The sequence below is a fragment of the Mus musculus genome, chromosome 1, assembly GCF_000001635.26.
Source record: "Mus musculus strain C57BL/6J chromosome 1, GRCm38.p6 C57BL/6J".
Lineage (NCBI taxonomy): Eukaryota > Metazoa > Chordata > Mammalia > Rodentia > Muridae > Mus > Mus musculus.
This window is the reverse complement of record NC_000067.6, coordinates 7304799-7448977: the sequence shown is the minus strand read 5'-3', so window position 1 is coordinate 7448977 and position 144179 is coordinate 7304799. Positions and strand designations below refer to the sequence as shown.

The 144179-nt window shown below is 39.8% G+C and overlaps 1 long non-coding RNA gene and 2 pseudogenes across 1 annotated transcript; 1 reads left to right on the top strand and 2 right to left on the bottom strand.

The window, feature by feature from the left end:
• Positions 36982 to 37797, bottom strand: Gm18984 (predicted gene, 18984; annotated as a pseudogene).
• Gm26901 lies at positions 50882 to 134341 on the top strand. The gene is made up of 3 exons (XR_865172.2): positions 50882 to 51260; positions 66896 to 66951; positions 134046 to 134341. It is a non-coding gene; the product is annotated as a predicted gene, 26901 (long non-coding RNA).
• Positions 132516 to 133527, bottom strand: Gm19002 (predicted gene, 19002; annotated as a pseudogene).
• Positions 134342 to 144179: the final 9838 nt, after the last annotated feature.

Here is a 144179-nt window from a genome sequence, read left to right as displayed (position 1 = left end):
GACAAACATCTCCCAATGCTTTTGTTAAGCTGAGCCTACTACATGGCTGGCCTCTACTCCTCTACTCTCTTTCTCTCCCTTTCTCTGTCTCTACTCCCACAACTCCCCTCCCGATGCCCTGAATAAACTCTATTCTGTACCACACAGGCCTGTGGCTGGTCCCTCAGGGGGAAGGGCAGCTTCAGTATGGGCCCACTGTGGCACTCCCTTCCCCCTCCAAGTAGAGTCCTTCTCTCCTCCTTATCTTTTTATAAAACACAACTAGTATGTCTTCCTTGAGTTCACTACAGGTGATAGTTTGTTAACTATTGCCTAAATTACAAGAACTGGTGTAATCTGTTTATTGCAGGTAGAGAAACTAATACTGCACACCAATAAATTTAGAACTGGAGGGCTAACACGAGTCAGTGAGTCGTGAAGCCACCATTCTTTATGTTTACAGGTTTACTTTTGAGTGGCTTAATGTGCTTTTACTAAAATGTTTTACTGTGCTTAGAAACTGAGTAAAATCACATTTAATGCCATAATAAAAGTTTTCAAGTGAGGAAGGATCACAAATACTTGTAGTCTTTGATAGGAATAAACTTTTCCTACTTGTATACTTTATTTCCTTTGTATTTTACTACCTAGGATGTGCAAGTAATGAGACAAAGAATATTAACATAGCCTTGATCTTCTCATCCCAATATGGGAAGGATGTCTAACATTAAGAAAACAGTAACATTGCTACATGAAAAACAATCTTGGAGAATAAAGAAATCTCTCTAGCTGATGACTATAATAAAAATTGTACAGACAAGACACCTCAAATAAAATCTTGGCAGCTGAATTACCCAGATAGGAATCTGGCATTGTTATCATCAACACTTTTTCCCAAATCTGAGAACAACCAACTAAGCTAGAAAGATACGTAGGTGCTAGTCAGTGAAAACCACATTTCTAGCATAGAGCTCAAAACCTTTCCCATAAATATGCCGTACTTTTAACAACGAATTTTAATAATACTTTCTTATATTTTTTCTGTTGTGACATCTTTTTTCTCTTAGAATATATATGAACTGATTTGTAAATGGATAAAAAATAAAATAAGGTATAATATACTACAATGAAGATATAATAAGATAACACAAAATCTAACACATCAAATTGTTCAAGACAAGCAGAAGGGAAAGAGCACCCCAAAAGACACAAGGAACAGAGACGCCCTTATCTGCACATGCAGAAATTTCATAAAAAACTAGAGGCCATCTTAAATACACAGAGAACCTAGTGTAGACCCATGAAGGCCCTTTGCATGTTGCCTTGGTCTTTGTGAATCCATATGAGTTTTGATCATGTTAATTTGGTGGGCTTTATTTTCTTAGTGTCCTCCATCCTCTCTGGCTCTTATACTGTTTCTGACTCCTTCTCCTCTTCAGGGTTCCCTGATTCCTGAGGAGGTATTTGCTGAAGAGATCCCATTTAGGGCTAAGTGTTACAAGGTTTCTAACTCTCCACATAATATACAGCTGTAGGTCTCTGTATGTGTTTTCTCTGCTTCAGGAGGAAGTTTCTCTGATGATTACTGAATAAGGCACTAATGTATAAAAATAGAAGAAGGGTACTGAGTCATTTTACTATTTGTTTGTTTGTTTGTTTGTTTGTTTTTAAGACTAGTAATATATAGTTAAACCCCAATTGTCTGAGTAATCTACTCTAAGGTTCTTGATCACCCAAGCAGTTTCAACTATAGGTTCCATCTCATGGAGTGGGCTGTAAGTCAAATCAGGTATCAGATGCTTATTCCCACAAACTTGGGGCCACTGTTACCCTAGCATATCTTGGATGCAGGACACAATTATATGTTATTGTGTTTCTGGCTGAGTGAGTATTTATGTTTCTTTTGGTAGTGTGCAGAGTACCTCCCTGTACCAAAGATACTAGACCTTAGATGTGAAAGTTTGATTTGGACATCAGCTCAACTTCTTTATGTTCAATGAATTGTACAGGTGTGGTCTTCAGCTTCAGGGGCTAGCCATCAGTTTGTGGAGAGCAACTTATGTGCGCCAGGTCCCTGTAGGTTTTGTGACCATCAGGAAAATGATCAGGGTGAGGTAAGAATAAAACTCAGTTCAGTCCAATTTAGACAACCTGTGCTGGGGAAACACCTTGAGAGTCTGACATTATCTAGTTTATTCTTGCTGTAACTATGTATAATGCAATTTTTGGAAAAGGTTTTCAGATAATAATTAAAGTCAATCCTATGAGTATAACAAAACTTAAAATATGTTTACATTGAAGTTCTTTACAAAGTACATATGGCTCTGTCCATAATATGGGTTCTTGTTCACTTAAAAACAGTGCTCAAAATAAGAGTCTAAGGAGAATGACTGAAGTAACTATAATCCCTGTGGGAGTCATGATTTGGCCTGACCCTAAGGTAACATCAAAGTCACTTAAGCTGTTGAAAAGTACAAAAGACAACTCCCACAAGCATGACTTTTATGGCCTAGAGGTAATGCTCAAGGATTTAAAAGGAAAGATTTGCAATATATAAAACATAAAACAGGTAGAGCCTGTGACAGCAAAGGATCCAAGGGTGGAAACTACATCCATTCCCAGCATTCCCGGAGGAGGACAGGTTAAACATATAATCATTTCTAAATTTAAAAACAAAGTAGCCATAATAGAAGCTATGGTTTCTTTGCCTGTATTACTAGTCTAATATTAATTTTGCACAAGCATAAAAGAATTGTAAAAATAGCTAACCAGATGACCAAGGATAAGGGAAAGCAATCTCAGCCATGATGGCCATTCAAAGGTCACTTGAGATATTTAATCTGTCTCTTTGTACAGATTATCAATTTGACTATCAATAGTATGTGAAAAATCTGACACATTTGAACAACACATGCCAGGAAATTGTTGGCCACCAAAATCATATTTTAAAGCAAAATCCATTTGAGCAGGATAAAAATCAATATCCTTTAAAGTGAAAAAAATAATTTTTGAGTTAGGATAACTAAGTATTGGATAGTATGTGGGTCTATGGATGATTGTAGCCATTTCTATCCTTTGTAATCTTTAAAAATTTGTCAATTAAATATTTGATGGTGTTTTATAATAGCTTTACACAGTGGATAGTATAGAATTTTAGTAACATGATTAATACTAAAATTCCTTAAATCATTTGCTAGTTTAAGCAGAACCATGAAGTTCTTTACAAAGTACATATGGCTCTGTCCATAATATGGGTTCTTGTTCACTTAAAAACAGTGCTCAAAATAAGAGTCTAAGGAGAATGACTGAAGTAAATATAATCCCCGTGGGAGTCATATTGTGGGAGTCATATGTCATTAGTTGTAATGGCAGTCCTAGGAAGACTATGCATAGAGTTGTTTGATCATGTGAAATTTCAGATAAGACATGATGGTATTCTCCTGGAACTCCCAGGGCACTATGCCTAGCCCGGGGTTGTACTCTATAGCTGACTAGTTATGGAGAGGCACTGGACAAGCCCGTAATGAATTTTAGCACAGATACTGACATATCTGACATCAGGGAAGGGCTCGTTCATAGACAACTGCAGTTTCCAATGTTAAGCTGATGTCCATTTACTACTAATTATACTCTAGAAGCTTGGAATGAAATAATGTCTTCATAATGGGTTAATTAAAAATTGTCCTTAATATAGAATAAGCTTTTGGGACCTTCCTTCAGTTACCTCCATTGCCAGTGTTATTTATCAGAACAACAGCAAGCATAAAATTAAAAAAAAATTGTATTTAATTAACAACTATCATTAATTTTAAACATTTAGTCTGGAGACTGAATTAATTTAATACTTTGGGTCATTACAATATAGGGCATAGAATCATGAAAGTTTCCACCCACCTGATACCGTAACTAGAACAAAAATATGAACAGTATCCAGGCATAACACTTTCATAAAGGAAGAACTTGTTGGAAAACTTTAGTTTTCACTACATTTAGCAGACAAGCTAATGTAACATATTTTTCAGGATGTGTCAAAAATAATTTTATGTGAAATTTTTAAAATAGCATAACTCCTAATAATTGTGCCTTCAGTTTAACCTCTTTAGCCTCTAAGAGAATTTGAGAAATATAAAACTATTTGCAATTATTTGGGGGCCACTATATATTATTCAGAAGAAATGTTTTGTAAACTTATTTTTATTTTAATTTACTCTTGTTTTTTATTCATTCGGAGCTTGTTTAGATTGTTATTTTGAAATTTTTGTTATGTTTGTACAAGACTATAAACTCAAAAAATGAAGTTTTAGTAATCATAAATATACAGGAATCTTGGTGGCTTCTGGGCTCTCATTACCTGAAAGGCCTGAAATGAAGATGTCTCCATTTTTTGTTTTTTATGTAAAAGACAAGATAAATTCTCTTATTTTCTAACATTGCAAGCACACCATTGAATGGATGTGTAATTTAACAAGCATCAGCAGACACAGCCTCTGTAGTCTCAGTAACAGACAATTCAATGAACCAAACCTTTTTTTTTTATAGATATTTTCTTCATTTACATTTCAAGTGCTATCCCAAAAATCGCCTATACTCTCCCCCACCCCCCTCCCGCCCTGCTCCCCTACCCACTCACTCCCACTACTGGATCCTGGCTTTCCCCTGTACTGAGGCATATAAAGTTTGCTAGACCAAGGGGCCTATCTTCCCAATGATGTCCGACTAGGCCATCTTCTGCTACATATGCAGCTAGAGACACGAGTTCTGAGGGTACTGGTTAGTTCATATTATTGTTTCTCCTATAGGGTAGCAGACCCCTTCAGCTCTTGGGTACTTTCTCTAGCTCCTACAAACACATGATGTAGCAGACCTAATTTAGCTGATATATATACATATATAATTAATATAATATATATATATATTATTTAGATTACCTATGTATTGATTATTAAATCAATAATCATCGTTTTATTATAAGTTTTAAGCTAAATCTGTGTTAATGATTATTTAATCATATGCAATAAATTTATAAGTTCTGATGTAAAGAGATTATATAGAACAGAAAAACAACTATTTTTCCTATACTAACTTATACATTAGGTCAGTTAAAATATTCAATGTTTGAAAATATCTAATAAAAGCTGCCTGGTTATAGCATGTTTCGACTTTAAGTTGCTATATTTTATAAAATAAAGTTTATACCTGGTTGGGTATAACCTTCTGCTGTGAAGCATGTGGAATTTGTCACATAAAATATATGTTCCTTGCCCTTTCAAAGAGCTACCAATAGAAACATTAAAAGCCTTCTCTGTGGGATTTTATAGCATATCTTTAGGCAATAGCCACGAGGTATCTTTTAAAGATCTTAAAAGATATTTTGGATAGTTATTTATAAATCCTGAGTAACATGCTAATGCAATATGTTATCAGTGTGAAACAATTGTCCACTTTTATTTTATTTAGTGCAACAATAACTTCTCTAGAATTTATTATTAATGATTATTTCTATGAAATACAGTATTAGCAACAGAATTATTTAATAAGCTAATAACCCTCTCTTCTGAAGATCATATTCATTATCCACCTATATGTTGAAGGACCTAGGCTGTTTCCAATTTCTGATATTATGACTAGAGCTGAAATAAGCATGATACAGCAAGTATTCCTGAGGTAGGATAAAGCATCATTTGGATGTATGGCCAAGACAGCTACTATCTTGATGTAAATCGATTTCCATCTTCCAGAAGAACCACCACACTGATTTCCTTAGTGCCTGTACAACTTTACACTCCCACAAGCAGCAGAATTCTTAGATTCATTTGCTTGGAATATCATTTTTTAAATCCTTTTACCATGAAGTGATATCTATCCTTAAAGTTAAGGTGTTTCTTGGATGCGACAGAAGGCTGGATCCTGTTTTCACAAGCATCCTATTAATCTGTTTTTTGACAGAGAAAGATCATTGGTTTTGATAATTATCGGTAAGCAGTGTTTATTATTCCTATTATTTGGTTGTGGTGGTATATTTTTGTGTGTGTTCATGCATGTGCACCTGAGTTTGTTTCTGCTCTTTTGATTTTATGTTCTGGGATTGTTTGTTCCTTATATTGTCTTGTGTGTTCTTAGCCTCTTTCAGTTGGAGTTTTCCTTCTAGCACCTTCTATAAATCTGGATTTGCAGATAGATATTACTTAAATTTGGTTTTATCATTACTGTCTTATTTTTTCCCATCTATTGTGATTGAAAGTTTTGTTGGGTATAGTCTGTCATGGCATGTGTGGTCACTTAGAGTCTGTAGAACACCTGCCCAGGTTCCTCTGGTTTGTATAGTCTCCCTGGAGAGATCAGGTATTATTTTAAAAGGTCTGATTTATATAGTACTTGATATAGTTCTCTTACAGAGTTTAATATCCTTTCTTTGTTCCTTAATGTAGAGTTTAGATTAAACTTTGCCAAGAAGACTTTCCTCTCTGTTCCAAATTAATCAGAGTTCTATATGCTTTTTTTACCTCGATCTTAATCTTGATAGGCATCTCCTTCTTTAGGTTAGTAACCTTTTCTTCTACGATTTTGTTGAAAATATTTTCTTTGCCTTTAACTTATGTTTCTTTTCCTTTCTTTATTTCCATTATTATTTGGTCTTTTAATCACGTCCCAGATTTTATGCATGCTTTGTGCCAAAACTTATTAGATTTAACATTTTCTGTGATGGAGGTATTTATTCTTTTATTATGTTTTTAGTACCTATGATCCCCTTTTCCATCTCTTGTATTCTTTTGGTACGGCTTGCCTCTGTGGTTTCTGTCTGAGTTCCTATACCTTTCATTTCTACATTTCCATAAATTTGGGTTTTATTTACTGATTACAATTCTACTTTCAGATTTTGAACAAGTTTATTCATTTTCTACCATTTGTCTTTTCATAGATATCCTTAAGGGATTTATTAATTTCCCTTTTAAGGACCTATATCATATTTATAAATTCTATGTTAAGGACCTTTTTGTGTATTAGCTATATTGAAATATCCAGGGCCTGCTGTGGGAGGATTGCTTGACTCTAGTGGAGACATATTGTCCTCACTGTTATTTATTATATTTTTTTATGCTGGCATCTAAGCATCTGGTTTGAGAAGGTTGTAATTTGGGGTACTGGTATCTAGTCTTGTTTGGTTGTTATTTTTTTCTTGGTTTCTGTTGTCATTCTGGTTCTTAGAGACTGTGGTGGCTTTGTGTTGCCTAATAGGAAATTCTTCTGAGGCCCTACTAGGAGTTTCTGGGAGTACCAAGTAAAATTTGTTTCTAGGTATTAGAAGCTGACACTTAGGAATGAGATGTGCCAGGTATCAGGGAGGGAGAGCTGTGGAGGTTCTCAGGAGGGAGGAAAGCAATGTGTTTCACCAGGATCTGTTCCCATGCCTAGGAATGGGAGCACAATGATGAGAGGCCATGAAAGATGGTATGCTACAGAGCTGGAAATGAGACTGGAAGACTGGATTTGGAGGAAAGGAAAGACAAGTGAAGATCTGCAGTTAGCCTACCTGTTTCCCTCGTTGGAGTCATTAAATGAACTTTTAATACTAAAAGGCCTTTTGAATAAAAATCCTGTGCTCTGAAAAATCTAGAAATCTGCTCAACTCCAGCTACAAACTTCACCATCACAACACATTTGTGCAATACATCATGGTTAACATATAAAATACAATAAAACACTCTTTAATCTGCTATTTCATATTTATTTGGGGCTTTAAGTTTATTTAAATTATAATTGATGTTGAATATACATATATACACAGATACACAGATACACAGATACATATATACATAGTATTTTTTAGCTAAGGATATTGACTTCATGAAAGTTACCATTATGACATATTTACAAATGAAGCTGTCTTAGGATGATAAAACCCCAGAGGATGAACTTTGAATTTCTCTCACTGAAGTGAACATTTGTTTCATTTTTCTTTGTTTTCACATTTTGTTTTGGTATTATTTGTTTTTTGTTTGTTTTGAGTTATTGCAGAGTATGTGTTTGTGTTTGTGTGTTTGTTTGTTTTAAGAGCGAGGAAAGACATTGAGTTGAGTGGGTAGGGAGTTGGGGTGGATCTGAGAAGACTTGGAAGGAAGGAAAAATATGATAAATGTGTAGCCATTCAGCAGCCATGGAGAATTGTGTTTATCTGAAAGGGAGGCTGGAAAGGAAAAGAACTGGGTGCAAAAGAAGGATGAAGCCAAGACAAGGTTCTGATCAAGGCTCAAAGTTTAATTCTGCAACTCTAGCTCATAAAGGTAAGACCACAAAAACCATCCTTTGTTTCAGCTGGATTATGTTGCAAAACAAGTTCAGCAGGCAGTCTATTCCTTCTAAATTCCTGTAGGAAATTGCAGGTGCCACAAGGCTGATGACTCCACCTTGTTTGTTAAACTCACTGTGGCAGCATTCAAGGTTTGTTCAGCCTGCTCAAGACTGGGAAGAGCACAAAAACAGGTATTGTATAAAAATTTTTAATTACAAAGAAAGTAGTTTAAAATGAAAATATGAGTATAACATTTTCAAATTCAGTATAGGAAAAGTATTTTTGAAATATGCTCCAAAAGCAAGATGCAAAAAATAAAAGAAGTTATATGTGTGCATATATGTGTATGGATATGTTCATTTTTGTGCATGTGTATGTTCATAAGTGTCCGTTTATGTGTATTTGTTTGTGTGTGCATTTTTATGTGTGCGTATATTGCATGTGTGTGGAGTTTATGTTTATGTACATGAGTGAGTGTATACACATGTATGTGCATATATGCGGATGTGCATGCAAAAGTAATTAAATCTAAAAATCTTAGTAGTATTACAAGGATAAAACTACAAAGCATAAGAGGGACTTTTGTGCCTGGCGATGGTACAGATTATCCTCTTCTAGAGAATTTGCATGTGCTGACCCTTATTCTAAAAATCTCATTCATAAAAACTACCTTCAAATACTTTTGAGTAAATGATGGAAGCTAATTCAGCATTTCACTAATGCATGATATTTAGAAAAATGTGAAATCTTAGTGCACATGCATGCCAGCAGGAGAATGCATTATTGTATGATTTCCCAATAGAGGACATAAATATATTTCTATGTGACAGTAGTCAACTATATGTGGAAAACTTCCAGAAATTGCTATTAGTGACAAAAATAAAATATATCAGGTTTTTATTTGGAAAAAAAAGTGAAATTGACAATTGGGGAGACATCTTCCAAATAATTATACACATGATGAAGCTGAAATTATTGAACAGTTATCCCTACAATGTAGTTACTGGCAGAATAAGGAAAGGCAGTATGTAGATGCAATATATCTTCTTATAGACGTTTAACTTTTTTTTAATTAGGTATTTTCTTATTTTACATTTAAAATGCTATCCCAAAAGTCCCCCATAGACTCCCCCAGCAACTCCCATACCCACCCATTCCCACTTCTTGGCCCTAGTGTTTCCCTGTACTGAGGCATATAAAATTTGCAAGACAAAGGGGCCTCTCTTCCCAATGATGGCTGACTAGGCCATCTTCTGCAAAATATGAAGCTAGAGAGACGAGCTTTAGGGGTATTGGTTAGTTCATATTGTTGTTCCACCTATAGGGTTGCAGATCCCTTTAGCTCCTTGGGTACTTTCTCTAGCTCCTCCATTGGGGACCCTGCGTTCCATCCAATAGCTGACTGTGAGCATCCACTTCTGTGTTTGCCAGGCACTGGCAGAGCCTCACAAGAGACAGCTATATCAGGGTCCTTTCAGCAAAATCTTGGTGGCGTATACAATGGTCTCTGCGTTTGGAGGCTGATTATGAAATGGATCCCCAACTGAGGCAGTCTCTAGGTGTTCCATCAATTCGTCTCAGCTCCAAATTTTGTCTCTGTAACTCCTTCCATGGTGTTTTGTTCCAAATTCTAAGGGCAAAGTGTCCACACTTTGGTCTTCATTCTTCTTGAGTTTCATGTGTTGTGCAACTTGTATCTTCGGTATTCTAAGGTTCTGGGCTAATATCCACTTATCAGTGAGTATATATCATGTGAGTTCTTTTGTGATTGGGTTAACTCACTAAAGGACGATACCCTCCAGGTCCATCCATTTGCCTGGGAATTTTATAAATTCATTCTTTTTAATATTTGAGTAGTACTCCATTGTGTAAATGTACCACATTTTCTGTATCCATTCCTCTGTTGAGGGACATCTGGGTTCTTTCCAACTTCTGGCTATTATAAATAAGACTGCTATGGACATAGTGGATTATGTGTCCTTATTACCAGTTGGAACATCTTCTGAATATATGCCCAGGAGAGGTATTCTGGGATCCTCCAGTAGTACTATGTCCAATTTTCGGAGGAACAACCAGACTGATTTCCAGAGTGGTTATACCAGCTTACAATCTCAGGAACAATGTGGGAGTGTTCCTCTTTCTCCACATTCTCACCAGCATCTGCTGTCACCTGAATTTTTTATCTTAGCCATTCTGACTGATGTGAGGTGGGATCTCAGGGTTGTTTTGATTTGCATTTCCCTGATTATTAAGGATGCTGAACATTTATTTCAGGTGCTTCTCAGCCATTCAGTATTCCTCAGATGAGAACTCTTTGTTTAGTTCTGAGCCCCATTTGTTAATGGGGTTATTTGATTTTCCAGAGATCACCTTCTTGAGTTCTTTATATATATTGGATATTAGTCCCCTATCTGATTTAGGATTGGTAAAGATCCTTTCCCAATCTGTTGGTAGCCTTTTTGTCTTAGTGACAGTGTCTTTTGCCTTACAGAAGTTGTGGAATTTTATGAGGTCCTATTTGTCGATTGTCAATCTTACAGCACAAGCCATTGCTGTTCTATTCAGGAATTTTTCCCATGTACCCATATCTTCGAGGTTTTCCCCCACTTTCTCCTCTATAAGTTTCAGTGTCTCTGGTTTTATGTGAGTTCCTTGATCCACTTAGATTTGAGCTTCGTACAAGGAGATAAGAATGGAACAATTCGAATTCTTCTACAAGATAACTGCCAGTTGTGCCAGCACCATTTTGTTGAAAATGCTGTCTTGTTTCCACTGGGTGGTTTTAGCTCCCTTGTCAAAGATCAAGTGGCCATAGGTATGTGGGTTCATTTCTGGGTCTTCAATTCTATTCTGTTGGTCTACTTGACTGTCCCTCTACTAGTACCATGCAGTTTTTATCAAAATTGCTCTGTAGTACAGTTTTAGGTCAGGAATGGTGATTCCACCAGAAGTTCTTTTATCCTTGAGAAGAGTTTTTGCTATCCTAGGTTTTTTGTTATTCCAGATGAATTTGCAAATTGCCCTTTCTAAGTCTATGAAGAATTGAGTTGGAATTTTGATGGGGATGTGTTGAATCTATAGATTTCTTTTGGCAAGTTACCCATTTTTACTATATTGATCCTGCTAATCCATGGGCATGGGAGATCTTTCCATCTTCTGAGATCTTCTTTGATTTCCTTCTTCAGAGACTTGAAGTTCTTATCATACAGATCTTTCACTTCCTTAGTTAGAGCCACACCAAGGAATTTTATATTATTTGTGACTATTGTGAAGGGTGTTGTTTCCCTAAGTTCTTTCTCAACCTGTTTATCCTTTGTGTAGAAACAGGCCATTGACTTGTTTGAGTTAATTTTATATCCATCTAATTCACTGAAGCTGTTTAATAGGTTTAGGAGTTCTTTGGTGTAATTCTTAGGGTCACTTATATATACTATCAATCATCTACAAATAGTGATATTTGGACTAATTCCTCTTCAATTTGTATCCCCTTGATCTTCTTTTGTTGTCGAATTGCTCTGGCTAGGATTTCAAGTACTATATTGAATAGGTAGTGAGAAAGTAGGCAGCCTTGTCTAATCCCTGATTTTAGTGGGTTTGCTTCCTGCTTCTCACCATTTACTTTGATGTTGGCTACTGGTTTGCTGTAGATTGCTTTTATCATGTTTAGGTATGGGCCTTGAATTCCTGATCTTTCTAAGAATTTTATCATGAATACGTGTTGGATTTTATCAAGTGCTTTCTCAGCATCTAATGGGATGATCATGTGGTTTTGTCCTTGAGTTTGGTTATATGGTAGATTACATTGATGGATTTCAGTATATTAAACCATCCCTTAATCCCTGGAATGACACCTACTTGGTCAGGAGGGATGATTGTTTTGATGTGTTCTTGGATTCGGTTAGCAAGAATTATATTGAGTATTTTTGCATTGATATTCATAAGGGAAATTGGATTGAAGTTATCTATGTTTGTTGGGTCTTTCTGTGGTATAGGTATCAGAGTAAGTATGGCTTTATAGAATTAATTGGGCAGAGTACCTTCTGTTTCTATTTAGTGGAATAGTTTAAGAAGAACTGTAATTAGATCTTCTTTAAAGGTCTGATAGAACTCTGCACTAAACCCAAATGGACCTGAGCCTTTTTTGGTGGGGAGACTATTAATGACTGCTTCTGTTTCTTTAGGGAATATAGGACTGTTTAGGTCATTAATATGATCCTGATTTAACTGTGGTACCTGGTATCTTTCTAGAAATTTGTCCATTTCATCCAGGTTTTCCAGTTTTGTTGAGTATAGCCTTTTGTAGAAGGATCTGATGGTGTTTTGGATTTCTTCAGGATCTGTTGTTATGTCTCCCTTTTCATTTCTGATTTTGTTAATTAGGATACTGTCCCTGTGCCCTCTAGTGAGTCTGGCTAAGGGTTTATCTATCTTGTTGATTTTCTCAAAGAACCAGCTCCTCGATTGGTTGATTCTTGGAATAGTTCTTCTTGTTTCCACTTGGTTGATTTCATCCCTCAGTTTGATTATTTCCTGCTGTCTACTCCTCTTGGGTGAATTTGCTTCCTTTTGTTCTAGAGCTTTTAGGTATGTTGTCAAGCTGCTAGTGTGTGCTCTCTAGTTCCTTTTTGGAGGCACTCAGAGCTATGAGTTTTCCTCTTAGAAATGCTTTTATTGTGTCCCATAGGTTTGGGTATGTTGTGGCTTCATTTTCATTAAACTCTAAAACGTCCTTAATTTCTTTCTTTATTCCTTCCTTGACCAAGGTATCATTGAGAAGCGTGTTGTTCAGTTTCCACGTGAATGTTGGTTTTCTATAATTTATGATGTTACTGAAGAGCAGCTTTAGTCCATGGTGATCTGATAGGATGCAAGGGACAATTTCAATATTTTGTATCTGTTGAGGATTGTTTTGTGAACAATTATATGGTCAATTTTGGAGAAGGTACCATGAGGTGCTGAGAAGAAGATATATCCTTTTGTTTTAGGATAAAATGTTCTGTAGATATCTGCTAAGTCCATTTGTTTCATAACTTCTGTTAGTTTCACTCTGTCTCTCTGTTAGTTTCTGTTTTCATGATCTGTCAATTGATGAAAGTGCAGTGTTGAAGTCTCCCACTATTATTGTGTGAGGTGCAATGTGTGCTTTGAGCTTTACTAAAGTTTCTTTAATGAATGTGTCTTCCCTTGAATTTGGAGCATAGATATTCAGAACTGAGAGTTCCTCTTGGAGGATTTTACCTTTGAAGAGTATGAAGTTTCCCTCCTTTTCTTTTTTGATAACTTTGGGTTGGAAGTCAGTTTTATTTGATATTGGAATGGCTACTCCAGCTTGTTTCTTCAGACTGTTTGCTTGAAAAATTCTTTTCCAGCCTTTCACTCTGAGGTAGTGTCTGTCTTTTTCCCTGAGATGTGTTTCCTGTAAGCAGCAAAATGTTGGGTCCTGTTTGTGTAGCCAGTCTGTTAGTCTATGTCTTTTTATTGGGGAGTTGAGTCAATTGATATTAGGAGATATTAAGGAAAAGTAATTGTTGCTTCCTCTTATTTTTGTTGTTAGAGTTGGCATCCTGTTTTTGTGGCTGTATCCTTTTAGGTTTGCTTGCTTTTCTAGGATGTAGTTTCCGTCCTTGTATTGTCTTCTTTGTTTTTGTTTTTGTTTTTGTTTTTTTGTTTTTTGTTTTTTTCTGTTATTATCCTTTGAAGGGCTGGATTCGTGGAAAGATATTGTGTGAATTTGGTTTTGTCATGGAATACTTTGGTTTCTCCATCTATGGTAATTGAGAGTTTGGCTGGGTATAGTAGCCTGGGATGGCATTTGTGTTCTCTTAGTGTCTGTATAACATCTGTCCAGGATCTTCTGGCTTTCATAGTCTCTGGTGAGAAGTCTGGTGTAATTCTAATAGGCCTGCCTTTATATGTTACTTGATCTTTTTCCCTTACTGCTTTTAATAATTTGTCTTTATTTAGTGCATTTGTTGTTCTGATTATTATGTGTTCGAGGAATTTCTTTTCTGGTCGAGCCTATTTGGAGTTCTATAGGCTTCTTATATGTTCATGGGCATCTCTTTCTTTAGCTATGGAAATTTTCCTCTATAATTTTGTTGAAGATATTTGCTGGCCCTTTAAGTTGAAAATCTTCATTCTCATCTACTCCTATTATCCATAGGTGTGGTTTTCTCATTGTGTCCTGGATTTCTTGGATGTTTTGAGTTAGGATCTTTTTGCATTTTGCATTTTCTTTTATTGTTGTGTCCATGTTCCCTATGGAATCTTCTGCACCTGAGATTCTCTCTTCCATCTCTTGTATTCTGTTGCTGATGCTTGCATCTATGATTCCTGATTTCTTTCCTAGGTTTTCTATCTCCAGAGTTGTCTCCCTTTGGGTTTTCTTTATTGTTCCTATTTCCCATTTTAGATCCTGAATGATTTTGTTCAATTCCATCTCCTGTTTGGTATTGTTTTCCTGTAACTCTCTAGGCATTTTTGTGTTTCCTCTTTAAAGGCTTCTAGCTGTTTACCTGTGTCTTCCTGTATTTCCTTCTTAAAGTCCCCCATCATCATAATAAGTTACTTTAGATCCATGTCTTGCTTTTCTGGTGTGTTAGTGTATCCAGTTTTTGTTATAGTGGGAGGGTTTGTTTCTGATGATGACAAGTAACCTTGGTTTCTGTTGCTTCTCTTCTTATGCTTGCCTTCTGCCATCTGATCATCTCAAGTATTTATTGTCCTCAATATATCTGATTGGAGCCTGTCCTTCTTATAATCCCAGTTGATTTAGGACTCCTCAGAATCCAGCTTTCTCTGTGACACTTAGCTTCTGGGCTCCTGTGAACCTGAGATTCTGGGTGTGTCAGACTTCTTGGCAGTCAAGTTCCTCTGAGACCCTGAAATACTGGTGTGATCAAGCTTCTTTTATCTTGGGATCCTGTTGTCAAAGATCCAGATCCTGGGCATGTTACAGTGCCTGGAAGAGGTGTCTCCTTTGAGGAGCGTGAAGCTGTCTGGTCAGTGGTCCTAAGATCTCATGGAGAGTCCTCTAGGGACCTTGGGAGTGTCTGCTGACTCTGTGCCCAAGGTGACCTCATGCTGGTGCCTACAGGAGGGGACTTGTGACCCTGGTCTGGCAGGGTTTTCTGCTTCCCTAAGGCTATCTCGGGTCCCGTGAGATTGGATTGGAACAGAAGTTGAGTTCCACTCACCAGAGGTACTAAAATCGAGTGGAGAGTCCTCTAGAGACCTTGGAGGTGTCTGCCGACTCTGCGCTCAAGGTGACCCGGTGCTGGCACCAAGCAGAAGGGACTTGTGACCCTCGATCTTTAACTTTGAAGTATATCGATATGACAGTAACTCCACAGTATGTACAGGAGAGTGGTTCCAGAGTCTTGTCTAATCTAAAATATAAAGGTAGCACAACCCCTTCAATTACAAGACATATTATTTAAATAAAGCTTTGCGTATGCCTTCCCAGGGTCTTCAAGTCATTCCATAAATATCATTCAAATAGGTGGTAATCTGTGCTATTCAAAGAAAATTTACAGAACAAATGGTCTGCATATGTGCACAACAGGCAAAATGATGTCCTGAGTATTGTAACTCATGATTGGTAGATATATGGGATTGATTTCATGGATACAAATTCTTCTGTGTATCACAGAAGATTAAAGGCAAGCCACAAAAATCAGTATATATGTCAACAATATACCTGAATAAAAACAGACCCACTCAAAGAGAACAATATATTTGGGTAACTTATACATAGCAGGACAGCTTTACTTGACATAGAAGGTAAAACTCATAAAGCTGTCTTGCACTTCACTAAAAATGTTTGCTGTCTTATTGTATTTGGAGTAATTAGTTCTGAAACAACTGTGAGTGTTCCATAGAACAGTATTATTGGTTAACATATTCCTACCGTTGATATGAATGCTCTCACTATAGAAGATGGGGAATGGGGAAAAACTGGGAAAGTATATGATGTTGGGTTTGATAAGAAGCATCAGTATGAGCTCATGATTGCATTTGTGTTTATATCTATGTGTTTAATGGTCTAGATTTCAGTTTCAAAGTATTACTCCTCACCAAGAAATCTATAACAGGTTTCTTGCTATGGCTGAGCTTGACCTGGTGCTTTTAGGCTTCAGCAACAATTAATATTCCACATACCCACTACAAAAAACAAAACCATAGACCTCATAGAAAGTTCTAGGTGTAGCATCAAAGTGCTAGTTGTTCCCAAGAAAACCTTTCTTGTATAACATGAGAACAAATGTGGCTTGTGCTTGTTTTAAAACATGGAAGAGTGAAAGGTGTCTGTGCATCTTAGGAAGAAAGGGAGCCCCAGTGCACTTTGCTCTTCTTGGTTTTGTTTGCATTATGTTATGTTGGGAGTTATGTGTTCAAAGCTGTTCAGTATTCTTCCTTGAAATTCTTTACTTTAATATATTTTATCCATACTTATTTTTTCTGTTAATAATACATTAGAGTAATTCATTGGCACTTCACTGGACTACTCTAACATAAGCACACTACAGTCCCAGGTGACTTTGTTTCTCAGTTCTTTGTTAATTTTCTGAACAAAGAATTCTCTTTTCACCTTTCTCTGTTCCTCTTCTCTCTCTTCTTGTAGCGTTAGGAACTTAGAAAATTTGCAGTATAGCCATAAAATTCAGGCTTTTCTGTGTGTAGTAAAAGTAATTGCATTGAATATAAAACACAGTGGCAAAAAAAAAATGGAGATGTACACATAGAGCAACTGGAAAATAAAATTTCTCACTAATATTATAATTATTAATCAGTAATTACTTATTGTAGTTTTATAGTGAATATGTTTAAATACTAATAAACGGAAGGCATAGTTTCTACAAAATGAATATCTGGACAGGTCTAGCCATTATTGTAACAAAGGTCAACCCCAACAGAAGACAGCACCCTGTCACAGTCTTCAGAAAAACGAATGAGTAGGCTTTTAAACATCGAATAATAATAATCAGAATTTGACACATGAATAAGACATTTCTTCACCCATTGTCTTTGTAGACAATGACAAAGTCCCTGAGTTGGGATCCCTGGAAAAGAGGACTGGGATTTTGCATTTTCCCAAGCACTTCAGAAAGCTTTTCTTTTTTCTTTTTTTTTTTTCTTTCTTGTGGTTTTTGGGTTAACCAGGGCCTTAGACCAGCCTAGGAATGTATTTAAGCATCTCCAACCAACAGCGAACCATTTGATACACTGTGCTTTAATAAGGATTGCCTTCTTGTTAAGCAAAGATAATTTCTGTATCCCTGATTAACCTGTATGCTCTCACATCATCACAGAGACATACACAGGCTAGAAAATATGTATTTGGTCACCAGTGTTTGGAAAGAATGCAGTTGAAAAAAGCACAAACAGCTCTGGAGTTAGTAGTGTTGACCTGGCTAACATGCAGATGGGAAGTCTAAAACCTGTCCTGGCAGTATTATAAATGACAAGAATACAGATGCACTCTGTGGAAGGGTCCTTACCAGAGCTAAAGTGAATGGAGACTGAGACATAAGTGTCACAAGTCACACTCCAGCCATCTGTCACCCCCTTCTTAATGTTCCTTTCCTTTGTTTTACAGAATGGAGCATAGTTTTCAAATCATCTAAGGACACAAGATGGCTTATTAACTTCACCCCAAAGATCAAAATATAGTCTACATCACACCAGGGTCAAGGGCATTTGGGTTTGAACACAAAACTAACACCAATAAAATAGCAGATAACAGACATCTAACAAGTAAATAAAATGAAATGTTTTCAAATACTGCAACCTTTTATCAGTTCTTGGCCACAAAACTGATCCTCTTTTAAGTAATTTTTTTGAGTTTTGTGGCAGCATAACTCAGAAGATCCCAAGGTGTCCTTTAATAACATGGATAGTCATACATCTTTACTCTATTTCTGTGGGATTCTCATTAGAGACTATAGACAAGTTATTTAACTTTACTTTTACTGTTTTCATTGTGTGAAGCTTTTCTAAACAGACTACAACCAGAAGCTAGATAAACAAGAGTGTCTTCCAAGCCCAGAAGTTATGAAAGGCATCTCTAGAGACAAGCAACCAAATGTTAGTTGCAGAAGGCCTGGCAGGTCTTCGTTTGTCTCCTTTTTTCTTAGTCTCAACATGACTTTCATGGTAAATTGTGAACCAGTTTCCTAGCTAGAGATTTTAGAAACCCACAGCTTAGCGGTAAACACCCATTCATTTATATTCTGAAGTTTCTTGGAAGCATCCCTAGAGTCTCTCTTATGCTATTAAACCTCAAGTTGCTGGGAGCACAAAATGAGAAAAAAGATTGCCATGTGAAAATCCCTTATCCTGGATGCTAATTCTCCTTTTAAGCAACTGTCAAATACTATCAGACTAAACTCAACTGAAAAGGACCAGTGCACGGCATACAGGAGCATTGTGTAACCACAGAGCTCCAGGAGACCACCTGGTGTGCTGTGCAGGCCTGGGGTACCACAACTTCCCATATGACAGTTAAAACATCCCCTTCATTTTGTTCTGTACAATTCCAAGTCATGCTAAGATGTGAACATAGAGAAAACCCCCTGTAACCAACATCATCCCTTCATGTCAGAAACATGAGGCCAGAAGTAGTAGTTGTGATAAATTAATATGAGCTGAATAAATAGAGGTCATAGAACAGAAATAAAACAATACGTTTGGAAATGTGAGGCTCAAGGGACCCATATCAGAGAGGTTTTTTTTCAGGATGTTAGAGTGTGCATAAGAAACTGAAACACAAACTACACTTTGTTATACTAGAAAAGTCTCTCTGCTTCTCTCACTTTCTCAAAATAAAATGCTTTACCACCAGAAAAAGGTTCTTGTACCTTCAATCTCTACAGGGTAGCCTTTCAATCATAATACTCTGAAGTTCCTCTTGAGTTGGCTTGGGGGAAATGTACAGTTTCATAAAAGTTTTGTACAGGGCTGTGAATCCATGGCCACTGAGACACAGGGCTTGGACATGTAGGACATGGGGAATTTGGCTGCACTTACCTCACACCATCACTGGGCAGGTGTTGGGTCACAGAGATGCCCCAGGACACCACTCAGGAGTGAGAAAGTACAGTCTGAGGCACAGGACAACCAGAGCTGGCTCAGGGTCCCTAAGCCTACCACAAGGCTGGGGCTGTGAAGTTCCCGGGCTCTTGGACACCCAGGCACCACTAGAAATCGCAGAGGAACTGAGAATGAAGTCTGGAGGACAGTGGCTCTGTAGGCAAAGGCCTTCTCCATGGCTCCCTATGGTGGACCTCTATGAAAAGAGGCAGTCCATGGTTCTGAATCATTTATGCCGTGGTGGAAAGTGGATGCATAAAACCATACTCAACTTCTCAGGGTGGACCTGAGATTAAATACTTTTTGCAGGGAGGAATATCTGGGAAGGAAAGCTTATTGGCTAAGCCCTCCAGGCCTCTAGGTACCTCATCAGAATAGAGATCTCTGTCTTGCACCTTCATGACCACAGGTCATGTCCCTTTTCCTATTGTCTTGGTCTGAGATGTTAGAGATGCCTCATCTATATGTGTGGGGCTTGAGGCATTGCCTTTACATGACTGATGGGCATAAACCTATGGAGGGCTACTGCTAGTGACAGGGACCTGGTTCCTATGAGTAAGAGAAGCTCCAACTGTCCTTTCAGGGTCTCCAGGGTTTCCAAGCCTTGCTCAACTAAGGACCAGGCTACCTCTCAAGGTCCACTGCCCCATAGTTTTGTTTTAAAATGAAATCATTAAATAAGTCAGTGACTGTACCTCCTTGTTAGATGCCATTTACTCAGCATAGGTTATTATTTCATATGTGCAGAATACATTTTCTTTTTTAAGTATCATTTTATTAGTACTTTGAGAATTATTTTGTGATGTATCTTGATCATACTCACCTCCTACTCTTCCTCCTAACTCCTCCTAGATCCAGCCCCACCTTCCTACTCCCTCTCAACTTCATACTCATTTTCTTCATTTTCTGATAATCTGTAGACTCCAATTTGTGCTGTCATGTACTTCTGTATACCAGGGAACATACTCTTAGAAAAAAAAAAAAAACCTGAATCTTCCTCCCCAATAAGTCATCAACTGTCAATAGTTCTTCAGTTAAGGGTGGGGATTTTTCCATGCTAGAATGTTCACTGGATTGAGAAGGTAAATCACAGCTACTTTGAGTTTCTCAGATCAATAGTCCTATTATACCCAGAAATCAATGTTCCACTCTGATCCTCCCTAACATCTCTTTTACTGTCTTTCATCCCCTTCTTCTGTGATGATTTCTGAGGCTTGGGTTGTGAATGAGGTGGTGACTTAGACATCCCATTTGTGGCTGAATCCTCCATGAACACATTTTCTGCACTTAGATCAGTTGTGAGCTTTTGTATTAGCCACTGTCCACTGCACAGACTTCTCTGACAAGGTCTAGAGTTGCACTAATCTATGGATAGAGAGATATGAATATAGATAGCAATTTGATACTACATCCATTTAGCAGAATAAGGGTAGTCGGTTCACCTTGGTATTCCCAAATCATTTGTCCCCCGGTATGTGAGAGTTTATTTCCTCCTGTGAAACAGACCTTAAATAATAGATTATATTTTCAAGGAAAATTCTGAAAGTCATGTGACTTGCCTCCTGACCCCTGGACCTAAGGACTGCCATTACCTTAAAATAGATGCTTGAAATGCAGAGTCCAACCAACAGTCTAAATAATAGTCCCAACTCATAGTGCAACAAAACAAGGAGGAAACACAAATAAAACATTGTTAAAATGATCCTTCTTTTAGGCTATGGATGGTTCCTAATCCAGAAGTACCAATGAGGAAATAATAGTCATGCACACAATTTATATGTTGCATATTTGCTTCCATTTTTACTCCACAAATTACATGAAAGCACATGGTGCATAAAGTAAATATCTCTTCTCAATACTATTATAAATATGACTTCCTGAGAGTGTCACTCCTTCATATAGGAACAAGGACTAAGATACAATGTATACATATAAGTGTGCAAGTTAATAAAATACTGTTCTAAAAGTTTCAATAATTTTAAATCATGTATGGTTAAGGTCTGAAGAGATAGCTCAACAGTTAAGAGCATGAATTCCTCTCAAAGAGGACCCAAGCTCAGTCCCCAGAACCCACATGAGGAAGCCCACAATCTCTTGTAAGTTCAGTTTCAAAGATCCAACATTCTCTTATTGTCTCCTTAGGGACCACACACCCATGGCATAGACACACAGTAGCCATAAATATAACCTAAAGTTATAATAAAATTGTATATGTTCGCCAAGGCTTTAGCTTGTTTTCTACTATACCTTTTCTCTGTCATTCTTTGTCACAGTTAAAGGTCTATCTCTTTACTAATAACTCATTTCTATGTACGTATATTCAAATCTTCTCTAACTTACAGACCACTGTGCATGTTTTTCACTGTTGCAAAATTATTTAGAAAAAGTACTATAAAAAATATGTGTATATGTCTCTTACTATGTATGGAGAAGTGTTTTTGTGAGGAAAATATTTAGAACTGGGATATTTAATTTTACAGACCATTGTGAATGTACTTTCATTTAGATTCAAAGTATAAATAATATAATTAATCAATAATAATGTATAATAATACTGGAATCATTGCTAAACTATGAATTTAAACTTGTCAATGAATTTATTTAAAAGGCAAGATCCTATGTGTGTTTATGACAAGAATTTTTTCTTGTCCCTCTTCACAACTGTTCAAAAATAAGTTCTCTGTGTTGTAAGTGGTGTTGCAGGTAGGCCTTTCTTGTTCCAACAATGGCTAACAGAACTGTAACCATGCTCCCCTCAGCTCTGATACACTAACAGAATTTATTTTCAAGAAGCAAAGCTATATACAGGCTCAAAGACCTTCTCCAGTAGTTTCCTAAGATATATATATATATATATATATATATATATATATATATATATATATATACATTTAAACTAATATAGTAAGCTGTGTTCCTCTTAGCATACTCTGATAAGTAAAAATTTTAGTACTGTGTAAACGAATCAACTTTAAGTACTTTATAAACTTAGAAGTACTTTAAAGTACTTTAAAAGCTGTAATTATAGAAGAAAGAAAGACTACTTCTATCATTTTAATTCATACACTTCATGACATTCAGGAGAGTTTTAATTTATAATCTAGAATATGTTAAATGTGTCTTTTATCATTAAACTCGAGATTAGATCATTTGAACTCAAACGTTCACCAAATTTGGATCTGTTTACTTCTGTGTACATTTTATGCCAGAACACAATTTCTTGTAGCATGTTCAAAACTGTTTACTGGCAATTTAGGTTTTAAATTTTCATAAGCTTACAGAGAAATGTGTTTCACTATAGAATTTTTCAATACAATTTCTTTTGTTGTTTCTCTCTCCACCTCTCCATTTCTTCCCCATCCCAACTCTGTCCCCTCTGCCCCCCAACTCTGAGTAGTTTCCTTTCCACTTTTATTTGACCTGTGTCACTTTGTTTGCCTTCACTCTTTCTTAGCAATTCCTGTTCATTGCTTGTGATTCCTCAACCTTGTTTCACAATATATATCCATTCTCTTTATGGTCAAGACAAAACTTCAGCAGGAAAATGGGGAAAAAAGAGCATGCATACACTGCTGGTGGGAGTCTGAACTAGTGCAACTGTCTTGGTATTCAAATCCAATGGAAAGACCAAACACAGACTCAATTCAAATTTAGATGAAATGAATGTATTCTTGCTGATGCAGGATAAAAGCCTTACAGCCAAACAACATGCTGTGTTGAAGGAAGTTAAAGGAAGGATTTATAAAACTGGTACATTACAATATCAAGGGTGTATATTACAATTATCTATATAATATAATCAATAGCTGGGCAAGAAAATTGTTTTATTTGTATCAGTTGTTTCTTTCCTGTTGTATAGTAACAAAAATACCACTTCATCCAAGTCCCACAGCAATCAATACATTTACAGAAGCAGAAAGCAGGAACACCATTATGCTGTTCTTATTTGGCCTGCAGGCCACTAGGATTTCACAGGCATTCCAGGGGAAAGGTCACTTGCTCTTAAGGGATGCCTGGTACCACATTAAGTTTCTTAAGCTATCACAGGGGAGCTATGTGCAATTTACTACATAGGTCTGAGCACTTTGTGGGAAGTTTCACTAGTTGACTGGGATAGAGCAGGCAATAACACAGTGCCATCTGGTTAAGACTGGCCTTTTCATCCCTACACAATCCTTACAGAAATTATTATGGAAGTTTATAATGTGTAGTTTTTACTACCCCACCTTATGGTCCTGGGTGGGCTGTGCTACCAGCCACCTGCCCAGGGTCTCTTTGGATCCACAGATGAAAGACACACACACACACACACACACACACACACACACACACACACACACTAGCTTATCTTTAACATGCCTTACCGACTTTGTGGCTGGACACTTCTAAGCCTTCCTTGGCTAGTGTACTCTGATACTCCTGGCTAAACACCTTCCAAATCTACCTTTAACTTTGCTGTCCGGTTACTTTCTGTGATGCCCATTGGTCTTTCCTTGGGCCGCTTTCCCTTCCACTTACATTGTGGTTGATCTTCCCTGCAGCTCTGCGTCTGCTCCTTCTCTCCTCCCAGAGTGTGGTGATCTCTTCTCTCTCCCTACTTCTTAGCCTGTGCAACTCTAAGGGTCCTGCCCCAGCTCCCTTTTCCCAACCATTGTCCACTAGCATCTTTATTGATCAATCAAAAACCAATTGGGGATCTTCAGTGTCCATACACTCAGATTCCTGATTAAATCAAAGCATCAGAACCACTCCCCTGCAAAATGTCCCCAAAATGTAAAATCAATTACTGTACAACTCAGATACACCACTCTGAGGCATATTTTCCAGGGACTCTAACCTACTTCAGAAGTACATGGTCATTGCTTCTCTATTCAAGCTAATAAGGAAATGGAACCAAACTAGATGCCCATTAACAAAACAGATCATGAAAATATGACACATAAAGAAATTTTCTCAGTTGTTATGAAAAAAGTTATAAAATTTGGAGAAAAATTGATAGACATGAAAGTATTATACTATAATAATCAGAGTTGTCATTGTTGTGATGAAACGCCATGATCAAAAGAAAGTTGGAGGGGTTGTATTTATTTGGCTTATGCTTCCACATCACAGTTCATCACTGACAGAAGTCAGGACAGGAACACAGAGAAGGAACCTGAAGGCAGGAGAGGTCATGAAGTATTTCTGCTTAATTAGCAAGATCATAAAGTATTACTGTGACAAACCTGACAGTGTTGTTTGGGGAGGGTTATGGAAGAATTTGGAACTTGAGGCTGGAAAAGCCTTTGACTTTCAAAGCTTAGTGGTGAGATTTTCTGTGGAGCTTGGAAGATAAGAATATTGAGAGTAATGCATATAATAGAGGCCTGCCTTGTGAAGTTCCAGTGGGAACTTTGAGAGTCACTTAAAATCTATATCAGGGCTGTTTGGTATTTTGAATTGAGAATCATTGATTCCAGTTAGCTGGAGATGAATACTTAGCTGTCGTTAATAAGACAGAACTAAAATCTTTGCCATTTACATGGATAATTAATGCTAGTTAGATGGAGCTAATATATATATATATTTATTTATCAGTGATTAAGAAAAGATCAGCATCACCGGGATGAAGTCTTTTGGGAAGTATTACCTCAGAGTCGGCACACAGAACCTCTGCTCCAGAGGCAGCCAAACTTGGTAACATGCAAAAGTAACTTTAACTTGCCTAATGTAATTGCCATGTTGGAAGCTTTCTGCTGAATAATCTTACCCTTTTTAGTTCTTTCTGTTCTCTGGCTGGCTGGTTAAACTCAGCAATTCTGGGTTGACTCAAGTTGACTGACTTGGTCTGACTTCTCTCTCCTTTTCATTGAATAGTTCTGCTTAGTCTCAAACTAACTCTGGCAATATATTCTGATCTGGCTCGTTCTCAGTCTCTAACTTATTCTGTCTTTACCTGTTCTCTCTGCAATTTGTCTCTGTAAAATTGCCCCTGTAAAAAAACTGTCTCTGAATGCCATGAGCTGAACTGCCATGAACTCCATTCTACTGCACTGCCTCTTAAATCACTGACCCAACCCAACCCACAGACTAGAACTCAGAGATCTACACGCCTCTGTCTCTTGAGTGCTGGGACTAAAGGCATATAGCACCACACCTAGGCCTAAGCTTTACCTGAAATTTGTTCTATGTGAGACTGACCTTGAACTCATAGATCTGCTTGCCTTTCTCTCTCCTGGGATTAAAGGCATGTCTGTATTTTAGCCAGATCACATAGACCTAGAAAGTCTTTGGATGTTATCCCTTGCCAAACAGTCATGTTGCTCAATTAAAATTCCTCTACAGTAATGTATAAGAGTAAACCAGCTGGTACTCATTTAGAAAGAATAATGGAGACATTTAGAGTAGCTAAATTAAGAAGTTGCAGAAGACCTTGGCATTTTGGAGATGTCAGTCCTAAGGGACAACCATTAAGAACAGCAGCAGTGGTGAAGTTGAGCTTTAAAGACAAATTATGTGTTCTGCAGAGATCAGAGCCAGAAAAATGACCTAAGTCCAGAAATGCCTAAATGAATCCCAGATATTAGGCATTGTGCTATTTACACTATTGGAATTTGGTTTTGCTTTGATTTGCTTATGACTCTGCCCTGGTTCTTCCCTCTTGAAGTAAGATAGTTTTAATATTAATTTTGATTTTAAAGGATTCCAAAAATTGAGAGACTTTGGACTTTTAAAAAATACTTTGGGTTTTTAAAAAGACTGAATATTTTAAAGTGATTGAAAATTTGGTGTGTTTAAATTGCTAAAGCCTGTGGAACTTTTAAATTTATTTATGATTCATAATGTGACATTAATATTAGCATGCCATCTTAGGAATAAATTAGAAAGGAGAGATTATAAATGAAAAATGATGTATGTTTCTGTGTCAAATTGGCAAGAGGTCAGATGTCAAATTTCATCTGAGAGGAGAGAATGGCAGTTGAGAAAACCCCTTCATAAAATTGAGCCCTAGGCAAATCTGTAGGTCATTTTCATAACACTGGTTGATGTAGAAGGATCTAGTTATTGTAGATGAGACCACCCCTGGCCTGGCAGGCTGAGAAATCCATGGGAAGTATGCCAGTGAAGAGCACTCCTCCACGGTCTCTGAATCAGATCCTGCCTCCAGGGTCCCACTGCTTGAGTGCCTGTCCTCAACTGCTTTTAATGATAAACTGTCATGTGGTGGGACTGCAAATGAAATAAACACTCTCTTCACAAGTTGCTTTTGGTCATGGTGTTTCATCACATCAATACTAACCCTAAATAAAATATATAATAAATAAAGTGGTGATTTATTAAAAATTTCTCATTTTCATAAAACTTCTTGTCTTAGTGTTTCCGTTGCTGCAGAGATACACCTTGACCAACACAACTCTTATAAAGAAAAACATTTAATGAGGACTGACTTACAGTACCAGAAGTTCAATCCATTATCATCATGGGAGGAAGCATGGCAACAGTACAGTCCATGGTCTTTTGTACTGTGATGGATCTTATCCAATATGTTGAAGACATTAAGAGAAAATGACAGAAGCCCCAAAGAAGAAGGAAATCTGCCCCCAATCTGGCCTGGGTCTTGAACCACAGAAATCACTTGTGGCTGTAGACTATGGGCTACCCATGAAATTACAGAATTCCCAAATCTACAATGAGAGGAACCAGCAGCTCCTTAGAATCTTTTACACACACACACACACACACACACACACACACACACACACACATTAAGAATGTAGTTTTCTGGAAAGAAAACAGAAATTTTGCTGAGGTTAGTGTTCACAAATACGAGTGAACCTAGTTCTTCCTTTTTCTTCCTTTTAGTCATATTTGATACTTTTGTACATAACTTCAGCAATAACTAAATTGCATGCCTAAAGTAAAATGTCCTGAGGATTTCATGCTGTTGTGGAGTTTTGCTCTGCTTGTTGCCTTCCCATCCCCCTTAGAAAAATTGCATGAAAACTCTAAGGGGGCATCCTCCAGTCCCTCAAAGGGCAGTCTCACTGGCACTTACAATAATAGTGCTTGAACTTTTTCAAGCATTACTGCTGGAGCAGATTAATGATTCAATCACCACCCTTGGAAAGCGTTTAGAAATGTGGATCGTTAGCAATGAAAACACACTTAGAAAGCATTTGGAAAATTAGATTGTTAGTGAAGCTAAGTTAAGATAGTTTTGTTAGTGGCCTCATGGAGAAAATCTTAGGGAGCATTTTGAAGTTCAGAAAGGCATATTCTTAGTAGTTGAGCTAGGAATTGTTTAAGGTTGGGGAATAAGAACAATGGCATCCCAACTAGCAATAGCTGCATTTCTCGCTAAAGCAAGATCAAGGTGATATTAATTTCTTGTACCCATTTTTGGACTCAGCTTCCTGATATGATTTAATAAAAAATTGTTAATGAGTAGATGTGCACGTTGAGAATTTAAGAAGAAATTACTGATTGTTTCTTTATATAAAAGTTTAGATTTCTGATTCTTTTAAGATCTTTATTCGATTACTTTTTATGATTACCTTTTAAGATCAATAAAATATTGATCAATAAAATATTTGATCATATCTGCAAAATATTCCCTGCCAATAAGAAAACCTGGCTGTGAAAATTATCTGCTTGCTCACACTTAGTTAGCTTATAGCAAGGTGCTTAATTATGAATATATGTGCATTCTTGGAAATAATTTGTTTTGTTTTGTTCTGTTTATCTGAACTTTAAAAAGTTTTTATGTAAAGGTATTAAAGTATCAATGATTTAATAACCATTCACTAAAAGAAAAATGGAATATAGTTGCATTGTAATTTCTATACTGCTTGAAAGAAAGATTTTTCAGGAATATGTAATCTGCGGGAGGAAAAATAAAGTTGTTGGAGTTTGTTCCATCCACCAAAAATGTGTGTATGTGTATATATGTAAAGTGACTGAACCTTTGTTCCATCTACTCAATGTGTAAATGTGTGTACATTTGTTTGTATGTATGTATGTATTATGTATGTATATATGTGAAGTTGTTGGAGCTTTGATCCATCAAATGTATATATATGTATTTATGTTTGTATATATGTATATGGGAATGCTTGTACTTAAAATGGTTAGAGCTTCCTCACTGAAGCTTGCTTCATCCACCAAGTGTATGTAAGTGTGTGCCTGCTTTTGACATCGTTGCTGACCCCACATCCCCTCCTTGGATCACAGAACACACTGAGGAAGCTGATTTTCCACAGGACATGGCTCTAGTTTATCTTGCACTCGATTTATTCTGATTACTACCTTCCCCTTGTCTTTTGACTAGTTTGCCACTATTTCCTAGTACATAGAAAAGCATCCCCTAAACCCCAACACATACCTGGTTGCCAGATATCTGTCATGACAGAGCGTGCCAGGGGTGGGATGCACTTTCACATACCATGCACCATCCTTGTGAATAAAGCTGAGCCTATCCCATGGCTCTTACCTAATACCACACTTACACTCCTCACATTCTTCCAGGACCCCCAGTGTGTGGGGAACTTAGCTTGCCAGTAACCTGTTTGTACTACACAAGTGTGTGCTGCTCCTCCTATGGAATGTCCCGTCTTATTTCTGTCCCACCCACAGTAAAATCACAGTTGCAGAGAAGAAAGCAAATAGCCTGTGGCAACTGTACTGTATGCTATAGTCCACTACCCTCTTGGGTACCTCTCATTGTTAGTACTAGGCTGAGCGTTTGTGCTGAATTTCACAGAAGCCTCTATGTCTACTCATTAATTGTCAGGGATAAATGTTTGCAGTCGCACCCTGAACTTTTCTCAGCTCCCTAAGTGTAAGAAAAGCAGACCCTAACCCTTTTGGCATCCTGCCAAAAGAAACTTAAGAGAGAAATGGTCTATTCTGCTTTAAAGAAAGACAGTAGATAATGATGGGTGCAGTGTGTCTGTGGGAACACGAGGGTAGTTCTTTATGCTATATCAGGAGTTAATAAGATATCATATTAAATGAGACCAGGTTATAAAAATTTACAGCCCATTTTCAGTGGCATGCTTCCTTTCAGGAAGACTCCACCTTCTGAAATTTTCATGGCCTTTTCAAACAGTGCTGCCAGCTAGGGTCCAATTTTTGAAGAACACGAGCCTATGGGGTACATTTTATATTCAAACCACAGATTGCCTCACGGCTTCTTGCCTACTTCCTAAGTTTCTTGAGCAATTCCATCACATCTTTTGATTTCTAAAAAACTATAGAAAAGTATATCAGAAGACCATATTCTAAGGATAAAGAAACATATTTGTTTCCATATACAAACACACTTATACATAGACAAAGCAACACCCATACAGATCAGGATAGAAACACATATGTACATACACAGATGCACCAAGCACCTGCTGTATGTTTGGATATTATGAAAGGAATACAAATGTTGTTAAGTCAAAATAGAGTCACTTGTTTTAAATATTCAGAAAGTAGATGAAGATGAGAAATAGGGGAAAGGGCCTGTCATGAATAGCAACTGTCTTAAACTATCACAAAAGGATATACATACAAACAATACCCCAGTGGGATATCTGTTCAGCAATAGTTTCGTAACCTTTGATATTGGTTCTTCTGGCCAAAGACTACTGTTGTGAAATGTCTGCTTCTTTTTCTTTTACCTTACCTTTGCCTCAATATTTTTTAATATACCTGTAGATTGCTATGACTTAGTATCCCCAAGTCAGTGTTCTGTTACCCTAAACAATAATCAGCATTATTTGAAAAACCTCTCTCTTGTTTACCTATTAGATTGCTGATATCCTTTCAGATCTTCCATACCTGATATTCATGTACTTACTTGACTTCTTTAATAGACAGAAATGTCAAGGAATCTCACCTATTCCCAAGTCTACAGGATCCCTGCCACTCTGCACAGTGTGACTCCATATTTTTACTCAGATATGAAAATCAGACATCCAGGGGCAATTTCCCTCTCTGATCCCACCCATCTATACAAATACTGAGTCTTCAGCACTTTTCTCAGAATGCTGCATTCTTCCTGATTGAATGGCCCATTCTTCTGTGTCCTCTCGGACCTAGCTCCTCTTACAAATAATTGTGGGAAGTGTATTGTTTGAAAGCAAATAATTTTGACATATTACTTATAAAATATCATCTATTGCTTTCCATTGATAGTAGAGCCTTTTTACAGCTACCCATGTGCCTAGAAGCCCCACCTATCTTCTTGTACTTCACTCTTTCGTGCTCATAACATTTCTGATAGCCTTGTTTTGGCCACAGCAGAGTGCTTCCATCATTCAGAACACTTCAAAATTTATCATCCCTCTGTGTATTTCGTCTTTCTGTCTTTTCTTCTAACTACCTTCAAAACTTCTGATTAACAATGATCTATCTCTCTTATAAATCCTTGAGCCTAAAGAGAAACCAATGTGCCTCCCCATCCCTTGACCACTCCTCTTTCTGGCCACACCAGAAGAAAAGCTCAGTCATGGGCCAGCACGAAGTACAGTTATAGTTACAGGAATATGATGTTTACATTACAGAGACCAGTGACTGAAAGCTTCATGTTCTAGAAACCATCTGTTACAAAAGCCAGAGTATTTCATCCCATTAATCACTTAGCCTACAAAATACCAAGTTCATTTACATTCAACTTGCATAAAAATGGCTGCCTTCTTTTCTTCTTTAATCTGTTGTTTTCATTGATGCCTTTCTTCAACAGTATTATTTACTCCACACTGAGGGCAGCTTTTCACCCAAAACGCTACAAATGCCAAATAAATATCAGTGACTTTGAAGAATTAAGGAGCAAAATAAAGCCAAGATATCAAAAAGACAGTTGTAAGAGTTAATGGGTAAACACGTTAGAACCATTTGCAGGTGTAACTTCAGTTCATATCACTATAAATGCACAGTCACAAGACAAACATTCTTTGAGCTAGTGTCCTGTACATGACTGTTCCATGGTTCCTTATTCCATGGAAGATCCTCTTGTTTCAATATTTAGAAACAGATTTCCATGAGCTTTATTCTATTTCTACTAAGTATGTTAAAATCATCTTTGTGCAACCCCTGGCCAATGGGATGGCACATGTGCTGCCAAGCTGGATAGCAACCCCACAGTGGATTATACAGTTACAGTCAAGGAATTCCCCCAACAGCCTCAGGAAGCTTCCCAAAGCCCATCCACCAACCATCAGAGTACTTAGAGAATAACACCTCTTGTTCTACTAGAGCTGATGGCTATGGGATGTCTTGACAGCCAGTTTCTTCAGAGAACCCCCTGTCTCTGGTTTCCAAGGCTGGAATTACAGGCAGGCAAACATGCCCCTGTGGTTTCTGGAGATTTTGGTCTTCAAAATTGAATGAGCCTGTGTTGGTTGTATAGTGGTGAGCATAGCTGCCTTCAAAATTGAATGATAAGCATAGGTGATACAGGAAATCCTCCACACAGCCCTCAGCCATTTTCTATACACCTGCAACTGCTGCACTTTACTTTAAAATGCATAATGTAATGTATATCGCATGAAATTATCCTTAGCTTGATCCCTAGCTGAGAAACTACTAAATGTGAACATGTCAAACTGTCTTCTATAATATGTATGTTTATAGTCAATCATAATCAGAGAAGGCTCTTTTTGAAACAGTAATGCAGAGACACATAATTGGTCAAAGCCCTGATAATCAGTTCCTGAGTTTTCAACTCTAAATAGGATATCTATATCGCTCTCCTCCTGAAGGCTCAGGAAATGTTACTGAAAGGAGTAGAAATCGTGTAAGTGCCTGAGGATGTGGAGGAATGCTGTGAAATGCTGATCAGGATGTGGCCATTACACTCATGAATGTATAGCAGCTATGGATGCTTGCACAAGACTGAGCCTGTCAACATTCTAGCATGTAGGACCTTCTCCTAGCTGAGACATTGTGTGCAGCTAATGGCTGCTGACAACGTGTCAGATTTCTGGTGTGGCAAAGCCCCTGGTAAACTGTTCAGAATCCAGTAATAGCCCCACAACCATGCACATGCCACCATCCCCAATGAAACTCAGTATGGTATAACGTTCTTCATATCCATGTACTTACACAATTCTAATATCATTACTGATCTCATTAAAAATTCAAGTAACAGATGTACCTTCTTTTTAAAAAGAATGTTTGCGTGTTGTGTGAGGTAATTTTTTTAACATTTTTATCGTGATTTAAATGAATCTAAAAATTCTGCCTGTTCAGAAATTACATAAACTTCCAAATGCTTTAGTATGTAAGTCGTAAATAAACAGTCATTGACAAATTATGATGGACTGATGGATTAGTTTAGGTAGAGGTGTATTTTGCCAAGAAGAATACACATATTAATTCATTGATTACCATTTAAAAATAAATAAATTACACAGTAGTTTGCAGAGTGAAGCCACTCAGAAACGATATGGTAAATAGACTGATGAATTCATAAATAATAATGAGTGAATGTGTAAAGATAACAATGTATTTTTCTTATCAGGTTGACTGAAGATCAATCCTTGCAATAATGGGCAAGAAAAATTGTCTTTCATGAATATTAATTTAGGTTATCCAAATGAGGAGACACGTCCTAGAAAATGCCATGGAATTACCTATGAGCTGTGAACATAGTCTTCCTGATTGTTGATTTCCTAACAAAACCTCTCAACTTCAGTTAGAGAGGTTTTCCATAAGCACACAAGATCCTTTGTTGCTCATGGCCAGAAAAGAGAACACATTTTGTCAGAGGGCTTCCTTCCTTTAGAGGGATTGTTTTACAAAGAGGAGAGGACTGCTTAGGCTACTATGGCCTCTGGTCAGCAGCTCCGTTGTGTGGTATGAAGGACAAGTATTTGTAACCTCTTGCTTAGGCTCTGAAAGCATTGCTAACTAGGAGGTCAGTTTTTAATTTTTGTCCTTTAGTCCCCAATTAGAAAATGTATAGTGTCTTTAATCCCAGAACTTGGGAGGCAGGGGCAGATGGATTTCTGAGTTCCAGGCCAGCCTGGTCTAAAGAGTGAGTTCTAAGACAGCAGGGCTATACAGAGAAACCCTGTCTCAAAAAAACAAAAGAGGAAGAGAGGGGGGAGGGGGAGGAGAGGGAGAGGGAGAGGGAGAGGGAGAGGGAGAGGGAGAGGGAGAGGGACAGGGAGAGGGAGAGGGAGAGGGAGAGGGAGAGGGAGAGGGAGAGGGAGAGGGAGAGGGAGAGGGAGAGGGAGAGGGGGGAGCACAGAAGCTAAGGAAGGACACTGCTTCAGTACTCTGTACTATATCCCTCTAAGATGGGTTCTCTCATTAAACCGAGGCCTAGATGGGAAGCCAGCAAACTGCAGGGATCCCTCTCTTCTCACCTCTCACAGCATTGGGGTCACAGTCGTACACACACACAAACACAGACACACAGACACACAGAGCCCCCAACACCCCCCCCCCAGACACACACTCACACACACACACACACACACACACACACATACACACGCTTGGATTTTTTTTTTCTAAAAGCAGGGATCCTGGAACTTTGAACTCAGGTCTGCAAGCTTTTGAAGCCATCACTCGTACCCACTGATCTATCTCTCTTCAGGGTCTCAGTACATAGCTTATGCTAGCCTCAAGCTTGTAGTCTTCCTTCCTCAGCCTCCCTAGTGCTTGAAACTGGACACAGCACACTGTGCTCTCTCTCAGACTCCAAGCTCCTGGTTGGTTCGTCCTCTCAGGGCAGCTTTGTCACCCAGACCTCAAGCCCTTCAGCCACGGCACTCTCTTTGTTCCTGCTGCCTTGTTTGCCTTTAGCCTCCCAGAAATCCAACCATTTGGCCACTTCTTGACATCCAACTACTAAATGCCTTTGCAGAAAATACACAACAAAAACTCTTTATTGTTGTCTAAAAGGATGGCTCAGCAGGTAAAGGCATTTTACCTGAGTTCAACTCCTGAAACTCACATAAATGTGAAAGGAAAAAAGCAACTCCACAAAGTTGTCCTCTGACCTCTACACACAGGATGTGGCATGCACATGTGCAGGTACACTCACACACACACACACACACACACACACACACACACACACACACACACACACACTGATAATAAAGAAAAAACAGTTGAAATTAGGGCTTGTCCACATCCCTGTCTTCCCATACAGGCGGCTAATTCCTACTCTGACAGTGTAGACTGAGGTCCTTTCCTTCCTCTAAGGCCTGCTTGGGAACGGATCTGTTCCTCTTCTACTGTCGCAGCTCTTTATCTCAGTTACCTCTCGTTCACAAGTGGGATGACTTACTCTCACCTCACCCTAATCGAACCACTCCTAGCCAGGTGTGCCGGTGCATGTCTCTAAGCCCAGTGTGCAGGAGGCAGAGGCCACACTGCTCCAGATAGCAAGGTCCCAGCTAGCCAGGGCTGTCTGGTGAGGAATACTCCTTGCTGGCTGAGCAATTCTGGTTTTGTGTGAATCAAGATGTTTAGATTTTTTTTTTTTGGACATAGTTAAAAAACAAACAGAAATAACCTAAAGTCAATTGGGGTTTGATTCATACAAACAAAATGCTCTAGATCCAATACAAATAGGGAATTAATCTGTACACAATGGCCTGGAGATGTGCAAAGATAAAATGTTTTACAAAAGTTGCCTGTTGAATACATATGTACAAACATTTATTAAAAATTTAAGAGGGAAATATGATAAAAATATATTGTATGAAAATTTAAAAATAAATTTATGAGAGTATAATTAAATATACACACAACATTAAATGTTAAAGGATTGTTAGTAGGCAGATCTCTTGTGCCACCAAACTTAGGTATATATCAGGTGTATTTTTTTAAAAAGTTGTTGTTAAACTTAATTTCTCCAGTCTTCTTTCTGCCAACTTGTGCAGACTAGTTCTGATTCAAGTCAGAGTAAAGATAAGAGACACTGTTTTCCTTGATACCTTCAGTGTTCTCTTCTTCACTCTTTCTGTAAGGGAATGACTGGTTTCCATGGAGGCTTACACAGCAGTCAAGAAAGATTCATTGAGATTCATTAATTTATTCTTATATTCGATCAACAATTTTTTTAGTCCAGCTACTGTTCTAACCCTAGGTATATGGTATTGAAGAAAACACTAAAATCACAAAAGCAGAAACAAGAAAACCAAGGCTCTCTGAATGCAGAGAATCAAGATGCAATGATAGTATCAGGTAAGTGTTTCGGAAACATGTGAAGGGACAAGGAGGGTGAGCACAAGGAAAGCCTAGGGTATTTGTCAAAGATGGCCAGGAAGACTTACTCTGATGCTTAAGCAGAGAGTTGAAGGAGAGAGGGAGAGAGGGGGGAGAGAGAGTACAAGTGGAAGAAGAGGGGTTCTGTGAGTGGAAGAAGTGGAAGTGTTTAAAAGTATAGATTTGGGAATTGTATGCATACTTGTGTGTGTTCTATATGTTTGTATAAGTATGTGAGAATGTATAAGTGAAAATGTATATGGGTGCGCCTGTGTAAGTGTGTTTTGTTGAGTGTGTGTACAGGTGTCTTGTGAATATCCTGAATGCATAGTGCATATGAGTGTGTGTGAGGGGTTGTATGTGTGAGAGTGTATGTGTGTGTCTGTTGGAAGTGTGTTAATGATAGTGTGTGTGTGTGTGTGCCTGTTAGTGTGTGAGTGTGAGAATGGTGACATGTGACTGGGTGTTGGGACTGAGTGCAAGTGTGTGTCAGCATGTGAGTGACAGTGATCATGTTGAAGTGTCAGTGTGTGCTGCTGTGTGTGTGCATTCATGAGAGCATATTGACATGTGTGAGTTTGGATGTGTGTATGTGTGTGTGTTTGTGTGCATGTGATAGTGTATGTATATGAGTGAGTGTGCTTGTGTGTGTGGAAGACAGGCTTCTGTAGACTTTCATCTTTCACGTAGCTCAGTCCAGGACAGCTAAAAGCCCTGGTGTCAGGATCAGTTATGAGCTTAGTCATGCCTACATCCTTCTGCTTCTGACTAGAGTCAGAAGTCCCATCTCCAGGACCTTTCCTAGTCTCCTACAGTGGATCACACATTCTCCCACCGGTACCCTTCCCACCAAGCCACAAACTTGCTGGGAACTTTAACTCTTAAGCCTCTGATTTTTTTTTCTCCCAAAGATTTACCTCTTCTTTAATCCCAATGCTTTTTGAATCTCCAAATTCAAGAATGGATTTCTTTCTTTACAGTGAGAATTTTTTTCTTGATGCTTTCTCTAAAAACATATCTGTCACTTAGTAAAATACATGGAAAAAGAGAAGATATGACTGTCAAAGAATCTCTAGGGATGAAAACCACATCAACGAATATTTTTACCTTAACTCCCCAATACAAGATTGAAAAGACTCACTACCTGGGAACAGTAGGCATCACTTGTGTCCGGCATTACTGCCAACTATTCCCTAGCTTTCCTAATATGTAGACCCTTTCAACAGATGCCAAGTAACCATAAAAAGCCATAAAAATAAGCAATAAAATTATACAGTAATAAGACATTGTTAGTTGGTACAGTTTCTTTTCCTGTTTCTCTTATTCTTGTGCACCTGCCCAGCTGGTCATTTTAAAGATACACTTGTAGTTTCTCTTTCCTTTCTTCCCTACTCCCCTCCTCCTCTTCTTCTGGAGGCAACTACAACCTTTATTTTCTTCTGAGGTACCTTCTTCTAATGTTTCCTTTTCTAGGATAATTTCAGAAAAAATAATCTGTAATTAGCTCCAAAGTTTTGCCATACTGCCTGTTGGAAATATATAATTCAGCTGCTATGTTAATGTCTTCCATGGAGACTAAGCCTTGGTGCTTTGAGAAATTTTCTTCAATTATGTTTATAGTTGAAGTACTATCATTGGCTTCATATCATGGCTTTATACTCATGACTATATCTGTAACCAATTGCATAAAATGTTCTCCATTAGATGGAGGCAAAGATTTATAATATGCTTATAAACATTGATGGCCATTTTATGATCATCCATCTGCTCATAAATGGTTGACCCCTTCCACAGGTAACTGATGTTACTAGGCTCGTATTTAAGAGCGTTTGTATACGAGAAAATAGCCTGCTTAATATCATCTTGTTCCAGAGGCATTTCTGCCAACCTAATCCATTCTTCTGTGTCACTGGGATTTAAGTGTGCAGCAGTCAACTAATACTACAGTGATGTCTCTATGCCACTTTGGTCCTCATACTTCATGGCAAGTGTAGAGAATGGCTCAGAAGCCAAAGAAGCTTGTTTTATGATTTGCATGCACATCAATATTGCCTCTTTTTTTTCTCCTGCAGCAAAGCGACTATTGTCTTCACTCTTGAGACCTTTCAGGACACTGGGGAGTTCATCTTAGAGAAGCCTTTTCTCTTTCATCTTTTTTGTTTATTTGTTTTAGGATTGAGAACCATTTCTGACACAAATATGTCACCTGCAGTAGTTTGCTCAGGTGTTTCCTCCTCGTTCTCCTTGTCCCCATCCTTGTCCTCCTCTTCTCCTTCCTCTTCTACCACTTCTTCTTCCTCTCTTCCTCTTCCCCTCCCCCTTCTTCTTCTTCTTCCCTCCCCTCCTCCTCCTCCTCCTCCCTCCTCCTCCCTCCTCCTCCCTCCTCCTCCCTCCTCCTCCTCCCTCCTCCTCCTCCTCCTCCTCCTCCTCCTCCTCCTCCTCCTCCTCCTCCTCCTCCTTCTTCTTCTTCTGTCTTTCCAAGCATGGGAAAAAAAAGATTTTGTGAACTGACTTACTTCTCCAATGTTTCTCCTTTATTGGCATCTTTGTCCTGGGAGTTAGCGGAAGTCACTTCCTGTTGGTATGGGACTTTAGAATCATTACTTTTTCTTTGAGTAACGATTTTCCTTTTTCCCCAAGAATTTTCTCTTCTTGGGTATTTCTCTCCTCTCATTGCCTTTTGAACTCTTCAAAGGAAATTTTTCTTTCCAGCTAGTCTGAAAAGTTCTAACTGAACTCCAACATGTCTGCTGAGCCGAAGCAGGGGGGAAGCAGCAACATCTTCTCCCACTTCTTCCAACTCACCACCAGGAATACTCCCTGTATGGTCACCTCTAAAGGATGATGTAAAATCCATTAGCCCACCTACCTGGTTTGGAGCATGGGAGCCTTTTGACTTTCTTGGTGCATTCTTCTCTTCCCTCCAAGGACAGCCCCCACCTCATTACATAGATACACACTTTTTACAAAAATTTTTTTGAGAATTTCATACTATATTCACATAATTTCTCCCTCCCTTTACTCATTCCATCTCAAATCCATTGCATTTATGAAGATATAAGTAATATGTCTCCCTATGGCATATTGAGACAACCATAGTGTTACTTACCTCTCCTTCTTCCCTCTCTCTTTGCCCTTCCATCCCCATTCCCACTTAAACAACACCCCTCATTTCCCCATGTTCCCCTTCATAGCACCTGTGTCCTACTATCCCCATTCTAGAGATGCTTCCCCTCTTCCCTCCTATAATTACTTTTTACATTTTTTGGGTTATGTGGTTCTTCTGCATTATATACTATTTCTAAGAAGCCAGAGCCAGAGTCCACAAATAAGAGAGATATGGTATTTATCTGAATCTGGGTGACCTTGTATAACATTTTCTAGTTCCATCGTTCACCTGAAAATTTCATGATTTTCTTTTCCTTTACAGTTGAATAGAATTTCATTGTTTATGTATCTGTATCATGCTTTCATAATCTAGTAATCAGTTGAAAGACTTTTTTTTGTTTCCATTTTCTAGCTATTATGACTAGAGCAGCAATAATCATGGCTGAGCAAGTGTGGATGGGATAGGAAGTTGAGTCCTTTGGGCATCTGCCAAGGAGTGTTATAGCTGGGTCATACTGTAGATCTATTCTTAGTTTTAGCGGATTCTCCATAGTGGCTGTGCTGTGTACTTGCATCTATCCGTGAACTACTAAAACTTATTGGACTATATACTTCAGTTGAATAAACTATGTAATGAATTGTATATCAGAAAAATGAAGACAGTGTCCAGTTGCTTACTCCCTTCCTATTCTGGACTGAATGCCAGCCATAACCTGATAGTTGTTGGGATAGAAATGTCCCTAAACATTCAGCTAAGTGAACCAGGCATGTACTGAGAGGAGTTCTGGTGTTCTTAGACAATGGGTTTTGGAGGTCTCACTCAAACACAAGCTGCAAACAAATAGGTAACCATAGAATTTGACTTTCCAGTCCAGACAAAGTGTAGAATAGTTTTTTCCTGAGTTCTAGAACAGAGGAGACACGGAGTTTGGTTAAATCTCTTAGGCCTTTTAGTATAGAATAGCAATCTTCAGAGAGTAATGAAATAACACTGATGACGCTTTCCCCCTCTTATTTTGTTATAAATGAGGCCATTTTGTTTTGTTTTGTTTTGTTTTGTTTTGTTTTGTTTTGTTTTTGTGGCTGAATAATGACCAACTGTCTATTACATTTTCCTTATCTGTTTATACATTGATGAACATGTGGGCAGACTCTGCATCTCAGCTCTTCTAAATAGGAAAATTAGCAAATAATTACTAATTATCAGTACAACCTAGTAATGCAATATACTACCTATCATATGGGTTTTGTCTGTGTGTGTGTGTGTGTGTGTGTGTGTGTTTGTGTGTGTGTGTGTGTGTGTGTGTGTGTGAAATTTAACTAGTGGCAGGCTCTTTATAGTAAATAAAAGCTCTGTATACTGACATGGTATCTTTAAAAAACTGTGGATGGTGGCCCATGTTTTTTGTTTGTTTGTTTGTTTTGTTTGTTTGTTTGGTTGGTTGGTTGGTTTTTCGAGACAGGGTTTCTCTTTATAGCCCTGGCTGTGCTGGAGCTCACTTTGTAGACCAGGCTGGCTTCGAACTCAGAAATCTGCCTGCCTGTGCCTCCTGAGTGCTAGGATTAAAGGAGTATGCCACCACACCCGGCTTGGCGCACTTAGGAGGCAGAAGTAGACAGATTTCTGTGAGTTCAAGTCTGGTCTATGCTGAGAGATCCTGTTGCAAAACAAGCAAATAACCACACACAACAAAGAAGCAATATGATGGAAAGAAAAGCATTACCCCATGTATGATAAATAAATCATCCAAGTCAAATATACATTTAAGAAACTATAAAAATAAAAAATAGGTAAAAGTTAAGGATTAAATTACTTGTTAAAAAGTTGGATGTTCTTAGTAGTAAAATGTTGCAAATGAGCAAACATTATTTTTCTATTAACATTTTAAGAATTGTATTTTGAAGGTTTTTGTAAGGTTTTATCTGTCTATTTACTAAATAGGGTGAATGTAAAGTAACCACGTAGACAGCCATGAGAAGATCTGAGAAGCCTGGGCTTGGAGTAGCACTTTCTGTGTAGCTCCAAGTGAAAGGCTGAGTGCAGATGGAGCTCTAACAGCAGAGTGGGAAGAAGAGTATAGAGTGAAATGATGAAGACCATGGAGAAGATTGGATAGAGAATGCTGAAGACGCTGCCTGTTTCCCGAGGGTTATCGTGAGTGGGTAGGACTGGTTTCACCATGATAAGGAAATGAACTTCAGCAGCCTGGTGTTGGCGATGGATGGGATTCCTAACAGTAGCAAAATTACAAATATGAAGTAGCAATGAGATGGTTGGGGATATTAAAGGGTCAAAGTATTAGGAAGGTTGAGAACCTCTGTCCTAGATGGAACTAGTTCCTACTCAAAGGCAGCCCAGCCTCCTCCCTTCTACACGCACTGGCATGGTGGTGGGGCTAGGAAAGGAGACTGTTGGTCCATATCTGGGTGTGGCTCATGGCCACTAACAATTATGACCACTTTCTGCTTGTTATAGTGGTGACCTGGCTCTCACCCTGGCTGTAGGCATCTGATAATGGAAGGATTAAGACCCAGGTTGTAGGTAACTCCTATCTTACAGCTTCTGCCAGGACCCTCAGAGAGTTTCCTGAAAACCCTGAGAGCTCTGTTGCTACAAGGAACTAGCTCTTTTTCTAAATGACAATGAGGAAGAGACCCAGGCTCAGTGGAAAAAGGGGTGACTGAGGGATTCTTCAAAGTCTCATCAGGAAAGTATTGTTGTGTTTCCATGAACATAATACACCAGGATTTGTGTGTGTGTGTAGTGTATATATGATAATGTACTGTGTATATATGTGCACACATGTAAACACACACATATATATATATAAAAAAATCAGGAGGTTTCTCTGAAGAGAATTTGGCTTATAGTTAATACCCCCTGTTATCCTTTGTCTTTGCTTTTTAAGAAAACAAAACCATTCTGGATTATTGTTGTTGTCGTTCTTGTTTATTATTATTATTATTAATTGAAACACGGTCTTTCTATGTAGTTCTGGTTGTTCTGGAACTCTTGTGTGGACTACAATGGCCTCAAACTCACAGAGATCCTCCATCCTCGACCCTCTTGAGTGCTAGGATTAATGTCATTTTTTGCTATGCCTGGCTCCACTAGATAATTTCATAAGCTATCTAAAAACTATATTATTTACATTTTATATCATATGTTACATTCGTATGACCAAGGGAAATTTTACATATATATTTTAAGTACATAGAAAATAGTTCTAATTAGAGTTAGGTTAGTGACTCTGTTTCTACAATTCAGAGATGACAGAAATCCTTTCTGCTGTTTTTAAGCTAAGTTACACAGAGCCAGTAAGAAAGGATTTGGGTAGTCAACTGTCAAAAAATTGTAATAAAGCAAAGGCTGTTCACCCTTAGATAGGCAGAAACATTCAGGATGCTATTGCTATGAGAGTGGATGTTACTGAAGTGAAGGTGTTAAGTGCATAAAGTCACGGGACCTGCATGGTTTCTAGATGCTTCTCAGAGAACTCAAGTCTAGAGCAGTTAATTGACGTGTCAAGGTTACAGCCAGTTAACAACAAATACTGGATGTACACTTACTTCAGGTAACTCAAAGTCCATTGCTTTTGTCCAGTACCCTATGGTCTCCTGTGACTAGATATGGGTTTGGTGACATCAGGTACTCTAATGCTACACAGAGCAGGACCAGAATAGTAAGGGTGGAAAGATTATAAGAGTAAAGGTTACAAAACAAAGCACAAAACAAAACAAGCCTAGGACTTACAATTAAAACAGTAATTCTGGAGGCATTAGTATCATCCTCTCCAGGCATTCTGTTAGTGCCAGAAGGGTGGTCTGGGCCCTTATTGGTATTCAGCTCAGGTCATGGGATAAGAATACAGCTTTAATTTGGATCTGGTGTCACAGCCTGTCATCCCAGTTACTCAGGAACTGGCAGGAGGGTTGTAAATTCAAGCCCTGCCTGGACCACAGAATGAGTTTAAGGTCAGCCTGAGAAACTTGCAGGACCTCATCTATAAACAAGTAGTAAAGAATAGAGGATAGAGATGTAGTTTAGTGTTTAAGCATTTGACCAGCATTTATCGTTATTTAAGGAAAAGCTTTAGGGGATGATAAAATGACTCAGGGAATGGAGAATTGTTTCCAAGCCTAGCAACATGAAAGAAGAAAAAACAGCTTCTTCAAGTAGTTCTCTGACTTGCACACACACACATACACACACACACACACACACACACACACACACACACACACACTCCACCACAAAATAAAAGGTCCAATTAAAATCCTTCTCTAGCAGGAGATTATAGGCTACTGTTGAATATTGCTTTTCTAGTAACCAGGGAAGAAGATGGAAATTGTTCCTCGTGTACAATAGACAAGGACGGCAAGGAACCCAGATAACAGGCAGAACTGGTTGTAAAAAGATTAGATGCATGTGAACCTTACCAAACAGCAGGAGCAGATAACACACATCTGCAAGTTGCAAAGGTGTGAGCTGGGGACCGGTGAGCCTTGCAGCCTGCACAGTTAAGGGTAAGGTGGAGAAAGGACTGAGTCCCATGTGTCAACTGTCTAATGTGTTCTGGTTAGAAACAAAAGCAAAACGTTTTCTAAACAGTGTTCTTCTGAACGACTAGAGTTTCATTTTATTTTATGTTGTAAGTTTCTGAATACTAGGGATGTGAGAGAGCACCCTGTAAGGGCCTGTGTGTCATAGAACTTCAGGAAAGTTCTAAAGAAGAAAGAGATATGGAGTAGTTCCTCCAAGCAGGAACCATGGTTGACCCATTGAATCTACATGTCTGCCTACTTTTATGTCCATTGTATAGATTCTTGGAAGGGTCGGTGGTTTCAGATCAGGGTTCGTGCTGGCTCCTGGATTTCGATCTGGTCACTTCTGGTGCTTTTCCATTTCTCATATTCCACAAATCTGGATCGTGGAGAGGGCTTCACTGTTCATTGCCCACTTTGTCAAGGTTGGTCTGAAGAAGTTTCTAGAAAGGAGGCCATTTGGCATGCATGCTTGAACTTATAGGGAATGACATGCATACAGTTTCTAATGAAGTTAGTGAGAATGTGGGAGGAGGTGGCCTGATGTAGCTTTAAATTGTAGATAGCAATGGTCCACTCATTCAAGACTCTCATCAGTCTTCCTTTGGCCTTCTCATGTGTTTAAGCAGTGTGTACTGGGAATTATAGCTTATCCATCGAAGCCCATTTATGATCTGTAAAATTACATTCTAGGAAGTGATCATAGTTTTCTTCCTTATTGCATTTAACCTTTTCAAAACTTAACATACCCTTATTTTATGGAGGCAAAATAAGAATGCAATGGAAGGGAATCCAGCCACATAGCTGTTAGAAGAGGGATTTGAACTTTGGTCCCTCTGACATGGGACTGTACATTGTCTTTCTGGAAAGTGTGGTTTTCTGCAGTTCTTTAGAGTGATTAAATTTCTCCTGATCATTACCATGCTATTGACACCATCAGAGGCTTTAATCATAGCTACTCAGATTCTAGGTGAGGAGCAATGATGTCAGTAGACAAATGGCCAAGAAGTTAATGTTGATGTATGGCAGTGGTGATCATTCCGTTCATTGATTACTTGCCAGAGGTTGACTGTCATAGACGAGAACTCTAGATATTTTGTGCATTTATTGGGTTTGCAAAAAATTTGCTGTTGTAAGTATGTTCCAAATATTTCATGAAACTAAAAATGTGATGTGTTGTTATTCTAAAATTAAAATATAATTGCCTAGTAAGGTCCCACTGACCCCCCAACATTACAGGCTATTGCCATTGCTCTTGGTTATCCTCAAGGACGTTATGGTAAAACCCTGTTGCTGAAGATGCTACACTTGAGGCATAAAACAGAAATCAAGCTGGAGGCTTCTTTCAGACTGACTAGATTCTATAGTGCTGGAAGGTGCTATGCATGCCACCAGAGGCTAAAAGGAATCACTAGTCTTACCCAGCTGTGAACAACAATGATCAGCCTGGAGAGCTGTGCCCACTGGTGCAGTGATGGGTAAGAATATCATTGGAGCAACCAATTCTTTTCTGACTGGATTCAAGGCCCACTCTACAAGCTGAAACTCATTCTTTGTACCTACGGGGGACCAAGAACTTGTGACTAAACAGGTTATAGTCCCTAGAGGAGAATCTACTATTACTCAGCTAAATGGACATCTACCAAACCATTTCTTAATGACTTAGAATTATATTCATTGATTACTACCTCTGACAACCTTTATATAGCAGGGCAGTTGAGCATATGAAATCATAGCACTTGTGATAGCATATATAAGACTTGAGGAAGCTCAAGCCAGGCAAAATTCCATCATGGAGAGTGGAGATGGGCACAAAGTCCCATCTCCAACTCCTTAGAGCTATTGGCAATTAGTAACTTGAAAGGTGCTAAAATGGCCACAGAGCCAGAAGCAAGAGTCTGTGATGTCTAGGTCCTCCCTTGTGCTCAGTAGCTAGAGATATTTCCTTTGGAAGCAGGTGCCCTGGGAAAAAGATCTGTGCAAACTATAAGTCGGATGTCTAACTGATGCAGTGAGTATCAGGAGCCCAATTACGTCTATTGAACCCAGGCTTCTCATCTGTAATGTTAAAATATTGGCAGATATAGCTTGAAGTCTTTCTACTCCTACAGGCAACTCTTTCTATAAAGAAAGAGGATTTCTCAATTAAGATTCGGTAATTGTTTATTGAGTGCTCAAAAGACTTTTTGCATATAGAATCTCACTTTCCATGTGTCACTAAATTTATTTATTTTATGATAATGGTGGTGGTGGTGGTGGTGGGTGTGTGTGTGTGTGTACATGTGCACATACATGTAAATGTACCACAGTATGCATATGGAGATCAGAGGACATATTTTTTTTAAGTTTTCTTCCTTGTTGGCCCAGGGAGTTGAACTCAGGTTGTCATGCTTGCCTGGCAAGTACTTTAACCACGACCCATCTCTGTCATCCACCAGTACCATGTTTAATGACATTTTCTCCCTTGACGATGGGTCTACTTCTCAGTCTTTTGTGTTTGTGTCTACATACATTTCACATTGAGTTCATTACTGTAACTTTATAATAAAGCTGGGAGTCAGACAGTGGAAGACTTCAACTCCTCTTCAGTTTTGATAGCACATTTAAATAAATAAATGTGGAAATATTGGAGAGGTTTTTTTTTTTACACTTTGAACACTCATATATATCCTCAAAACATCCATTCACTTTTTATAGTAGTGTGCACTAGTTGCTACCAAGCCTGAAGGAGTCTAAAGAGTCTTATAAGTCCTTCTTTTCATATTGTCTTGCAAAATGACTCATATCATTCCATGTCCATGAAGTGGCCTTCTCTCTGAGGTTACATTCATGGGTTCTCAGTACCATGGGGACAGGTAGGTGGAATTACAGAACAGCTCTGCTTTTGAGACTGTCAAGTGACCTTGCTTTCACATTGTTTCTTGATTCCTGAGAGTATGTCTCCTACCTTCAGTGGCTTTATAAGCGGGGTGTGCAGGTGGCTTTTTAAGTGGCAACAAGCTATGTTTAAGTCTTTGGAGCTTCCTGAAAATTACAGACACTCCCACCAACACTCTTGAATTAGATGAAGAAAGAAAGGTCATGTGAATGTTTATATCACAACTCAGGGTAATTTGTGCTGGAAAGAGACCCCCATCCTCTGTTTCTGAATGAAAAGGCTCTCTCCTCTGTTCCCAAAAGTATTGTTTTTAGAACAAAAACAGTTTCAATTGCTGAAAAAGGTATGAATTATTTATTCATCACTCTATTATTATCATTCAATAATAGAATAACATATTCTATTATTATCACCCAATTTATGCTTTTCTTTTTTGTGTGCAAATGTGTGACATATGCCTGTTGGTGTACTGGTATCTGAACCTGTGTGTATGTGATTAGAGGTCAGAGCTAGATGGTGGGCATCTTCCTCGGTCACGCTCCACCTTAGTTTTTGAGACAGGGACTCTTACTGAACCAGATGCTCACTGTTCTGATTAGACTTTCTGGCCAGCAAGTCCCTGGGATTCTCCTGTTTCTGCTCCTTAGCAGGTGACAGGAAAGTGCTGTTGTGAGGGGCTTTTAATGAGGTGATGGAGATCTGATCTCAGGGCCCACACTTGTACAGCAAATGCTCTTATCCTCTGAGCCATCTCCTAGTTCATCCTAATTCACCCCCCTAACCCATACTTTTCTTTCAAAACCAAAGAATCATAAAATTTAATAATGAGGCATTTAGTGGTATGCGATGAATATCTTTCCATAAGAATATCTCGTAGTTACCAATATTATTGGAAGAAGGCCATAAAATATCAATGTTTAGAGGAAATGCTTTTCTCCACTGAATTGTGCATGTCCTAATAGAATGTGCTGGACATAATGTAGTCTCACCTAGTGACTCAGGGACTGTAGTATTTGTGCCTGGACTAAAGGGTCTAATGCGTTCCATGTTTCACTTTCAACACTCCCTTGCTGTTGGAACACCTTTTGTTTCTTAGTGAGATAATGAGATTATTGAACAGCTGTGTTAAAAATCAGAACACCAAGCTTCTTGGGACTGAAAAAAAATCTAAGAGAATATGAGCCTGTTTGGGGCCCAAAGGTGTCTCCAATGAGCTGGTGACATGGCTTGCTTCTTCAGTAACTCAGAGTTCTCAGTTTTGTGATAAATAGTTAAAATAATTGGAAATAACCAGTTGAGCAAGTATAGGGGAGGGAAGGCATAGTGTCTCTATGTGCTAAGCATAAAAGAGTTAAATGTGTAATATGGGGTTTGCATTTGTCAAGAAAGCTGTATACATCTCCTTTGGATATAAGCTCTCGGAAAGAATCCAAGGGTTAAGAGCACTCAGTCTTAGGTTAAGAGTCTTCAGGAAGACCTGCGTTTGGATCCCAGCACCCATGCTTGCCCTGTGGCTCACAACTGCAAATGACTCCAAATCCAGGACATTCAATGCCTCTGGCCTATTTGGTCACCTGCATTAGGGTGCATGCACGCACACCACACACACACACACACACACACACACACACACTACCCAGCCAGTAAAATGGTTGGCACAGGAGCAGAAGGACCTGGATTCAGATCTCCATCACCCATGTAAAAACTCAGGCATGGTGGCCCATATCTACATCCTAGAGCTAGGGAGGTGAAGACAGGAGAGCCCTGGATCTCACTGGCCAGATAGTTTAACTGATCTGGAGAACTCCAGGGTCATTGAGAGACTCTGTTTCCAGCAAACAACATACCCCACAACCCTCTAAAAGCCAGCAAAACAAACAAACAAACAAACAAACAAATGCAAAATAAAAACAAACACAGGCAGAGTACAATGGGGGCAAGCACTCAATGTCAACCTTTGGACTCCAATCACATGATACACATGTCAGTCACTCAGGTTATCAATACTAAGCACCCAATAAATGTCCCTTCAATTAATGAAAAAATACAAGCACTTCATACTTTTTGACCATATTGGCAACATCTACAATTTTTTTCCCTGTTAATGTTGGAATTGTATTACTATCCAATTCATTATGGAAGTTCTGATGACATCACTGTGACTGACATCCACAGTGCACTTGCTCAAGAGGCTACATTTCTGGTTAACCTACTTTATGTTTCAACACTCTTCAGAGTGATTAATTATTCTATTTGTTTCTCCCATCTAGGAATGGGGGCATTTAAAACCCACATGACACTTTATAATGCATGAAATGCCAGATATGATGGTGGTATTGAAAGGCAGATGCAAGATAGAGGTTTTTAAATCAATCTGTCAGATCAAAGGGAAGTATATTCTTCAACTGATATTACCCTTAAAAGCCACAAAAAGTACCAAATTTAATGATGAGAACAAATTAACTGAACCTTCATCAGTCCATCAGTAAAACAATGATCTGAGGATAAGAAAAAAAATTGAATCCACCACAGAAGACAGTGGATTTGGGGTGCTGAGAGGGATGATCAGAAGTTTTCCTTTGAATTTTTAAGTGACTCGTGTGTGTTTGTGTGTGTGTGTGTGTGTGTGTGTGTGTGTGTGTGTGTTGTATACATGTGCGGCTGGAGAGATGCCTCAGAGGATAAGAGCATGTAGTGAACTTCTAGAAGATCTAAGATAGATTCCTAGAATCCATGTCACAAGGCTCATAACCACCTTTAACTGCATTTCTAGGGAATATGAAAATCTCTGACCTCTCTACATGCACCTACACTCACATGTGTATAGCCACACAAAGACAAGCACATGTACACATGATTAAAAATAACTGAATAAATAAATAAATAAATAAATAAATACAGATTTGGGAGCAGCGACAGTATTTTCCCAAGAGGGATGACTCTAACCATTGCATATTCTTTGCTGTTACAGCTTATCCATCTTGGCTCCTGTCCTTACTGTGTGGCTTCACAGTTTTAACAATGACTCCATCCAAAGGTCTCCCCTTCCTCATGTTTCTAAATTTCCCAGTGCCAGAATTATCTGCTTGTTTCTTGGTTTGGGTCTGGTGGACAGGATGATCAACATTAAGTGTATCTGTAAGTCTCAACTGCCTACTCTGGGGTTCTATACCCAAGCCTGACTCCCCCATGGCTTATGCAGCCATGGACTGGATAGATTATGTGTGCCCTCTATATAATACCTATGATAAAACTTAATTTACAAATTAGGCACTAGCAATCAGCCACAACTACTACAAATAAAATAGAACAAATGTATGAATTATGTTGGGAATTTTCCATTCAATAGTTTCTGTCCACAGATAACTGTGGGTAACAAAGGGCATAGAGAACAAAGACATGAACAGGGGTGACTACTTGTATAGCAAAGTCCTGTTCCACAAGCTGGGTGACTACTTAGTCTGTGAGCCAGGCTAAGGCCTAAAATGCCCTGCTCTGATTAATAAATCCCTTGGAAGTTCTGAATATGCTGTGCAGCCAGCGTGTCTGATCTGTCTGTGCTCTCTGATAGAATAATTCTTGATTCTGGCAGTCCATTGAGTTAAAGTGGGGTCAACAGCCTGTTTAGAAAGAAGCACAATGTTTTACATCATTAAGGCTGGGAAATAGCCACAGACATTGAGTGGTTTTCTTTCTAGTCTAGTTCCTATGAAGACAAGATGTCAGCGACCCAAGGATGGCACCCTTAGTAATTTATTAAACCAATGCAAAGAAGGATGCTTTTTCCCGTTTGCATTCTTTCGTTCAGTATTTCTGGAGCCCCAGTACAGGACGGGTTCACGTGTGTCTCCGATGTGTTTTTTTTTTATTATAAGATTTATTAATCTATCTCGCGTCTATGTGAGGTCACTAAATCTGCACAGGGTGTGAGCCTGCGTGGAGTCTCTGGGAATTGAGTGACAGGACCTCTGAGTGCTCCGGCCCCGCCCCAGACATTTAGAGTTTTTTTTTTTTTTTTTTTTTTGGGGGGGAGGGTCAGGGTTTTGCTGCTTTTTTTTTTTTTTTTTTTAAGAGTAGTGTTTAGTGCTCTTGAGTATTTTTATTTAAAATGCTAGGGTTTTATTTGGGGGGTTTAAGAGTGTTAGGGTCGCCAGGCAGGGGTGGCACACGCCTTTCATCCCAGCAGCGCTTGGGAAGAGGCAGAGGCAGTGGATCTCTGAGTTCGAGGCCAGCCTGGGCTACAGAGTGAGCTCCCACACGATAAGCACACGAGACTTTTTAATTTTATATAAAAATCACGGCCGCCCGCCCGTGTCTCTGCAGACGCGGATTTCTCCGGGGGTGGGGGGGCGGTTTCAGTCTCTGGGGGCCCCAGGTGGCCCGGCGAGTGGACGTCATCCTTCCCTGGGGGTCGCAGTCCCCCACCCACGGCGGGCAGGCGGGCGGGCAGGAAGGCGGGTGGGCAGCTCACCGCCATCTGTGAGGGGAGCCGAGGCGCCCTCTGCTGGCCTGTGGGTGTCATGGCGGTGGCAGGGCGCGCCCTTCCGTTTCCCAGGACCCCCACGAGTGGGCGGGGAGGGCGTCAGCTAAGACCAGAGTGGGGTCTCACCTGAGTGAGCATGAGGCGGGGGCGGGGCCTGGGGCGGCTGCAGGCATCAGCGGCGGCACCGCCCCCTCGGGGTGATTGACACGATGGAAGGGGAAGCCGGGCCCCGCCCACCGCGCGGCGTGGACCTGAAGCCTCTGTATTCCTTTATAGAGGGAAAAAAAGCCTCAGACACTGCCTCTTGTCAGACATGGACGGTGGGTGTGTGTGGGGGAGGGGGGGGGGAAGAAATCCAGCCTTCCATTGGAAGGCGCGGCTGTCAGTCACAGCCGGGCGGGCGGGACTTCTGGCGCTATTCCCTGCTCCTGGAAATAGCAAGTGGGGAAGCTTCCTGATTGAAAGCCGCTGCCGTCAATCACGACCGAGCGGGCGGGACTTCCTGCCACAGACTGGAACTCTCACGTGGCGCGGGTGCACAGAACTGAGCCTTCCGTTTTCCCGCCTCTACCACCCGAAAACTGCCCGGCAAGGGTCTCTCCGCCTTTGTGAGCGCCGCTGTCCCGGGGACCGCGGATTGGAAGCAGGAAGTCACTGGCCGCGGACAGAATCTCTCTCTCCTTCCATCTCAGGTCAGTGCAGGTGCGGGCACGCCCCTGCCTCAGCCCCTAGGCATGCTGGGAGTTGTAGTTCTGTCCCAGTTTTGGGTTCTCTGAGCCCCGCTCCCCTCTTTTTTCTCTAAGACTGGGTTGTTATTTTTTTCTAATTACTTTTTATTTTTAATTTTTGAATGTTTAAATTTTATTTATTTATTTATTCATCTATTTATTTCTTTATTGAATTTAATTTTGTTTTTTCCCATAGTTGGTGTCTCTGGGCTTAACCCTGAGACAGATGCTCTGGCGCGCCACCCGGTGGCGACAGGTTATCACTGCAACACTCCCCTTTTGTGTGTGTGTGTGTGTGTGTGTGTGTGTGTGTGTGTGTGTTTGTTTTCGAGACAAGGTTTCTCTCGCCCCTTTGTGTGTGTTTGTGTGTTTGTTTTCGAGACAAGGTTTCTCTGTGTAGCCCTGGCTGTCCTGGAACTCACTCTGTAGACCAGGCTGGCCTTTAAGTCAGAAATCCACCTGTCTCTGCTTCCCCAGTGCTGGGATTAAAGGCGTCCGCCACTACCACCTGCCTGGTTTTGGTTTTTTTGTTTGTTTGTTTGGTTTTTGTTTGTTTGTTTGGTTTTTCCCCAAGACTTGGTTTCTCTGGATTTAACCCTGAGACAGTTGCTCTCGCACGCCACCCGGTGGCGACAGGTTGTCACTGCAATGCTCCCGCTCGCTTTTTGTTTGCTTTTTGTTTTGTTTTGTTTTTTGTTTTTTTTTTGAGGCTGGGTTTCTCTGTGTAGCCCTGGAACTCACTCTGTACTCTAGGCTGGCCTCGAACTCAGATCCCACAGTTAAGAGACTTTTAATTGTAAAGACTTTGGATTTTAAAAGATATTGGATATTTTTAAAGGATTGAACTTTTAATATGTAAAGACTGGGACTTTTAAGAACTAAGGGTTGAGGCTTACTAGTGATGTGTTTGTGTGTCAAGTTGACAAGGGGTCAATTGTACTGGCTGGTTGTGTGTCAACTTGACACAGCTGGAGTTACCACAGAGAAAGGAGCTTCAGTTGAGGAAATGCCTCCATGAGATCCAGCTGTAAGGCATTTTCTCAATTAGTGATCAAGGGGGAAAGGCCCCTTGTGGGTGGGACCATATCTGGGCTGGTAATCTTGGTTCTATAAGAGAGCAGGCTGAGCAAGCCAGGGGAAGCAAGCCAGTAAAGAACATCCCTCCATGGCCTCTGCATCAGCTCCTGCTCCCTGACCTGCTTGAGTTCCAGTCCTGACTTCCTTGGTGATGAACAGCAGTGTGGAAATGTAAGCTGAATAAACCCTTTCCTCTCCAACCTGCTTCTTGGTCATGATGTTTGTGCAGGAATAGAAAATGGAAAACAGGGTGTTAGGGGTCAGCGGACACCAAGCGAGACAGAGTATATAAGGATGTGATAACAGTAAGGAGCGTAATATATAACATGATAATAATATATGGTATAAACATATGCTTTTATGACAATTTTTCATATTTAAAATAATAAAAGCAATAATAATAATATTTTAAATTTTAAGTTCAAATTTATATTTTCCTGGATGTATGCATCCGCAGTCTGGAGTTTGTACTTCTGAATACTTTTTTAAAAGTTTTTTATATAATAAAAGTGATCTGTAACGTGTGATAATAATATGTAGTGTATGTAACCCATTGGACAGTATATTACAATATAATAGCAGAAAAGTAATATGTAATATGTAGTATAATATACATAATATATAGTATATAATAAAATATATATTTTAAAATGATATATAATATAATATATCTAATATATAATAAAATAATTTTATACAAGATAAGTCCAAGCAAGGCCCACTGCAGAGCACAGTGGGCGGTTCCCAACACCCGGTGCCTCAGGCTCCATGCTCTGTACCACTCAGGCAGGTTTGCCTACCACAAAACCATACTCACACTGAGAAACAACAAAAACAGGAAGAAAATCCTGATGTCACGGCCACTTCCAGTTACGATATGGTCACTTCTGGTCTTGCTGTAGTCACTTCCTGTGATGACACGGTCACTTCTGGTCCCTTCTGGTCACAGTGTGGCCGCTTCATGTGACAACATGGTCACTTCCAATCAGGGTATAGTCACTTCCTGTCACCGTGAAGCTACTTCCTGTCCCCGTATTCTCACATCTGGTCACAGTATGGTCACATCCCATCATGGTGGAGTCACTTCCTGCATCTTAATTATGTCTATGGAATATAACGTATGTTTTATTTGTAAATATTTGTCTTTTTAAATTTATCAGTTTTTATACAAACCTTTAAATTTACACATATATTCACATATGTTCACTTATATATTGAAATTTGTATATATATATTTATCAATATTAATATACATATCGCATATATGTAAATGTAATATATTACAGATATAATGTAAATAATATAAATAGTTTAAGTATATATTTATGTTTATATACATAACAATATATATAATTATATATGACATATATTAAAATATTTATATATGTATTATATGTTTCATTTATATACATTTTATATTTATAAATATTATATAAATATTTATATATGAAATATACATATATTTCATATACTATAAATATGTATATTTACAATTAATAAAATTAAAATATATAAAATATGTATAAATGTATACACATATACATACATTATATATGAGCTTGGTACCTGCCATGTCAGTGTCCTGTGCATATATATGATGTAATGTATACATTATATATGATGTGATGTATACATTATATATGGTGTAATGTAAAAGTATACACATACATGTATATCTGTATATATGTTTAGGTATACACATATATATGCATATATATGTCTATGTACATATGTATATGCATGTATGCATATGTTATATATGTATGTATATATATAAATATATGTATACATGGCTATGTATATACATATATAAGCATATGTATATATAGGTATAGGTATACCTGTGTGTATATATATACATATATATATACACAATATATAATGTGAGTATATGTATGTATAGGTATATGTTATAAACATACTTATATATTTATATGTAACTATATAAAAATGTATGTATATGTATATATATTTTTATATGTATAGTTATATGTATATAAATGTATATACACAGGTATATATATGTATATATATATAGGTATAGGTATATATGTATATGTATATGTGTTTGTATATATATTAATATGTGTATACATATGTATATATATTTATATGTGTATATATATATGTATAAGTATATATGACTGGAATCCCATATCACACAATCTTGACTTTCGTGAACAGCAAGGAACTGGAGTCGCATTGATTACTGATTGGTAACCTGAGCACCACCCGGATCAATACCGACATGGACCCACTGTGCGCACGTCCCTTACAGAGATACAGACAACACTCAAAGTTTGCAATGGTAGGAAAGTGAACAGACCAGCAGAGTTCATTGCTTTTCACAGGTCCTCCAAGGTCTGTTGGAAAACAGAGTGTTAGGGGTCAGCAGACACCTTTTTTTTTTTTTAATGTTTTTTTATGGTCTTTTTAGTGTTCTAGTGTTGTTGTAGAGTTTCAGGATTTTTTTTAGGGTTTTAGAATTTTTTAGGGTCTTTTTAGAGTTCTCATGTTTTCTTTTTTTTTCTTTCTTTCTTTTTTTTTTTTTTTTTTTTTTTTTTTACAATTTTAGGGTTTTAAAAAATGTTTAATAAGTATTTTAAAAGTTTTTTGTTTTTTGGTTTTTTTTTTTAGTTTTTTATGGGTCTTTTAGGGTTTGTGGCGCACACCTTTAACTCACAGCACTTGGGAGGCAGAGGCAGGCAGATTTCTGAGTTTGAGGCCAGCCTGGTCTACAGAATGAGTTCCAGGACAGCCAGGGCTACACAGAGAAACCCTGCCTCAAAATCAAAAAAAAAAAAAAAAAAAAAAAAAAAAAAAGTTTTTTAGCTTTTTAGGGATCTTTTAGTGTTTGTTTAAAGATACTAGGGTTTTGGGGGGGTATCTTTTTTTTAAGGTTTTAGGTTTCTTTTAGGGTGTTTTAAGTATTTTAGAGTTTTTAGGGGTTTGTTGGGGATTTTTGAAGGCCTTAGGATTTTTATGTAGGGTTTTAGGGTTTTTTTTATGGTTTTAAAAAAATTTGGGGTTTTTTTTGTGTTTTAGGGTCTTAGGATTTTTTGAGGTTTATTTTTAGGGATTTTTGATGGTTCTTGATTTCTTCTAGATTTTAAGATATTTTAGGGTTTTAAGGTCTTTTAGGGTTTTTAAAGGATTTTAGGATTTTTTTTTTAGGTTTTATGTGGTTTTTTTTTTTTGTTTTTTTGTTTTTTTTTAATGCTTTAGGTTTTTCTTTAGGGTTTTAGTGTTTTCTGGGTCTTTTCAGGGTTCTACAGGTTTTTTATTTTTTATTTATTTATTTATTTTTTTAGATTTTTGGAATTTTTTTAGTGTTTTAAGTTTTTTAGGTTCTTTTTTTTTAGAACTTCATAGTGGTTTTTAGGGTTTTTGTTGATTTTTCTAAAGCTTCAAGGTTTTCTTTTGTAAATTTTTAGAGTCTTTTCAGATTTTTTAAAAAGGGTTTTTTAATGCTTTTTTTTTAAGTCTTTAGGGTTTTTTTTTTAAGCGATTTCGGGGTCATTTTTAAAAAGTATTGGGGTTTTTAGAGTCTTTTTAGGTTTTTTGAGGATTTTTTTTTTTTTAGAATTTTAGAGTTTTTTAGGGGGTTAGGATTCTTTTTAGAATTTCACAGTTTTATTTAGGGTTTAAAGGTTTTGAAGGTATTTTGGGGGGTTTCAGGGTTTTGATGTATTTTTAGTTTTTTTTAAAGATTTTAGTTTTTATATGGTTTTAGGGATTTTTTGGGTCTCTTTAGTGTTCTTCAGTTTTTCAGAATTATGTTTCTTTAGTGTTTTAGGGATTTTTTTTTAAAGGATTTTAGGGTGTTTTGGTAATTTAGAAATCATTTATGTTTTTTTAAAGAATTTTATGTTTTTTTTAAGGTTTTTGGGATTTTGGTTTTTTTTTTTAACGTTTTATGGCTTTTTAGGGTTCTAGAAGGATTTTTTTCTTAATATTATGGATTTTTGGGGGGTTTTAGTGTCTTTTTAGGGTTCTAGAGATTTTTTTTATTATTTTAGGTTTTCTTAGGGTTTTAGTGTTTTTTTTTTTTAATTTGGACATCTTGAGGTTTGGTTTTTTTAAGAAATTTAGGCTTTTTTAAGGTTTTTAAAGTTTTTATTAAGGATTTTAGGATTTTTTAAAGGGTTCTTTCATTTAAAAATGATTTTAGGGTTTTGTCAGTGTTTTGGGCGATTTTTTAATGCCACAGGTTTGTTTGTTTGTTTGTTTGTTTGTTTGTTTTTAAGGTTTTATAATTTTTAGGGTCTTTTTAGGTTTCTTGAGGTTTTATAGAATTTTAGGGCATTTTTTTAGGGTTTTAGAATTTTTTTAGGGTCTTATTAGAGTTCTTGGTTTTTGTTTTTTTGGTTTTGTTTTGTTCTTTTGTGTTTTTGGTTTTGTGTGTGTGTGTGTGTGTGTGTGTGTGTTTGGAATTTAAGGTTTTTTTATGAAGTTTTTATTAAGTATTTTAGGGTCTCCAGTGGTTGTGGGCCACGCCTTTAATCCCAACAGTTGGGAGGCAGAGGCAGGCAGATTTCTGAGTTCAAGGCCAGCCTGGTCTACAGAGTGAGTTCCAGGACATCCAGAACTACACAAAGAACACTGTCTCGAAAAACAATAAACCAATAAACAAACAAACAAAAAAACCAAACAAACAACAAAAAAGTACTTTAGGGGTTTTTTTTTTGCTTGTTTGTTTGTTTTTTGGTTTTGGAGGGGGTTTAGCTTTTTAGGGACCTTTTAATGATTTTTTAAAGATTATAGGGTTTTTTAGGGTTGTCTTTTTTTTTTAAGGTTTTAGGTTTCATTTAGGCTGTTTTAAGTATTTTAGAGTTTTTAGGTCATTTGGGGTGATTTTGAAGACCTTAGGAATTTTATGTAGGGTTTTAAGTTTTTTTTATGGTTTTAAAATGATTTTAGGATTTTTTTTAGGTTTTATGGTTTTTTTTTTTAAAGGCTTTAGGTTTTTTTTTTTAGGGTTTTCTGGGTCTTTTTAGGGTTCTAGAATTTCTTTTTTTTTTTTTTTTAGACTTTTAGGATAATTTTTTAGGGTTTTAGGTTCTTTTAGGCTTTTTTTTTAGAATTTTATAGTGTTTTTAGGGTTTTTGTTGTTTTAAAGCTTCAAGATTTACTTTTTAAGTTTTTAGGGTTTTTAGGATCTTTTTGGGTTTTTTTAAAGGATTTTTTAAATTTTTTTTTTTTAACCGTTTCAGGTTCTTTGGTAAACTATTAGGGTTTTTGACTTTTTTTAGATTCATGGTTTTTTTTAGGGGTTTAGGATTCTTTTTAGGGTTTCAGTTTTTTTTTTAGGGTTTTAAGATTTTGTAGATATTTTTACAGTTTTTAGGGTTTTTGGGGGATTTCAGGGTTTTGATGTATTTTTAGGTTTTTTTTTAAGATTTTAGTTTTTATATGGTTTTAGGGATTTTTTGGGTCTCTTTAGTGTTATTCAGTTTTTCAGAATTATAGAATTTTTTTAGTGTTTTAGGGTTTTTTTTAGTTTTCTTTTAAAAGAATTTTAGGGTGTTTTGGTAATTTAGAGATCATTTATGTTTTTTCTTAAGAATTTTGTTTTTTTACGTTTTTGGGGATTTTTGGTACTCAGGGTTTTTTTTAATGTTTTATGGCTTTTTAGGGTTCTAGGATTTTTTTTTCGTAACATTATAGTTTTTGAGGGGTTTTAGGGGTTTTTAGTGTCTTTTTAGGGTTCTAGAGATTTTTTTATTATTTTACGTTGTGTTAGGGTTTTTAAAAAATATTTGTACTTCTTGAGTTTTTTTTTTTAGAATTTTAGGCTTTTTTTTAGGGTTTTTAAAGTTTTTATTAAGGATTTTAGGATTTTTTTAAGGGTTCTTTCATTTAAAAAACAATTTTAGGGTTTTCTCATTGTTTTGTGCGATTTTTTTAATGCCATAGGGTTTGGGGTTTTCTTATGGTTTTATAATTTTTAGGGTCTTTTTAGGTTCTTGAGGTTTTATAGAATTTTAGGGCATTTTTTTAGGGTTTTAGAATTTTTTTTTAGGGTCTTATTAGAGTTCTTGGGGTTTTTTTGTTTGCTTTGTTTTGTTTTGTTTTGTTTTTTAGAATTTTAGTTTTTTTTATGAAGTGTTTAAGTATTTTAGGGTTGCAGGGCGGTTGTGGCCCATGCCTTTAACCCAGCAGTTGGGAGGCAGAGGCAGGCAGATTTCTGAGTTCGAGGCCAGCCTGGTCTACAGAGTGAGTTCCAGGACAGCCAGAGCTACACAGAGAACACTGTCTGGAAAAACAAAAACCCAACAAACAAAAAAACCCAACAAACAAAAAGAAAGTATTTTAGGGTTTTTTTTGTTTTTTGGTTTTTTTGTTTTGTTTTTGTTGTTTTTGTTTTGTTTTGTTTTGTTTTTGCTTTTTAGGGATCTTTTAATGTTTTTTAAAGATTATAGGTTTTTTTAGGTTTTTCTTTTTTTTAAGGTCTTAGGTTTTGTTTAGGCTGTTTTAAGTATTTTAGAGTTTTTAGGTTAATTGGGGTGATTTTTGAAGGCCTTAGGGATTTTATGTAGGGTTTTAGGCTATTTTATGGGTTTAAAAAAATTTGGGGTTTTTTTTTGTGTGTGTGTGTTTTAGGGTCTTAGGTTTTTTGAGGTTTATTTTTAGGGTTTTTTGGTGGTCCTTGATTTCTTCTAGATATTTAAGTATTTTGGTTTTTTAGGTTCTTTTAGGGTTTTAAAAAGATTTCAGGATTTTTTTTTTTAGGTTCTATGTTTTTTTTTAAGGCTTTAGGGTTTTTTTTTTTTTTTTTTTTTTTTTTTAGGGTTTATGGTTTTCTGGGTCTTTTTAGGGTTTTAGAATTTTTTTTTTTTTTAAAATTTTGGGAAAATTTTTTAGGGTTTTAGGTTTTTTTTGGAATTTTATAGTTTTTTTAGTTTTTTTTTTGTTGATGTTTTAAAGCTTCAAGATTTACTTTTTAAAGTTAGGATCTTTTCAGGTTTTTTTTAAAGAATTTTTTAATGGTTTTTTTTTTTTTTTTTTTTGTCTTTAGGGTTTTGTTTTTTTGTTGTTGTTGTTGATTTTGTTTTTAACAGTTTCAGGTCCTTTGTAAACTATTAGGGTTTTAAGAGTCTTTTTAGGGTTTTTGAGAATTTTTTAGATTTATGGATTTTAGGAGTTTAGGATTATTTTTAGGGTTTCACGTTTTTATTTAGGGTTTTAAGGTTTTGTAGGTGTTTTTAGAGTTTTTAGGGTTTTGGGGGGTTTCAGGCTTTTGATGTATTTTTATTTTATTATTTTAAAGATTTTAGTTTTTATATGGTTTTAGGGATATTTTGGGGTCTGTTTAGTGTTCTTCAGTTTTTCAGTTTTTTTAGTGTTTTAGGGTTTTGTTTTGTTTTTTAAAGGATTTTAGGGTATTTCGGTAATTTAGAGATTTTTTTTTTTTAAGAATTTTATGTTTTTTACGTTTTGGGAGATTTTTGGTATTTAGTTGTAGTGGACATGTCTATAGTCTAGGTGTAGTGGGACATATCTAGAGTCTAGGTGTAGTGCTTCATGTCTATAGTCTAGGTGTAGTAGGAAATGTCTATATACTAGGTGTAGTGGTTCATCACTAAAATCTACATGAAGTGGGACATTTCTTTAGTCTTGGTGTAGTTGTTCATGTTTATAGTCTTGGTATAGTGTGACATGTCTATTGTTGAGGTGTAGTGGGACATTTCTAAACTCTATGTGTAGGGATTCATGTCTATAGTCTAGGTGTCATGGGAAATGTCTATAGTCTAGGTGTAGTGCTTCAAGTCTATAGCCTAGGTGTAGGCTATAGAACATGTCTATAGTCAGGGTGAAGTGGGACACGTCTATAGTGTATGTGAGGTGGGACATGCCTATAGTCTAGGTGTAGTGGGACATGTCTACAATCTAGGTGTAGTGGGACATGTCTATGGTCTAGGTGTAGTGGGACATGTCTATATTCTAAGTGTAGTGGGACATGTCAAAACTGTGTGTGTAGTTGTTCATGCCTATAGACTAGGTACAGTGGTTCATGTCTATAGCCTAGGTGCAGTGGAACATGTCTATAGTCAGGGTGTAGTGGGACATGTCTAAAGTCAACGTGTAGTGGAAAATATCTATATGTGTAGTGGGACATGTCTATAGTCTAAGTGTAGTGGGACATGTCAATAATCTAGGTGTAGTGGGACATGTCTATACACTAGGTGTAGACGGACATGTCTATACTGTTTGTGTAGTGGTTCATGGCTATAGACTAGGTATAGTGGTTCATGTCTACAGTTTAAGTTTAATGGGAGTTGTCTATATTGTAGGTGTAGTGGGACATGGCTATAGTCTAGGTGTAGTTGGAAATGTCTATAGTGTAGTTGTAGTGGGACATTGTCTATAGTCTAGGTGTAGTGGGAGATGTCTATAGTCTAGGTGTAGTTTGATATTTCTACACTCTAGCTTAGTGAGACATTTCTATAGTCTAGGTGTATTGGGACATGTCTATAGTCTACGTGTAGTGGCACATGTTTATACTATATGTGTTGTGGTTCATGTCTATACTCTAGGTATATCTGGATATGTCTATAGTCTAGGTGCAGTGAGACATGTCTATACTCTAGGTGTAGTTATTCATGTCTATATTCTAGGTGTAGTGGGACATTTCTATAGTCTCAGTGTAGTGTGACATGTCTATACACTAGGTGTAGTGGTTCATAACTATAGCCTACGTGTAGTAGGACATTTCTATAGTCTTGGTGTAGTTGTTCATTTCTATAATCTTGGTGTTGTGTGACATGTCTATTGTCGAGGTGTAGTGGGATATTTCTATACTGTATGTGTAGTGGTTCATGTCAGTAGTCTAGGTGTAGTGGGACATGTCTACACTCTAGGTGTAAAGGGACATGTATATAGTCTAGGTATTGGGACATGTCTATATTCTATGTGTCGTGGGACATGTCTCTAGTCTAGATGGAGTGGGACACATCTATAGTCTAGTTTTATGGGACATGTCTACAGTCCAGGTGTAGGGGCTCATGTCTATACTCTAAGCATAATGGGACATGTTATAGTCTAGGTGTAGTTGGACATTTCTGTAGTCTAGATGTAGGGGACATGTCAAAGTGTTATGGTTCATAACTATAATCTATATATCGTGGGACATGTCTATATCTAGGTGTAGTGATTCATGTCTATAATCTAGGTGTAGTGGGACACTTCTATTGTCTAGGTGTATTGGGATATGACTATAGTCCAGGTATAGTGGGACATGTCTATAGTCTAAGTGTAGTGGAAATGTCTACAGACTAGGTGTAATGTGACATGTCTGTAGTCTAGGTGCATTGGGACATGTCTATAGTCTAGGTATAGTTATAGTCTAGGTTTAATGGGATATGTCTATAGTCTATGTGTTGTGCTTCATGTCTACAGTCTAGGTGTAGTGGGATAAGTCTATAGGTGAGGTGCCTCATGTCTATAGTGTAGGTGTAGAGGAACATATTTATATTCAGGGTATAATGGGACATCTCTATACATCTATTTGTAGTGGGAAGTGTCTATACTATATGTGTAGTGGTTCATGTCAATAATCTAGGTGTAGTTGGACATGTCTACACTCAAGGTGTAGTGGGACATTTCTATACTCTAGGTGTAGTGGGAAATGTCTATACTCTCGTTGTAGTGATTCATATCTATATTCTAGGTCTAGTGGGACATCTCTATAGTCTCAGTGTAGTGGGACATATCTATATACTATGTGTAGTGGTTCATAGCTGTAGACTAGGTGTAGTGGAACATTTCTATAGTCTTGGTGTAGTTGTTCATGTCTATAGTATTGGTGTAGTGTGACTTGTCTATTGTCGAGGTGTAGTGGGACATTTCTATACTGTATGTGTAGAGGTTCAGGTCTATAGTCTAGGTGTAGTGGGAAACATTCTAGAGTCTATGTGTAGTGCTTCAAGTCTATAGTGTAGTGGAACATGTCTATAGTCTAGGTGTAGTGGGAGATGTCATTGGGTAGGTGTAGTGGGACATGTCTATTGTCTAGGTGTAGTGTGAGATGTCTCTTACCTTTATTAATTAGCCACTTTGAAATTAAAGCCCCTGAAAGCTGCTGCACAGTGAAAGCAAGGCCTCCTTCACATTAAAGGCAAATTGTGACTCTGGGTTTGCTGTGATATATCTCTCTCTCTTTTCTCTCTCTCTCTCTCTCTCTCTCTCTCTCTCTCTCTCTCTCTCTCTCTTTCCTCTCTCTCTCTCTCTCTCTCTCTTTCCTCTCTCTCTCTGTTCCGTTTTTCCCAGTTTTTTTCACAGTGTGGACTTTTTTCTCTCTCCTCTTTCCATTTATGCTTTCATATAGAAGCCAATAGTTATAGCCTCTAAGCCAAGCATTCATTAAGCTTTATAAAAACAATTTATGATTATTTAGAAATTGGCACAGAGGCCAATTGTTGCTAGAAACACACACACACACACACACACACACACACGTGGGAAATACAACCCTAACAAAGGCCCGTACTATAGAGCAGCGTGCTAGGCCCCTAGCAGCGGTCTGAGGGAAATGAAATACTATTAGAAAATACTTACTCCACTGTCCTGGGTCTTTTCATTTTATGGCTCTGTATGTTTTTGGAATAAGTATTCTGATGAATCCAAGAGTTTTGTTTTTGTTTTGTTTTGTTTTGTCTTAGATAAATACTGCTGATCCCAATAGCTGAAGGTTGTAGAAATCAATACTGTGTGGGGTGATACTCCACTGGATAAGGTATAATTCATGTATTCATAGGTCTTGCACATCTACATACACAATGCATATGTATGATTAGACCCAGAGCTCACCCCTGAAAAGTCTCAGGGTCTTCTTAAGTAGACCATACATAATGGCAAGTTCTGTGTACCCCAAAATGTAACACACAGGAAATACACCCCCTTAATCTCTGAATTCAGGTAGTGATGTGAAACTGAGCTGTGATCTGGAAGCCTACAGTTTTCCTCATGAGTACTTAGGATTTTTCTTCCTTCTTGTTGAAAAATGGTTTCTCTGATGTCCTTCAGTAGGGGATTAAGACGCTACCTTGTTTTGTTTGTTTGTTGTTGTTGTTGTTTGTTTTGTTTTGTTTTGTTGTTTTTTGGTTTTTTGTTTTATTTTTGTTGTTGTTGTTTTTGACAATGTGAAATATTTTACGAGTATATTTTTATTTCTACTAATTGTTCAAGAGCAACTGGACTCACTGAAAGCTTTCTTGTTTCATGGAGTAAACAATTCTCAAAACATTATCCTTTTTGTCCAACCACAAACTCATTCTTGAGCTCGGGGCAATGACTTTCTGTGTCCAGTCATTCACCTAGGACTGTTCAGGCCACTCGTCATAGCGACACGGCCTCCTTACATAGGGAGATGGCTCTTTCTTTTGTTCCTACCATCTTGCACACACTGAGTCATTTGTGCCTTTCTCCCCATGACACTAAGTTCAGCTCTTCTGCTAGCTCAGTTCAGAAAACCTTTTACTTCATTCTTTTTATTCTCTGAGTTCTGCATCACCTCTGCATGGACACAGAGTTTTCAGACTTGCTGTCTTTACCTTTTGCTCTGGGAGTGACCCATCAAAGCACACTTTACCCGACTGCACACACCTGAACTCTCCAGCATAGCTCCCGACCTCTGTTATTTCCCAGCCACAGTTACTACAACCTTCTGTTCTGACGAGATGCTCATTAAGTCTAGACAACTGAATATGAACAGAATCCTGAACCATTGCCTTCCACAAAAACTCCAAGTATAAGGTTCTATTCGCAGACACTACCAAGCATTTCTTGAGGAGCCTGTGTAGAAGTTGTAAGAAGTAATTTCTCCATTTTGTAGAGAGCCAGAGCCTTGGTAGAAGGAAGTGCACTCCAAGTTGGGGGGTTAATCTGCTTCTGGTCTGTTTCTGCCTTTTCACTCCAGTTTGCCTGGCAGCTTTGCTGCTTAAATTTCTGTCACGTCGGATAGACTTTTATTTTGACTACTAATTTTAACTTAACCTCCTAGTCTTCACATTTTGTACTTCATATTCTGGTTCTTTGGTATCTTGTCGGTAATCAAGATTTCATGGAGGGCCTGGGTACACTTAATGCCGTCCAAGTTTAACAGGAAATTCTCTTTATATCAAGAAGTAGTTGGCAAGAAAACACAAAACGAACAACTGTCTGCAGAGGTTTACTTTGTATTTTGTTGTGTGGGTTAATGATCTGAGGGCTACTGAAGAGAATCATAATAGCTCTTTTATAATGAAGCACTAAGTATATCAATTCAGGGTCTGCCTCAAAGCAGTCACAGACTGTACACCTGGGTGGGTGCAGGAGAGGTTCTCTAAGGGAAGACAATGGTCTGAATAAAGACACAGAGGTGAGGATGAAATGGGCAGCCCCCAGATTCTGTTTGTACAGAAGTGGTTGTGTGTGTGTGTGTGTGTGTGTGTGTGTGTGTGTGTGTGTGATGGCTCCTGAAAATGACTGGAAGAAATGAACAACAGAGATGCACAGAGTCTAACCTATCAGCGGCTGGTTTGTGGGGTTAGAAAAATACCAATTTCTTTCTCTGAGACTGCATCTCTGTATCTCCGCTTTACTGTACAACACCACTTATTGCTGCTTTCTCTTACCATGCTCACTTTCGGGAAAAGAATGGAGTTTGTCCTTACACAACCCTAGAAGCCCTTGCTGTCTGTTGCACTCTTCCCTCACCGACTCCCGTCTTATGCACTCTTCTGTTGACAACACTTCATAGTGCTGTGTGTCCTTGTGTTCTGCAGAATCGGATCCAGAGCCTCTGCTGGCTTGAATGTGAAGAGTTTTGTTTTCCACTCAGAAGAATTCTTGAGAGTTTTATAGCCACAAAATGATGCTGCTTATGTTTTGAGGCTTTTGCTTTTGTTTTGTTTTTAACATTTAGTATGAGGTTGGCTGTCAGTTCTAGCCAAATCAACCACACATGAAAAAGAAATAAAAGGTATGTCAATTAGGAAAAAAGAAACGCTGTGTTTCCAGGGAGCTGGAGAGATATCTCAGTGGTTAAGCTTGCATACTGTCTTCTGGAAGACCAGAGTTTGATTCTCACTTATCCACATCAGGAAGCTCACAAATGCTGCTAACTCAAGCTCCAAACCTCTCATCCATACCTGTGGGATGTACTCACACAGGGTTATAATTAAACAAATTAATAAAAAAATGTTGCTTTCGATGACAGCAATATTCTTATGGTTCAGATCTGGAGTGTCTGCCAAGACTGTGTTCTGAAAGTGTTGATCCCTCCTTGAAGCAGTGTGCAGATGCAGGGGTCGAGTGGTGGGGTGGGGGACTTCTGACCTTATCAGGGAAACTTGGTAGACCCCTAGGAGGTGATGCGAGCTTGTGAGGAGGCCCTAGCTGCAGGAAGTGAGTACTTTGGAATGTGTCCTGGGGGTCCCAGCTCTTCCCTAGAAGAGCTTCTTCTGCCTTCTAAATACCAGGAGTAGTATGGCTTTCCTTGTCATTGTCTCCTTGCTGTGATGTCCTGTGTCATCAAAGGCCCATGGACAGGCCTTGAAATGGGATTGCCCTGAAAATGGGAGCCAAAGTAAATCTTTATCCCTTTAACTGCCCCCCCCCCCAGCATTCTGTTACAATAACGGAAAGCTAACACAAATACACACATACACACACACACACACACACACACAGATACATACGCATGGATGTGCTTACATATACACATACACATGCACATCCCTTAAAGACCTTATCAAAACGTGTTAGAATTAAAAAACAAATTCAGTAAATTGAAGAATAGTAAAATCAACAAAGAAAAGCTGAGCTCTGTGGTGTGCACTTGGAACCCTGCTGCTGGAGAGGCGGGCATGGGGATCCTTAGGGATTCTTGGCAGCCAGCTTAGCCTACTCGGTGAGATCTACCCTAATGACAGGACTTTATATCAAAAGCCAACGTGAATGGCTTCTGGGAAATACACCTGTGATGTACACACACACATACACACCTCATATATACAGCCCCCTACACCTGCACTAGCATGCACAGCCACATAAACTCATACCTCCCCCGGCACACACAGAAAATCAGCATACAAAAAGCATTTTTATACACTAGTGGCTCAAACTAGCCAAAGAAGAAATTTAAAATGCCCGTTTGGGCCAGTGAGGTAGCTCAGTGAGTGCTAGCACTCACTGTAACCATCTAGCTTCAGTCCCAGAAACTCATGTAAAAATAGAATTGTCTGGAGGCCTGCTGTCCTAGGTTATGTAGAGCCACGGAAACAATAGCAGAAGCCCTGATCAGCAGTGTGGAAGGAGACTTCAGAAAGTTTCCTGTCAGCTCCACACTCGTGGCTTGTGTGCACCCCACCCCCACTTAAAAACAATCAAATGACCCAGTTGATAATAATATCAAAAAGAAGAAAATGCTTCAAAATAAGTTTAACTAAGCACACTAAAGTGGATTCCACGTGTGTGAACAAAGTGGCTACAATCCTAACCATGCCATTGATTAGAATGTTTTGTTTTGTTTTGTTTTTTAGGCATTCTTGAGAGTCTAAAAAGTGATTCTACTATACATCAGCATTCAGAAAATGAGGTATCCAAAGTTATTTTGCCACGGGGGAGAACTTTTTAATGAATTAAACTGCTGTGAGTAGCTTTCAGTAAAAGCTTTAAGGAACTCATAAATAAAATGTGTATGACCCAGGTGTTAGTAATCAAATTTAGAATATTTTAAAACAGTGTTTTCAGCCATGAAACCCTAATGCATATTTCTTTTTCTTTTCCTACTTTTTGCAGTACTGGGGATTTCAGCAAGGATCTCAGTTATGTTAGGGTGGCTCTCCATCCCTGAACTTTGTCCCCATTCTTCCTAACATAAATTTCAAAGAACAGTGTCTTAAGGTATCCATTCAATGGGCTACTGTTCTTTTAAAGTACACCTCTGATAAGAACTTGACTACTGCATTACATTTTGAGGATTACATACGGTTGTGATTTATGCTCTTTTGCACACAGAGGGGGAAAATTCCCTTTTAAAATGAAAACTGCTTCATTGAATAAGCATGCCATTAATGCATGATTCAAGATGTCATATTTTGGATGAGATAACCAAATTCCTCAGATGATTCAGCTGAAAGCAGCTGTTTCCTTCAGAACCAGTTGAGTATTTGGGTGGAAAATGGTAGGCTGGAAAAGTGATGAATGCACAGTTATTACTGGAAATACAAAGTGATTACAAATCATGTGACAATTGTATCTATTAAGAAGTTTTCTTCCCGTTGCTTTTTTCAAAAAACTACTTTCAAATGAAATGTCAACAGAGCTTGCCTGTTGTTGATGGATTGAAATTATTTTCTGAGTATATATTTGAAGTCTTTGGCAATAATAAAAAGAATGACCCCACATTCTTTGCAAAATCTCAGTCTGTGAAGGTTTGTGCTTGTTAACAATGCCATTTCTCATTACAAAGAGCCTTCTATTCAGCTCTGAATCTTCATGTGAAGATGAAGTGTTTCAGTGATTGGTGATATGTCACCATTGACAGTGTAACCTCATGCTTCAGTTCCTTGCATATAAAGGAACTCTTTCTTTAGCATGTAAACACCCAGTTTCTGCCCTGTCACACAAATTCTCTACATGTCACACCTTCTTGCTTGCTTTCCTACGTAGCTCACACTGCACACCTTCTTGCTTGCTCTCCTACATTGCTCACATTGAGGCACAGTCAATGTAACCTTTCCTCAAAGCAACTGCTCAAAAAAATTCTTTAAAAAAAAGCACACATGTTTTCTGGCAGAGCAAGGATGCACCACTCAAAATAATTTTATTTAATGACTGGACATGGTTAGCTGGCTCCCCATAATTCATTTTGTAATTGGGAAAAATGGACCACTTCTGATATTGTCTGAGTGCTGATCTGGAGTGACTGAGCAGGAGTTTCCAACAAGAAACTTTTAGTTTTTCCACTTCACAACTCAGGAAGAATTTAGGACCAGGGCAGTTATAGACTCTAGAAGTTGTTTTCCATTCCAGGGTTTTAGTTCAAGTTTCAGACAGGAAGGAAGCTTGAGCATAGTTTAATTTCCAAAACAATGTTTTATTTGTCAAATCTCATTTCCTCATATACAGATTGATACAAGTCTAATATCAAGCACATTAAGCTCAGAAAAAAGAAGTTTCAGAAATGAAAAATAATGAATGAGTAAAGAAAAGTAACCACTGTAAATTCTCCTCTGTGAGTTTCTTAAACAAATAAGTGTTCACCTGATTCTTTCAACTGGGGCCTTTAATTCCTTTGAAAGTTTCCAGTGCAAAATGTACATGGAGTGCATCAATGGGTGACTGAAAGCTGTATACTCCCAGCTGTAGTAATATTATATTTGATCTTGGTGATAAACATCATGACTTCATATATACTACTATGCATATGGTCAAAGAGTATCTAGATATTGTTGTTTTTAAAAAAGAAAATATTTATTTTTTATATCCTTAAATGTGTGCCTGTATGTCTGTGTGCACCATGTATGTGTGCTGTGGAGACAAGAAGATAATGTTGGCGTCCCTTGAAACTGAAGTTACAGACAGTTAGTTGTAGGCTACCCAATGTGGGTGCTAGGAATGGAACCCTGGTTTTCTAGAAGAACAATACACTTCCTTAGCCCGTGAGCCAACTCTCCAGCCATACATTTTTCTTGAGAACCTATAAGGCTCATCTTCTTAAGAACCTATAATAACCTACATTTTTGTATCAGAGTCGAGACATGGAAATTTGTTGGGGGTTGATCTAGTGCTGCCATGTATTCAAATGTTAGATACTGTCCTCCGAGATCTGCTTACAGTTCCATGAGCACGTTCTCATATATATAAAATGATGTTGTATAAACTTTGCTTGACAATTTTCTCTGAGTGGTTTAATAGAAGAAGCCACAGTCAATTACTGGGAGAATAGAGTTAGGTGGGGCTGGGTGCCAAATGTAAATGCATTTTTAAAATTAAGTATTTATTGATGTCTATAGCTAGCTCATAAATAAATGAGACTGAGACTACTAAAGTCATTTAACCATCTTTAGCACAATTACTGGGCAAATTATCCCTACTCTATTTTTTTTTTTTTTTTTTTTGTATGCTAGACTGGCTACTTCTCAGCCAAGCTCCTCAAGTACTTGCTGTTTGTGTCTCACCTGGGTTATTTTTGCTCCACAAGTCGGTCCTCAGGGGCACTTCACTCGGCCATATATTTCTGGTCCATTGAGTCTATTAGAGACCTCCAGTTCTTTCTGTCTTCTTTCTCCTTCTCCTTCTCCTTCTCCTCCTTCTTCTTCTCTCTTCTTCCTCTAACTTTTTCCTTGTGGTCCCTACCTGAGATCCCCAGCCTGGTAACTGAACGCCTAACTCTATTCTTCCCAGTAATTGGCTGTAGCTTCTTTTATTTAAACAGTCAGAGAAGACTGGAGAGTAAAATTTATACAACATCATTTTGTTCCATGTGCTCATGGAACTGTGAGCAAATCTTGGAGGACAGTTTCATAGCAGCATTAGACCAGCCCTCAACAGAAATTGATGTGTGTGTGTGTGTGTGTGTGTGTGTGCGCGCACGGTGCACACACACACACGCAAGCTCATGCACGCACATACCACAGACTTGAACATGTGCAGGCCAGAGATAAATATTAGGTGTCTTTCTCTCTTTACCTTTAAAAAAATTAATTTTTACTCTCAGAGTTTTATACATTTATGCTATGTATTTTGATTGTATCCACCCTGAGTCTTTTTTTCTGACTTCTCCTGGAATATCCTGCTCCTTCTTCTAATACTTCTCCTTCTCCTCTTCTTCTTTATGACCCAATTCATGCTGCCCATGTGCACATAGATACAGGGTAGTCTGGTGGAGGAGCATAGGTAACTTATGAGGTGCCGTACTTTTGAAAACAAACAAACAAACAAACAAAAAACAAAAGCAGAAAACAAAATGAATTCTTCCCTCCACAGCAACCATCAACTCCAATAGCTGGTAGTTAGGGGTGGGTCCTCTTGGGTCCCTCCCCCATCCATGCTGGAATGTTGACCAGCTTGATTTGCAGATAATTGTAGGCAAGCACAAGTTGTGTGAGTTCAGGGGTCTAATGGCTCTCCTGTATCCAGGGAATATTTCATAGTAGTCCATCTTGACATCTGGCTCTTACAATCATCCTACCCCTTTTCCCATGGTGTTCCCTGAGTCTTGAGAGGCAGGAGTATGAAAGAAGTATGTTCCATTTAGGGACAAACACTCTACAGTAGATTATTTTCTGCACATTGACCAATAGTGAGTCTTTGTATCAAATGAAGCTACTCTTACGGAGGATGAGAGCTGTACTAGTCTTTGCACTTAAGGATAAGTATTTAGAAGGCATTTTAGTTCTGTGTACCATTATCAAAGTAATAGTAGTGGGTTTACTTATAGGGACTATGGCTTCTTCAGTTACTAAATCTTAGCTACGTTTAGAGTACTAACATGAGTATTCTCTTGTAGAGTGAGCTTTAAATCCAACTGGAAATCTGTTGGCGACACATATAATATTCAAGCCACTATTGCACTAATGGCATATCTTGCCTAGCAAATCATTACTGTAGCTCACATGGTTCAAAGTGGGTTAAGACTATTGCTGAGTTTTCTTTCACAGCAGTATGCAGAGCACCTCTGACAGTGGGTAAATCATCCAGTGAGAGGAAAGCTCCCACATCAGCATCAGCTTGAGCTCTGTGTGTGTGATACAAGTATCAGGTGTCTTTTGCAGTAAGATCTTACCGTCAAGCTCTGAAGGATGAACAAGAGCAGTGGAAATAGCCTATATTGTTTTGGAAAATAATCTGAGTAGCCCCTTACTAAGAACCTGGAGGGATATTTGTTAGGTAACTATAGCTTCTGGAGGTGCTTTATCCTGCACCTATATATCATGACTGTTTCTCTCTCTCTCTCTCTCTCTCTCTCTCTCTCTCTTTCTGTCTTTGTCTCTCTCTGTCTCTGTCTCTCTGTCTCTACACACACACACGTACATACGTGTAAAACTTGGGAGGAGTATGTTTTCATGTGGATTTTTCAAGCATCCTTCATTAGTTACCCTTCCCCTGACCCATTCCATTGCTCTACCCTCCCGTCCTCCACCCCAGTTAAGGTTTCTCCTCTTTGTATTCCCTTTTCCTCCTTCTATGACCAGTATCTCCCTTCCTTAAGCACTTGTTTCCTCCATGACAATGGCCATTTTCTAGTTTCCTGGCTCCCATGTTACAAGTTAAGCAACCAAATGTAAAGATTCAAAGCAGAGTCCATAAATGAGGGAGACCATGTGAAATCACTTTTTTTTTTTTTTTTGCCATGTGGCCTTTCATTGACTGTGGAGTTCACTAAGTGTCTCAGATGGTCCTCAAGTCCCTGAGATCCTCATCTCTGTCTCCCAACCATATGAAATCATAGCCGTGGATTATCATGCCTGGCTTTTAATATGGCTTCTGGGGACCATAACTCAGGTCTTCATACTTGAGGAACAAGCTCTTTATGCCCCGTGCCATCTTCCCAGACTATCAATCGACTGACTAATTATTTTTTAAATTTGTTTTACTTTCCTTATTTTATGTATGATATGTAGGCACCTGTGCCACAACACATGCAGGGAAGTAAGACGACAACTTTCAGAAGTCAGTTCTCTCCTTCAACCATGTGGATCCAAGGGATTAATCTCAGATTGCAAGGCTTGCTGGCAAGCACCTTTACCCACTCACTGACTCAGAGGAACTGCTTAGAAAAGTTGATATTTCAGTGTATTTGATCTTATATCTGTCTTTATTCTTCATCTATATTTCTTAGCTAGACTTAGATCATTACCTGGGCCAAACCTGCTGGGCTGCTTACTCTGTGCCTGAATCTGAACAAATGAAATAGCAGAGGAAAACAACTGACTGTGTAACTCGGCTCCCTTTTTAAGGTCTGTACACACAAACCTTATGTGGGCACTCAACATGTCCAGAATCCAAACACACTTTCATAATAGTTTTCCAGCATACATCCCTAAGTAGCCATTTTGCATCTTCTCTTTGAAGTTTCCATATACCCAGCGTCTCTGTCATGCTTACCACTCATAGTAAGTTTGCCTTCTATTTATGAGGAAAATAGTGATATTAATCAGGAACCACCCCCATTATCCCAAGAAAGTTACCAGCCTGCAACTTTGTGCTTCCTCTCTGACTTCCTTCTCATTGCTATGGATAGTGTGTCTTGATCCAGGCCAAAGGCAAGCTGCCCAAGGTCCTCCATTGTAACCCAGATCCTTTCCAGGAACTTCATTTCTACACTCACCCCTGCTCATATCCATACTTCCTTAGCGATCTCATTTGTCTCCATTTTACAGAACTTGTCTTTAAGGAGTTCTCAAGAGTTTCTTGTTTTTATGGACTGTTACGAGTTGACTACAAAGCACAGGTTCATGTTTGGAACACTTGTTCAGCTGATGGTACTGTTTTTGGAGGCTGTGATATCTTCAGGAGATGGGCACAGTTGATAGAAGTAGGGGTTGAGCTTTGAATGTTATACCTGGCCTTTGACTTCTGTTGTCCTCATTCTGCTTCTTGTTCCACAGTGAAATGAACAGCTTCCACCTTGCGTTCCTGCCACCACGATCAGAGATCAGTCATACCTACCCCCATCATAATGACTCAAACCCTCTGAATCAGGAGTCACAATAAATATTTCCTTCCTCAAGTTGTTTGGGTCATGTATTGTTGCCACAGTGACACAAAAGTAGCTAAGACAGACTCAATTTTATCCTTTACTCCAACTACATTAACTGAAATACTAAACTACACCATCATTGAGACTGTATTTGGGGACAGTATCTAGGATATTTAGTGAGATCATGGAGTTACATGAGCTCACATGTGTGGAGGTCTCAATCAGATGGAGTGGAGTCCTCTTAATAAGAGGAAGAGGACTGGACAGTAAGTCAATGGTGCACTGCTTTCCAACACATACAGGAACCCAGGTTGAATACTAAAATTCTTGCATGGCACCACATGTACAGAAAAAAACCTATGTGAATATCCAGCAAAGGAGCAGCCATCTACAACCCAGAAAAGAGGCCCCTGAAAACCAACTGTGATGTTATCTTGAGCTTGGGTGTCTAGCTTCCAGAACCATGAGCTAATAATGTCTCTGTTGTTTAAGTCACACAACGTGTACATGTATGGCACCTCGAGCACACTAATAGACTGTTATTATTACTTTTTTCAACTCACATTCCTTCCTATTTTGCTTTATTTAAAGATCTGATGTTACAACTTCTTTGACTTTCCACTGTCCAAAGTTTCAAACATTTACTGTACTCCAAACACTGATGACTCATCATGCTCGCCATCCTGATGACATTCAATAGAATCCATCATCACTTCCTTCTTGAGGTAATTGGGTTGAAAGCCATCATGAACAGTATATCCAGCTTCCTTCTTTCTTCTTCTTCTTACTCTATACTGTGATCTCTCTTCTCCCTGAATGCTGAGGCTCTCTCCTGGGCTTCCATCCTTCCTCAGTTTATACGGTTTTCCAAGTTAGTCCTCTTTGTCACATGGTTTTTACATAGTATTCGTAATGGTAACATTTTCTTTTAAAATCTTTATATTCAACTCCGACCTCATCTTTAATCTTCAGATTTTTCCTCTAAAGTTTATATTTGAGAGATGCACATGAACTCTAAATAATTGCCCTAGTGGATGTTTTGTTTGGTATCATGGCTCTGTTATTGCTACAGTTGCTCAGCTAAATATCTGAATGACCACCATGGTCATTCCTTTCTACATTTGTTCTCACACAGAAAGATATTCTAAAATATCATCTTTCAGCTCCCACAGCTGCTGATTTAGTCTGGATGCCTGAATCTTTACCCCCAAACCTTATATCTTTAGGAGAAATCCTCTGTCCTCAGCTTCAGTTTGCATGGATTCTAACAGAATATCTTGTAGCACGTGGAACACATTTTGCAAAAAGGAACGCTATCATGACCCACTAACTCCTTTAATGATTTCTCCAATGGCCCCTCCTGTGGTCAGAATAAAATCTGCAGCAAAGACCCTACAGTGTTGGCGGGCTGCCTCCTTTAAGCTTTCTCAGTGAGAGACTCAGACTAAGTCTCTATTAAGCCTTTCTTTAGGTACAGGTGCCAGTTCTTCACTGCACTGAGTTTGTCGAGTGCTTTTTATGGAGCACTCCGAGATGCTGCCAAACACTGGGTCTGCACTAGGTGAGATTCACTTTGTCATTTATTCTCTTAATAATGACATGGTCTTCTTACATGGTTTGATTTAACCATCTTGAGTAAATTCCACTAACTTATTGATTAAGATTTGTAGGATTTTGCAGGTGCTTCATGGAGGAGTTTTGTTTTGTTTTGTTTTGTTTTATTATGTCTTTTTGTTTTGGGTAGCAGCATAATACTGGCCTCACAGAATAAGCAGAAAATAATTGCTCCTAGTGTCAGGGCACTCTGGTGGAGTCAGCTTGTGTGGCAGAAATGCCAAAAAGCTGCTCATGAGAAATGAATTTCTAGGACTCTCCTCCTGGATATTCTGGCGAAAGCCAACTCTCCAGTTTGGATCGGTTTGTCAGGCGAAAAGCCTGGAAGCTGTTTCACGAGGATAAGAGTCCAGGGAAATTTTCCTCCCAGAGTTATGGCATCTCTTTCCCTAACCCATTATATTCAAATTTCCACCACATTAATCTAGTGTATAGATTCACGTGCACTCTATATAGTATTACCTTATAGTAAATGCCTTTTAAGATTGTATTCTAACATAGCTAAAGCCTTTTCCCAGTGTTCTTAGATTCCAGATAGCAGCAAGGAGCTTAACCTATTCAGTAACTAATTAAGCTCTATCATAAAACAATAAAACATCTGTCATTTACTCAGCTGTCTGTAGATAGAGACTAAAAGTCTCACTGAGATAGAAATCTTTTACTACAGGCTACATTCCATGTCAAGTATAAGTTGATATACTACCCTGATAAGGGGGAACTCTCCAGACAGGATAAGTTTTACTAGACCTAAAAATTTAGAGCTCTGTGATAATGCATTACTCTTAAGGCCTGTCAAGAGTTAACAACCCCCTGATGCTTTTAACCTTAAAGTGTGAAATTCTTGCCTGGCATTAGGCTGATCCTAGGCAGGGCTTGTTATCACTAATGTAAACATTTAATTAGTCCCTGCAAATTCCTTTCTGCTATAACTGGTGAATATCAGTGTATCTTGTCTTTTTGTGATTTGTATCCTCTGATAATTCGTTGTAATATAAGTCTGAAGCTCAACCAGAACATTACATTCAGATCCAACACCACTCTGACTGTCTGACTGTCACTACATCCTAATCTCTGCCCATCTACTCTAGAGACTCTTTTCTACGCAGGCACAGGGGACCATAGGGCCTGCGGCATCCTAGTCTATATCTTTCTGAATATTCTATTTTTAAAACTTGGTATTATTATTATTTCTTTAATATACGAGGGAACTCATCAAAGAAGCCAACTGTTTTGGGGGATTATTTCCCCACTGGTTGCATTTCTTTAATTGTTCTAAGTTGGTTTGAGTGTTTTACTTCTTTTTTGAGTCAGTTTTGTAGTTTTTCTATGTCAAAGCCCTTGTTGAAGTAAACAGCCCGTTTGTTGTATGTAGCGCTCCTCTCGAGGGTCCTATGCCTTTCTGTTCAGAGGCTCTGTAGTGGGATGAGGCCGTCTCTCTCTCACGCCTTAGTAATCTGGGTCTTCTTTCTCTTCTCATAGCCTATGTGAAGAGGTTTGTGAAGAAGCCATAGTGAAAGGTTTGCCAGTTTTACTGGTGATAATTTGTGTTGATATATATGTATATAATACATGCATGTGTGTATACAACACATATATGTATATGAACACACACACACACCTTTAATTATGACTACTTCCTTCTTTCTGCTTCCTTTGCATTTAGGGGTTTTTTTTCCCCTCTTTTTTTCCAGCTCCTCAAAATATAGAGTTAGGCTATTGATTTGAGGTTTCTTACTCTTTCTAAAATACAGACATTTATTCATTCATAAATAGCTTTGCTTTGGCTTTAATTCATTAAATTTTGATATGTTTTTATCTCTACTTTAACTAATCTTCAAGTATTATATAAATATTGCCATTTCTTTTTTGACTCAGTAGTTATTTGGAACACTGTTTAATTTACCCAAATATCTGTGTGTATTTGGTTTCTAATTTCAATTCATTGTAATGAGAGGTCATATTTTGTACTACTGTGGTCTTTTAATTGTAGTCAGTCATATTTATGGCTTAACCTATGGTCTGTTCTGACTCTCTCCTGCACACTTGAAAAGACTATTCTTCTCTAGTGTTTGTGGAAAGTTATGGAAATGATTTCTAGGTCTATTTAGTTCATAGTTTTGACTTCTGTTTCTTTAGTTGATATTTTTCTTGGTTATTATGCATGAAAGTCAGCTACTAAAGACCCAAAGTAGTGTGGTGAAATTATATATTTTTTCCAACCTTAGTTTCTTCTGATTTTGAAGTCCTCCCTTTAGAGACAGATGTGCTCATTATTATTAATGCCCTCATGGACAAGCCATTTATCATTATAATGTTCTCTCTAATAACAGAATTTGCTTTAAAATCTTGTCATGTTCAATATTAATTGTCAGCTTGAGAGACTCACCTCGGAGATGGGCCTCTGGGCATGCCAGTGGCAGGTTGTATCACTGCTGGAAGACGGGTCTTGACTGTGGATGGAGCTATTCTCCGGGCAAAGGATGCTGGGAAGTCCACAGTGCGGATTGCACACAGAAAGGTTGCTGGGCACTGGGGAGTTTTCATTGCTATTTCTTGACTGTGAACGAAGTGGGACCACAGCTTTTCTCTCCTGCTGCCTTGATTTCCCCTCATTGTGGACTGAACCTCACACTGTGGACCCGAATAAACTCTGTCTCCCAGAAGTTGCTTTTGTCGGTCGGGTCGTCTATTACAGCAACACAGAAATAAAATGAAGGGCTCATTTGTCAGATGGTAGCATAGCCATTCTAGCATACTGATTACACCTCTTTCCCCTCTCTTTCTGTGTATTTACTGTTTATATCTTTACCCGTCCTTTTGCTTTTTGGCTTATTTGTGATTTCAGATCCAGAGAATGACTCTTGTAGAGTTACAAAGATATATAGTTGGATCATGCAATTAAGACAGACAGACAGAGAGAGAGAGAGAGAGAGAGAGAGAGAGAGAGAGAGAAATGTAGTGTAGTCTGGAAATGTTTGCCTCCTGATGAGAATGTTTAATTCATTAAATTTAATGTCTTTCTGATGCTAGGATTTGTTGTCTATGTCATTTTCTCTGACTAAAGAACCTCTTTAAAATTCCTTTCTCTAAATATAGTCACATTCTGAAGTGTACTGAAGATTCTAATATGTGAGTTTTAGAGAGATGTAGCATTGTAATTCTATTGATAGTTATTTTTGACAATGTTTTTATTTCTCCATGTGATTTGAGTTACTGTTGTTTTGTGTCCTTTATTTCCACCTAAAGGACACTCTGAGAATTCATTTTAAAGGGGGTCTACCTGCAGTGAATTGTGCTTGGGTTTATCTTTTTAGTGCTTTGAATGCCTTACCTCATGATATCTGGTTTTCATGGTTTCCATTGAGAAATTAGCAATACATAACTTTGAAGCTCCTCTGTGTGTGATGAGCCACCCCACCACCCTCACCCCCACCCCCGGCTTCACTAGTCCTTATGTCTGCCTGCAGCTGTCCCCATTTTGCTTGGACTTCATTGTGTTTCTTAGATGTCTCTTTAATGGTTTTCACCATTTTGGGGAAATCTGCTGCCATTATTTCCTTGAGCACCCCTTCTGTCCCCTTGCCCTCCTCCTTCTGCACATCCCTCTGTGCGCACCATGATCATCCTGCTGTGTGCACTATGATGCTTTACTGATACTACCTTTCTGCTATCACAATGTTCTCATCCCTTCCCCTAATTCTCCGGGTTTTGTTTATTTTGGCTTTTTTAAAATGGGGTTTCTCTCTGTACTCTTATCCAGTGAGTTACTCTATAGGCCATGATGGCTTTGAACTCAGAGTCCCACCTGCCTCTGCCTCCCATGTGCTGGAATTAAAAGGTGCCCAAGATCAAGGGTTCTTTTGGAAGAGTATTGGCTTGATGGTTCTTGTTTGAAGCGTTTCTTGTTGCTGTTGCAGGCGTTGCTAAACAACTATTTTATTTAACCTTTTGGCAAATTCATTGTGGACAAAATGATCACAATAAGCAAAGAAAAGTGAGAAAAGAAAGAAAAATAGATAGATAGATAGATAGATAGATAGATAGATAGACAGACAGACAGACAGACCAATCCAGTGAGGACCATAGGAAATTACCAAAGCAGGTCAGACAATGACAACAGGTTTGGTGGCTTGGCACAGCTCTGGACTGTTACTGTCCATAGCTCTCAGGTTTCTGCCCTTCACTTTGACAATAAGACAGTTGGTCTTTAAGGCTACTGAAATTTGGGAGAAGACATGAGGTTAGGAAATTCAAATTAGCATGAATCTCATTGATTTCACTAATATTACACAATGTTTCTTGATTATACCGTTAGTGAGATGGCAAGTGTATAAAAGCACTGGCTATGAAAGCCCAACCCAACTTATACACCCAGAAAACACATCTCTCTGACCCTGCCTCAAACTCACACATACTACACCCCAACCAAACCAAACCAAACCAAACCAAACCAAACCAAACCAAACCAAACCAAGAATCCGTTTTTCCATGATTTTCATCACTTCTGTTATCAGGTGTCTGATGTGATTTCTTTGCATGTATCCTGTTTAGGCTTTATAGAGTTTCTTGATTATGAAGCTTAAGGTCTTCCTAGTCCATTTACTGTTGATACTATAACAAAACATCTGAGCCTGGGTAAAAATACATTTATTTTGCTCATGGTCTGAAAGCTGGCATACCCTCACAAAAGACAGCTATATCAGGGTCCTTTCAGCAAAATCTTGCTTGTGTATGAAATGGTGTCAGCGTTTGGAGGCTGATTATAGGATGGATCCCCAGATATGGCAGTCTCTAGATGGTCCGTCCTTTCGACTCAGCTCCAAACTTTGTGTCTGTAACTTCTTCCATGGCTGTATTGTTCCTGATTCTAAGAAGGGGCAAAGTGTCCACATTTTGGTCTTCATTCTTCTTGAGTTTCATGAGTTTCACAAACTGTATCTTATATCTTGGATATTCTAAGTATCTGGGCTAATATCCACTTATCAGTAAGTATATATCATGTGAGTTCCTTTGTGATTCGGTTACCTCACTCAAGATGATGCCCTCCAGGTCCATCCATTTGCCTAGGAATTTCATAAATTCATTCTTTTTAATAGCTGAGTAGTATTCCATTGTGTAAATGTACCACATTTTCTGTATCCATTCCTCTGTTGAGGGGCATCTGGGTTCTTTCCAGCTTCTGGCTATTATAAATAAGGCTGCTATGAACAGAATGAAGCATGTTCCCTTCTTAACAGTTGGAACATCTGGATATATGCCCAGGAGAGGTACTGCGGGATCCTCCAGTAGAACTATGTCAAATTTTTTGAGGAACCGCCAAACTGATTTCCAGAGTGGTTGTACAAGCTTGCAATCCCACCAACAATGGAGGAGTGTTCCTCTTTCTCCACATCCTCGCCAGCATCTGCTGTCACCTGAATTTTTGATCTTAGCCATTCTGACTGGTGTGAGGTGGAATCTCAGGGTTATTTTGATTTGCATTTCCCTGATGATTAAGGATGCTGAATATTTTTTCAGGTACTTCTCCGCCATTCGGTATTCCTCAGGTAATAATTCTTTGTTAAGCTCTGCACCCCATTTTTAATGGGGTTATTTGATTTTTTGGAATCCACCTTCTTGAGTTCTTTATATATATATTGGATATTAGTCTCCTATCTGATTTAGGATAGGTAAAGATCGTTTCTCAATCTGTTGGTGGCCTTTTTGTCTTATTGATGGTGTTTTTGCCTTACAGTGGCTTTGCAATTTTATGAGGTCCCATTTGTTGATTCTTGATCTTACAACACAAGCCATTGCTCTTCTATTCAGGAATTTTTTTCCCATGTGCCCATATCTTCGAGGCTTTTTCCCACTTTCTCCTCTATAAGTTTCATTGTCTCTGGTTTTATGTGGAGTTCCTTGATCCACTTAGATTTGACCTTAATACAAGGAGATAGGAATGGATCGATTCTCATTCTTCTACATGATAACCACCAGTTGTACCAGCACCATTTGTTGAAATGCTGTCTTTTTTCCACTGGATGGTTTTAGCTCCCTTGTTAAAGATCAAGTAACTATAGGTATGTGGGTTCAATTCTTGGAATCCAATTCTCTTCCTTTGGTCTACCTGTCTGTCGCTGTACCCGTACCATGCACTTTTTATCACAATTGCTCTGTAATACAGCTTGAGGTCAGGCATGGTGATTTCCCCAGAGGTTCTTTTATTGTTGAGAATAGTTTTTGCTATCCTAGGTTTTTTGTTGTTCTAGATGAATTTGCAAATTGCACTTTTTAACTCAGTGAAGAATTGAGTTGGAAATTTGATGAAGATTGCATTGAATCTGTAGATTGCTTTCCGCAGGATAGCCATTTTTACTATATTAATCCTGCCAATCCATGAGCATGGGAGATCTTTCCATCTTTTGAGATATTCTTCAATTTCTTTCTTCAGACTTGAAGTTCTTGTCATACCAATCTTTCACTTCCTTAGATAGAGCCAGACCAAGGTATTTTATATTATTTGTGACTATTGTGAAGGGTGTTGTTTCACTAATTTCTTTTTTTTAATATTTTTTATTACGTATGTTCCTCAATTACATTACCAATGCTATCCCAAAATTCCCCCATAACCCCCCCACTCCCCTACCCATCCATTCCCACTTTTTGGCCCTGGTGTTCCCCTGTACTGGGGCATATAAAGTTTTCGTGTCTAATGGGCCTTTCTTTCCAGTGATGGCCAACTAGGCCATCTTTTGATACATATGTAGCTATAGTCAAGAGCTCTGGGGTACTGGTTAGTTCATAATGTTGTTGCACCTACAGGGTTGCAGATCTCTTTATCTCCTTGGATACTTTCTCTAGCTCCTCCATTGGGTGCCCTGTGATCCATCCAATAGCTGACTGTGAGTATCCACTTATGTGTTTGCTAGGCGCCAGCCTAGTCTCACAAGAGACAGCTATATCAGGGTCCTTTAAGCAAAATCTTGCTAGTGTATGCAATGGTGTCATCGTTTGGAGGCTAATTATGGGATGGAACCCTGGATATGGCAGTCTCTAGATGGTCTATCCTTTTGTCTCAGCTCCAAACTTTGTCTCTGTAACTTCTTCCATGGGTGATTGTTTCCAATTCTAAGAAGGGGCAAAGTGTCCACACATTGGTCTTCATTCTTCTTCAGTATCATGTGTTTTGAAAATTGTATCTTATATCTCGAGTATACTAAATTTCTGGGCTAATATCCACTTATCAGTGAGTACATATCGTTTGAATTCTTTTGTGATTGTGTTACCTCACTCAGGATGAAGCCCTCCAGGTCTAACCATTTGTCTAGGAATTTCATTAATTCATTCCTTTTATTAGCTGAGTAGTACTCCATTGTGTAAATGTACCACATTTTCTGTATCCATTCCTCTCTTGAGGGGCATCTGGGTTCTTTCCAGCTTCTGGCTATTATAAATAAGGCTGCTATGAACATAGTGGAGCATGTGTCCTTCTTACCGGTTGGGACATCTTCTGGGTATATGCCCAGGAGAGATATTGCTGGATCCTCCTTTAGTACTATGTCCAATTTTTTGAGGAACCGCCAGACTGATTTCCAGAGTGGTTGTACAAGCTTGCAATCCCACCAACAATGGAGGAGTGTTCCTCTTTCTCCACATCCTTGCCAGCATCTGCTGTCACCTGAATTTTTGATCTTAGCCATTCTGACTGGTATGAGGTGGAATCTCAAGGTTGTTTTGATTTGCATTTCCCTGATGATTAAGGATGCTGAACATTTTTTCAGGTGCTTCTCAGCCATTCGGTATTCCTCAGGTGAGAATTCTTTCTTTAGCTCTGAGCCCCACTTTTTAATGGGGTTATTTGATTTTCTGGAGTCTACCTTCTTGAGTTGTTTATATATATTGGATATTAGTCCCCTATCTGATTTAGGATAGGTAAAGATTCTTTCCCAATCTGTTGGTGGCCTTTTCATCTTATTGACGGTGTCTTTTGCCTAGCAGAAGCTTTGCAGTTTCATGAGGTCCTATTTGTCAATTCTTGATCTTACAGCACAAGGCATTGGTCTTCTATTCAGGAATTATTCCTCTGTGCCCATATCTTCAAGGCTTTTCCCCACTTTCTCCTCTATAAGTTTCAGTGTCTCTGGTTTTTTGTGGAGTTCCCTGATCCACTTAGATTTGACCTTAGTACAAGGAGATAGGAATGGATCGATTCTCATTCTTCTACATGATAATCACCAGTTGTGCCAGCACCATTTGTTGAAAATGCTGTCTTTCTTCCACTGGATGGTTTTAGCTCCCTTGTCAAAGATCAAGTGACCATAGGTGTGTGGGTTCATTTCTGGGTCTTCAATTCTATTCCATTGGTCTACTTGTCTGTCACTATACCAGTACCATGCAGTTTTTATCTCAATTGCTCTGTAGTAAAGCTTTAGGTCAGGCATGGTGATTCCACCAGAGGTTCTTTTATCCTTGAGAAGAGTTTTTGCTATCCTAGCTTTTTTGTTATTCCAGATGAATTTGCAGATTGCTCTTTCTAATTCGTTGAAGAATTGAGTTGGAATTTTGATGGGGATTCCATTGAATCTGTAGATTGCTTTTGGTAAGATAGCCATTTTTTACAATGTTGATCCTGCCAATCCATGAGCATGGGAGATCTTTCCATCTTCTGAGATCTTCTTTAATTTCTTTCTTCAGAGACTTGAGTATAGCCTTTTGTAGAAGGATCTGATGGTGTTTTGGATTTCTTCAGGATCTGTTGATATATCTCCCCTTTCATTTCTGATTTTGTTAATTAGGATGCTGTCCCTATGCCCTCTAGTGAGTCTGGCTAAGGGTTTATCTACCTTGTTGATTTTCTCAAAGAACCAGCTCCTCATTTGGTTGATTCTTTGAATAGTTCTTCTTGTTTCCACTTGGTTGATTTCGCCCCTAAGTTTGATTATTTCCTGCCATCTACTCCTCTTGGGTGAATTTGCTTCCTTTTGTTCTAGAGCTTTTAGTTGTGTTGTCAAGCTGCTTCTTTGTACTCTCTCTAGTTTCTTTTTGGAGGCACTCAGAGGTATGAGTTTTCCTCTTAGAAATGCTTTCATTGCGTCCCATAAGTTTGGGTGTGTTGTGGCTTCATTTTCATTAAACTCTAAAAATTCTTTTATTTATTTCTTTATTCCTTCCTTGACCAAGGTATCATTGAGAAGAGTGTTTTTCAGTTTCCACGTGAATGTTGGCTTTCTATTATTTATTTTGTTATTGAAGATCAGCCTTAGTCCATGGTGATCTGATAGGATGCATGGGACAATTTCAATATTTTTTAATCTGTTGAGGCCTGTTTTTTGACCAATTATATGGTCAGTTTAGGAGAAGGTACCATGAGGTGCTGAGAAGAAGGTATATTGTTTTAGGATAAAATGTTTTGTAGATACCTGTTAAATACATTTGTTTCATAACTTCTGTTAGTTTCACTGTGTCCCTGTTTTGTTTCTGTTTCCACGATCTGTCCATTGATGAAAGTGGTGTGTAGAAATCTTCCAGTATTATTGTGTGAGGTGTAATGTGTGCTTTGAGCTTTACTAAAGTGTCATTAATGAATGTGGATGCCCTTGCATTTGGAGCATAGATATTCAGAATTGAGAGTTCCTCTTGGAGGATTTTACCTTTGATGAGTATGAAATTTTCCTCCTTGTCTTTTTTGATAACTTTGGGCTTGAATTCGATTTTATTCGATATTAGAATGGCTACTCCAGTTTGTTTCTTCAGACCATTTGCTTGCAAAATTTTTTTCCAGCCTTTCATTCTGAGGTAGTGTCTGTCTTTTTCCCTGAGATTGGTTCCCTATAAGCAGCAAAATGTTGAGTCCTGTTTGTGTAGCCACTCTGTTAGTCTATGTCTTTTTTTGGGGAATTGAGTCCATTGATATTAAGAGATATTAAGGAAAAGTAATTGTTGCTTCCTATTATTTTTGTTGTTAGATGTGGCATTCTGTTCTTGTGGATGTCTTCTTTTAAGTTTGTTGAAGGATTATTTTCTTGCTTTTTCTAGGGCGTGGTTCCCGTCCTTGTATTGTTTTTGTTGTTGTTGTTGTTGTTGTTGTTGTTTTTTCTGTTATTATCCCTTGAAGGTCTGAATTTGTGGAAAGATAATGTGTGAATTTGGTTTTGTTGTGGAATACTTTGGTTTCTCCATCTATAGTAATTGAAAGTTTGGCTGGGTATAGTAGCCTGGGCTGGCATTTGTGTTCTCTTAGTGTCTGTATAGCATCTTCTGGCTTGCACAGTCTCTGGTGAAAATTCTAGTGTAATTCTGATAGGCCTGCCTTTATATTTTACGTACCCTTTTCCCTTGCTGCTTTTAATATTCTATCTTTATTTAATGCATTTGTTGTTCTGATTATTATGTGTCGGGAGGAATTTCTTTTCTGGTCCAGTCTATTTGGAGTTCTGTAGGCTTCTTGTATGTTCATGGGCATCTCTTTCTTTAGGTTTGGGAAGTTTTCTTCTATGATTTTGTTGAAGATATTTGCTGGCCCTTTAAGTTGAAAGTCTTCATTCTCATCTATCCCTATTATCCATAGGTTTGGTCTTCTCATTGTGTCCTGGAATTCCTGGATGTTTTGAGTTCGGATCTTTTTGCATTTTGCATTGTCTTTGATTTTTGTGCAGATGATCTCTATGGAATCTTCTGCACCTGAGATTCTCTCTTCCATCTCTTGTATTCTGTTGCTGATGCTAGCATCTATGGTTCCAGATTTCTTTCCTAGGGTTTCCATCTCCAGCTTCGCCTCACTTTGGGTTTTCTTTATTGTGTCTACTTCCCTTTTTAGGTCTAGTATGGTTTTGTTCATTTCCATCACCTGTTTGGATGTGTTTTCCTCTTTTTCTTTAAGGACTTCTACCTGTTTGGTTGTGTTTTCCTGTTTTTCTTTAAGGACTTGTAACTCTTTAGCAGTGTTCTCCTGTATTTCTTTAAGTGAATTATTAAAGTTCTTCTTGATGTCCTCTACCATCATCATGAGATATGTTTTTAAATCCGGGACTAGCTTTTCAGATGTGTTGGGGTGCCCAGGACTGGCCGAGGTGGGAGTGCTGCGTTCTGATAATGGTGAGTAGTCTTGGTTTCTGTTTGTAAGATTCTTATGTCTGCCTTTCGCCATCTTGTCATCTCTGGAGTTAGTTGTTATAGTTATCTCTTGTTAGATATTGTTCCTCTCGTGATTCTGTTAGCCTCTCTCAGCAGACCTGGGAGACTAGCTCTCTCCTTTGAGTTTCAGTGGTCAGAGCACTGTCTGCAGGCACTCTCCTCTTAAAGGGAAGGTGCACAGATATCTGCCATTCGCACCTCCCTCCAGGCAGAAGATGAAGGCCCGAAACAGAACCTGTCCCATAAGCTGTGTTGCTTCAGCCTGTGACAGAAGCTGTTAGGTTCTGTAGTCCACACTCTCACCTGCACAGACTAGTCTCAGATGGATCCGGGAACCAAGATGGCTCCCCCAGGTGCTCCGGCAATGCAGGGCGGACACCTCTCCTCTGGCAGGGAAGGTGCCCAGATGTCTGAAGCCCGAAATGGGGTCTGTCTCAGAAGCTGTCCTCTAGGGACCTTGGGGGTGTCCACCGTCTCTGAGCCCAGGTGACCAAGTGCTGGCACCAACCAGAGGGGACTTGTGACCCTGGTCAGTCTGGGTTTCCTGTTTCTCTAATGCTGTCTCAGGTCTCGCACAATTGGATCGGAACAGAAGTTGTGTTCCACTCATCGGTGGTCCTAAGATCACGTGGAGATCTTAGGGTCTGTCCGCTGACTCAGCACCCAAGGTGACCTGGTGCTGCTGCCAACCAGAAGGCTTAAGTCTTATTTTATGACAAGGAAATGGAATTACCAAAGAAATTAAGTAATCTCCCCAAGTTCACAAAGCTATAGAATGCCAGAGATAGGATTTCAGGACAGTCAGTCTGTCTCCATTGTATCCAACCTACCCTTTTGTTCTAGTGACTAATGGATTTACAGTGCCAGTCGGGATATGTTCAATGGGGATGCATTTAATTAACACATGGGAGGATGGGGGTAGCGAGATTGAATAAAGGCTGAGTCAATAGCTTTGACTTCATTGACTCAGTACTCCATTTAGTCGGCTAAATGAACTCAGCCGACTTGGTGTCTCAGCGCACTCAGGAATGATGAAAGCCTTGCCCACAAGTTAAAGGCTGTTGGCTTGGTGTTGGTTGTGGGATGGAGTAGATTCACAGAATAAAGGCCAAGAACATTCGAGTGACAACCTGTGTCCGTTAAGCTCACTGACAGCCAGGGCAGAACTTGTTCATTTACGGGCACCACTGAGAAGCACTTATTATTCAACCTGTGTCCAGGGAAAATGTTTTCACCATTTAAAACAAAAAGAAGTTTGTCTCCACATCAATTTAAATCTTGTCAAAATGATGACGGAATCTTCACAGACCTTTTCCTCCATTGTCATCAGCTTTTGGGAAAGCTAGATGTTGTCCCGCATGCCCCAATGTGTGTTTTGAATTTGATGTGCAACCCTGAGTCCATTGACCATGGATCAATTTGAACTTTCCAGCGCGCCTCATCTTACTTTTTCTAAGAGATACAGACAAAAGGAAAAGAAAGAATCTGCCTCAAAGGCCCCCGAAATGAGCCCCCCCCCCCCAGCTGGCTTTCTCTGTAGTTGTTGTCATCCCCGAGAAATGCACGTATGTGTTGCAAACAGTGGGAGCTGTGGCATGCTCGATGAGGATGGGTCAAGCCTCCCGCAGGACTGTGTGAATGGAATTCAGTATACACTGCAGCTTACAAATATTGTCCATTGTCATTTGTCCTCAACACTTGATAGATCAGTTTAGAACAGAGCTCACTGATATGGGAGAGATATTTACTTGTCCCATTGTGCAAACACAGAAAGACCCAACCTCAAACCCTCGCCTCTGACCCTGAGCCCCATGCTCTATGAGCTGTGGGGTTGAGACAAGAAACTGCTAGAGCCAACAATGGCCCTGACAACCATACCTTATTGATTCAGACTGATTGGAAATTAAAGCACCAACCCAGGAAGAAATCCCGTACAGAGCTCGGGGTGTGCTCGGATGCTCTGTGCTGACCATCTCACTGAGTCATTATTCGCTGAAGAGAAGCAGACAACCTACCAAATGCTTTTTGTCCTCTTTCATTAGTGAATTGACTAAGTGCATTGACTAAGGTGCCGTGAGAAGATGACTGTTTCATCTCTACCCTCCAATTCATATGATTTTGGGGAAGCCTTGTAACCTCTGGGTGTCTCCATTTAATTAGTTTGTGAGAAATGAACAGTTCTATTGCTCACTTTCTAAATCATCCAAGACAGCTCTGGACTGTGATATGGACATCCATCCATGGGTTTAGGGCTGAGGTGAGATGCTGAGGAAAGCAGGCACTCACTTCTTCCCATGCTGGGCTCATCCTTCCTTAAGAATTGGGTAGCTCTTTGCATCCAACAGACAACAGTGTAGCACAGATCTGTCCTGTCTTGTTCTAGGTATCTTCCTTCCCTAAATATTATCAGGGACTTTCCCAATAGCCAAACAGACCTTGGGAGGTTGTGTTCATAAGGTAGCTTGTACTCCCTCTGCTGGCTGACTGGCTGGCTTGTAATTCTACTCCTTAAAGGTTGTTTACTTTCAGTAAAGGAAGTTTATTATGGGCATTTTTTTAGGGTTTTGTGAGTACAACTTAGACAAAGCTTTTGATACTGTGTTTTCTGTGTCTGTAAGACTTACCATTTTCTTTAGCGAAAACAAATATAGTCTGGGTCGGTAAATGTTTTATCGAGGTACTGTTAGTAAGGATTAGCATTGCTAGCCAAGTCCAATTAGTGACTTGAGATAGGAATAAAAGGACCATGAAGTATTAGCCACTGCCATAAAACACTGAGAGGCTGCTCTAGGAACACGGGAGGAATCTGATTTTAATGGCAGCCTGAATCATCAAAGATTTGCTCGAATTCGTCAATTTGTAGTAATACCTATCATGCTGGGAGACTCAAGCTCTACATTCTGCTTGTGTTCTTCACTGGGCATGCTATAGTGTTATGTTATATAACATAGACAGACGAAATGCTATCTTGAAGAGAATTCTAGCCAATGAATGTAAAATGAGAGAATGGGAGTTCTAGCATTGTTCGCAGTTGCTAATTGACTAATAGTTCTCAGTGTGGGCATCAAAGCCCACCAGCCAGCCAGCTCTCTGTGTGCTTCCTGGTGAGAGAACAGACCAGGTGCCAGTAGACAGGAGTGCCAAAGGGCCCAGCCAGGAAGAGAAAGGGGGAGTTGTCTGTGCTGCTTCTGTTGGCTGGGTTTTGAGTTCTGCTAGATAAATTCAATTTTGCCAAAACTCACATAGTCTTAAGAATTTCTTCTTGTATTTAATTTTGTATATTCATTTGATTTTCTATTTCATTTAATCTGGTTTACCCTCTTAGAGTTCATTATAGGTTTAGATTAGAACTGGATGATAATGTGAGAAACTATTTCAGATAAAGGTACTTAAGAAATGACTGGTTTTATGTTGTGTGCCTCCTTCACCCAGGTACTGGGCTAGTTTTCCTCACAGGATTTATTGAGCACCTACTATGTGCTGGGCAGTTCTTACACACTACTCCTTAACTCCTCAAAGGACACATTGTTCCTGTAACCTCAAAATCGTTATCCTGACTTTGAAGATGAGGACAATGAGGTCCTGAAAGGGACAACCATTTTCTCCAAGTCACTTAGTTTTTTGTGGAAACTGAGCTGAAGCCATACACTGAGCTCTTTTTCTCTTACCACAGGACACTCATTCACTATCTGCCTGCACTATTGCAATTTTCATTATGTAACCAAAGCATCATTTTCTACACTGAATTTGAAATGAAATGGACCACTGGACTTGAGTTTCAGTGTGAGTTGTAAGATTCGTTGCTTTGGGGTTAGCTGTCCTCATGCACAGCTATTTTGGCAGCAGAGGGAAGCACATTTGGACATTAAAACTTAAAGCATTGGGAGCTGTGGCTGTCAACCTTACTAATACGGAGACCCTGCAACACAGCTTCTCATGCCGTGGCTGTCAACCTTCCTAATAAGGAGACCCTGCAACACAGCTCCTCAGGCCGTGGCTCTCAACCTTCCTAATACAGAGACCCTGTAACACAGCTCCTCATGCCGTGGCTCTCAACCTTCCTAATACCGAGACCCTGTAACACAGCTCCTCATGCCGTGGTGGCCCCCAGTCATACAATCATTCTGATAACTGTGATGGTGCTACTGTCATGGATGGTAAATATCTGATCTGCGGCCCTAAGGAATCACGACCCCCATGTTGACAATCACTGCTTTAGAGGCTAGGAAGGCTGAGCTGGTAAAGTGCTTGCTCTGAGCGCATGAAGAACTGGGTTCAAGTCCCAGCATCCGTGTGAAAACACACGCAGGGCTGCATACACTTGCAAGCCCAGGGCTTGTAGGCCGAGACACAAGGATCTCTAGGGTTCCCTGGAAAGGCCTAGGGACCAGTGAGAGCCTTTGTGTCAATAATGTCTAAGCAACAACACATTGGCTTTCCCTCCACATTCATGCATGCACATGTGCGTGTACTCCTGAACACACACACACACTTATCTTAACCATTCCAAAATCTCAACTATTTTTTAATTTTTTCAGGAGAAAGTATCCATCCCTTAATATTTGGAAATGAGCCTTGACTGTGGGTTTTTTTCCCCATGCAACTAATAATAGTACTTATGATGATTCCAGGAAGTGTTTCTAAGGTACTAGACCTCCCACATGCTTAGAAAACAATCAAGTTAAACTTTCTCCCCTCTCCCTTACCCTCTCTTCTTCCAGTTCCCTCACAGCCTCACTCTGTCCATCCATCCCTCCCTCACTCCCTCCCTCCTTCCTTTCGTTCGTTCGTTCATTCTTTCTAGTAGCTCTAGGGATTGACTTAATTGAGTCCTTAGTGCATGCTAAGCAACATACTGTCACCAAGCGACAACACAGGCCTAGACATTTTTATTTTGAAGTGACTAACTACCATTAGAGGAACTTGAACACTGCACAGACTCAGCAATGGTGTGTAGACCTAAAGAGCAGTCCACGGTGACTGATTCTTTATTACAGAGCAAAAATTATTTAGCTAAGTTAATTATGTTAAATAAAGTTATTTATAGTAAATAAATCTAACAGTGATGCCTCGGGCTATGAAGTCTGTGCATCCCCAAAGGCCATGGTTCTTAGCTTGGCTGTCCATCAGAACTAGCTGAAGGGGGTATAAGTGACTACACAGCGCCGACACAGTACCCAGACTTCCCAGTTCTCTAGACAATGATTGAAGGCGTCGTAATATCTAAAGCTCCCCAGATGACATGCATGTGCTCTGCTGTCCTTAATACCCAAGTACATTGCGTACTATGAAGAAATGCAAAATTATTTACTTTTTGGTCAGGGGTCTCATTTAGAGATGGGAGGCCATGGGAAGGTCTGCTCACTGGCCATCTTAGTTTGGTTGCTATTGCTAAGATAAAACACCAAGGCCAAAATCAACTTGGGGAGGAATAGATTATTTCATCTTGAGATTCCAACCAAGTCTCTACTCCCTGAGGTAAGCAGAGCAGACATCTTGAGGCAGGAACTGAAGTGAAGGCCACAGAGGAACACTGCTGACTGAATTGGTTTGATCAGTTTTCTCATAGACCCAAGGATCATCTGCTCAGGGACAGCCCTGCCCACACTGGGCTGGGCCCATTCACATTAATCATCAATTAAGAAAATCGTTCACAGGCCAAATTGATTGTGGGCATTGTCTTATTTAAGGTTCCCCATTCTCAGATGACTTGAGTTTTTATCACTTTCACAAAAAACAAAACCAAGCAACAACAACCCAAACAACCTAGCCAGTAGTCTGGGCATTCCAGAACTCTAATTGGGAGACATTTCTCTATGCTACTATATGAGGGGTTGAACAAAGATAACAAAGAGAATTTGCCAGATAATTTTAGCCACAAAGGCTATGAAAACTTTCTAAAATGATACCCTTTCTGATGAGAGATTGCATATTCATCCAGACACCATGACTTGCATGACAAGTGCTTTTTAGGGGTCCAAAAGGGTATATACAAGAGTCTTTAGAGAAAATGAGGCACAGAGGCCTCCTATCTTTCTCCTCCATTTTGATCTTCTGAAATGCTCTGGTTGAAGCCTGGGGTTGTGATGATGTTACCTGCATGACACAGAGTGACACTTCTCCAAGTGAAGGATCAGAATGACTGATCTCAGACACACTGACTTTCATGTCCTCCAGCTGACAGCAAACTCTGTTTTCTTGTGACCCTGTGGACATTTGTGTCAGGACTACTCAGTTTCTTTGCTTATCTGATCTAATTGTGGAGTAGGCTTGCTTTCTGGACACTGTAGCATTTTACCAAGAAAAAAAAATTAGCTAGCATGGCTCTTTCTGACTTATCAAAAGCTGCCTGAGCTTTGCTACACTGCTGATCTAGCCATTCAAGGTCAGTGTAAACATTTTAATTATAATTGGAATATTTGGCTTTCATTAAGAGATAGAGAAAAACTTTAGCTCTTTTTTTTCCCATGGAACCCTCCCCCCAAAAGGCACCTCTGTTTCTTAACACACATGTACTTTGATTTTGATTAACAATAAAAGAGAAAGACATAAGCAAATGCGAATAAGTGGGAAAAAGAGAAAGAGGGGGGCAAGAACGGGATAATGAATAGAAATTCCCCTCAGACCTGAAATCACAGGACCAGGCTTATTTAGGGCCCCAAAACAGGAAGGATGGAAAACTGAAACCTTAGAAGTGTCCCTTTGTTGAATTTTTAAACTTTAAAAAAAATGTAGTACTTAGCCAGATGGTGGTGGCACAGGCCTTTAATCCCAGCAGGTAGATCTCTGTGAGTTTGAGGCCAGCCTGGTACACAGAGTGAGTTCCAGGAAACCCAGGGCTACCCAGAGCAATCCTGTCCCCAAAAACCAAAATGATGATGATGGTGAAGGTGATGATGATGATGGAGGTGGTGATGATGAGCAATATTTGATGACGCTTAAACATTTTTTGTGTGGGTATGTATTTTGCTGCCCACTTTTGGAAGAGTCTATGTAAATTTATGAGATGGGCTGTGATGAATTGTTTATTGGGTGTTAAAGTGCAATATATGCTATCTGAAAAACTGACAGAAAGGGTGATCCTGGGAATCTGGAATGAGTTCCTTCATCTGGGAGGGATACTTATCTATGACCACTTTTTGAGAGTTAATATATATACATGGGTGTGTGTGAGTGCTTGTGTGTGTGTGTGTGTGTGTGTGTGTGTGTGTGTGTGTGTGTGTGTGTTTATATAGGAGAATGTACACATGAGGGTGTATATGCACATGTGTGTGACCTCCAGAGGTTAACCGTCCATATCTTCCTCAGTTTCCCTCCACCCTGTTATTTTTTGATGCAGGGTTTATTATTGGCCTGGGCTCACTGATTTTCCTAGACTGCTGTGTGATAAGCAAGTCCCAGGCAGCATTCTGGTCCAGGAGCCTTGATCCTCCCTTTTGCCTTCACAGGACTCAGTAAGAAGGTATCTTGTCTGAGAGAGCAGGCCCTAGGCAGACACAGACTCTGCCACTAATTAGATGCTCTTTTTAAATCACCTAGTCTACAATGAATTTTGGATTCAGTCTGGGGATCTATACTAATTTAGAACTTTGATGCATGGCCATTGGACAAGATAATTTATGAGTTCTCATTGATTGTAAAGATTCAATTATTCCGTAGAACTAATGCATCAGTAATAAAGGAAGTTTATGGCATGAGCTGTGTAAACTTACTGGGTTTTAACAGATGTAGTGGACCTGTCATACAGAGCTAGAGTCTCTAGGTTCTACCCATCCAAGCCTGACTTCTAACCCAAGAAGGGCTGATCTGTGTTCTCCAAGAAAGAACAAAGAATTAAGTCTAAATTTCTCAGGGACTGGCCTGTGGAGAGCCGTGCCATGAGCAATCGCCATTATAAGATGGCGCTGGCTTCCACTGCGCCTAACTAGTAAACAAGCCTTATGTGCAAGTGCAAGAGTGAATTCACGCCCAGTCACTGCCCATCTCGGGGCGTAGTAATGGGGTGATGGACGAGCAACTAATCAGATGCTGTCATGCCACATCAGGTGCTGAAACGTCACGCTGCGGGCTATATAAGCAGCGCCATTTTCTGGGTTCGGGGTCTTCCTTATGTTGAAGCAATAAAAGCTTTGCCATAGAGGGATCCGGTTGTCCGAGTGAATTCTTGCCGGCGAGATACTAGCTCAGACGATAAGTGGCGCCCGAGAAACCTGGGACTTTATCATCACCAGGCGCTGATAGGAGACCCCCCCCATTTCACAGGGCGGGTTCAGAACTACGGGACACTTTACAGCTCTACAAGGTACGTACAGTCTTGAAATTTCTCCAGAGTTAGACGCCCTTTTGGTTGTTTTCACGACGATTATTCCCTTTCGGTTTCGTTTTGCTTCCACCGCTTGAACTGCTGACTGGTTCTCAGTCATGGTCAGGCCTGGACAGCGACCAGTATGGGAATCTCCCACTCTGTAGTAACGGCCTTACAGTCGATCTTGAAGCAGTGTGACCTGAAAATCGCCACTAAGACTATAGAGGGATTTGTCAGGGAGATAGACCGTGTGGCACCATGGTATGCTTGCTCAGGGTCATTAACTGTCACTTCATGGGACAAACTGAAAGGAGATCTAATTAGGGAACAGCAGAACGGCAAACTTAAAGCAGGGACCATACCATTGTGGAAACTGGTAAGATCGTACTTAACAGATGAGGATTGTAAGCAAATGGTTAAGGCAGGGCAGAGAATTCTGGACGAAATTCAAGACAGTCTATCAGAGGTAGAGTGGGGAGAGAGATTAGGAGCAAAACGGACACATGGTGCATCAATTAAGCATACAGGCCTTTCCATGGGTCTTGAACCCGAGGAAAAGATAATGTCGGGAAAGAATACCCGGGGTGAGTTTGGAAGGAAGGAGAAGGAAAAAGAGAAAAAGAAAGATCAATCAGTGGAGGTCCCTAGGAGAAGGAACCTATACCCACCACTAGATGCATTTAAGGAGCTAGTTCTTAGTAGCTCAGAATCAGATGAGGGACTTAGCCCCTCTGAGGAAACGGACTTGGGGGAGGAAGCAGCTCGTTATGAGGGAGAAAGGTACCAGCAAGATAAAATGCAAGCTAATCAGTCCAGAAAAAGGCCAAAAGAGGCTGGCGAAAGCCAGCTTGCTGTTCGGCCTCCAGACTGTTGGCTTCAGGGTCCTAGTGCCCCTCCTCCTTATGTGCAGAGGTATCATTCAGACTCATTCATTCCAAAAGAGGAACAGAGGAAAATGCAACAGGCATTTCCAGTTTTTGAAGGAGCCGAGGGAGGGTGAGTTCACGCTCCGGTGGAGTATATACAGATTAAGGAGCTTGCCGAGTCTGTCTGTAACTATGGAGTCAGCGCCAGTTTCACTGTAGCACAAGTCGAAAGGCTTGCGACTCACGCAGTGACTCCTGGAGATTGGACAACAGTGGTGAAAGCTGTGGTTCCAAATATGGGAATGTATCTTGAGTGGAAAGCCTTGTGGCAGGACTCCTGCCAGACGCAGGCAAGGGCCAATGCCACCATGGAAGGGGACCAAAGAACATGGACGTTTGAATTGCTTACAGGTCAAGGACAGCATGCTGCTAACCAAACAGATTATCATTGGGGAGCATACACTCAGATCTCAGCTGCCGCTGTTAAGGCATGGAAGGCACTCTCTAAGAAGGGAGAGGCAAGTGGGCATTTGACAAAAATCACCCATGGTGCATAGGAGTCATTCTCAGATTTTGTGGCCAGAATGACGGAGGCAGCAGGGAGGATATTTGGTGACCCAGAGGCAGCTATGCCTTTAATTGAACAGCTGGTTTATGAACAAGCTACGCAGGAATGCAGATCAGCAATCACACCTAGAAAGAGTAAGGGGTTATAGGACTGGTTAAAGGTTTGCCGTGAGCTTGGAGGGCTGCTTACTAATGCTGGATTGGCAGCCGCCATTCTGCAGGGGCGGAGGCGCTCAGACTCAGCGGAGCTCAAACTTTGCTTTAGTTGTGGCAAACCAGGGCATTTAAAAAAGGACTTCAGAGCCCCCATAAAAAGGACAGCACCAGGGTTGTGTACTAAGTGTGGAAAAGGATACCATTGGGCCAAAGATTGTCGCTCAATTAGAGATATAAGAGTCAGGCTCTTGAAGCCAAGGCCCCCTCAAGTGGTAGAAAATGAGAATGAAGGCATTTCAAAAAACGAGTTTCGGGCCCCCAAATCCCAGGGCCCCAAAACATATGGGACTCCAATGGGCAACAAGTGGACACCACGGTCGGCAGGGCAACAGAAGGCTTGGCTGGATTGGACCTCCATGCCTCCATCCGATTCATGCTGCTGCCTCAGCTGGGAGTGCAGCCAATTCCTACTGATTATAAGGGGCCTCTGCCATCTGAAAGTGTCGGCCTAATTTTGGGCTGGGCTTCCCTCACCTTACAAGGCCTTATGTCCACCCTGGAGTTGTAGATCAGGATTATAAAGGGGAACTTCTGGTTCTCTGTTCCTGCCCTCAAGGTGTCTTTTCTATATCACAAGGGGATAGAATAGCTCAACTAATAATTTCGCCAAGCCTACATGGCTGTTTTTCCTTCTCTGGTATTCATCGAGCTCCCAGAAGGATTGGTTCTACTGGAAATGATTCTGCTTACTTAATAATGCCTTTAGATTGTTGTCAATTTTTACCTACTCCTCTTGTAGGGGTAAACCCCCGTGGCGTCAGGCCATTACACGTCTGGCAAATGGATGTCACGCATATTTCCTCCTTTGGGAGAAATCAGTATTTACATGTTTCTATTGACACCTGCTCTGGTGTAATGTTTGCCACACCTTTAACAGGTGAAAAAGCCTCTCATGTTATACAGCACTGCCTAGAAGCCTGGAGTGCTTGGGGCAAGCCCACAATCCTAAAAACGGACAATGTGCCAGCGTATACTTCTGCTAAATTTCAACAATTTTGTCATCAAATGGATGTCACTCACCTGACTGGCCTTCCTTATAATCCTCAAGGACAAGGCATTGTGGAACGTGCCCACCGCACACTCAAGTCTTATTTTATAAAACAAAAAGGGGGAGTTGATGAGACTCTGCCCTCAGTGCCAAGACTAGTTGTCTCCATGGCACTCTTCACACTTAATTTTTTGAATCTCGATGAGCAAGGACGTTCTTCAGCTGAGCGACATAGCACAGACCCTGATAGACCGAAATAAATGGTCAAATGGAAGGATGTTTTCACTGGTCTGTGGAAAGGCCCGGATCCTATATTAATAAGATCCAGGGGAGCTGTCTGTGTTTTTCCACAGAGTGAAGATAACCCATTTTGGCTGCCGGAATGACTCACCCGAAAGATATTCATCAAGGATGGTGTGGAAGATGCTGACCTCCCGAGGACTGTTCCTGATCCTGACAATGCTGAACTTGTCTCAGGTTCCTAGTATAATGGGCGAAAAGAGATGGGCCATTCTCTCAACTTTCCCTAAACCAATGCCAGTTCGCCATGATGCTATAGTTTTTCCAAAATTCTTTACTACTAATAAAACAGTGGATTTGCCATATCTACCCTATGATCCCACCCGAGCACCATTAGGAGAAAATCGCTCTTTAATAGAACAGGGTTCTTTATGTTTTCAAATTAATGGACCAGGAAAATGTATCAACCTCACAGCCCAAGCCTTGGGAATGTTTAATAAGCACTGGGGAGGCTTGGGGAGCACAACCCAAGATACGTCCAACGCAGATATAACCATTACAAATCGGACCTTCTGGCAGGAGGCAATTTGGGTTAATGGTACATTTCTACCACCTAACTTTGCGAACAAAGAACGTCCCCACCAACCAAGAATAGCCCCCCATTGTAGTTTGGAAGATGAAGGGCTGATCCTGCCCTGGTCTGATTGTCAATCCTCCATCACTCGTTGGGCAGATCAGAGTAAAACCTTTTCCTTTTCCCCCAACATGATGGTTGACCTAGAGAAAGAATTTGCTATGAAAAAGGGACTTTACATATAGGACATTAGAATGCATCCCTTTCACAAGTGGATGCTTTGTGGAGTCAATGGCAGTTATACAGAACTCAATCCTTTGATCTTTATCCAGAGAGGAGCAGTTGGAAAGGCTTCTTTTACTGGCATCTCAAGAACTGCTCAGTATTGGGGAATGCATGCTGCCTCCCTGGACTCTTATGGATATACAAATACCAGTGTAGAGATCACTGGGTTCAATAAAACTTTGGTAAACCAGATTAATTATCTACCTACCCAAGTCTGTGTTTACCCCCTTTCTTGTTTATCCTTTCAAATGGTTCATTTGAAGGCTGTTCTAATGATTCTCATTGGATTTCTCAATGTTGGGATGTAACAAAGGATACCCGTGCCATGGTGGCACGGATCCCACGTTGGATCCCTGTTCCGGTGGAAACACTCTCCACCTTATCCCTGTTTAGACAAAAAAGAGATTTTGGCATTACTGCCGCCATGATCATAGTGATTTCAGCCAGTGCGGCTGCTGCTACAGCTGCAGGGTACGCTATGGCTAATATGGTTCAAGCAGGCACAAAATTAAATCAGCTTTCAGTCGATCTGGCTGATGCCATCAATGTTCAAACTTCTGCTAGTGCTCAGTTGAAGGGAGGCCTGATGATTTTGAATCAGCGCTTCGATCTGGTTGAGGAACAAATAAGTGTTCTATACCAGTTGGCCCAGTTGGGCTGTGAAAGAAAATTGGGTGCTCTGTGCATTACCAGTGTCCAATATGAAAATTTTACTCGTGCAGCTAATCTGTCTAGATAGCTCTCCTTGTATCTTGCAGGAAATTGGTCCGAGGGGTTCGATGAGACTCTCGAGGCCCTGAGAGCAGCCGTTCTAAAGATCAACTCGACACCAGTGGACCTGTCATTGACAGAGGGTCTCTCCTCCTGGATTTCATCTGCATTTTCTTATTTTAAGGAATGGGTGGGGGTAGTTTTATTTGCTGCTGCCATCTGCTGTGGACTTGTGTTCATGCTCTGATTGGTTTGTAAGCTCAGAACCCAACAAAACCGTGACAAGGTCGTTATTACTCAGGCACTTGCAGCCATTGAACAAGGGGCTTCCCCTGAAATTTGGCTTAAGACTTAAATGCTTAAGACTTAAATGGCATCTGAGTTCTCTGCTATTGCGTCCCACGGATTTGTGGATCCATTGCACTGGGATGAGAGGGACTCAACGCTCATTGATCAGCACTTGCACTTCGCTGAGTTTTACTAATTCATTTTTCGGCTGGCCTCTTTTATAGAGTTCACCCTAGGTCATTTGGCAGTTACTGTCACACAGTACTGCGGTATCCAGAGAGGGGCAACTTTCCTCATGTACAGACCAACCTAAGACACGTGACCCGGTGGCGATAGGGTTACCCTATGACAGGAAAGGCTGTGACATTGGAGGAATGACCTAAGACAGGAGCCACCGCAGATGGACATGACTGCAGAGGCCTATACCAGCCTCAAATTTTAATAAAATTAAAAGGGGGAGATGTGGAGAGCCGTGCCGTGAGCAATCGCCATTATAAGATGGCGCTGGCTTCCACTGCGCCTAACTAGTAAAGCGCCTAACTAGTAAAATGCGCAAGTGCAAGAGTGAATTCACGCCCAGTCACTGCCCATCTCGGGGCATAGTAATGGGGTGATGGGTGAGCAACTAATCAGGTGCTGTCACGCCACATCAGGTGCTGAAACGTCACACTGTGGGCTATATAAGCAGTGCCGTTTTCCGGGTTCGGGGTCTTCCTTATGTTGAAGCAATAAAAGCTTTGCCATAGAAGGATCCGGTTGTCCGAGTGAATTCTTGCCGGCGAGATACTAGCTCGGGCGAGACTGGCCATGCCTCTGGTAGCCACTGTAACACCACGTTTAGCACCCTTGACTAAGACCAGATGCTAATTTTTTGTAAGTCCTTGTGAGAAGAGGTAGGGGGAGGGGAAGTGCCCATTATATAAATTACAAAGAGTGTTCCTGTCTTAAGAGTTATCTTAAGCCTCGAGTTTCTCTTTTAAGCATGGAGCCACTTTATTCTGGAAGAACCACTCCTAACTAGAGCAATGGCCACCTTTAAGATGGAGTTTAATACATTTTGGCTCAGGGAATAAGAGTGAGGCCCTTGTGAAACTTTTCTTTATGGTGGGAAGAGCCTTGTTGCTACAGAAAACCTTTCCATAGGCTGAAATGTTGTTTTCTAGGTGTAAATTTAAAGCAGGGATTGAAAACAGGGAGGGGGAACATTCGAATACCCGTCTTTGCACAACCTGCAAACTAAGCAAGCTTATTACATTTTAATGGGTAAATAAATAAATCGATAGATAAATAAATAGATAAATAAAAAGGGGGTCATTTTAAGTCAGTGAAAACTACATAAAATTCTAATTAAGTGTCCCCCATTACAATTTCAGCAGGATGCAGTCCTCCTGTTCATTCACTTGGGTATTGCCTAAGGTGGCTTTGCCACTGCAGAGAAGAAGCCTTTTACAGAGGACACTTAGAGCCTACAAAGCAGAAAATTTGTAGACTCTTACCCTTTACAGATAATGTCCCTTGGTGTGTGTGTGTGTGTGTGTGTGTGTGTGTGTGTGTGTGTGTGTCTGTGTGTGTGTGTGTGTCTGTGTGTGTGTGTGTCTGTGTGAGATAGAGAGAGACAGAGAGAGAGAGGGAGAGTGAGAGAGAGAGAAAAGAAAGAAAGAAAGAAAGAAAGAAAGAAAGAAAGAAAGAAAGAAAGAAAGAAGGGAGGGAGGGAGGGAGGGAGGGAGGGAAAGAAAGAGAGAGAGAGAGAAAGAAAGGAAAGAAAAGAAAGAAAGAAAGAAAGAAAGAAAGAAAGAAAGAAAGAAAGAGAGAGAGAAAGAAGGGAGGGAGGGAGGGAGGGAGGGAGGGAGGGAGGGAGGGAGGGAGGGAGGGAGAAAGGAAGAAAGGGAAGAAAATGTATAGTGATATTTTCAGGAGTAACGTCAATGTTAAATTTAGATATAGGTTGACAGGAATTCACAGCACATACCACACATTGCGACATAGAGTATTAGAGTAAATTTAAGATTTAATCAACCAAGGACTGGGAAATAACTACCAAAAACAAAATGCCAAAGTAGGCAAAATTAAATTTAGCCTAGCTTTCCTGAGCATCGCATCCAAAAACAGATACACTAACCAAGTGGGTGGAATTTCTTATCCATCATCACACAGCGCAACATAACTCAATGTATGTCTTAGAAATGCAGACTATACTATCCATTTATATCTTCTTAATTCAACAAATGCATGTGTGAGGAAAAACATGTTACCATGATGAAGACTGTTTGTATTAGCTAACAGAACTGTACCTCTAATTTTGTACTTGTTACCGTTATTCTAACAGAGTACAATGTAATAAAAATACTGAAATCTAGGTTAGAATTAATCATTAAGCAGCAGCGTGTCACTCATAAGTGCCTTAAACCTCTTCCTTCATAGACTGTCTCTAACATAGGAGAGAAGAATGGTAACTAATTTGAGCAGCATGCTCTGGAAATCTAACAATTAAATATAATGTCTGTATAATTTCAATTACTAATTTAAGTATATTAAAATATATTTTCATTGATATACATAAAAATACTATATTCTTTGATTACTCCCCATTATTAACGACTATCCTGTGGGGCCATCATTAGATAATTCAAAGTAAAACAAGAATAGAAAATTGGATTTTTAAAAGTCAGTCTTGGGTGCAAAGAATAAGCAATAAAACATTTGTAATGATTATTTATGTTCTCAGTCAAAGAATAATCAGTCACTAACTGACTGGCTTCACATAGTCTAGATTTCACCATGTGTTCAAGATTTGCCAGATGAATTCCACTGCAGCTGATTAACCGCAACGAAGCGTCTTCTGAAAAGATGAGTTGTAGGAAGACTGGTGTTGAAAGGATCAAATGTTTCCAAATTATTTATCTCCATGCCAAATCAAAGCTCATGGAGATATATGGGAATGTAAAAAGACATACCAGACAAGTATTGAACATCAAATGCAAATTACAAAAGCTAGGCACAAATTTGTCTCTTAATGAATGAAAATAAAATCTATCAATTGTAACTGACATGGGCATTATAACTCATGCCTACATAGAAAGCAGTATTCCATAGGTCTGAATCATTTTTAAGTGTCATGATACCTCCACATAAACTGTTTTTAAGATTATATCTAATAAAATTTATAAAATAACAGGTTTCCACATGACTTTTTTTCAGAGACCTTAAGTTTTCTGCTTCCTTTTTCCATTTCTTCTTTTCTACCTTCCCACCATTCATTGTTTTCTGTTTCCAGTATTTCTCTCTCCACTTTCATGTCCAATGTGTTCTATCCCCTCTGTAAAGACAGTTCTCTCTCTCTCTCTCTCTCTCTCTCTCTCTCTCCCCTTCTTCTTCCTTCTATTCCTTTCCTCTCTCCCTCCATCAAATGACTTTTTGCTCTATTATAAATGTCTAGATTTTACGAGCCTTGGAAATAAACATATATACCTTCAATCAGAGAGAACATGTGACATTTATATTTCTAAACTACTTAACATAATTTAATACTTTAGCAAGCCAACGTTTTTTAAAATTTTTTTAGTAGATATTTTCTACATTTACATTTCAAATGCTATCCCAAAAGTCCCCTATACCCTCCCCCAGCCCTGCTACCCTGCCCATTCACTCCCACTTCTTGGCCCTTGCTTTCCCCTGTACTGGGGCATATAAAGTTTGCTAGGCCAAGGGGCCTATCTTCCAAATGATGGTCAACTAGGCCATCTTCTGCTACATACGCAGCTAGAGACACGAGTTCTGGAGCGTACTGATCAGTTCATATTGTTGTTCTACCTATAGGGTTGCAGACCCCTTCAGCTCTTGGGTACTTTCTCTAGCTCCTACATTGGGGGCCCTGTGTTCCATCCTATAGATGACTGTGAGCATCCACTTCTGTATTTGCCAGGCACTGGCAAAGCCTCACAGAAGACATCTATATCAGGGTCCTTTCAGCAAAATCTTGCTGGAGTATGCAATAGTGTCTGCGTTTGGTGGCTGATTATGGGATGGATTCCCAGGTGGGACAGTTTCTGGATGGTCCATCCTTTCATCTTAGTTCCAAACTTTGTCTCTGCAACTCCTTCCATGGATATTTTATTCCCTATTCTATGGAGGAATGAAGTATTGACAAGTTGGTCTTCCTTCTTGATTTTCTTGTGTTTTAAAAGTTGTATCTTGGGTATTCTAGGTTTCCGAGCTAATATCCACTTATCAAGGAGTGCATATCAAGTGGCTTCTTTTTGTGATTGGGTTACCTCACTCAGGATGATATCCTCCAGATACATCCATTTGCCCAAGAATTTCATAAATTCATTGTTTTTGATAGCTGAGTAGCACTCCATTGTGTAAATGTACCACATTTTCTGTATCCATTCCTCTGTTGAGGGACATCTGGGTTCTTTCCAGCTTCTGGCTATTATAAATAGGGCTGCTATGAACATAGTGGATAATGTGTCATTATTGCCAGTTGGAACATCTTCTGGGTATATGCCCAGGTGAGGTATTGCTGGATCTTCTGATAGCACTATGTCCAATTTTCTGAGGAACTGCCAAACTGATTTCCAGAGTGGTTGTACAAGCTTGCAATCCCACCAGCAGTGGAGTAGTGTTCCTCTTTCTCCACATCCTTGCCAGCATCTGCTGTCGCCTGAATTTTTGATCCTAGCCATTCTGATTGGAGTGAGGTGGAATCTCAGGGTGGTTTTGGTTTGCATTTCCCTGATGATTAAGGATGTTGAACATTTTTTCAAGTGCTTCTCAGCCCTTCAGTATTCCTCAGTTGAGAATTCTTTGTTTAGTTCTGTACCCCATTTTTTAATGGGAAGCTAACGTTTTTTTTTTTTAAGTAATTGAAGTTGTATCTCTATCTGTGACTCAGTCTACCAAGTGCTTGCTTCCCTAGAATAAAGACTTGACTTTGGATCCCTAGTGTTCAATTTCAGAGTGTAGACTAAAGAAACAAAAGTCAGGAAGAGACCAGAGTCTGACCTCAACGGATGATTCTGTATACATTAGCACACACAGTGTAGGGCAGCCTCATTCCTCCAGAAATTGAGGATCTAGAAAAGGAAAGGAGCTTGTCCAGGCTTTCATATGGTTGGCCAGGAGCTTAGGTATGGAAATTTAATACAGCAATGGAGGGTACACACAGATTACAATGGTCTCCACGTCCAGGGATTGTTTGTCCTGACTTGGTAATGTTATTTTTAGAAACTGCTTGTCACTGCAGATGGGTTAAGTCAACTGATAGCAGCCAGGCAATGGCATCAAGACAGCTTCAGTGGGACATTTGGCTTTTGGCAGTTGGGGTATTCTATCACTTCTTTGGAATCAGAGAAGCTTATTCCTGAACAAGCCTACCAGCCAGTATCAAAAAATAAGGTAGTGACCAACTCAGCATGACATCTGATATCAACCTCAGGCATCCACCTGCACACACACACACACACACACACACACACAATACACACACACATACACACACATATATATATACATAAACTAACTGAAATCTAACAGTAGAAAGGTCTCACTGACGAATAAATGAATTCAATTTAACCCTGAAAAATGTAAAAGAATCACATGAAAACAGTTATTAAACATATGTATTTTAAAGTATTACTAAAACTAATTATCAAGGTTCAGGTCACTCATTAACATAGTCTGGGAATCTTAGTTAATGCAGTGTGTACAGCAAAGGTGATTTCACGCCTCACAAGAGCCTGGGCAGAAGTTTGTTCAGAGGCTGGGCAACAGCTGTAGATGGACATGTTGACTTGAAATTTCCAAAATTCTGAGGGACTTCTGGAATATGAAGTCTCATTTCTGCCTGGCTCAAGTTCTTATTAATAACGTAGTAATGGCGATAAAGAAATGCTAACATTCCAATAGCCTGAAGCTTTGCAAGAAAAATTATGAGTTGCCTATCAAGGCATATTCTAGATGGCTCATGGAATGATTAGAATTTAAGTATAAGCAGAAAAATATTTCTAGTGCAGATAATTAATTGTATAAATCTTGGAGTAAATAAAAATCAACATAGAACTTTATTTTGATTCTAATATAATAATGATTCTGTACCAGGTACTCTGTGGAATTCTTTGAAGTGTAAAGCTCGAATTAGTAAATATTAGTCAGTGGAACTAGTAACATATTATGTTCATTGTTAGGCTATGGAAGAGCATGCCTCAGTTTAGAAAATCATATTCCTAACTTGATCTGAAATGCTCAGAATCCAAACCAAATACTATGTTCAGACGCTGGTGAAAATGCAACTGAAATGTACATATCAACCAAAGTAAATTCAAGAAAAAAAATCAGAAGGCAAAAGTCAAAGAATAATGACATAAAATAAATCACTGAAAAAAGAATATTGAAAAGTGCTTAGCTTTGCAAATAGTTAAGGTTTATAAAGAGAGCTTATCTAATATTCCAAACAAGGCTAGATTTCTTTTTTTTTTCACATTTCACATTTTCTTTATTAATGTTTGTGAATTTTAAGAATCAAACCACAAGAAGTTATTTTAACACCAAGAATCTACAAAAGTGCTTTAATTCAAGGTGGCTCATACAAGTACCACTAAATTGCCTGTGTGGGCAGATCCTTAGACCACAGCATGTAGATTTTCTGTGCCATGTTTCAAATTGCAAGCCATACTTTATACCTCAGTGGCAACCTGAGTAGAACAGCACTTTAAAAATTCAGCTATGTACTAAATAAAACAAGTGTGCTAAAAAGTAATGATTGAGTTTAAGTCATAATCCTGAGATAAGTCCATTTCTATTGCTCATGAGAATGCCATCTTGCTGAATGTCCAGGCGGTGAGAGCTTGTAGAAGGCTATAACTAGAAGAGACGCATGTATCCCATCTAGGGTTTCACTAGACTGGGACATTGATATTAGCCACATCAAAGAGCTCTTGGGAGCTGGTCCCCTTGAGAACCACAGCAACAGAATGAAGGAGAAAATAACCTACTGTTGAAGATATGGTCTGGAATACAACAGGGACAATATGTGTCACCCATAATGGCCAAGGCCATAGTTACAGTATAAATGGAAGAACAACCCCTTTCTTCTCTCTCTCTTTTTTGGACTTTTTATTGATTTTTTGTTTCACATCATGTACCCCAGTCCTCCTCATCTCCCCATCCCCTTGTATCTACCCTTTGCCCTCGCAACCTCCTCCACAAAATAAAACAAAAAATAAACAAACACAACAAAGCACAGGAAAACTCAGGTTGTGAAATCTGATGTATGTCACTGCATGTCACACAGTATGTCTACACATTTTCCTTACAAATGTTACCAGATATGTAATTTTAAGTATTTTCTCCAACTATGCTAATTGTCTTTGCAATTTTTACTTTTTTGTTATTTTTATTGGATATTTTCTTCATTTACATTTCAAATTCTGCTTTCCTGGTCCACATCCCCTATCCTAGAAACACTCTATTCCATCCCCCATTCCCCTGCTTCTAAGAGGGCATTCCTCCACCCACTTACCCACTTCTGTCTGCCCATACTTCATTCCCCTACACTGGTGCATCGAGCAAGCCTTAATAAGACCAAGAACTTCTCCTACTGATGCCTAACAAGACCATGTTCTGCTACATAAGCAGCTGGAGCCATGTGTACTCCTTGGTTAGTGACTTTGTCCCTGGGAGATAGAGGGTGGAGGCAGATCTAGTAGGTTGATATTCTTGTTCTACTATGGGGTTGCAAACCTCTTTAGCTCCTTCAGACCTTTCTCTAACTCTTCCACTGGAGACCCCAAGCACAGTCCAATGGTTGGCTGTGAGCATCCACCTCTGTACTTGTAAGGATCTGGCAGGGTCTCTCAGAAAACAGCTATATCATGCTCCTTTCACCAGGCATTTCTTAGCATCCACAATAGTGACGGGGTTTGGTGACTGTATGTAGGATGAGTCCCCAGGCAGACAGTCTCTGGATGGCCTTTCCTTCACTCTCTGTTCTAAACTTTGTCCCCATATATGCTGCCATGAGTATTATGTTTCCCAATTGAAGAAGGAAGGAAGCACCCACACTTTGGTCTTCCTTCTTCTTGAGCTTCATGTGATCTGTGAATTCTACCTTGGATATTCCAAGCTTTTGAGCTAATATTCACTTATCAGTGAGTGCATACCATGTGTGTTCTTTTGTGATTGGGTTACCTCACTCAGGATATTTTCTAATTCCATCAGTTTGTTAAGAATTTCATGAATTCATTGTTTTGAAAAGCTGAGTAGTACTCCATTGTGTAAATGTACCACATTTTCTGTATCCATTTCTCTGTTGAAAGACATTTGGGTTCTATCCAGCTTCTGGCTATTATAATTAAAGCTGCTATGAACTTAGTGGAGCATGTGCCCTTGTTATATGCTGGAGAATCTTTTGGGTACATACCCAGTAGTTGTATAGCTGAGTCCTCAGGTAATACAATGCCCAATTTTCTGAGGAACCACCAGACTGATTTTCAGAATGGTTGTTCCAACTTGCAATCCCAGCAATAGTGGAGTGTTCCTCTTTCTCCACATCCTTCCTAGCATCTGCTGTCACCTGAGTGCTTGATCTTAGCTATTCTGACAGGTGTGAGATAAAATCTACTTTGACCAGTATGAAGTGTCCATCCTTTTTTTTTTTTTTTGATAACTTTTGGTTAAAAGTTGATTTCATTTGATATTAGAATGGCTACTCCATCTTGTTTCTTGGGAACATTTGCTTGAAAAATTGTTTTCCAACCTTTTACTCTGAGGTAGTATCTGTCTGTGTCACTGAGGTGTGTTTCCTGTATACAGCACAATGCTGCGTCCTGTTTACATATCCAGTCTGTTAGTCTATCTTTTTTTTAAATATTTTTATTACATATTTTCCTCAATTACATTTCCAATGCTATCCCAAAAGTCCCCCATACCCCCCCCCCACTTCCCTACCCACCCATTCCCCCTTTTTGGCCCTGGCGTTCCCCTGTACTGGGGCATATAAAGTTTATGTGTCCAATGGGCCTCTCTTTCCAGTGATGGCCAACTAGGCCATCTTTTGATACATATGCAGCTAGAGTCAAGAGCTCCGGGGTACTGGTTAGTTCATAATGTTGTTCCACCTATAGGATTTCAGATCCCTTTAGCTCCTTGGGTACTTTCTCTTGCTCCTCCATTGGGAGCCCTGTGATCCATCCAATAGCTGACTGTGAGCATCCACTTCTGTGTTTGCTAGGCCCCGGCATAGTCTCACAAGAGACATGGAAGGAGTTACAGAGACAAAGTTTGGAGCTGAGACGAAAGGATGGACCATCTAGAGACTGCCATATCCAGGGATCCACCCCATAATCAGCTTCCAAACGCTGACACCATTGCATACACTAGCAAGATTTTATCGAAAGTCTATCTTTTTATTGGGAAATTGAGTCCATTGATGTTAAGAGGTATTAAGGAAAGGTTATTGTTACTTCCCATTATTTTTGTTGCTGGAGGTGAATTATGTTTGTGTGACTATCTTCTTTGGGGTTGGTTGAAATATTACTTTCTTACTTTTTCTAGGGTGTACTTTTCCTCCTTGTGTTGGTGTTTTCCATCTATTATACTTTGTAGGGCTGGATTGATAGAAAGATAGTGTGTAAATTTTGGTTTGTCATGGGATATCTTGTTTTCTCCATCTATGGTAATTGAGAGTTTTGCTACGTATAGTAGCCTGGGTTGGCATTTGTGTTCTCTTGTGGTCTGTATAACATCTGCCCAGGATCTTCTAGCTTTCATAGTCTCTGGTGAGAAGTCTGATGTAATTCTGATGGGTCTGCCTTTGTATGTTACTTGACCTTTTTCCCTTACTGTTTTCAATATTCTTTCTTTGTTTAGTGCATTTGGTGTTTTGATTATTATGTAAGAGGAGGAATTTCTTTTCTGATCCAGTCTATTTAGAGTTCTGTAGATATCTTGTATATTCATGGGCATCTCTTTCTTTAGGTTAGGAAAGTTTTCTTCTATAATTTTGTTGAAGTACGACAACTTCAGCTGTAACTAGAATCGTATTAGATGCAGAAGCCAGAAAAATGCTAATAAAAACTTTGGCGAATTCAGAAAGCAAAGGGTGGTAAGACCTTTAAAGGCAAGATCACTAACAATAGATGAATAGGTTAAAAATACAGCTGATATTGGATCTTTCATTTATGATGCTACTCTGATAGGAGAAATAATTTCTAAAATTATTAAGAAAAATCAAAGTGTCATATTTTAATTGTGGTAAGTAAGGTCATTTGAAAATGGGTTGTACCAGGGATGCAAAGATAATTCAATATACGGAAATCCATCAATATAATTCACTATATAAACAAACTCAAAGACAAAAACCACATAATCATCTCATTAGATGTTGACAAAGCATTTGACAAAGTCTAACACCCTTCATGATAAAAGTCTTGGAAAGACCAGGAATTCAAGGCAACAATATAAACAATATAAAGCAAACCAATAGCCAACATCAAACTAAATGGTGAGAAACTGGAAGCAATCCCACTAAAACCAGGGACTAGACAAGGATGCTCCCTCCCTCCATATCTATTCAATATAGTACTTGAAGTCCTAGCCAGAGCACATAGACAAGCGAAGATCAAAGGGACATAAATTGGAAAGGAAGAAGTCAAAATATCACACTATTGCAGATGATATGATAGTATATGTAAGTGACCCCCAAAATTCCACCAGAGAACTCCTAAACCTGATAACCAACTTCAGTGAAGCAGCTGGATATAACATTAACACAAACAAGTCAGTGGTCTTTCTCTACACAAAGGATAAACATGCTGACAAAGAAATTAGGGAAACAACACCCTTTGAAATAGTCAAGAGTAATATAAAATATCTTGGTGTGATTATAAATAAAGAAGTGAAAGATCTGTATCATAAGAACTTCAAGTCTTTGAAGAAAGAAATCAAAGTTCTCAGAAGATGGAAAAATCTCCCATGCTCATGGATTGGCAGGATAGTAAAAATGGCCATCTTGCCAAAAGCAATCTACAGATCCAATGCATTCACCATCAAAATTCCAACTCAATTCTTCAGAGTTAGAAAGGGTAGTTTGCAAATTCATCTGGAATAACAAAAAATCTTGGATAGTGTGGGGCATTGGGCTATGCACAGACAGTCTGGTCTCCAGTTGAGCTGAAAGATGCTGAACCCCAGGACTGGGTGGTGATAATTCATCTACATGGGACAGAAGCAGTTCTCTCATGTTTCCTGGAACCCTGGTTCTTGTCCGCCCCCACAAGAAAAGCATGGTTAGTAGTCATGTAGGCAATGTCCCAAGTTTCTGACCTTCAGGCTAAACTCCTCCCTAGTTACCTATCAACAGTAAAGATAACAGAACACCATAAAAAGGGCTGCTTGGCCCCACCTCACTCTCTTACTCCCCTGACTTTCCTCTTTCCTCTCCTCTCTCCTCATGCTCTCCTATCACTCTTTTTTATTCTCTAGCCTTTCTTCTCTCTCTCTCCCTTTCCCCCTTCTCTCCTCTTGGCCGTGGCTGGTCTCTCTCTCTCTCTCTCTCTCTCTCTCTCTCTCTCTCTCTCTCATCTCTCTCCTTTCTCCCTGCCTTTTTACAATAAAGCTCTAAAACCAAAGACTGTCTCTGTTCAAGGCCCGCTGGGCTTACTCTTGCCTGTGTGGGAACCTCTGTCCCTCAGGCCCCTCTCCCTTAATCCAAGGGCCACAGGGTGTTGACCCAGGGCTCCAGTCACGGGTTGCCCCTTGTCCACCCCCATCGAGTGGGGTCAGTGGCTTAAATGCCCACCTGGGGCCGAGTGGAAAACATCTGGAAGCTATCCCACATCTGCCTGCCCAGAGCATAGGAGGAATTCTGGCCAGGCGCAGGCTATCCTCCATCTTTCCCCGACCCCATTTTGTTCCCACAGGATAGCAAAAACTATTCTGAACAATAAAAGAACCTCTGGTGGAATCACCCTCCCTGACATCAAGCTGTACTACAGAGGAGTTGTGATAAAAACTGCATGGTACTGGTACAATGACAGACAAGTAGATCTATGGGACAGAATTGAAGACCCAGAAATGAACCCACACAACTATGGTCACTTGATCTTTGACAAAGGAGCTAAAACCATCCAGTAGAAAAAGACAGCATCTTCAACAAATGGTGCTGGCTCAACTGGTGGTTAGCGTGTAGAAGAATGTGAATTGATCCATTCTTATCTCATTGTACAAAGCTCACGTCTAAGTGAATCAAGGAACTCCACATAAAATGAGAGACGCTGAAACTTATAGAGGAGAAAGTGGGAAAGAACCTCGAAGATATGAGCACAGGGGAAAGATTTCTGAACAGAATAGCAATGGCTTGTGCTGTAAGATCAAGAATCAACGAATGTGACCTCATAAAATTGCAAAGCTTCTGAAGGCAAAGGACACTGTCAATAAGACCAAAAGGCAACCAACAGATTGGGAAAGGATCTTTACCTATCCTAAATCAGATAGGGGACTAAAATCCAATATATATAAAGAACTCAAGAAGGAGGACCCTGAGATTCCACCTCACACCATTCAGAATGGCTAAGATAAAAAAATTCAGGTGACAGCAGATGCTGGCAAGGATGTGGAGAAAGAGGAACACTCCTCTATTGCTGGTGGGATTGCAAGCTGATACAACCACTCTGGAAATCAGTTTGGTGGTTCCTCAGAAAATTGGACATGTTACTACTGGAGGTTCCTGCAATACCTCTCCTGGGCATATATCCAGAAGATGCTCCAACATGTAATAAGGACACATGCTCCACTATGTTCATAGCAGCCCTATTTATAATAGCCAGAAGCTGGAAAGAACCCAGATGTTCCTCAACAGAGGAATGGATACAGAAAGTGTGGTACATTTATACAATGGAGTACTACTCAGCTATTACAAACGAGTTTCTGAAATTCTTAGACAAGTGGATGGATCAGGGGATATCATATTTAGTGAGGTAACACAATTACAGAAGAACACACATGGTATGCACTCACTGATAAGTGGAAATTAGCCCAGAAGATCAGAATCCTTCTTAGAAGGGGGAACAAAATACCCATGGAAGGAGTTACAGAGACAAAGTTCAAAGCAGAGACTGAAAGAACGACCATCCAGAGACTGCCCCACTTGGGCATCCTATAAACAACCACAAAACCCAGACACTATAGCAGATGAACCTTGTGACAGGAGCCTGATATAGCTCTCTATTGAGGGCCTTTGTCAGTGCCTGGCAAATACAGAAGTATATGCTTACAATCATCCCCAATGAAGGATCTAGAGAAAGTACCCAAGGAGCTGAAGGGGTCTGAAGCCCCATAGGAAGAACAACAATATGAACTAGTCTGTACCCCCAGAGCTCCTTGGAACTAAACCACCAATCAAAGAAAACACATGGTGGGACATGTGGCTCTAGCTGTATATGTAGCTGAGTATGGCCTAGTCGGTCATCAATGGGAGGAAACCCTAGGTCCTGTGAAGATTCTATGCCCCAGTATAGGGGAATGCCAAGACTGGGAATGGGAGTTGGAGGTTGGGGATCAGGGGTAGGGGTACGGGTACGAGTAGGGGATAAGGGATTTCCAGAGGGGAAACTAAGAAAAAAAAAGAGGAAAAAAAAAAAAAAGCAAGCAAGCAAATGGGTTTTAGCTGGGCAGTGGTGGCACATGCCTTTAATCCCAGCACTTGGGAGGCAGAGGCAGACAGATTTCTGATTTTGAGGCCAATCTGGTCTACAGCGTGAGTTTCAGGACAGCCAGGGCTACATAGGGAAACACTGTCTTGGGGGGAAAAAAAGCAGAAAAATCAAACAAACAAACAAAAAAAGAAAATGGGATATAGGCAAGGTATTTCTGGAAGCAATGCTTTTTCTCAACATAATTTAAAAAGAAGATCCCAGCCTTCTGGAGTATGTAGAATGTGTGGCTAAGACGAGCATTGGACTAATCAATGAAGATCAACATGGGACAATCAAGGTAACTCTTTCCCATTGTGAAATGCCCTAAGAAGTCTCAAGCCAGTCCTGATATCAAATAAAATTCAACCATTCCCTGTCAGCATGAGAGAAACTGAGCCACAGAAAATTAAAAGATCTAATTCCTGTCATTAAAACAATGCTCTGAATATAATCAGGAATAGAACAGCTTTCATAGATAAAAAAAATCCAGAGAGACAAAAACAAAGCAAAACAAAAATTTTGTCAAACTCCTATAAATGATCAGAGACCAAAGCTAAAAATACAAATAAATGACATTGAAATTGAAGGTTTAGTAGACACATGAGTAAATGAATAAAATAAATAATTCTCCAAATCTTAGAATCAAGATTGGCCATATCAGTCCAATATTTATCAGGACATAACTATTCAACTTCTAAGGATTAGAACTTTTTATCAGATCTTGGTCCGGGACCCGCCGAACTTAGGAAATTAGTCTGAACAGGTGAGAGGGTGCGCCAGAGAACCTGACAGCTTCTGGAACAGGCGGAAGCACAGAGGCGCTGAGGCAGCACCCTGTGTGGGCCGGGGACAGCCGGCCACCTTCCGGACCAGAGGACAGGTGCCCACCCGGCTGGGGAGGCGGCCTAAGCCACAGCAGCAGCGGTCGCCATCTTGGTCCGGGATCCGCCGAACTTAGGAAATTAGTCTGAACAGGTGAGAGGGTGCGCCAGAGAACCTGACAGCTTCTGGAACAGGCAGAAGCACAGAGGCGCTGAGGCAGCACCCTGTGTGGGCCGGGGACAGCCGGCCACCTTCCGGACCAGAGGACAGGTGCCCGCCCGGCTGGGGAGGCGGCCTAAGCCACAGCAGCAGCGGTCGCCATCTTGGTCCGGGACCCGCCGAACTTAGGAAATTAGTCTGAACAGGTGAGAGGGTGCGCCAGAGAACCTGACAGATTCTGGAACAGGCAGAAGCACAGAGGCGCTGAGGCAGCACCCTGTGTGGGCCGGGGACAGCCGGCCACCTTCCGGACCAGAGGACAGGTGCCCGCCCGGCTGGGGAGGCGACCTAAGCCACAGCAGCAGCGGTCGCCATCTTGGTCCGGGACCCGCCGAACTTAGGGAATTAGTCTGAACAGGTGAGAGGGTGCGCCAGAGAACCTGACAGCTTCTGGAACAGGCGGAAGCACAGAGGCGCTGAGGCAGCACCCTTTGTGGGCCGGGGACAGCCAGCCACCGTCCGGACCGGAGGACAGGTGCCCGTCCGGCTGGGGAGGCGGCCTAAGCCACAGCAGCAGCGGTCGCCATCTTGGTCCGAGACCCGCCGAACTTAGGAAATTGGTCTGAGCAGGTGAGAGGGTGCGCCAGAGAACCTGACAGCTTCTGGAACAGGCAGAAGCACAGAGGCGCTGAGGCAGCACCCTGTGTGGGCCGGGGACAGCCGGCCACCTTCCGGACCGGAGGACAGGTGCCCACCCGGCAGGGGAGGCGGCCTAAGCCACAGCAGCAGCGGTCGCCATCTTGGTCCCGGGACTCCAAGGAACTTAGGAATTTAGTCTGCTTAGGTGAGAGTCTGTACCACCTGGGAACTGCCAAAGCAACACAGTGTCTGAGAAAGGTCCTGTTTTGGGCCTTCTTCTTCGGCCAGGAGGAGGTCCAAATACAAGATATCTGCGCACCTTCCCTGTAAGAGAGCTTGCCAGCGGAGAGTGCTCTGAGCACTGAAACTCAGAGGAGAGAATCTGTCTCCCAGGTCTGCTGATAGACGGTAACAGAATCACCAGAAGAACAATCTCTAAACAGAGTCAACTATATCTACTAACTCCAAAGATTACCAGATGGCGAAAGGTAAACGGAGGAATCTTACTAACAGGAACCAAGACCACTCACCATCACCAGAACCCAGCACACCCACTTCGCCCAGTCCAGGGAACCCCAACACACCTGAGAACCTAGACCTAGATTTAAAAGCATATCTCATGATGATGGTAGAGGACATCAAGAAGGACTTTAATAAATCACTTAAAGAAATACAGGAGAACACTGCTAAAGAGTTACAAGTCCTTAAAGAAAAACAGGAAAACACAATCAAACAGGTAGAAGTCCTTACAGAAAAAGAGGAAAAAACATACAAACAGGTGATGGAAATGAACAAAACCATACTAGACCTAAAAAGGGAAGTAGACACAATAAAGAAAACTCAAAGCGAGGCAACACTAGAGATAGAAACCCTAGGAAAGAAATCTGGAACCATAGATTTGAGCATCAGCAACAGAATACAAGAGATGGAAGAGAGAATCTCAGGTGCAGAAGATTCCATAGAGAACATCGGCACAACAATCAAAGAAAATGGAAAATGCAAAAAGATCCTAACTCAAAATATCCAGGAAATCCAGGACACAATAAGAAGACCAAACGTACGGATAATAGGAGTGGATGAGAATGAAGATTTTCAACTCAAAGGTCCAGCAAACATCTTCAACAAAATTATTGAAGAAAACTTCCCAAATCTAAAGAATGAGATGCATATGAACATACAAGAAGCCTACAGAACTCCAAATAGACTGGACCAGAAAAGAAATTCCTCCCGACACATAATAATCAGAACATCAAATGCACTAAATAAAGATAGAATACTAAAAGCAGTAAGGGAAAAAGGTCAAGTAACATATAAAGGCAAGCCTATCAGAATTACACCAGATTTTTCACCAGAGACTATGAAAGCCAGAAGAGCCTGGACAGATGTTATACAGACACTAAGAGAACACAAACTGCAGCCCAGGCTACTATACCCAGCCAAACTCTCAATTATCATAGAGGGAGAAACCAAAGTATTCCACGACAAAACCAAATTCACGCATTATCTCTCCACGAATCCAGCCCTTCAAAGGATAATAACAGAAAAAAACCAATACAAGAACGGGAACAACGCCCTAGAAAAAACAAGAAGGTAATCCCTCAACAAACCTAAAAGAAGACAGCCACAAGAACAGAATGCCACCTTTAACAACTAAAATAACAGGAAGCAACAATTACTTTTCCTTAATATCTCTTAACATCAATGGTCTCAACTCGCCAATAAAAAGACATAGACTAACAAACTGGCTACACAAACAAGACCCAACATTTTGCTGCTTACAGGAAACTCATCTCAGAGAAAAAGATAGACACTACCTCAGAATGAAAGGCTGGAAAACAATTTTCCAAGCAAATGGTATGAAGAAACAAGCAGGAGTAGCCATCCTAATATCTGATAAGATTGACTTCCAACCCAAAGTCATCAAAAAAGACAAGGAGGGACACTTCATTCTCATCAAAGGTAAAATCCTCCAAGAGGAACTCTCAATTCTGAATATCTATGCTCCAAATACAAGAGCAGCCACATTCACTAAAGAAACTTTAATAAAGCTCAAAGCACACATTGCGCCTCACACAATAATAGTGGGAGACTTCAACACACCACTTTCACCAATGGACAGATCATGGAAACAGAAACTAAACAGGGACACACTGAAACTAACAGAAGTGATGAAACAAATGGATCTGACAGATATCTACAGAACATTTTACCCTAAAACAAAAGGATATACCTTCTTCTCAGCACCTCATGGTACCTTCTCCAAAATTGACCACATAATAGGTCACAAATCAGGCCTCAACAGATTCAAAAATATTGAAATTGTCCCATGTATCCTATCAGATCACCATGCACTAAGGCTGATCTTCAATAACAAAATAAATAACAGAAAGCCAACATTCACATGGAAACTGAACAACACTCTTCTCAATGATACCTTGGTCAAGGAAGGAATAAAGAAAGAAATTAAAGACTTTTTAGAGTTTAATGAAAATGAAGCCACAACGTACCCAAACCTTTGGGACACAATGAAAGCATTTCTAAGAGGGAAACTCATAGCTATGAGTGCCTTCAAGAAAAAACGGGAGAGAGCACATACTAGCAGCTTGACAACACATCTAAAAGCTCTAGAAAAAAAGGAAGCAAATTCACCCAAGAGGAGTAGACGGCAGGAAATAATCAAACTCAGGGGTGAAATCAACCAAGTGGAAACAAGAAGAACTATTCAAAGAATTAACCAAACGAGGAGTTGGTTCTTTGAGAAAATCAACAAGATAGATAAACCCTTAGCTAGACTCACTAAAGGGCACAGGGACAAAATCCTAATTAACAAAATCAGAAATGAAAAGGGAGACATAACAACAGATCCTGAAGAAATCCAAAACACCATCAGATCCTTCTACAAAAGGCTATACTCAACAAAACTGGAAAACCTGGACGAAATGGACAAATTTCTGGACAGATACCAGGTACCAAAGTTGAATCAGGATCAAGTTGACCTTCTAAACGGTCCCATATCCCCTAAAGAAATAGAAGCAGTTATTAATAGTCTCCCAGCCAAAAAAAGCCCAGGACCAGACGGGTTTAGTGCAGAGTTCTATCAGACCTTCAAAGAAGATCTAACTCCAGTTCTGCACAAACTTTTTCACAAGATAGAAGTAGAAGGTATTCTACCCAACTCATTTTATGAAGCCACTATTACTCTGATACCTAAACCACAGAAAGATCCAACAAAGATAGAGAACTTCAGACCAATTTCTCTTATGAACATCGATGCAAAAATCCTTAATAAAATTCTCGCTAACCGAATCCAAGAACACATTAAAGCAATCATCCATCCTGACCAAGTAGGTTTTATTCCAGGGATGCAGGGATGGTTTAATATACGAAAATCCATCAATGTAATCCATTATATAAACAAACTCAAAGACAAAAACCACATGATCATCTCGTTAGATGCAGAAAAAGCATTTGACAAGATCCAACACCCATTCATGATAAAAGTTCTGGAAAGATCAGGAATTCAAGGCCAATACCTAAACATGATAAAAGCAATCTACAGCAAACCAATAGCCAACATCAAAGTAAATGGAGAGAAGCTGGAAGCAATCCCACTAAAATCAGGGACTAGACAAGGCTGCCCACTTTCTCCCTACCTTTTCAACATAGTACTTGAAGTATTAGCCAGAGCAATTCGACAACAAAAGGAGATCAAGGGGATACAAATTGGAAAAGAGGAAGTCAAAATATCACTTTTTGCAGATGATATGATAGTATATATAAGTGACCCTAAAAATTCCAACAGAGAACTCCTAAACCTGATAAACAGCTTCGGTGAAGTAGCTGGATATAAAATTAACTCAAACAAGTCAATGGCCTTTCTCTACACAAAGAATAAACAGGCTGAGAAAGAAATTAGGGAAACAACACCCTTCTCAATAGCCACAAATAATATAAAATATCTCGGCGTGACTCTAACGAAGGAAGTGAAAGATCTGTATGATAAAAACTTCAAGTCCCTGAAGAAAGAAATTAAAGAAGATCTCAGAAGATGGAAAGATCTCCCATGCTCATGGATTGGCAGGACCAACATTGTAAAAATGGCTATCTTGCCAAAAGCAATCTACAGATTCAATGCAATCCCCATTAAAATTCCAACTCAATTCTTCAACGAATTAGAAGGAGCAATTTGCAAATTCATCTGGAATAACAAAAAACCGAGGATAGCAAAAACTCTTCTCAAGGATAAAAGAACCTCTGGTGGAATCACCATGCCTGACCTAAAGCTTTACTACAGAGCAATTGTGATAAAAACTGCATGGTACTGGTATAGAGACAGACAAGTGGACCAATGGAATAGAATTGAAGACCCAGAAATGAACCCACACACCTATGGTCACTTGATCTTCGACAAGGGAGCCAAAACCATCCAGTGGAAGAAAGACAGCATTTTCAACAATTGGTGCTGGCACAACTGGTTGTTATCATGTAGAAGAATGCGAATCGATCCATACTTATCTCCTTGTACTAAGGTCAAATCTAAGTGGATCAAGGAACTTCACATAAAACCAGAGACACTGAAACTTATAGAGGAGAAAGTGGGGAAAAGCCTTGAAGATATGGGCACAGGGGAAAAATTCCTGAACAGAACAGCAATGGCTTGTGCTGTAAGATCGAGAATTGACAAATGGGACCTAATGAAACTCCAAAGTTTCTGCAAGGCAAAAGACACTGTCTATAAGACAAAAAGACCACCAACAGACTGGGAAAGGATCTTTACCTATCCTAAATCAGATAGGGGACTAATATCCAACATATATAAAGAACTCAAGAAGGTGGACCTCAGAAAATCAAATAACCCCCTTAAAAAATGGGGCTCAGAACTGAACAAAGAATTCTCACCTGAGGAATACCGAATGGCAGAGAAGCACCTGAAAAAATGTTCAACATCCTTAATCATCAGGGAAATGCAAATCAAAACAACCCTGAGATTCCACCTCACACCAGTGAGAATGGCTAAGATCAAAAATTCAGGTGACAGCAGATGCTGGCGAGGATGTGGAGAAAGAGGAACACTCCTCCATTGTTGGTGGGATTGCAGGCTTGTACAACCACTCTGGAAATCCGTCTGGCGGTTCCTCAGAAAATTGGACATAGTACTACCGGAGGATCCAGCAATACCTCTCCTGGGCATATATCCAGAAGAAGCCCCAACTGGTAAGAAGGACACATGCTCCACTATGTTCATAGCAGCCTTATTTATAATAGCCAGAAACTGGAAAGAACCCAGATGCCCCTCAACAGAGGAATGGATACAGAAAATGTGGTACATCTACACAATGGAGTACTACTCAGCTATTAAAAAGAATGAATTTATGAAATTCCTAGCCAAATGGATGGACCTGGAGAGCATCATCCTGAGTGAGGTAACACAATCACAAAGGAACTCACACAATATGTACTCACTGATAAGTGGATACTAGCCCAAAACCTAGGATACCCACGATATAAGATACAATTTCCTAAACACATGAAACTCAAGAAAAATGAAGACTGAAGTGTGGACACTATGCCCCTCCTTAGAAGTGGGAACAAAACACCCATTGAAGGAGTTACAGAAACAAAGTTTGGAGCTGAGATGAAAGGATGGACCATGTAGAGACTGCCATATCCAGGGATCCACCCCATAATCAGCATCCAAACGCTGACACCATTGCATATACTAGCAAGATTTTATCGAAAGGACCCAGATGTAGCTGTCTCTTGTGAGACTATGCCGGGGCCTAGCAAACACAGAAGTGGATGCTCACAGTCAGCTAATGGATGGATCACAGGGCTCCCAATGGAGGAGCTAGAGAAAGTATCCAAGGAGCTAAAGGGATCTTCAACCCTATAGGTGGAACAACATTATGAACTAACCAGTACCCCTGAGCTCTTGACTCTAGCTGCATATGTATCAAAAGATGGCCTAGTCGGCCATCACTGGAAAGAGAGGCCCATTGGACACGCAGACTTTGTGTGCCCCGGTACAGGGGAACGCCAGGGCCAAAGGGGGGGAGTGGGTGGGTAGGGGAGTGGGGGTGGGTGGGTAAGGGGGACTTTTGGTATAGCATTGGAAATGTAAATGAGCTAAATACCTAATAAAAAATGGAAAAAAAAAAAAAAAAAAAAAAAAAAAAAGAACTTTTTATCAGGTCAAATAAAGTGCAAGATGGGTTGCATCAATATTCCTGTTTTGCCAATAAGTCTGTCAGATATTCTGAGCCAGAAGTCCAAAGATGGATACTTCAACATTGCAAAGGAACCTTGAGTGATTATCTATGTATCTAGCAATCTCTGTCATGTCTTTGATTAGGATGGTACTTGTTCTATACTTCCTGATTACTCAGGTAAAATGTTATCCTTCTCAGGTCTCTGATTGGTTTGAAAACCAGAAGGTGGGAAGGTTGGGGCAAAGGGGAGGTGGCGGTGGTGGGGGGGGGGGAAGGGTTGATGTCTGAGACCTGTGTTACCACCACATGCCATGTGGATGCCCATGATCCGTGCTGCCAACTGAGACCATGTTGATGTCTTGGGACTGCAATCCTATTGAGGGCTATAATGGTGTCTATGTCCTGTGCAATGGCAAAGGATTATTATGTTGATGTCCTTGTTCTGTAGTACCACCAGAGACAATGCTGATATCAAGTGGATGTCCATGGTCCTTGTTATTTCCAGGAATCATGTTGAAATCTGTGATCTATGTTCCCATTCAATGTAAAGAAAAAGGAACCTACTAGATTTGCATAGTATTGATAACTGCAGACTCAGAGTTGAGGGGCATAAAAGGCTTCTGTGACAACCCCTATCCCCACCACCAAAAGTAACAGCCTAGATAGAAAGCCACCAAAGAGAACTCTTAAAAATTGGGATAAAGATTCTGAGCTGTAGCTCTCCATAGTTGATGGCTTCTTGTAGGGGTACATGTGAGGAAGGCTCATTTTCTTTAAGGGACTGGCTACTGGGAGTTTTAACATGCTACTGTGAGTAGATGGACAATAAAAACCAGAATTGATTTTCTTCTTCTTTTTCTCCTTCTTATTTTTCTTCTTGATCATCATCATCACCATTCTTTATTGGTGGGGAGAGCTTATATAGGTGGTGGGGTTGTATCTGGGAGGACTGGAAAATGAGTGTGGTCAGGATTCATGCTACAAAATTCATAAATAATCAATCAAAATAGTATGAAAAAATAAGCCTTTAAATAAAGTTTCACAGTGCACTTGGTTTTGTCATGTTGCAATTCATGTTTGGCTCCTATATCACTGGGCTCCATATGTAAGGATCTAACAAGCCAGACTAAAGAGGTCTTGAAAAATGTGCTTGTTCTGAAAATGTATAGATGGATCTTCTCATCATCTCTGTGTATGTAACAATGGATTCTTTTGTTCTGTTCTAGTGGGATTATGTAGAACTAGTTTAAGTATGAGGAGCAAAGAGCTCAAGTTCTCTGTAGACTTACGTCAGCAGGACATCCTAGATTCAAACCCCCACCCCCAGATGTGGAGGAAGGAAAATCTTTAACACCATTCATTAGTTGTTTAGTTAATTTAGTAAACATGCCCACATGAAATTTAGCTTTGCACCTAGGAACTCCGACAAACGGTGGCAGTGGTTCTTTTCAGTCTGATCCAGTGCCCTAAGCAGACCTTGAGCATAAACTCAGTCCCCCAACACCCAGAGGAAGCTCTACTCCCAGGTGCTCTAACATGCCCAGGATCTTAGGATCAGAGTTGAGGACACAACAGCTGCCCCAACACTGGAAGTACTGAGGCCAGTGGGACCCAGGCACCCAGGAACTCCACCTGAACAGTGGCACAAGTTCCTTCCTGTCTGAGCCAGTATGCTGAGAAGACCTTGGTTGCAAACTCTGCAGCCAGTCCCACAATCCCCAGAAGACGCTCCATTCCCAGGTGCTCTAATATGCCCAGGATCACAGGATCACAGGACCACAGGGTCACAGGAGCTTGGTCATATCAGAATCTCAGGGTCCCAGAGTCAACTTGACTCCCAGGAGCTCTGACACACCCAGGATCTCATAATCACAGGATCACAGAGACAGGTGAACTCTAAGGAGTTCTGACACAACCAGGATCACAGAAAGGACAGGCTCCAGTCAGATATAGGGAGGGCAGGTAGCTAAAGATAATCAGATGGTGGGAGGCAAGCATAAGGACATAAACAACAGAAACCAAGGTTACTTGGCATCATCAGATCCCAATTCTCCCACCACAGCAAATCCTGGATACTCCATCACACCAGAAAAGCAAGACCCAGATCTAAAATAATTTCTCATGATGATGATAGAGAACTTTAAGAAGGACACAAATAACTCCCTTAAAGAAATACAGGAGACTATAGGAGGAACAAAAATATGAACTAACCAGTAAACCCCAGAGCTTGTGTCTCCGGTTGCATATGTAGCAGAGGATGGCCTAGTCAGCCATCAATGGAAGGAGAGGCCCTTGGTCTTGTGAAGATTATATGACCCAGTACAGGAGAATGCCAGGGTAAGGAAGCAGGAGTGGGTAGACTGGTGAGCAGGGCAGGGGGAGGGTATAGGTGACATTCAGAGAGGAAACAAGGAAAGGAGATAGCATTTCATTTGAAATGTAAATGAAGAAAATATCTAATAAAAAATTAACATTAAAAAAAAAAGAAATACAGGAGAACACAGGAAAACAGGTAGAAGGAAAAGGAAATACAAAAATCCCTTAAAGAATTACAGAAAAATACAATCAAAAAGGCAAAGGAAAGGAACAAAACATCCAAGATCTAAAAATGGAAATAGAAACAATAAAAAATTAACAAAGGGAGACAACCCTAGAGATCAGGAATCATAGATGTAACCATCACCAACAGAATTCAAGAGATAGAAGAGAGAATCTCAGGAGCAGAAGATACCATAGAAAACATTGACACAATACTCAAAGAAAATATAAAAAGTTAAAAAGAAGCTCCTAACCCCAAACATCCAGGAAATCCAGAAAACAATAAGACCAAATCTAAGAGAGTGAAGATTCCCAACTTATTGGGCCAGTAAATATCTTCAACAAAATTATAGAAGAAAACTTTCCTAACCTAAAGAAAGAGATGCCCATGAATTGTTGCCTTGAATTCCTGGTCTTTCCAAGACTTTTATCATGAAGGGTGTTAGACTTTGTCAAATGCTTTGTCAACATCTAATGAGATGATTATGTGGTTTTTGTCTTTGAGTTTGTTTATATAGTGAATTATGTTGATGGATTTTCGTATATTGAATTATCTTTGCATCCCTGGTACAACCCATTTTCAAATGACCTTACTTACCACAATTAAAATATGACACTTTGATTTTTCTTAATAATTTTAGAAATTATTTCTCCTATCAGAGTAGCATCATAAATGAAAGATCCAATATCAGCTGTATTTTTAACCTATTCATCTATTGTTAGTGATCTTGCCTTTAAAGGTCTCACCACCCTTTGCTTTCTGAATTCGCCAAAGTTTTTATTAGCATTTTTCTGGCTTCTGCATCTAATACTATTCTAGTTACAGCTGAAGTTGTCGTACTTTACAAAAAGATAGTAAAGGCTTCTTTTGGGCCTTGTATAATTTTAGTAAATGATTCAGATCTATTTTCTGATTCTTCGACTTTGTCTCAAGCATTTAAAGCTGCTAAGTGACATAGCATCAAATTCAACCTGCCTTTGTTACTCAGAATTTTTGACCTTCACTAGCAACTATCTTGTGAAACAGTAATACCTCTAGTTCTGTTTCATTTTCTATGGTCCTAACTTCTTCTTTCCCCCATGTCAACCATTGTAACTCAGGAACAGCTTCCAATATTGCTGTTACCAACTGTTTATAGTCTTCTAACAGATAATGCTGTTCTGAGTTGCCCAGGAATTTAATATCTGCTTCATATAGGATACATGCATACCATATGAAACACCACTTCCTTGAATCTCCTTAAATCTAGCATGTCAATAGGATTCCATTTAATTTCTTCATAACGTTTGATGTGTCTATTATCTCCTGGTAGGTCTTGTATATTAATTGGGTAAAATAAGGTTGGTTTACTAACAATCTTGGGTCACCCCTCTTCAGTTTCATCATGTGGTGGCACAGTGGATTCTTCTATAAATTCCTCTCTGTGTCTGAGTATTTGCATTTCATTTATAAATCTTTCAAAGGCTTGTTTTTATCAATCTACTTTTTTATACTTTTATTTTTTTTCTTTACTATTTTTTCCTTTGAATGTTCAAAAACCCACTATAGCTATTAAAATTAATGTATGAAATACCAAATTGACAATAATCAAAATGATACTGCTTGGGTGATTAAGAAACAGAGATTAGATAGCCCAGAGACCTCGAGTAAAATCAAGTACTACTGATTTAAAAAAAAAATAAAATGATTCCGAATGATATTCTATAATACTTAGATCAGTGCCTTATTCATCCATCATCAGAAAGGCTTCCTCCTACATCAGAACATGGGAAAAAATACAGAGACCCACAGCTAGAAATTATGCAGAAAGAGACCTTGGAACATGTGCTCTAAACGAGATGTTGCCATCAAACCCCTTCCCTTAGAGCTCAGAGAATTCCAAGAAAGAGGAGCCAAAGGATCTGGGAAAGACAGAGAGGACAGCAGATAGCAGGAGAACAAGGCACTCTGAAACAACTGAACAAAGCTCATATAAACTCACAGAAGCAGCAACCACAGGGCCTTCCAAGGTCTGCAGTAGGTCCTCTGTGTATATACTATAACTTTCAGTTTAAAACTTTTACAGGACTCTTGAACGTGTGAACAAGTGTGTCTCCAATTCTTATGCTTTCTCTTGGAGCTCTTCTATTTTTCTGTTGTTTGGCTTGTCCAACTTCAATATGATGGGTTTTGTTTTATCTTGTTTTATTTTATTAATGTTTTGTTTTTATCTCTTAGAAACCAATTCTTTTTTATGAGAGACAGAAAGAGAGTAGATACAGATGGGAGATGAGGTAGGTTGAAACTGAGAGGAATACAGGGAGGGAAACTGTATTCAAATTATATTGTATGAGAAAAGAATCTGTTTAATAAAAAGGTAAAAAGAAATCTACTTATCTTAGCTTTTAAACACTGAGTTACACAGTAAATTTAAAATAGTTATTTAAAATATTGTAAATGTGTAATGTGTAAATATTCTGTGGTTAGTTCTTTATTTACAATTCATCATTCATTTAGATTGTGGGAGAGTTATAAAGTTGACCATGGAAGAAGAGTAACCTAGAGCAAGTACCGTTGAGAGGTGTTGGGACTTCAGTAAGAGACCCTATTAGGATCTTATTGGGTCCCAGTGTAATTTGACATTGGAAGTGTCACAGCTTTGTTAGAACCTGTGCACTCCTTAAAAGCAAGTTTTTATGAGTAAATTCTGTTACCTGATTCCATATTGGACTTCTTTCTTGGCACTGTAATATATTTCTCTAATATGAATTCTTGTCATCATGACATTCTGCATTACCAGGGACAATGACAAATTCCCCTGTCTTGACCTGCTCTTAGTTGTATAAAGACACTGGACATTTTTTTTGGTTTTTTTTGTTTCTTCGAGACAGGGTTTCTCTGTGTAGCCCTGGCTGTCCTGGAACTCACTCTGTAGACCAGGCTGGCCTCGAACTCAGAAATCCGCCTGCCTCTGCCTCCCAAGTGCTGGGATTAAAGGTGTGCGCCACCACGCCCGGCGACACTGGACATTTTTGTAAATATTCTGCCTCCATTCTTTTATATTGTCAATATGAAATGGCCTGATTCACAAGACCCAAACAGATTTTGGACCCTTGGACCAGAATGGAGAACGTAAGACTGACCCTGCATTATCCTTGTGTGTCTATGTAGACATTAAAGTTGATAATCTCAGGGGAGGGGAAGGAAGAAAGAAAGAAAGAAAGAAAGAAAGAAAGAAAGAAAGAAAGAAAGAAAGAAAGAAAGAAAGAGAGAGAGAGAGAGAGAGAGGGAGGGAGGGAGGGAGGGAGGGAGGGAGGGAGGGAGGGAGGGAGGGAGGGAGGGAGGGAGGGAGGGAGGAAGGGGAAGGGGAAGGGGAAGGGGAAGGGGAAGGGGAAGGGAAAGGGAAAAAGGGAAAGGGAAAAAGGGAAAGGGAAAAGGGGAAAGGGAAAAGGGGAAAGGGAAAAAGGGAAAGGGAAAAAGGGAAAGGGAAAAAGGGAAAGGGAAAAAGGGAAAGGGAAAAAGGGAAAGGGAAAAAGGGAAAGGGAAAAAGGGAAAGGGAAAAAGGGAAAGGGAAAAAGGGAAAGGGAAAAAAGGAAAGGGAAAAGGAAAGGGAAAGGAAAAGGGAAAGAAAAGAGGAAAGAACTGGGCTTCCCAAAGTAATAGACTCAGGTTTCTGGTGATAGATCTGGGTTCCTCATCAGAGACAGTGCTTGGAAGGAGATGGCTATTATTATTGAGACTGATTTGTGTCCTTAGACAAAGGACATCTGTGCTGTGTCTCCCCCCCACATACGCCTATGCCAGACATTTAGAATCTTTTGATGAAAATCACTGACTCCTCACTTCGGTTCAAGATGAAGCTAGGTCGTTCTGCCTTCATTTTCTGTCTCCTGAAACTGTATGTAGAAATGTCACTCGAAAGTCTATCTAAGTACTGGTTCATCCCTGTCTAAGGTTAAATACACAAAGAGCAACTTAAATATCTTATTGTCAACGTTTTCCAAGGCTAAGAAAAGATACTTAAAGGTCCCCATCATTGCTCTTAACCTGCAGTCCCTTTATATTCCAGGAAGAGCAGAGCCTCACAGACAATTAGCACCTGTCCCCACCAAGCAGAAGGGATTACCTCACAGGGACCAGATTTATTTCCAAAAGCAACAAGGATTTCTCCTGACATTTGTAGAAGGGATGAGAAAGATCACCTGGGCCAAGGTTTGATAAAAGACATTTGCTTATCTATGCTTTTCACCATTCCCCCAATTCTTTGAACCTAATCTATTGTCAGTATCTTAAGAGGAGTTGAGATGCTGTTGTATAACTGTTCCCTCTGAAATGAAACATTCCTTTTCCAGAAGAGATGAGTGATCCAAGGAATCTAAGAAAGAAAGAAAGAAAGAAAGAAAGAAAGAAAGAAAGAAAGAAAGAAAGAAAGAAAGAAGGGAGGGAGGGAGGGAGGGAGGGAGGGAGGGAGGGAGGGAGGGAGGAAGGAAGGAAGGAAGGAAGGAAGGAAGGAAGGAAGGAAGGAAGGAAAGAAGGAAGGAAGGAAGGAAGGAAGGAAGGAAGGAAGGAAGGAAGGAAGGAAGGAAGGAAGGAAGGAAGATTGCCTGTCTGGTCTGGTGTGTGTGTGTGTATGCATGTATGTGTTGTATCTATCCAGAGAAAAACCACATACAAAATAAAAGTCTATGTTGGGGGTGCAAAGGAGATGGAGCAACAGTTTTGAGAACTTTTTGCTCTTTCAGAGGACTCAGGATACAACCTTCTGTAACTCCAATTCAAAGATATCTGACACTATTTTCTGGTCTCTGCTGGCTCCAAGCATTTACATGGTGCACATATGTATATTGGGAAACACACACATACACTCACATACACACACATACACACACACACACACATCTCTACTCACCTTATATATATATATATGAATATATACATGATCATATATTCATGTATATATAATAAAAATAAATAGATCCCTTTTAAATGCCTATTTTCTGTCTCTCTAAAATATCCAGTATGACTAAAATTCTTCAAGGCTACTCATCACTATAGTTGCTTCCTCTAGGATGAATGGCAAGGGCTGGCAGAACAAAATCTCCAGATTGAGGCCTCTGAACCATAGGAAACTGCTGTCTCTCAGCTAGGATTGGGCTCTCATGAGTGCTTCCAGGAATCTGAAAAATGTATCTCTGTCACTTAGGCACCTATTGTGGTCTTTCCTATGACAATCCTCACTAGTTAAGACTGGGGTTCAACAAGGAGTCATGGTAGAATACAGGAACCTAGTCCTTACTAGATAGTACATAGAGCTCCAACCCTTCCTTGTTTAAATAGAAAACACATGTATCCACACATGTAAAAACACACATGCACATTCAACATTGGATCATGTTTGCCTGAGTATATGTTTGTTCAAAATAGAAACCAACAAAAATAAGTACGTGTATGAAGGAGGTCATAGCTGAAAGAGGCCCTTGCGATTCTTACTTCACCATGGTCAGAAGTAAAACACGATAAAGAAAGGCACTTGCTTCTATGAGAAAATATGCATCAAAAGGTTAAGGGCATATCTTCATTGTATGTATGTAAATATAATGTTTTTAAAAGTTCACTATCCCAGTAGTCTCTATACTAGCTACTTTTCTAGCTCTGCAATAAGATACCAGAACCAATGTAATTTACCGAAAAACTAGTGTATTTTGGACTTTCAGATCCAGAGGATTAAGATCCATAGTAATTGCGACGGTATGCAGCAGAACCAGCAGTGGAACCGGAAGCTACGAGCGCACATCTTGAACCACAGGAAACAGAGAGTACTAACTGGGAATGGCTTGTGGATTTTGAAACACAAAGGCTCATCCTCAGTAACACACTTCCTCCATCAAGACCAGGCCCCTTAAGCCTCCCAAAACACTACCAATAACTGGGGACAATAAATGGGTACTTAAATTCCTGAGACTTTGGGAGGGTATCTTATTTAAACTACCACATCCCATTCCTTGTCCACCATAGTCTTATAGCCAATATCATAATGCAAATGATACCAGCCTCTGCCTTAGATATTATTGTTTTTGTTGTTGTTGCTGCTTTGATAAAAACATCGTGACCAAGGCAACCTTTCTTATGGAAAAACAAAACAAAACATTTATTTGGCTTACAGTATCCCAGGGGATAATACTATATGGTGGCAGGGCAGAGATAGCAGGTGATTGGCAGCTGAAGCAGCAGGTGAGAGCCCACATCTCAAACCACACATAGGAAGCAGAGAAAACACACTGGAAACAACCGATGGCTTTTGAAAGCTCAAAACTCAAAGCTCCTCTCCACCCAAACCTCACTACATGTAGCTCTCCAGCAGCATTGGATGAACTGGATAACCTGAAAGGGGGACTGGAAGTGAAAAAGGACGAGGAGAGGTGGGGGTGGGGGGAGGAGAGAAGGATGAAGCCAATTTTCTAATCAAGGCTCAATATTTACTATTCAGCACTGTATTTAAATAGGGAGAGCCCACAGACCCCACCTTTTGTTTCAGCTGAATAATGTTGCTTTGTTTCAGCTGGATTATGTTGCAAAGTAAGCTCAGTCAGCAGGCTACTCCAGGGGGAGTCATTAAGGTCCAACTGTGGCAAACACTTAATGTTTATTTAGCCTGCTAAGCCTGGGGAAAGGGCACAGCTACATATCCATATAGTGTAAACAACTGAAAATCAGGTATTCAGATGCACAAGAACGTGGGGCGGGGGTCGCATTTAAAGCACCATACCACATAAGAGCCTTGGGATGTGGTTCTTATTTTTTAATGGTTTGCATTTTACTATCTTTGATTCTGAAAAGTTACATCTTTGATTTTGAATTAAGATAGCAGAGTACCTCATCTCTTCTGCATGGAATAAGAATTAGGCATTTAGACAGCTGAGATTTGTTTTGATGGAATTAGAGAAATTTAGTGGAAAAGAGAGTCCTCACTAATGCAAATCAATGATGTTGGTATCTATTTAATTACTACCCTATTGAGCATGCTGTGCAATATATGATTGCAGAGGTGACACTAATGGCTTTAATTAGGCACTGAAGACTAATATCGGAGAGGATTACTTAGTGCTGGCATTGTAGCATAGGGAAATGCTGTTGATGGTTTGCCCTGAATGGTAAGCATTGGAATTTCCATATGGTCTTTCTCTAAAGCAAGGGGAAATTAATAACAATTGAGTAGCGCATTATTTTTTGTGTGAAAAGACAGTTTCTACAAGTTAATCAGAGTAATATTTGAAGAACTACTGAACTTGAAAAAGGAGTTCAGAATTCAATCTGGAAGAAAGGCCCAGGAACTTGAACAGTGAAATTTATCCCTGCCAAGTATTCCAACTTATGTCATAGAAACAGAACACTATCTTAATGTGATCAAGATTAAATGGTATATGTGAAATACTGATAAGAAAATTGGTAGTGACAATGCATATAAGTTAACTAATCTTAGAACAAGCTTTCTTGGTTATGTTTTTAATCGTGTAATTTTGAGGAAAAATTAATGTTTAATATTAGGAATTTTCTGTAAAAGACTATGTCGTTTGAATGAGATCCCACTCATAATTCTCAAACACTAAATATTAGGTTGTCAGTTGTTGACACTATCTAGAGAGACCTTGCTGGAAGAAGTGTGCTACCAAGGCAGACCTTTGAGGTTTCAAAAGCCGTATGACATTTCATTAGCTCTCTCTGTCTTCTGCTTGTGGTTCAAGATGTAAACTCTCAGCTTCTAGATTCAACCATCAAGCCTGATGACTGATGTCCCTTTCATTATGGACCTTAACACAAAATAAACTCTTCTATAAACTATGTTGGATAAATTCTTTTATCACAGCAATAGAAAAGTAGCTAATATCGAATTTCATACCAGGAAGTGAGGTGTTGCTGTAAAGAGCCTGATCGTGGTTTTGGTTTTTTGTTCTTTCTTCTTTTTTTTTTTTTTTTCCTTTTTCTTTTTGCTTTAGTTTAGAAATGTGGAGGAATTTGGGACTTTGGACTATCACAGCTTTTAAATGATATAAGCAGAAATTAATAGGCCATAGTAGGGACCTCAAAGGCAGTGATAATAGCAATAGGGATTATTGAGTACCAGCTCAAGAGGCCTCAGAGGAAAACAATATTTCCAATTGGCTTCATCGTGTTGTTAGTAGTAACCACACTTAAGCAGATCTATAATGAAAATAGCAGGAGGATCAGAAAGTAATACAAAATATAGTTTGGGGAAGGAAAGGTTGCTGGAATCGTAATTAATGTTACAGCCAGCACTTTTGTTGGAAGAAAGGCTATAATTGTTAAAGGACATTAGTGCCATCAAGGAGGGGCTAAACATAGTTTGAAATAAAGTGAAGGGTGCCCTCAGGAAAGACTCCATCTAAGCAAGTTTCCAACTTGTGAAAGGATATATATATATATATATATATATATATATATATAGCCTAAGTATTTTCTGTTCCTAGAAAAGAAAATCAAACAAAAGCTACTGCAAATGTAATTCAAATGGACCAAGATACATACCAAAGTTTTAGCATAGAACTCAGGTAGATAGAACTTAATTTAAGGCTTGCATTTTATTAGCTGTAGGACAATAGACAAAGGACTAAAATTTGTTTTCCTTGATTTCTACATTTATCACGCTTTGTCTGGATGATACAAAGAGTATATACAATGACTAAACTTCAAGAATCTCTGTGAACTGTACTCATTTCCAGCACCGTACTTTTCTATCAAAGTTTAAGGCCAGATATTCAGTTATTAATAAACTTATCCTATAATCAAGAAATATGTAGAAAAGCAGAAAGAAAAAAATTATACCTATTTGCTGTGTGAGTTATACTTTCCTAGAGAGATACAAGACTCTGAAATCTAAGTCCATCTTTATCATTATTACATCCCCATCACCAGACATCCTCCATATTGACATTAATCATTTTTACAAGCATTCTTTCCCATACTATACAACCAGTGTTAATTGAACACAGTGCAGTTAATCAAATACGAAACAGTAGGTGGGCTGTGCCTGGGGCTGCTGAGCCTGTGGCCTGAGTCATTCAGCTCTTTAGGAACTTCTCATTCTCTATGCCATCTAAGTTACTTCAATTCAATACATTAATCAGACTTACTCTACACAAGTATAATTTAATAGCACACCAAATATTCTTCCATTTGAAGCTCTTTATATTAAAAAAAGATAGTGGGGGTTCCCACTAACAGCACAGAATGCAACCAAAGATAATGGTTTGGGATTTTACCCATATAGTTATATGCACAAACAACAACAAAGCACCTGCTTTACTATGTGCTTTTGAAATAATGATTACAAAATGCCAAACTGCTTTCAAAGGATGGCATAGAAAATGCCAGTCATTGGCACAGAGTGAAAAAGCCCACAGAAAAAAATCTGAGAGCAGTACATGACAAGAGGTGGGAAGCAGAAATCCCCAGTGTTTGCACAAAGTTACAACTGTTTCACAGAATGAACTCTGATGACAGCACAAGTGGACTGTACACTATCTCGGTGGGTGGTACAGTGTATTTGGCATCATATTTTATCCAAAACAAGTTACTTTCAGTTAAAAATCCTCTGTTTGTTCGAGATGGCAGGTACAAGACTAGCTTCTTAGTTTTTCAAAATACTGTCATAAAGCAGATTGATGTACTGAAAGTCTTCAGCAGCATTGAACTCCAGCAACACAGGATAACTAAGTTTTTCTAAATGGATGAGATGGATGTGTAGGTGGTCAAAGCTCCTAATGGCATCAGTAAGTTTCAAAGGTTGGGCCAGCACACATCACCCTTCCAAATTTTTCCCAACAGTGTATTTATTTTCAGAAAACTTTCTGGAAACACGGTCAGCACTGAAATAGCACGCCTTAATCTCAAACTGGAGTTCTTTTTCTCTGACTCCCTTTCGCTGTCTTCCCTAAAAGCACAGTAAGTGGGATGAGGCAGCAGAAGTAAAAGACATTAATATTATTTTTAACAGCCACCTGCAAGCTAATCATTAGCTCAATACTGATGATTCAGTCTAAGGTATTGAGAAAATGGATACAGAAATTCTTTAACTTGGTGTTATTCATGTGTTCATAGCCAGAAGAGTACTTGGGATGACACACAACTAGATTGTGTAGTCTACATGTTTCAGTGCTTTATTAGTGAAGCGCATTTCCATATAGATGTACCCTTTGTAGTGAGTAAATGCTCTTAGACTCTCCAAGCTTATGATTTTACTGAAATAAGTCAGGCAGATTCAGAAATCACATAGCCACCAGATAGGCATGTCTATTCTTGTAGAGAGTTCAAACACATCATTTGGACGACAGTGAAACACAGCAGGCACAGATGAAGTTGTAGCAATATAGGCATGGATGACAGGCAAAATAATATCACATGAGTCCTCTATGCCTCTTCCCAAGTTACCCACACCAACACCCATGAAGAAAACCTGTGGTCCATTCCCTGGGAGATCCAGGTCAATGTTTAAATGAGCCCTTTGAGAGGTCCTGACCTGAGACTGGTTTGGGGCTGTTTTCAGTGGTGGTGCCAATAGGGTTTGTCACCCACATCAAAGCTATATGAAGAATTTGCAAATGTTTGTAATGAGACCCATGGATCCCTTCTACCAAAGCACTCTGATGACTGTTGCATATTGAAGGTATTAGATTTCAAAACACAGAAGAGTCAAAAAGGCAGGAAAGAATCCAGTGGCTGTCTCTGACAAATGAGGCTGTGTTTATTAGCACATACAGCAAGAGCAGGCTCTTTCCCACAGGGATGGTCTCTACTGTACCTTTTATAGCTTATGGAGATACCTTCAAGTGGAAGCCATTTAAGCCTATCCCCTGATTGGGTGACTGAAGTTGCTTACAAGTGAAGGCCATTCATGGTGACCAGAAGACTTCAGAGTCTTACCCTAGGTTACCTTCAGGGGCTCACTCTGTCATGCGATGACGGCCAGGATCTTGCTTTATTACTCTTCCTACATTCTGTAAAAAGCTTTTATTATATAGATGACACAGTGCTACTCTCTGAGTATTTTAAAGATTAGTGTCAAAGAAGATACAAGAATGGTTATGATGGTTAGTGTGAATTGTCAGCTGGACATGGGTCTCTGAGCATGGCCATGAGGATTTTCTTGATTGTATTTATTTAGATGGGAAGACTTAGCAACTATGTGGGACCATCCTCTGCTTCGGATCCTGAACTCTCCAAACAGAAGAAGGGACCTGAGCAGCAGCAACAGCAGCATTCATTACTCTCTGTTCCTGATCGTGGATACAATGAGATCAGCTGATTTAAGCTCCTGCTTCCTTGATTTCCCATCCTTGATGGAACATAGCCAGACTAAGCCTTTCTCCCTTAAATTGGCTTTCTGGGCGTATTTTAACACAGAAATGTAAAAAGAAACTAAGATGATGATCAAAAAGAGTAAAGAAATATACTCCACATCACTGGTTTTGTTGGTTGGTTTTTGTTTGGATGTTTTTTTCTTTTTCTTTCTTTGTTTTGTTTTAGATAAAAAAAAACAAACAGAAGTGGTAAGGAATTTAGTTATATGCCCAAAGATATTGCTAGTCCCTATTAAGCTGCTATTTTACCACAGCTCTGACTGAGTATATCCAACACAATTTCAATCACTACACACACACACACACACACACACACACACAGACACGTGAAAAAAAAAAGGGGGCTTCAAGCAAGATACACTTCTTTTTTAATTTTGGTTTGGCCCATTTACTAAGTGACCAAGAAAAATTATTAACTTCTCTTTCTCCAAATATTTATAATCATTTGATTTGTGATGATGCTTCAGCCATATATACAAAAATGGAGCCATGGATTATAGCAGAGGAGGAAATGTCCGTTGCTTTAGATTGTCGTACAATTCATGCTTCCTGTGTTCAGGCTCCCAATGGTGTCAGCAGTATCTTTCACAGCACTTTTCTAGGTTTAGACATATTTGTAAACACAGACACTTGGAATTGTTTTACAATTTCTCAGTAAGGGGACATGCTGTATACTTTTATAGCCTACAACTTTCCAGGTTTAGATAAGTATACTCTGATGTTTTCACACTTTAGAAATTCTAATATTCTAATACTACTAATTAGAATAGTACTAATATTCAGAGAAATCTCCAAAAGCATCATCTCCATTATTATGCAATGCATAATTATAAACATGTACCATTGACTTTCTGTGGTACACCACCACAAAGAAAAAGCTACAAATGCTGAAAGGTGAACTACCATGTTCAGTCTATAATGATCCTTATAAAGGATAACTGGAAATTCATAAGTGCTGGAGGCAACAGAGCAGAGGCAGATCAGAGTGCTTCAATGCGACCAGTCTTGACCCCGCTCTTTCTGTTCTCCACATACAGTGCTGTAAGACAGCTGTTCTTAACACTGTGGCTATTCAGCTGTGGACTGGTGTGACTTCTGCTATGAATAACAAAAGTTGCAGTCAGAGCCCAGGGTGGAAACTTCCATCTTGGGATGCAGGCAGTCATTCATCAATGTCAGAAACAAAACCCCATGTGAGTGTCTGCTTAAAAACACTGAATTCCCATCTGGCTAACGCCTAATGAACAAAGAAAAACTTGGTTTTAATGAAGCAATTTTCTTTTGGTGCTTTTTCTTGTCAGTTATGCCTTGGGGCCAAAGCAGTTCTGGCTATATATTTGTGCCTTCCAAAAAGACGAAATCCTAAAACAAATGTATTCAGGTGCATAAAGCACAACTGCTCTTGCTTTTTCCATAAATGGAGTTGACTTTCATAGAGACAAAGTATCTACAATAATGTGTATCTTTCTAATTTCTCTTGATTTTCAACATTTTTGCAAACTGCTGCCTGCCCCAAAAAAACTAAGAAAGAAGAAAAAAGAAAAAAAAAAAAAAAAAAAAACTAAGTGATTGAAAGGCAAACATACTTAGCAAGGAAACAACTTGTGAAAAATAAGACAGTTCAGAATCCTTAAGGACAATGATGTAAGAACTCTAAATCTAGGCCATATTTTTTTAGGTTATCTTTGTGTATCTAATTCCTATTATAAAAACTGAATGATTATATAAGAAAGTAAGAGAATTATTGGAGGCAAACAGTGGCAGAGCTAGAGGCATGTGGAGAAGGTCACCAACTTCTCAAGAACTCAAAAGGAAAGCAGAAACAGCGTCTGAGGCTCTCTTGGTATTTACTCATGGCAATGAAAAGCTTAGGCAATGTATTAGTCAATAGCCTAAAATTTGTAAATCTGGATAATGTTTCCTATATTAATTAGTAATGTGACTTTGGCTCCTGTTTCTTTTTGACTAAGAATTGTCCCCCATATGCTCATATGCCTGAATGCTTACTTACCAGGGAGTGGCACTATTTTAAATGATTAAGAGTTGGTGTGGCCTTGTTGGAGGAGGTATGTCACTTGGGGTAGACAATAGGGTTTCTGTAAACTCCCCTCCCCAGCCTGAAACCTGTTTGCTCAGGTTTCAGTGTTAGAGAGCATGGGGCGGAGCTTGCCGCCCTGTCGTCCTGCCATTCCCACTGCCGCTGCCTGCCAACTAGCTGTTCCAGAGCTATCACGTGTTCACCTGCAACTTTACTCCAAGATGATTTGGTGGGAATCAGGTCCCTTCCCCTGCTTCATAACTGAGTGTCAGAAATAGTAAAATCGAACCTTGAACAGAGCCTTGTCTTGGTCCCATCTCTCTCTCTCTCTCTCTCTCTCTCTCTCTCTCTCTCTCTCTCTCTCACGCCACCTAGTCCTCTTCTCTTCCAGGTTTCCAAGATGCCTTTCCAGACTAGAATCCAGACATGGGAGCCGCTGGTTGGACACATCAGGTTTCAAAAAGCCTAAGCCAGATCCCGTGTCTCTCTGGCTGTGGATCAGGTTGTAGTTCTCAACTACTTCTCCAGCACCATGCATGCCTGCCACTATGCTCTCTGCCATGATGATAATGGACTAAATCTCTGAAACTGTAAGCAAGATCCACCTAAATATTTTCCTTTATAAAAGTTATCATGGTCATGGCATCTCTTCACAATAGAACACTAAGACAGTTCCCCATAATGAAATTTAAAATGAAGTTACAGAGGCAAGGAATGGTTTGTGTCCTTCAAGAAAACCAGGGCATCAGGCACACCAGCAGGTCTAATTTGCTATTTTCGCCATCAGTAGCTGTGGTCTTCATAGTCATCATGATGATGCTGATTTGTATTTATTTATTCACCTGTTTACCAGCAGACTTCAGAAAGTGGAAACTCACTAACTGAACATGTCTCTACCATTGTAAAAGGTGCCTTGGTGACTGTATTCTGTGACTTCTAGTGATAGTGTCATCCTCTGCAACACAACTTGAGGAAAAGAGACAATTGCAAGCAATTGTTTGATAACGTGATTCCAGGAACCAGGGCTAAGAAGTGATAAGAGCTTGTCAGAAGAAAAGCCTATCTCAGGGCTCATCCCTAGCCAATGTCCGCATATGAACCACAGAAGAATTTCCACATCTGGTCTCTGGGTACCTGAAGGAGGTGAGGGTACCTCCCCAATTAACTGTAACTTCTCCAATGAGTGTTAATATTTGAAGAGGCACAAGAAATGCTAATCTGAGATGCAGCACCAGGGCATATTGAATGTTTAAAGCTGAAATAAACAGAAGGCCTCTCACCTTCCTCAGTGTATTACCTTCTTTCCCTGAAGCAGGCAGGCCATAGAACCTGGAACCTCATTTACCCCTTCTCTTCTGAAGCAGACCATAAAATCTATCTAGGTTTCCCGGAGAGTCATAAAACTCTCAGCAACTCTGTACCTGAAAGAAATGAATGAAAGTACAGATGCCAAGAAAGACCCCAACAATTCAACTATTGCAGTATATTATGTGTGGATTCAATGATTATAGTCCGAGCAACATATAAAAACATAGATTAACCTCTGGGGTTATGGGAAAAGCCTAAGATCAAAGTGCTGCATATGGTGTGGCCTCTCTGCACCAGCTACAGAACAAAAGGTACATAATGCATTAGTAAGACAGAGAAGAGGCTGAACTCAAACTTGCTCTAATAGTACCATTAATTTACCTCTTAAAGCTCCTGTCTCTCAACACTGTTGCACCAAGGGGTTAACACCCAATACTTAAACTTAGAATTGTATGCTGTGAAGCACAGACCTTCTATTAGCATTTTGTCTAGGCTCCACCCCACAGCATGCAACAGCCAGGTGTGCCTGACTGACTCACTATAAAAGGGGGCTGCTTGCCCCTTCCTCTCTCTCTTGTCTTTTTGCTCTAGCACTGTCCTCTTGCTCCTTAACCACTCTCTCCCTATTCTCCTCCCCCTCTCTCTCCATGTGCTCATGCCCAGCCTCTTTTCTCTCTCTCTCTCTCTCTGTCTCTCTGTCTCTCTGCCTCTCTCTCTCTCTCTCTCTCTCTCTCTCTCTCTCTCTCTCTCTCTCCCTCTCCCATTTCTCTGTTTCTGCTACCCTCTCAACTCCCCTCCCCATGCCCTGAATAAACTCTATTCTATGTGGTTGGTCCCTCAGGGGGAAGGGATGCCTCAGCATGAGCCTGCAGAGGTGTTCCCTTCCCCCACACCTGACTGCACACCCATCAACCATATTCCTTCTCTCCTTATCTTTTTATAAAACATAAAAATCTGGTCCCATGTCTCAGATTTAGAAATTTTGAACATTCACATTCACCTGCTACCACTTGGAGAGACAACACTTACGAGCCCAAACTTGCAGAAAACTGGTAAGCTACCCTCCCCGCACTGGTCAACATAAGTGTCTCCCTGGTCCCAGGGGAGTGTTCTTGAGCTCAGAACCAACCCTCTGCTGCCTTCGAGGACAGAGAAATTCAACCTTTATGACTGGTCTTGTCACTGGCCCTCCATTCTAGGACTCTTAACCCTTGGGTGATACTCTGCCCCCTTCTCAGAAGTGGTTTTCTCTTGCTGCTGTAGACAAATCCCTAAGCTTAGGTTGGCTGCTCTCTTTAGTGAGTGAGTCTGGGACTCACTGCAGCCCCTAGCCTCACCATGATGACCTAGCGTGGATGCGCATTTATATTTTGTTATTAAATTTCATTCTCAGGACACTGGTAGGAATGTTTTTAATAACTTTCACACCCAATGAGTTGGTCTTTGATGCCTTGTCCCTATTTACTTGGGAATTTCCAGGTCTAATTCACAGTACCTAGCAAACAATATCTCTAAATTAACTGACACTTTTAAAACAATTCTGCTAGCAATCTGTAGGGTTCCTCCTCCCCACTTTATTCTCTTGCTCACCCTTGCACTCTGCCCTGGGACACTGTTTGCTGAGATGCTGCCTTTCCCATGATCCCTCCTTCCTTCTCTCTCATATGCACACTCTCTCTTTTTATGCCCAGGACTCCACCCTGCTCCCCCGCTGCCACCTTCCCCTGCTCAGCTGTTTTGTAGCAAGGGCATGATCTCTGTGGCTGATGGGAGCGGGGTGAAAGGGAACAGCTAGGCACTTGCTCTGCCATTGATCATCCTGCCAGCTTGCTTGCTGCACGTGCTGCCCTCCCTCCATCCTGCCTGCTGAGGTTCCCCACGGCCCCACTTTGCCCATGACCTACAGCAGGCTGGATACCTGTACACACAGCATTGTCACCATGACACCATCCCCAGCTGTCCTCAGAACAATGAGGCAGTAGTGGTGGAGGTGAAGTAACAAAGGCAGTCCCTTATTGTGGCTCCTCACTCTTCAGACTGCAGTCCCTAGCTGGGGATAAGCCTGGTCCTCAGCTGCACATGTGTGTGTGTCGTGCCACTCCCCAGGGGCAGGGAACCACCAGGTTGCCTAAAGTGGGGTGAATCAGCCCAGGTCAGAAATGGAGCATTCTCAGTTCTTCCTCAGAAGATCAGTGCTACTTGCCCATAGTCTGAAGCCCTGAGCTGGTGCTCTCTGACTGTTCCCATGGCTTGCATGCCTGCCAGCTCAGTCCGTGGCATGGACATAATACTGCCTGGCTCATGCCACTGCTGTCAGATCTGATTTCTTTCCATTCTCATCTGCACCAACTCTAAGCCAATTGTTTCTCTGCTAATGCAAAATGTTTTTTTTTTTCCTTTGCTAATGCAACCTGTCAAAGTCACTTAATAATTAAGGTTTTTGTTCTATCCTGCCTTGGTAAATAATTTTTCCTATTTCTCTTAAGTTATGTGAAAAGCAGCCTGTTTTCTGGTTGAGATAACTTTAAAGCCCTGAGACCCAGCAGATAACTTTGCAAGGGAAGGAAGGAAGTTTGCCATGATCCCAGATGCTAGGCTCCTGACAAGAGGCCCCAGCTCCATAATTCTGTAGCCATCAGTCACGAAGGGCAATACCCCAAGCCCCTGGTATTCTGTCTGAACTCCACCCCCACAGTTACCTTGCAACAGCCAGGTAGGCCGGGCCCATTATAAAAGGGGCTGTTTGCCCCCTCCTCCCTCTCTTATTCTCTTACTCTTACTCTTTTGTCTCTCTCTTGCCCTCTTGCTCCCCCTCTCTCCACTTTGCCTTCCTCCTTCTCTCCAGCTGGCCATGGCCAGCCTCTACTTCCCTACTCTCTCCCTCTCTCTGCCTTTCTACAATAAATTCTTTAAAACCATGGACTATCTCTTCTCATCAGGATCTGTCATGCTGAAGTAATGGAGCAAGTCGTCCACTAAAGAGATGAGCATCTAATCTCATCCAGGGAGCCTCCCAGCATGCTCAGCCATGGCTTCCACCAAGCCAAGCCTCCCACCAAGCAAAACAAGAACTCTCCTCCCCACGGGAACCAGCCAGAGTCCTCCTTATGCCCCCTTTGCCTTTTGCCCTAGGCTAGAGCCAACTCCTGGGGGGTGGGGGGATGGAGCCCACTCCCTCCTCAGCTCCTCTGCAGCATCCACTGGCATCTGCGGTGCCCAAGAACCTGAGAACCTGCCATTCTCAGTCTCTGTGTGGGCCAGGACCCTCAAGCCAACTCTGGGAGGTTGGTAGGGACCTCGGACTATGCCTCACCAGCCCCGGAGCTGGGTCCTGCAGCTTCTCACAGCCTGATGCAGTGTGGGGTGTGTGCAGTCAAACTTCCCACATTCACCACCACAAGCAGCCTAGCCCTGTGGCCCTGTGGACTGGACGCAGGACACCACTTTTACCCCACAATAGTGTGCTCTATTTAATATATACATTCTCAAATAAGAAATTAAACAAACACAGGTTATCTAACTCAGATGTGCTTAATAGATACTGCTTTCAATTTTCTCAGAATTCTGATAGTATATTAATATTCAAGCTTATACAGACTCCCAAAGCCTGAAAGTTAGCCCCAAGGTCTCTGAGAAGATATATGCACAGTGACAAGAGTCTACTTGGATTGTGGTATGCAAACCAATGAGAAACACCACAATTGCCCTGCCCACTTCCAGGGCATATACACTGTGGACAAAACCTGATACCCTGAGATTCAAATGTTTCATATTGCCGAAGTCAAAGTGGGTCATTTCTCATTTCATATCTATTCCACAGAGAAAAAAGTTCTTCATCTTCTGGGTGTGAAGCCAAATTGGCTAGAGAGGTGTCTCAGTGGTTAAGAACACTGACTGTTCTTCTAGAGGTTCTAAGTTCAATTCCCAGCAACCTCATGGTGGCTCACAATCATCTGTAATGAGATCTCATGCCCTCTTCTGGGATGCCTGAAAATAGCAAGAATGTACTCACACACATAAAATAAATAATCTTTAAAAAAAAAAAAAAAGGATCTTAGCTCCGGGACTCCCCAGAAAGTTGTCTGAACAGACGAGAGTGTGGACCACAGAAGCTAACAGCTTCTGGGACAGGCGAGAGCCACAGAGCTTCTGAGGCAGGGCCATTTTCGGGCTCCAGACATCCGGCCACCTTCCTGGTCATAGGTCAGGTGTCCGCCCGGCCCGGGAGGCCCTAGCCTCAGGATCCCCGGGAGCCATTTTGGTTCCGGGACTCCACAAAAAGTAGTCTGCACAGGTGACAGTGTGGACTACTGAAATTAACAGCTTCTGGGACAGGCCAAAGAAACACAGCTTCTGAGAAAGGTTCTGTTTTGGCCCTTCATTTTCAACCAGGAGGAGGTCCAAACGCCAGATAACTGTGCACCTTCCTTGTAAGAGGTGAGCTTGCATTCAGAGACTGCTCTGACCACTGAAACTCAGAGGAGAGAACTAGTCTCCCGAGTCTGATGATAGAGGGTAACAGAATCACCAGAGGAACAATCTCTAAAGAGAGACAACTATAACAACTAACTCCAGGGATTACAAGATGGCGAAAGGTAAAAGTAAGAATCTTACTAACAGAAACCAAGACCACTCACCATCACCAGAACCCAGCACTCTTATTTCGCCCAGTCCAGGGCACTCCAATACACCTGAAAAGCTAGACCCGGATTTAAAAGCATATCTCATGATGATGATAGAGGACATCAAGAAGGACTTTAATAACTCACTTAGAGAAATACACAGGAGAACACTGCTAAAGAGTTACAAGTCTTTAAAGAAAAAAGGAAAACACATCCAAACCGGTGATTGAAATGAACAAAACCATACTAGACCTAAAAAGGGAAGTAGACACAATAAAGAAAACACAAAGTGAGGCAACGCTGGAGATAGAAAATCTAGGAAAGAAATCTGGAACAATAGATGGGAGCATCAGCAACAGAATACAAGAGATGGAAGAGAGAATCTCAGGTGCAGAAGATTCCATAGAGAACATCAGCACAACAATCAAAGAAAATGGAAAATGCAAAAAGATCCTAACTCAAAACATCCAGGAAATCCAGGACACAATGAGAAGATCAAACCTACGGATAATAGGAGTGGATAAGAATGAAGATTTTCAACTCAAAGGACCAGCAAATATCTTCAACAAAATCATAGAAGAAAACTTCCCAAATCTAAAGAAAGAGATGCCCATGAACATACAAGAAGCCTACAGAACTTCGAATAGACTGGACCAGAAAAGAAATTCCTCCCAACACATAATAATCAGATCAACAAATGCATTAAATAAAGATAGAATACTAAAAGCAGTAAGGGAAAAAGGTCAAGTAACATATGAAGGCAAGCCTATCAGAATTACACCAGATTTTTCACCAGAGTCTATGAAAGCCAGAAGATCCTGGACAGATGTTATACAGACACTAAGAGAACACAAACTCCAGCCCAGGCTACTATACCCAGCCAAACTCTCAATTACCATAGATGGAGAAACCAAAGTATTCCACGACAAAACCAAATTCACTCATTATCTTTCCAAAAATCCAACCCTTCAAAGGATAATAACAGAAAAAAAAAAAAAAAAAAAAAAAAAAAACAATACAAGGACGGGAACCTCGCCCTAGAAAAAACAAGAAGGTAATCCCTCAACAAAGGTAAAAGAAGACAGCCACAAGAACAGAATGCCAAATTTAACAACAAAAATAACAGGAAGCAACAATTACTTTTCCTTAATATCTCTTAATATCAATGGACTCAACTCCCCAATAAAAAGACATAGACTGACAAACTGGCTACACACACAAGACCCAACATTTTGCTGCTTACAGAAAACTCATCTCAGAGAAAAAGATGGACACTACCTCAGAATGAAAGGCTGGAAAAAAATTTTTCCAAGCTAATGGTATGAAGAAACTAGCTGGAGTAGCCATTCTAATATCTAATAAAATTGACTTCCAATCCAAAGTCATAAAAAAAAACAAGGAGGGCCACTTCATACTCATCAAAGGTAAAATCCTCCAAGAGGAACTATCAATTCTGAATATCTATGTTCCAAATACAAGGGCAGCCACATTCATTAAAGAAACTTTAGTAAAGCTCAAAGCACACATTGCACCTCACACAATAATAGTGGGAGACTTCAACACACCACTTACACCAATGGACAGATCGTGGAAACAGAAACTAAACAGGGACACAATGAAACTAACAGAAGTTATGAAACAAATGGATCTGACAGATATCTACAGAACATTTTATCCTAAAACAAAAGGATATACCTTCTTCTCAGAACCTCATGGTACCTTCTCCAAAGTTGACCACATAATTGGTCACAAAACAAGCCTCAACAGATAAAAAAAATATTGAAATTGTCCCATACATCCTATCAGATCACCATGGACTATGGCTGATCTTCAGTAACAACATAAATTATAGAAAGCCAACATTCACATGGAAAATGAACAACACTCTTCTCAATGATACCTTGGTCAAGGAAGGAATAAAGAAAGAAATTAAAGACTTTTTAAAGTTCAATGAAAATGAAGCCACAATA